Raw genomic sequence first — 121,896 nt, forward strand, 5'->3', positions numbered from 1 at the left:
AGGCCTCGAATGTTCATTTGGTCCAGGATCTCCAGCCGTCACTGTGCTGGGGGCTGGGGCGTACGGCACGTGGCCTCTCCATCTAAAGACCAGGCCCTGCCTGGCTATGCCCCACAGGTAACACGTGAATGGACACTGCCATTTTTAGCCACTCAGCCCTTCTGTAAACTACCTGCCACATAAAAAAATGTTTGGGGGACTGTCCGATCCCCCGGGGGCAGGGCGGGGGATGGGGGGCTACTGCTCTTTCTCCTCCCCCATCCCCGGTGACACACTCAGCCTCCACATGTAGTTCTTAGGTTCTGCCACTAGAGGGATCCCATGAGCCAGCCTGCCTACTCCCCTCCTGGGGACCCAATTCCCAATTAAACTAGGAGCCTTTGCTCCAGGAGCAGCTATGGGGTAATGCAAGCCCTCAAAGCCGAGCCCCCTGCAGGGTGTCTGGTCCAAACCGGATGCCGGTGCTCTGGCCTCAGCCCAGATGCCCTCTCTGCCCAAGACACAAGGACCACACCTCTCTCCCTTTGGTCCCCTTCACTGCGGTGGTTCTCAACCCCAGCTGCACACTGGAAACCCCTGGGGAGTTCTCACACTGCTCATTCCTGGGCCCCACCCCCAGCAATTCGGGTTCAATAAGTCTGGGTACGGCCTGGGCATCAGGGTGTTCCAAAGCTGCCCAGGGCATCCTCATTTGCAGCTGGGTTAGGAACACCTGCTCTACAGGGTCCAGTACAACTGCCCATTAATCCAGGATTTCCAGTCCCATCACCATGCGGGTGCCGCGGGGGCAGGAGGGAGCAGAGGAGTGCCGTCTTTGCTTCCAGGGTCTCCAGTGTGGTGGGGGAGACAAGTACCGTGCACTGGCTCAAAGAGCCGGGAAGCAAGTACACGTGCTTCAGGAACCGGCCAGGGCCCAAAGCCGGCTCTCATCAAAACACCTGGGAAAATGCAGAGGCCAGGGCCTGCCCCAGCCCCTTTCGGAATCCATATCTGCTTTTTTTTTTAAAGCTCCCAGAAACCCGTCACACACGGCTGGGCGGGGAACCAGTAGGCCTCCATGTAACACCTCTCATGTCCCATCTTGGACACAGGCTTTCTCCCCCTCAGCCCCCAGTGCAAATGGGGAGCACATGTGCCCAGGAGGCACGGAGGGACCCCATTCATGTCCATCCTGCTCCAGCACAAAGCCCCACCTAGTGGCACTGACATAGGCCAGAAGAGCGAGTGATAGGGACCGCTGGGGATCCCTAGCGGGGGAGGCCCCTCTCTGATGACACCAGTCCTCCGAGCAGGCCCAGGAAGCAGTGTACCGCCTGTTAAGCACCTCTAAGCAGACAGATGACCCCAAACTAAACGGAGTGGAGCAAGGATCTGGAAAGCAACAATATGGTTCCCAAAGCATCACCACAGACAGGCCTCCTAAGGGCGGCCAAATCCCCCACCTGCTAGACATCCCCCAGCTTTAGCTCAGGAGTCCACATGTGGTACAGAGTGTGGCCTCAAATCCAACCGCAGGTCAGAATCGCCTGGAATATTAGTCAGCCATAAAAAGGAAGGAAGTCCTGACATACGCTACGACATGGATGGACCTCGAGAATGTTATGCTCAGTGAAAGAAGCCAGACACAAAAGGCTACATAGTACATGATTCCATTTACAATGAAATATCCAGAACAGGCACATCCATAGAGACAGAAAATAGATTAGTGGTGGCCAAGGGCTGGGGGAGGGGGAATGGGGAGTGACTGTTAATGGGATGCGGGTTCTTTTCGGAGTGATGAAAAAGTTCTGGAACTAGACAGTGGTAATTGTCACACAACACTGTGAATGCACTAAATGCCACTGAACTGTACAATTAAAATGGTTATTTTGGCACATTTTTGTTATGTGTGTTTTACCACTAATTAAAGACAACACAATTACCCTGCTCTAGGGCCCCACGTCTATCTGAGGCAATCAGAACCTCCAGGAAGGTCTCAGCCTCGGCACTGTTGACATGTGGGCCGATCGCTCTGTCGTGAGGGGCCATCCTGCACAGCACCCCTGGCCTCCACCCACCAGATGCCAATAACACCCCTACCCTCAGTTGTGACAGAAATGTCTCCTGACGTTACCAGGCGTCCCCTGGGGCGGAATCAGCCCCAGGTAAGAATCACTGCTCAAGAAGCATCCAGACTTGTCTGGGCATCAAGACTGTATAACAGGTCCCCAGGGGATTCTCAGCAAGGTAGAGGGAGGGAAAGAGGGGCCAGGAGTGACTTCTCAGGGTGACCCTATAAAACGGGTATCACTATCCCATCTGATGAACGGGGAAACGGAGGCTACAAGGAGATACAGAGGCTTGCCCAGGCTCATGCCAAGCAGGTCTCCCTAGTTCCAAAATCCAAGCTCCTTATGTGAAGGAGCTGCTGGACAGAGCTGAGAAGGCCAGGCTCTGATTCTAGGTCTGCCACTAAGACCTCAGCCACGAGACCACAGGCCAGGCACACTACACCTGGAGCAGAGTGAAGATGGGAGCTTGGACACCTGTCCCTGCACGTGGTCCCTGGGGGTGCTAGACACCTGTCCCTGCACGTGGACCCTGGGGGTGCTAGACACTTGTCCCTCCGCCTGGACCCTGTGGGTGCTGGAAAACTGTCCCTCCCCCTGGAGCCTGGGGGTACTGGACACCTGTCCCTCCGCCTAGAGCCTGGGGGTGCTGGACACCTGTCCCTCCACCTGGAGCCTTGGGGTGCTGGACACCTGTCCCTCCGCCTGGAGCCTGGGGGTGCTGGACACCTGTCCCTCCGCCTGGAGCCTGGGGGTGCTGGACACCTGTCCCTCCGCCTGGAGCCTGGGGGTGCTGGACACCTGTCCCTCCGCCTGGAGCCTGGGGGTGCTGGACACCTGTCCCTCCGCCTGGAGCCTGGGGGTGCTGGACACCTGTCCCTCTGCCTCGACCCTGGGGGTACTGGACACCTGTCCCTCTGCCTCAACCCTGGGGTTGCTGGACACCCACAGGTAGCACTGCACTGGCAGTGTGGCACCACCAGGGAGAGCTCTGACTAAGACCAGCCTGCCAGACCCTGGCGAGGGCTTGAGTTTCATTCCCAGCCTGGTTCCCTGGTTGGAAACATTGGACAGCTCAGCGAACCTCACCGGGTACCCGGAGTCCTGGGCTACAGCTGACTGCCCCCTTCATAAGTGCTTTCCAACACCTGAGACAAATGCTACCAGTTCACCCTTGGGCTTTAACAGACCACATCTTGCTGAGGGGATAAAATCAGAAAGGAATCCACCTCAAATTCCTTCCTTTGCTCCCTTGCTTACATCGGTTCTGTGTGACCTTACATGCTCCAGGTCTGTAAGCGTTCACATCCAGCTCCACTAGTGTACTGGCTATTTGACCACCAGCAAGTTACCTAACCTCTCTGAGCCTCACTTTCCCCTTTGATACACAGGGGAAATATTAGGACCTACCTCACAGAGCCTGGGGTGGTTGTAAACATAAAAATAAGTAATCCACGGCACACGTGCCCAGCGCCCAGGCCGATCCACAGCCAGCACATACCCAGCTCACACCAAGAGCACAATAATTATGGCTGCCTGACTGACTGAGGTCAGTACTTGCTATCAGCATGGCCATTGTTTGCCTAGAAATCTAATGAGAGCGAGGACGACAGCCAGAGGACAGGAAGGGCTGCAGGAGTCAGAGGTGCCTCCTGCGCTGGCCCTGGCTGCTCCAGGTTAGCACAAGCCCGTGGTTCATGAGCCTTGTGCACGCCCACCTCTGTGAGGCCCTGAGGACCCCTGATGGCGCTGCGTGGTGGCCGCCACAACGCCGAGACTACCCTCCCCCATCGGGCCCACTGCAGGGCAAGGGTCTAACCCCTGCCCCACGCCACCCCTGCTCATGTGACCTGGGCCAGCAAGCCCGCTGACACGTCCAGGCATCTAGTTCCCCTGGGCTCTCAGCCTGTAGAGTAAATGCCACCAAATATGCCCCTGGGGACCGTGTTCCAGCCGCCTACAGCTCTCAAGGGGAGGAGTCAAAAGGCTAATGTTCCCCCGGGTCCAGCAGGCTGGGCCACGTGCCTGGCTTGGCTGCAGGCAGTACATGGAGCCTGGCTGGGGACCAGGCCAACCCCTTATGCCACCACACAGGCCTCTCTGAGTTTGCCTGGGGGCTGTGGGATGACTGACCATCTCCTGCCCCTCCAGTGGTGAGAACAGGAGACACCAGGACTCCTGGGGGCCTGGCCCTGTGGGGTTTGGTCTGGGTTATGGGGCGGTTCAGACCTGGCAGGGACTGTTTAGTCCCAGGTGAGGCCCCTGAGGGGAAGGGAAGGGGAGAGAAGAGGGTGGAACCCCCCCCCCGCCCCCGCCGCCCTGCATCCTTGACAATCTCCTCGGCCAGGAGTAGTGATGGGACAGGTGCCGAGGCCGGCAGAGAGCCGGGCACCTGAAGGCCCAGGCCATCTTCAGTGCTCAGGGAGCAGAGCTGGTGACATAGGCAACTGCTCCCCAACATGCCGGGTCAGGCCCTGGGGGCCGCCCCAGGGAGTGCAGGATGGGAATCAGGAACTCACCCGCTCTCGCTCTCCAGGAACACGGAGCCGCTGCTCTCCGCAAGGGCAGCGCTGATGGGCGAGAGGCAGAAGGGGGAAGAGAAGGCATCAGAATCCGAGTCGAAGGAGCTGTCCCTGCTCACGCCGTCAGCCGACAACTCCAAGGAGCCCTCCTCCTCCCCGGCCTCGGGCCGCAGCTCCCGCCCCTCCTCAGTCCCATCCTGCAAACTGACTGCAGACAAGATCCCAGAGTCGCTGTGGGCCGGCTGCGAGGCTGCGAGGGGGCCATCCATTCCCAGGCCCTGGGCCAGCTTCTCCCCATCATCTGGGGAAGGGCTGATGTGCGTAGTGTCCCGGATGCTCTGGGCCACCACCAGGATGTCCTCATCTCTTGGGATCAGGGTGGGCCTTGGCTCCGGGGTGGAGGGCTGGTGAGGGGCCCCTGAGCTCTGGGCACGCCGACCCCGTGGGCGGGGTGCCTTGCGCACGGGGGAGCTCTCGGGGGTGATGTAACGCAGCGCCTCCTCGTCCTGCCTCTGGATCCGAGAGTTGGGGACCCACGCAAGGATGAGAGTGGCCCCCAGCAGCTCATCCTTCTCCATGTACAAGCACAGGTAGCCTGTGAGGAGCCAGAGGACAGGTGGTTAGGGAGGGAAGTGCACGCGGTTTGTCGTCGAGGCCACACCTGTTTGTAAAAACGTGGTGCCGTGCAGATGAGTCGGGCTTCAGACACAGCCTGGCCCAAAACACACCCGAGGGACACAGCCGAGCTGGGGATGGATGACAGCTCTGGGGATTTTCCAGCACACACTCTTAGCAGACCCAGGGGGCACCAGGCCCTGTGAGTTCAGAGCCCCACCCCGCCCACTGTCTGGTGGCCCCAGAGCCTTCCTGCCTGCGGTCAGCCTCCACGCCTGGGCATTTCCTACCGCAGCACCTGCCATTTCGGGATGTCCTGATTCCTGGGCCTCTTGTACCAGGCCCCCAGGCCTCCTAGTCTCTGTCTGAAAAGCTCCCCCAGGGCAAGAGCTGGGCCCCCTTGACCACATCCCTCAGAGCTCTGGCCCCACCCAGAATCTCCTTAGCACCGCTCCGGTTTCCAGAAGACATGGGGAAACTCAGGGGCTATCGGCCAGCTGTGCATAAGGCCCCCGTGCCACTGGGCCAAGTGTGTCCACAGCCTCAGATCACTTGCTTGGGGATCCAGAAGAGAGCCCGAGGCCTCTGCCCCTCTCTCCCTCACCTTCCATCACAAAAGGACTACACCACGAAGTTCTCCCACCGCTGCTGCTCTTCTTTTCGTGTCATACCCAGAACACGCAACAGCCTCAGACCCGGGCCTAGAACCTCTGCCCCCTGCTCCCCACATCCACGCAGTCGGTCCCACGGTCAGGCAGCCACAGAGTCAAGGTGATGTGCCATCCAGAGCCTGCACACCCCTCTAGAGCACACTCCGGGGACCCAGGACCCTGGATTTCCGTGCCCAAACAGTCCGGAGTCTGCTCCCAGGGTCTGCTCCAGAGCTGTTTGTGGGGGCGGTGGACGAGCTGGGGTGTCCACAGAGAACCACCAAGGCCCCTTACAGTGCAGGAAAGAGCTGGGGCTGGAAGCCAGCGCTCTTGCTGGAAGCTAGTGGGGCTGATGATTCTAAATCTGCACCTGACGTCCAGGTGACTGTGGAGATATACTTAGCAAGGCAGGATGATAGAACACTTTTTAAAATAGTTCATTAGGATAATTTAAATTTTTTGTCTTTTTAATAACTTACTTATGCAGTACTTTGTTGACACATAATTTGCATACAGTAAAGTGTCCAGATCTGATTGCAATTTATAACTTTTAAGTGTTCCAACATCTGGTGTGGGGCCTCTGTCTGCACTGGGGTGGGCAAATCTCTGTGGGCCACAGCCAGGCCACAGGTGCACTGGGGACCCTGAAGCATCCTTTGGCAGCCTAGGGAGGCCGCAGGAAGAAATGCAGAGAGCCACAGCCTGCGCGCCTGCATTCGCTCCACCTCCACCCTGGGCTGGCGCTGGGGAAACGTCGAGCGACTCTCCTCTCTGAGCACCAGCGCTCTCGTCCAAAACAGAGGCCTGCCAGGTCTCCGGTCACTCTGGTGAGGTTGTTGTGCAAAATAAATAAAATAGCACATTTATGTGTTGCAAGCCATCTGCACGAATGACAAAGGACCACACAAGCCTCGGGTATCACTAACCCATCTTTTCATTCCTTCCTTGGGGGGAAACGGGGCTGAGGGACTCACTGGCCTGCCCAGGAGTGGGTGCTGGGCTGCTATGACCAGATCTAACACCCCAGGCACCCCGCCCAGAAGAAGCCACAGTCAGTGGCTTCCCATCCTGGAACAAGACCCACGTGCACGTGGCTTCATCGGTGCTGTGGCCTCAGCCCTCCAATGCACAGGGCAGCCTGCCACTGCATGGCTCAGAACACAACCTGAGCCCTGAAAAAAATGCACAGTTTCTTTCACTGTGACTTGGCAAAAGATAGCCAAGTCCCAGTCACCACAGGAAAAAAGTTTCCCACTCTAGGAACTAACATGTCTCACGGGCTGGAGTGTGCTGAGAATGGCCTCCGGTAACATGGGGTTCAGTATGGAGGGTCTGAGAAAGGATCCGCGTCCATCTCCATCCCTACAGAGGGTAGCCGAGAGTTTCTTCCCTGATTTCCAAATGGTGAGACTGAAGGACAGAGGGTACATGGGATCAATGACTATACCAGGAACTGCCACCCATTCCTCCAGATTCCCAAGCCTGGGACCCCAGCCCTCCCTTCCCAGGCCTGGGACCCCAGCCCTCCTCTCCCAGGCCTGGGACCCCAACCCTTCCCCTCCCCTCCCAGACCTGAGACCCCAGACCTGTGACCCCAGCCCTCCTCTCCCAGGCCTGTGACCCCAGCCCTCCCCTCCCAGGCCCGTGACCTCAGACACTCCCACCCAGACCTGGGACCCTAGCCCTCCCCTCCCAGACCTGTGACCCCAGCCCTCCTCTTGCCTGGGCTCACCTGGGTGGTGCTCCCCCAGCCCCTGCAGCCCCTCGGGCGGATGCACGCAGACATTGTTCTTGGAGTAGATGATCTCCCCATCCAGGACAGAGAGGGGCCCGCTGCCAGCCGGGGTGAGGGTCAGGAGGTCCGAGGCTTTGGAGGAGGCCCGGCGAAGGAGGCGGCCCAGAGACATTGCTGGAGGAGTGTTTCCATCCTCTGCACACTCGGGCCCAGGTGGGGCTGGTCCACACCTGCCTGGGGGAGGAAGAGAGAGAGGAGATGCAGCGGGCGCAAGGTCATGGACTTGGGCTGGGTGTCTCTGGGGCTGCGTCCTGCCTCACACCAGCAGGCGTCAAACGGACACTGGTTACTACCAGAACCGGCCCTGCTAGCACAAAGCCATATGCAGGGCAGGCTGGGTCCTCGGCTGTGGCACTGTGGAGATTTGGGGCCTGGTTGTCTTAATGGTGGGGGCTGCCCTGTGCACTGTAAGATGTCCATCAGCATCCCTGGCCTCTACCCACTAGAGGCCACTTGCACCCCCCTTCCCACTGTGACAACCAAAAATGTCTCCAGGCATTGCAAATGTCCCCCAGGGTCACAAAATCGCCCCCGCTGAGAACCACTTGTTGAGAGGAACCCTGTTCCCCCCACAGCAATCTCATCAAACCTCCAGAGTTTCTCTTTGCTCGGTTTTCACTCCTATGTCTGTGGGTGTCCCCTGTGTCCCCTGCATCCCTGAACTTCTCACCCCTCTGCTGTGCTTCACAGGAGATTCTGTGGTTCTCCTTCCTCCTTCCCGTCTTCTCCACCTCCCGCCTGTCCTGTGTGTCCCCCTCATCCCAATGCCCAGCCTGATGTCCCAACACATGATGGACCGTCTCAGCTGGCAAGGGTGTCACAAGTAACATTTGAAGAACTCGAGTTTACATACAACTCATTCTTGAAAAAAAATAAACTAAAAACAAAGGGATCAGATCCAAAATATACACAGAACTCCTAAGGATTCACCGCAAAAAGGAGCAACATCCTAACAGAAAAGATGGGCGATTCACGGAAGAGGAAAACCGAAGGACTGATAAACAGGAAGGGTTTCTTGGTCTCAGAGGAAAACCCAAAACCCAATAGACTGGAAAAAACAAACCACCAAAGGCCTAGGCAGCCACTACGTGAACAAACTAGATGTCTCCTGTGGAGGGAGCTCACGCACACGGCCCACCAAACCGAGCCGTGGAATGACCATGGGCATGATGTCGCTCGCCTGTGTGAATGAAGAGATGCGTATAGAGCCGTGCTGTTTCCTGGTCAGAGATTACAGATGTCCAAGACTCAGACCTCACTGGGCAGGGTGCAGGCCAGCTTCATGGGGTGGGACGCTGGGATGGGAACATCCCCAGAGGGACTTTAACTCAATCTCTTTGAAAGAAAAAAAAGACTTGAAGCCAATATGATAAAATCATCCATTGGGAATGGATAAACACAATGTGGTTATCCATGCAACAGAACATTATTCCGCCTTAAAAAGGAATTGAGGGGCCGGCCCGGTGGCGCAAGCGGTTAAGTGCGCGCGCTCCGCTGTGGCGGCCCGGGGTTCGCTGGTTCGGATCCCGGGCGCGCACCGACGCACTGCTTGGCAAGCCATGCTGTGGCGGCGTCCCATATAAAGTGGAGGAAGACGGGCACAGATGTTAGCCCAGGGCCGTCTTCCTCAGCAAAAAAAGAGGAGGATTGGCAGATGTTAGCACAGGGCTGATCTCCTCACACAAAAAAAAAAAAAAAAAAAAAAAAAGGAATTGAATTCTAACACACACTACAGCATGGAGGAAACTTGAAGACATTATGCTCAGTGAAATCAGCCAGTCACAAAAGGACAAATACCATGTGATTCCACTTACACGAAGCACCTAGAGTAGGCAAATTCATAGAGACAGAAAGTGGGATGGGGGTTGCCAGGGGCTGGGGGAGGGGGAGGGGGAGTTAGTGTTTAATGGGGACAGAGTGTCAGTTTGGGAAAATGAAAGAGTTCTGGAGATGGATAGGGGTGATGGTTGCATAACAATGTGAATGTGCTAATGCCACTGAACTGTACACTGAACCTAAAAATGGTTAAAATAGTAAATTTTATGTCATGTATATTTTACCACAATAAAAAGATAAATTAAAAAATTATCAACTGGTGGAGGGTCTCAGGGTATATTATTATATTGTTCTCTGAATTTCCTGCATTTTGTATTCTTCTCCCAAATCCGAGCTGATTTAGGATGTTCCCTAGATTGAGTTCTCTCTGCCCAGTGCTTGAACAGGCTCTCAGGGCAGAAAGGTGGGGGGTTCCAGCTGGCTCAGCAGACTCATCCCCATCCTGGCAGGAGAGGGGTGGTCTCAGAGGCATCCTTCACCATCCCAGGACCACGTGGCTCAACACTGGATCCTCAGCCCCATCTGGCTCTGTGGGTGCCCCTCCTGTGCCCCTCAACTCTGTTCTCCATTCTCTCCAGCTCCATTTGTGTATCTCTAGTTGCCTCCACGGCTACCAACTCTCCCAAGCACAATGTTCTGCTAACAGCTTCCCACCAACCCAAGAGCTGCCTGTCCCATCCTGCATCTTGACACAGAAAGATCCCTCACTCCCTCCTCCCCCATCTCCGTGGTCCCTAACATCAGCATCACTTTGAAAATCACCAGTCCTCGGGGACCTGGGGCCCAGCTCAGGTCCTCACCTCCCAGCACTGAGCCATGGACATCCCTCCATTCTCAGCCACGTCCAGGGCCCCGAATCCACCCCCTCCCCTTCTCAGGCTTCCCCCACCCCAACTCTTTCAATGTAGGCTACAGAATCAAGCTGGCCCCTTGGTCCAGGGTCGGCAGGCTGGTTCTGAGGGCCAGACAGTAAGCGTTTTTGGCCCTGTGGCCAGAAGGTCACTGCCGTGGCTACTCAACTCCGTCCCTGTAGCGTGAAAGCAGACAGTGATGGGCGTGGCTGCATCCAGGCAGACTTTATAGACACTCATCCCTGAATTTCATGTCATTTTCACATGTCACAAAAAATCCTCCTTTTGATTTTTATCAACCATTTAAAAATGTAATAACCATCCTTAGCTCGCACACTGTACAGAACAGAGGAAGTCTTGTTTGGTCCAAAGGCTGTGGATGGCTGACCCCTGGCTTCGACCACTTTTAGGACTCTCTCGCCAGGTCACAGATGCTCTGGGCAAGGCTGCCCCTCTCTACCCAAATCGCCTCCTGGCCAACCTCTCCAGGAAGCCCTTCTGGCCACTCCAGGTCACGGGGGTGTCTCTCTGTCTTAACCCCTGTAGTTCTACTAGCTGAACACTGCGCAGCCCACGACAACATATGGCAACCAAGTCAGGAGACTTAAAAAATCATACTGGAACTTACACATCAAAAAATGTGTTGTCTTTCCAATTAATCGTCTAGAAAGGCTATATCCTTATCCCAATGATGATTCTGTTGTCTGGAATATTTTTGGAGTTCAAGAATTCTTCAAGAATTACAAAGTCAGTTAATGAGCCATACAAGAACACAAATCCTCTTTTTCTAGACCAGCACTGCCCAGTAGAAATATAATTTGAGCCATGCACGCAACTTCAAATATCCTAACAGCCATGTTTTTAAAAAGTAAAAAGAAATGAGTGAAATTAATTTTAATAATATATTTTTATTTAACCCATTATATCCCAAATAACATAATTTCCACATGTAAACAATATGAAAAAAAATTATTGATGAGCTATTTTACATTCTTTAAGTCTCTAAACTCTGATGTGTATTTTGCACTAAAGCACGTCTCAGTTCCGACCAGCCACACGCCAGGTGCTCAGTGGCCTCCTGTGGCCGTGGCCTCGGGTGGGCGACGCTGGGGCAGGGCTGCAGCCCCATCTCCTCTGGAGCCTCAAATGACATGACTGAATCATCCTCACAACCAGGCCGGGCTGAAAGCAACTCTCAGCTGATTCTAAAAACCAAACTGTCTTTAAGTGAAGATGTTTGCCACCACTGAGCATAATCAAAAGAATGTGCTGGAAGATTTGAAGGGGATTCCAAAATACAAGCGTTCACAGCATAGCATTTTCCCACCCATGAGACGTGAAACCTCACCGTGGCTCCGTGAGATACAGCCTAGAAGTGCAGACTGGCAAATGAGCAAACAGGTTCAACACACCTCAGAGAGCGGAGGTGTTCACTCAAGAGAGCGGAAAAACCCAGAACACGAGACCTTTGTCCTCTGTGTGCGGAGTTCCAGCTCCCACCCACCCCAGCCAACTGGGTGAGCGGGGATGATCCCACCCAGCTCCACCCCCAGACTGTCCTGGGGAAGACAATGTGCCTTCGGGTAGATCAGGGCCTGTCTGTTAAAAATTAGCCACAATTCACATTTATTTTTTAAACCTATTTGTTCCTTTGTAAGCCTATTTTATCTAAATTAAACCTGGCTCCCAACCTCTGGTCTCTATCAAACTAGAAGTGGAGAATTCTTGACCTACTTTTTTAAAAAAATTATGAAACATTCTCAGAGCAGTATAAAGAATGCATGTCCCTTAAATCACACAATCCAAAAATGTTTGTGTATTTTCTACTATCTTCCAAGCCTATCTTAAAAAAAAAAACACCCACTGGAATTATGCCATATATGGCTTTTAGTTATATCATAAATATATTTTTCCCTGAGTTATGGGTTGAAGAGCGTCCTCCCAAAGTTCACGTTGATGTTCTAACCCCCAGCACCTCAAAACGTGACCTTATTTGGAGATGGTCTTTTTTTTTTTTTTTGGTGAGGAAGACCGGCTCTGAGCTAACATCTATTGCCAATCCTCCTCCCTTTTTTTCCCCAAAGCCCCAGTAAATAGTTGTATGTCATAGTTGCACATCCTTCTAGTTGCTGTATGTGGGACGCGGCCTCAGCGTGGCCGGAGAAGTGGTGCGTCGGTGCGCGCCCAGGACCCGAACCCGGGCCGCCAGCAGCAGAGCACGCGCACTTAACCGCTAAGCCACGGGGCCAGCCCCTAGAGATGGTCTTTACAGAGGTAATCAAGGTAGAATTAGGTCATCAGGGTGGGCCCTAATCCAATGTGACTGGTGTCCTTTAAAAAGAGGAAATTTAGCGGCTGGCCCCATGGCTGAGTGGTTAAAGTTCCGTGCACTCCGCTTCGGCGGCCCAGGTTCTCACTTCAGATCCCAGGCACGGACCGACACCACTCATCAGCCATGCTATGGTGGCGACCCACATACAACATAGAGGAAGACTGGCACAGATGTTAGCTCAGGGCTAATCTTCCTTGGCAAAAAAAAAAAAAAAAAAGGAAATTTGGAGATAGACACACACACAAAGAGAACACCATGTGAATATGAAGACTGCCATCTGCAAGACAAGGACAGAGGCCTCAGAAGGAACAACCCTGCCTATACTTCAATCTCAAACCTCTGGCCTCCAGAACTGCAAGAAAATAAATTTCTCTTCTTCAAGCCACCCAGTTTGTGGTACTTTGTTACAGCAGCCACAGGAAACTAATATACTATGTATGTTATTAACAATTTTAAAAATTCAAAATGTGAACCCTCCATCTTAATAGCTATATGTATACTACATGGATGCACCATTCCTGAACCAGCCACCATCACTAGACATTTGGTCTCCAAATAGTGGCTATTTAAATAATAAACCCTACATCTTTATACATAAATCTTCATCTGTAACCTCTCCATCTCCTAAGTCAGTCTGAATTCCTAACTATTTCCTTAGGAGAACAAACTGGACTCCTGACACATAGCACCCACCCAACGGATTTCCAAAAAAGGTAGGGCATTTTTAGGGGTTTGAATCTTTGCCAATTTGGTAATGGGAAAATGGCTTTCTGATGATCAGTTCACTCGAGCAGGTTGTCCTATGATTACTAGACATTTGTGCTCATCCTGTGAATTGTCTGTTGGCATGCTTTGTCAATTTTTCTGCTGGGGTGTTGGTATTCTTATTGATACATAAGAAGTCTTCATATAGCAAAGATCTTAATCCTTTGCTATAGTTGCTGCATGTGTTTTTCCTAATTTATTGTTTGCCTTTTAATTGTATTATCTATTTTGAAGTACAGAATTCTTAAACTTCTATGCAGTCAAATAGATGGTAACTTTTCTCTAGTGATTTCTTTTTATTAGTTTTATACTTTATATCATCCTCCCCAAGCCAAAGATTCATTCGTTGTTGGCTTATATTTTCTTCTAATTTTCTTATGATTTCAATTTTCAATGAACTGCTTTTGATATTTCAAAAAGCCTAATTCAAAGTGCACATTCTCTTGAAAAAGCCATACATGTCATTGACCAGACCATTGAGTGGGTAGTTGTGTTGTTTTTATTGCTATTTCCTGTTTTTATTGTGTACTGAGTTATTTGTCTGATAAAAATAGGGACACCAATTATAGCGTAATAAAGCTGGGATGTTTGTCATATAAAAGAGGGGAAATTTAAAAAGAGGGGGCCCTTTGTTGTGACACAGAGACCTGTATGGCCCGTGCCCTGGTCTGCAACCTCTCAGCTTCTCCCACATTGCACGTGACAGACACACGTGTGTTAAACCCGTGGTTCTCACACTCAACACGTTCCGAGGAGAACTCTCTACAGGCACGCTTCATCCAGAAGTAAGGAGGCAGGGTGGTTTTAACCTCCTCCTCAGGCAACCACCCCCACCACGCTGAAAGCACCATTGATAAAGTAAGTTTTCAGACATTCACAGGCCTGCCTTCCCATCGCCGATGACAGCAACCCTTCTCCCCCTGTGGGGCAGGCAGCCCTCCAGGGTGACTGTAAACCGAGCTCTGCTCACTGGCGGCTGAAATGGTGACTGTGCCCAGCCAGCCATTGTCCTCCTCAGGACCCGGCACTTCCACAGCCTCCTCTCTAGGGCCAAAGGACTGGGCCCAGAGCAGCTCTCAAATACACCCTTCCCTGCCTCGCTCTTAACCCCTGCAGTAACCTCCCCCTCAAATCCCCCTCGCTGCCTATTTCGCTTCTGTTTAACGAGATGGCTCTTTGCCATATAGAAAACAAGGCCCACTGGTCTGGGATACCTCACACTCAGTGGGTCCTGCCAGGGGCTCCTCACCTCCGTCCAGGCCAAGAGGGACAACTGCCTCTTGTCCACTTTACCACGTGGGGCCGCAGCCACAGAGCTCCCGGCACAGGGTGTGGGCTCCTCGTGGGCCCTGCTCCCCTGGGTGGCCCACCCTCCCTCCACTGCGAGCGCCTCTCCCACCACCCCCAGCCCCACAATCACAGCTTCGTGTCCTGCGGCCGACTGCCACGGTGGGAAAGGCTGGGGCGACCCTCACGTCCGTGGAGCACTGGGTTCCTTGCTCGGTGTGAATTTCCATTCAGCTTCCCCAGTGCGAGCTGGCAGCGTCCTCACTTTGCAGTGCTATCTGAGTCCTCCAGCTGGTGAACACAAATTTGAGTTCACCCCTCAGCCAGTCAGAAGAGAGGCAAGGAAAAGAGTCCCAGAACGCACAGCGGCTGCCAGGCCACCTCCCGGAGGAGAACGGAGGCCCTCACCCCCAAAGCTCAGGACAATGCCCCCAGGGAGCCTGGGTCCCCCAAATCAGAGCCCCTAAGAGAGAGGCAAGGCAGAGGCATGGCTCCCACGACAAGAACAGCATGGGAAGGTGGCCTGACGCACCACTCCACCAAACCAGGGGGCTTCAGGAAACTCGAGGAAAAATCCCGACTTCTGACTCAGGAGGTCCGGGGGAGGGGCCGCCCAGGTGACTCCTGAGATAGGGACCCATCCACCCACTGCTCCCCCAGCACCCCCAGAAGAGAGCAGAGCAGGGGCTCTGACAGGAGGCAGACCACCCCCTCTGCCTCAGGCCCTGCTGTTATCAGCGCAAATGAATGACACGCCAGCAGCTGCCCGGCGCACCCCCCACTCCCTCCCGTTTACCAGCACAGCAGTTGGATGTTAAACAGGATTAAGGGACGGGCACTGGGTGGATACAAGACTGCAGAAGGCCTATCCCCGGACAGCAGTGAGCGCTCATCTGTCACTGGGTTAATAAGCTTGGGCCACGTGTCACCAGGAGCAGCAGGAAGCGTGCAGCCTGCGTGTCCCAGGATGTGGAGTTCAAGGCACAGGCCTGGAAAGCACCTCCTGCAGAGAAACCCCAGGAGGACACCCCTAGTGCCTGGTTCCTGGGCTTCAGCACCCATCTGGTCTGACCACGAGGCTTGTCTCATTGCGAGCTGGCTCTGGGCAGCCCTCTGTGTCCCCTCCTGTTCTCAGGGTGTCCCTATGAACCAAGGACCGTGGGAAGGTTATCTGTCAGAGGCATGTGGTACCTTCTCACAGATTAGGAAATGGACCTGCAGAGCACAGCATCCGCCTCACCATAAGGTCCCTAGATCCACACGACCAGAACCCCCTCTTGGGACGCAATGGCCCCCCTTCTAGATTTGTAAGGTCCTGGCCATCCTGGCCCCTCACTACCCGCTTCCAGAATCATTCCCTGTGTGCTGACTGCTGCCCTGCTGAAGGGGAAGCTGTGGCCGGAGCAGAGCGCAGTCCTGGGCTTCCGATGGCAGCAACTTTGGGCAGAGAGGAAGGACCGGAGGCTGGGGGGTTCAGGGAGGGGAGTCAGTGGACCTGGGCAGGGGACCAGGAGGGCCTGCTCCCGGCACCCGCACACCCGCACTTCTCTGATCATCTGCCCACAGCTGCACAGCAGCCCGGCCTCTCCCAGCCCCTCCGCTGGCACAGGCTTCAACAGTTTGCCTTAGAGGAGAAGGGTCCCGGCCTTGAGACCCCAGGCCCCTCCTCCGCCCAACCCCGCCATCCCTGCCCCAGCCTGCAGGCTTCCATGGGCACCGTCTGTACACACGCCCTCTTCTCCTGACTCCGAAGTGGAAAACGCACACAGACGTCTAAGTCCTACCTGGGAACCTCCATCACGTTCTCCAGACTCTCGGCAGGGCAGGGGGCCGAGGGCAAGCAGAAACAGACCCAGGGAGAGTCCTCGGGGCAGTGGGCACTTCCTCACCTTCAGTACACTCACGGGGTCCATACAGGACACTGGACTCCACCACACCGTGGGTCCGCACCACAGAAGGGAGAGCTGGAAGGTTCCTGGGGAGCGCCGCATACAAGGGCAGGGCTCTGATCCTTAAAGCATGTTGGGGATGGGGCTCAGGCCAAGGAAGAGGGTAACATCATGACACAGAGCGGTGCTGAGGCACCAAGGGCACATAAAACAGAGGGGAGCCTGGTAGGGAGGGAGGCAGAACCAATCAAGGGCCTGGCGGCGGCACTGCAGGCTCTGGCTGACAGCAGCTGCGTGGAAGGAGCCACGGCAAGGAGCAGGTGCAGGGGGAACAGCAGGCACAGACAAAGGGGAGGAAACGTTCTGGGATGGACGGGTGATGGCGGCACAACGATGTGGATGCATTTAATGCCACGGACCTGTGTGCTTCCAAATGGTCACATGGTGACTGTGCTGTGTGTACCCTACCACACATAAAAATAACAGTGGAACCTGGAGGGGGGTGTATGGACACTGTACTTTCTGCTCATTTTTGGTAAACCTAAAACTGCTGTAAAAAAAATCTATTAGTTAAAAAAAAGAGGGTCGAGACCAGAAACCTTGGACCCAAAGAGGCCAGGCCGTGAGTGGCATCATGTGGATGGATGCAGGAAACAGGCAGGGAGCTCAGGGCAGGGAGAGCGGGAGCAGGCGACAGAGAGAGCTCGGGCTCCCAGACCCAGGGCAGGCTGCCAGCGGCAACACAGGGCCTGGCAGAGACAGCACAACCTGACTGGGGATCTTCCTAATGTCCTTGATCCACAAGACGCATGACCTTGACTGGTTCTCACTCATGACCACAGGGACCTGGTGTCCTACGGGGCGGAGGAGGACAGAGATGACCACCCTCCCGGTGGACCAAGTGCAGGACTCTGAGCAGGTAGAACACCCAGGTGCTCTTCCTCAGGGCTGGGGTCTTTCCACGGCCAGATGCCTTCTTCTCCTTATAACACAGATGGAGTTGGGGGCAGGAGCACTTCTAGCACAATCTTTAAATGCCGTCAGCAGAGATCCTAAGACACAAAATCAGCTAACACTCGAAAGGGAGCTGAGAGAGGCCTTAGCCAGGAACAGCTATCTGACTTTCCCCATCTCTAGGACAGAGATAGAGTTCACTGAAATCAAAATAGCAGCCTGAGATGCTCCAAGCACTTTGTATCAATATTACAAATCCTCTCCCCAAATCCTGAGAGATGAAGGTGGATAGAGAAACAGCTCAAGGTAGATCCTTGACAACGATAAAAACCTCATCTTCTCGAATGCATTCACTTAATATTTTTACTTTAATATGGCTATGTCCGTGCCAGGACTGTTGGTTTTAGACTAGAAGCTCCTGAGTCCACGATGTCTCTGAGAAGTCCCTTTCATGCTGGGCTGACCACAATGCCATCTTCCCTAAAGTTCCAAATGCCATGTTTTGTTGATGGAAAGGACAACAATGCCAACGTGGCAGTTGGCACCAGGAATACAGAGATGGAGTAAGGCCAAGATCTAGAATGTGCATCGGCTGGAGTGTACAAAAAAAAAAAGTAATGATTTTAAAAAATATAAAGTAAAAATGCCAATGCTGGTTTTAAACCATCAAACCTGACTGAGGCACGATTACAAGTTGAATTTTGTGCTCTCTGAGCCGTTAGTGACCACTAGGTAGGGCTAGATTTTTGCAAAATAGCCTATTGTGCAATTTGAAAGGGAGGAACAACTTGGCCTCCCCTCAAAACACACAGACGCTCATGAAACAAGAATCTCTCTGCAGAAACTCCCCCACTAGGAAGTCATCCCTCCCCTTTAACCTGCCACTCTGTAGGAATGAGAACACCTTTGAGAACCACGGATTCTCGGCCATCTGCAGCTTGCAGTTAGTTAAACTGGGGATAAAAGTGGCCCAGGTCTGTCCAGAAGGAGAGGGGTTCTCAGGTGGTTGGAGTATGGGGAGCCACCTGGAGAGGAAAATATCAGAAACTGCAGAAGCCCCAAGAGACGGCAGGGTGCGGGGCTGGGAAGGGGGAGAAGATTTCCTATTTTGCAACCCTGTTCAGAACTGGCCCTGCTGCTGAGTTGGAGACAGGGGCCAGAGGCAGGCCTGTTGTTGACCTCATATGTTCCTTCCATCCTCAAGGAGCCACTTGGCCCAGAGGCAGCTGCAGCTTTTGTAACTCAGCGTGGCAGCGGTGGCGTGGGGCTCTCCTCTAGCTGAAACTTACGGAGGTGAAGACATATATTACCCAAAATTTGTTCCCCAAGATTTGGTGATTTATACTGGAGGAAAGAGAGTCCTCCTAGATAGAGAGAGGCATAGTCACTGAAGAGCCAGAAATGAGCAAACGGATTAAGAAATGACACCCGTTAGGAAAGACACAAGTCTCCCCTCTCACTTCCCTCAGAAAGCACTTCCGTTCCATGTGTGTTGGTTTCCTGTGGCTGCTGTAACAAATCACTACAAATTTAGCAGCTTAAAACGATACAGATGGATTATCTCACAGTTCTGGAGGTCAGAAGTCGGACCTGGGTCTCACTGGGCTAAAATCAAGGTGTCGGCCGGGCTAGTTCCTTCTGGAGGCTCTGGGGAGAATCTGTTTTCCTGCCTTTCCAGCTGCTACAGGCCGCCGCATTCCTTGGCTCATGGCCCCTTCAGCATTCAAAGCCAGCAATGGCACGCTGGGTCTTTCTCACATCACATCATATCACTCTGACAGTGACCCTCTGCCTCCTTCCACTTTTAAGGACCCTGTGATGACACTGGGCCCCCAGGAGAATCCAGGACAGTCTCCCCATCTCTAGGTCAGCTGATTAGCAAACTTAATTCCATCTGCAACTTTAATCCCCTTTACCATGTGACCTAACACATTCACAGGCTCCCAGGATTAGGGGACTTGGACATGGACATCTTTGGGCACCATTCTTCTGCTGACCACACCACACCAAGGACACCATGAAGAGCTGACTTCTAACTCTCAGGGAGGCTTCCCATCCACTCACCACCAACCATCCAACTCCCACCAGAGCGACTACCCTTTAAGCAATACGATGCGGACCCAGGCCTAGAACCAGGAGAGGAGAGAACCTGGGCCTCGTGTCCCCGTGGCAGCAGCACGTCGGGACGAGGAAGGCTGCACGCTCACAGACCAGCGCCTGCCCTTCAGCGGCTTCCTCGGCCCAAAGCCGTGGTTTGCTGTCCCAGTATAAAGGGCTCCATCAATTCCCAAACAGGAAAACAAACAGGAGCAAATGTGCAAACTTCTCTCCCAGAATCTTCCCAGGAAGTCAAAAGAAATGGGGCAGCCTGGAGCCGCCAGGAGAGAGGCTCTGCCCGACTTCTCTGTTCAGTTCTCTGTGCTGCCTGCCTCGGGGCCACCCTGGCTCCGGTGCGGGGAGGCAGCAGTGCCCACACACCTGAGGGACGCAGCCTACGCCCATCGCGAGAGCTGTTCACGGCAGCGGCGGGGGAGGGGTGTGGGGGGCCACTGGACACTCGGGGGGACGTGTCATGGCATGAAGGCCACAGGTGATCATTCCTCTAGCCTTGTCACTGTCAGACTGCTCAGGAGCAAAATGCCCTGAGCTGCGGTCACCTGCCACGTGGCCGGCAGAAGCCGGTTCATCTGCCTTGCCCTCGAAGCCCAGTCAACAAAGAGCAGCAATAAGGCGATGCCATATTAAACACGAGCCAGACACAGGCAAACAAGCATTGTTTTCCTCCCACAAAACATCTGCTGCTAACACACCTCAGATGAGGCCCCAGCTCCCTCTACCTTCCCAGAACCAGGCACATGCATCACAGCCTTTTTGGGAACCCCTGGCTTCGAGGTTCAAAAGGTGAGGTAAAGGCTGCAGGCAGCCCAGATCAGGACCCTGTTCCTTGCGGAGCACGGGGTGAGGAAGTTGGGTCTCCTTCAGTCTTACCGTCTGGACAAGACACCTGTGGGCTGATATGACCCTTCTCTCAGTTACATTTAATTTCAAGTTATGGGATTATGGCAGAAGAGAAATGGGTTTCCTGCACATACCTTACATTTGGGATCACTCGGAAAAGACTGTGGCCCAAGAAAGGGCTGCAGTGGGCAGGGCCTCTGCAGAGAAGGGAGGACAAGACGACCAATGTGAATTTAAAACAAAGGAACCAAGCTTAGGGCACAAACCCAAGTGCTGGAGCCTTGGACAGACTGCCGTGGGGGAAAAGGCCTTCGAGAGGCTGTAACAGGACAAGACAGTTCAACGAGGCTGCGAGGAGATCTGGGGGCCTGCCTAGCCATGACTTTCCTCTTTCAACTGTCCATTGTCACTTCGATGACCATCTACTCCCCAGAAAACCCCAGAGCCTCTGCCTCTCAAGGGAGAGACCCTCTGCTGTTTGGGCCTCTGGACGGCAAATGCCAAAATACTATTTTCCCCCCTAAAGAGCGGAGAAAGTAGGGCCTGGGAGACGAAACTAGACTTAAAGTTGAGCCAGGATTGGGGACGGGGGAAGGACTGAACCCAAAGGCGAGGAAACCTGCAAATCCAGCCAGGAAACCAACCACCGACCCCAAAGTGGCTGAGGTACATCTGACTTCTACAGTACCTGTGACTGTAACATATAGAGCTTCTCATTGTCTCTGGTAAAGGAGTAGCTAACGCACCACAAAACAAAAATCAAACCAGGGGAAAAAATGTATTGACAACACCTCTCAAAAGCAACACAACTGATCTTGCTTAGGGAAAGCATTTTACTTACAGAAATTGAAAAGCGAAAGTGTCAGATGACATCTGTCAAGCATGCCCTTTGGCCTGATTCCAGAATGCCAGAGAGTGTAACGACCAGTTTGTCAGATTACTGAATTCAGGGTCACTCAGTGTGGAAAACCAGCACATAAACCAAAGTGTGCAAGCTAGCGCGGGCACGGCTCGGGGTACAGCCATATTTTGGTGGTTTCTACAGTGGCCAATCCAGAAAGAGCATGGAAAAGACACTGCCACGTCTCTGTATCTGCAGTCAGGCAGGCCCATCCAGATCGCTCATTGCGTACATCAAATTTAAACACCTGGACAGACTCACCACCCCAGGCTCAGCCAGAGAAGGGCATGCCATCCCAACTGGACAATGGATTTGGGTTCTTCCTGCTCCTTTCCTTGTGCTGCCCACACAACTGAAGTGACTGCAGGCAGACATCAAACTTAGCCTTCCATTTCTCTCCTCCTTTGAGGATGGCAATTTAAGTTCAGAAGAAAGACTAAAGGACTTGCTTCAGATCAGATATCATCAGACAGCTCATTAAACCAGATTTATTAGAGAGGCAAAACCAGGTGCTCGAGGGATGCACAGGTGGTCAATAGCAGAAAAAAACGTCACCACTGAAATGAACAGGAAAAGATTTCCCACACCATTTCCCGAAATTTTGGAGGGGGGGACAAAGTGTAGACTTGTGCCTTCTTTTCTGTGCCTTGGCCTCATCAATGTTTGTTCCTCAATATAACACAAATACAACAGAACAATGTACAATACAATGCACACCAATAAAATCTACCTCTGCTGCTGCAACTGCTTCCCATCCAAGCAGCCATCCTCCCCGCACTGTAACACTATATGAAACTAAGTAGCTCATCTTACAAGAGAGGACTCAGGCCTGTGAGAAAATCAGGGTCCTTCAGCCAGGTGGGGGAGACAAGCTAAAATCTCTACTTGAAATTTGTGTTACCAGGCAACCTGGTTGCCCTGGTCCCTGGAATAGCCCAAGGGGACCAGGTCCCCTGCAAAGTTACAAAGATAAGAGTGTACATACACCTACAGGGAGAATTCCACTTCTGCTTATGATCAACTTTCCACCCGATGGACCACACATACAAGGAATCAAAAAACAAAAACAAAATGTTTTTAGCAGTCTAGTTAAATGTGAAAAATCCAAATGATGGTCATCAATTATAATGTTTTTACCAAACAATAATGTTTTACCCATTTACCAAAATGTTTTTACCAATCTAGTTAAATGTGAAAAATCCAAATGATGGTCATTAATAATAATAATAATAATAATAATAATAAATAGTAACAAGCACTTAGCGTGTGCCAGGTACTAGGGGCTTTAGATAATCGTTACAACAGGACTTTGAGGTAGGTAGTGTTATCTCCATTTTACAGATGGAGAAACTAAGGCACAGAGGAATTAAGTCAGTACTATGGACCAGGGTTGGTATTTGAACTCAGCAGTCTACTTTGGAGGCCATGTTTTTAACCACTGCACTGAACTACCCAAAACCCAGGGCTGAGACCAGCTGCAGGTAGGTTCTGCAAACCAGTGAGTGTCTTCTCAAATGCCTTTCTACTGAGGCCCGGGAGGCTCCTGACAGACTGACATGAACTGATATTAGCAGCCAGTGGTGACATGGGCTTCGTCCCCAGTCTCTTGCACTCTTATGACTCACTTGGCAGAGTGAATCACGTTGTCTTGTCTGCAAAAAGGGGGGCAGGGAAAGTGTGTGCGCATGAATGATAGAGGCCAGTTACAAGAAAGGAGGCAGTGAATCAGTGGTTTTGTGGAGCTGGAGAGTCCTGGGCAGAGGCCACTAGTTCTGTCACTGCTAGCTGCATGAACTTGGGGAATTTACTTCTCTAAGCCTCAGTATGCCCATCTGTAAAATGGGGATAACCTCAGTCTTGACTCTATGGATTTGTGTTGTGGGATAAATGAATTCATGCATGATAATCAGAAGCTATTTACACAACCACCATCATTGCCAGAGGATTTAAAAATTCCACCGATAGGAATCTTCTCTAGCCATATTCTTAGATTCTGCTCACCATAAACACTCCACAAGCCAACATGTGCTGCAGAAAATATAGTAACTGCCCTCAGCCTACATGCCTTCCAACACAGATGCCGGTAATGAACTTCATAGTTACTACTAAAAGGCATTCCTCACTTTAATAATCCTGTCTTTGCAAAAGCTTTCATGGTTCATCAAAGTAGTTAATATTCACTAATCAATTAAACATTAATGTTTCTAATGAGTTTCTAAAACTAACACAGATTTTTCAAAGTACTTTAATCAACTGGTGACAGATTTGGAATGGAATTCTCGAATCTGGACCTTTGCAACTGCCCTTTGATAATATGCTGTATCACCTGGCCGTTTTTGAGAACCATGTCCCCCTTCTTTGCACATAAAAGAACTGGTGTCTTCAGGTAAAGAAAGATCCCCAGGACCAGTCACAGGGACTGGCCAAGCAGCCAGCCTCTCATATGAACTGGACGAGGCAGTAAAGCAAACTTCGCCGTGCGGAAAGAGAAGGCATTGTGTCCGTTTTCTATTTCTGAACAGAATCTGAACTAGGTTGTGGCCGACATACGACACCAACTTCCGAGTGTGGGAATAACAGGATTTCGAGACTCACCGGCTTCTGGCAGGGTTCCTTAGCTTATATTTAGCAATCTTAAATTGCCTGGTTTTTTCTTTCTCCTTTTTCCTGTGCTTGCTTTCTTTCCTTTTTTTTAAGTAAAGGACAAGGGGGAAGAGCCGGGGCCTAAACGGAGTGAGTTTCCTGACAGGCGGTTCTTAAACAGCCAGACCCCCCGACCCCAAGGCCCGGGAACGCTAAGAGCGCGCGCTGTCTGGGTGGAAAACACACTGTGGGGGGCAGTGTCGGCGAACGGCGGCCCCCGACAAGTTCTCCTTCGCGTGCTCTGACGCTCCAGCCAGACAAAGACCGCAAGTTCTCCGGTCCGCGGCTCCCGACGGGCGGGGACCGAGTCTCCCCGAATTAGGCCCACTTCCGGCCCGGGGCGGGGGTCCCCAGGATGCTCCCGGTGTCATCCGGGGTGCTCCCGCGCCGCCCGCTCCCGCCTGGGCCGTGCACCTCTTGGGGCTGCGACCGGACCTCGGCCCCTCCCGGGCCCCGCGGCTGCAGGCCCACGCGCCCCGCGCCCCCGCCCCGTCCCTGCCGAGGGGCGCCGCCAGGTGCCCCGCCGACCCCTCAGGCCCCGCCCCCACGGCCCCCGGCGGGGCCCTGATACCCACCCGAGTCCCGCAGCCGGGGCCGGAGTCGCCCCGGCTCCCGGAGCCACCGCCGCCGCCGCCGCCGCTGCCGCAGCCAGTGAGGCGCGGCGGGGCGGGGACGCGCGGCGAGGCCCGGCCCCCGGCCCGCCCCCCGGCCCGGCTCCCGGCCCAACCCGGCGCAACGCGGCCCGGGCACTGACCCTCCCCTGGCCCAACCCAGCCCGCGGCCCGCCCCCGACCCAACCCGGCCCGGGCATGGCCCATCCGGCCCGTTCCCCGGCCCTGGCACTGACCCCCACCCCCGACTCAACCTGGCCCAGGCTCCCTGTCCAAGCCGGCCCCCGGCCCTGCCCGAGTCGCCTTCCACCCTCCGGCCACAGGACCCCAGCCCCTGGCCGCCCCAATTCCAGGCCTCGTTGCCCGCCCGGGTCCCGAGCCCTGGGGCCCTGCCCCGGACGCTCCACGTGCGCGCTCGCCCTCTCTGTCCCACCCTCTGCGTTTATATTTTTTGGATTAGGGATAGGAAGAGAACGACGCCCACCAGAAGGCTACTAGGCATCCCTCCTCCGCCAAGGATTCTTCGCAGGACACCTGCTGAGGGGGTGCCGAGCACCCCAGGTCTCGGGACGGATGGGCGGGCACCAGGCGAGAATCCCGGTCCCCCGAAGGCGCAGCCGGCTCTGGAGCCCCTCGCGCCCCCACCTCCGCCTGCCACCCTGGGGCACTTGGCCGTCCTGGCTTCCCAGGTGCCCGGCGCGGTCCCCTGGGGCATCGGAGTTGCCCGGCGGGATGCACTTTGACATGGTTGTCGCTTTACAGAAACTGAGCCAGGCAGGGTAGAGCTAGGACTTAGAGATAGAGATGGAGAAAACACATATTTATGCTTTAGTATATTTACGTATTTAGGTGTTCTCTGTTGCTCGCGCACATAAGCCGCACAAAAGCTGCGCCGCCCAGGCCGCCCCGCCCGCCCAGCGCGTGGTCCCCGCCCGCCGGATGTTGACGGCGTCGCCTAGCAACGGGAGATGGCGGAGCCGGGCAGCCCGGCGGGCGGGTAAGTGGGGTCGAGGGACCGCGGGTCTCGGAGCGGCCCGCACGCCTCACTCTTTCCATAGCCACCTCGGCACCCCTTCCCCTCCACGCCCCTTTCCTCCTGCCTCTGCCCCTTCCATCCCACTCTCTAAGCCTTTCCCGCCCTCCCCGGCCACACCGCCCACTGCGCGCCCCCTCTCCCTTCTCACCTCCCGTCCCTTTGTCGTCTCCTGTACCCTCCCTCTTTCCCCTAGCTCCGGGCGCTCCCCTCTCTGAAACCCGGGACTCGCTGGCCCCGCAGTAACCATGGCAACCACTATGTTTGGCATTCCCTGCTACGGAGCCCAGAGCAGGGGTCTCTGCAGGGCTGGGGTCCGCGGGATGCGGCCCGGCTGTTGCGCTGTGAGCGAGAGACCGGCCCAGCCCCCGCCTCCCTCCTGGAAGGGCAGATCCCTCCCCCTTACCAGGCCTGGGGGTGGCAGGCGGTGGGCCAGGGTCCCTGTGTCAGGCAGCCCCACGGTGAATGTCCTGAGTACACAGATAGATGGTAGTCAGTTAAGATCCTAACACCAGGCCTCTGCTCTCTTATGCGTGGTTTAAAAGGATAGAAAGTATTTTAAAGAATTTGATCTTTTACCTTAGACACTTCAGTATTGTTTCATTTTTTCTAAAAAGTAGGTCTATATGTGCTGACATGGAAAGAAGTCCAGGTTACATTAAATGAAAAGACTAAATGCAAAGCAGTATGTAAAGTGTCATTTCTAATTTGCGGGGGGGGGGGGGGTGATGTTTAAATGCATAGAAAGATATTTGAAAGAATATACCCTTAAATCTCTTACTGTTACCACTGGTTATCTTGAGAAGTAGAGGAAAAGTCACAGGGGATTTTTGTTGTCTATATCACACATTTCTGTATTAGTTTGACTTAAAATAATGAGCTTGTATTTTAAAAAATAATTTTAAGAATGTAAATCATGCCATTCTTGTACTATCTAAATCATGGAGAAACTAACCAAGAGTTTCTAGAGTATTTGTCCTTTTTGTGCAATTTTCTCTTACTTTGTATTTCTTTTCCCCAGTTTTGTCACAGACACAAGTGTATTTATGGTGACTTTTCTGGTGTAGTCTACTTGTGCTGTTCCTTTAATACTTGGATAATTGTATTTTTCATTCATTCATTCATGGAGCAACTCTTTTGTGGCACTCTTGTGACAGGCATGATTGAGCACTGGGGTTAGTGACAAACGTGACAAAGTCATGGCCGGCAGCCAGAGGGGAGGCAGATAGTTAACAAGTAAATAGACACAGAATCCAGGAGGTGGTCAATGCCAGGACAAAGAAGGCTGTTATTTGAAACTGTTAAATTGTTTCTCTGCAACCAGGTCTCACCTGGAAGGAGACGCGACTTCTGCAGGAGAGGAGGACCAGAATAATGAAGGAGACAGGGTAAAGTTCCCTATGGGATGAATTATTCTGGGCTTGTATTTACTAGGAATTAAAGAGAGTTAGGACTTGCTCAAGAAAATTATACGATGATCTGGTTACCTTGCACTAGAACAGACTCAATTCAGTTGCAGAGAAACTCGATTTCCTTCCACCCCTTTCTAGAGTGTTGACAGCTAGTCAGGAATGCCACAGATATCCTACTCTTAGATTGTCCTGAGCTTCTCAGAACTCATTTCCTGGAATGAAGGATGCAAAATAATCACAAAAAACAGAGAGAGAGTAGATAAATTAAAGCGTGAAACATAATCTCTTAGTGACGCACAGAAATGCGTAGATGCAGTGGGAAACATCGGTATGATTACACTGTGAAGAATAAAACCTCACAAGAGCCTCTATACTTTGTTTCCTGATTTTTTTCCTGCCACATGGCTACAGGTATCACCGACAGAGAAGAGCAGTGACCAGAAAAATGAGGAAGCTGTTGGCGCTACAGAGCATTCTGAGGGGGAAATCACAAATGATGGGGAAATCACAAATGATGGAGAAATGGAAATCGAAGGGGAAGTCAAAACCGATGGGGAAGTCGAAATTGAAGAGGAAGTGAAAATGGAAGAGGAACTTAAATTTGAAGGGGAATTCGAGTCTGATATGGAAGCCACATCCTCTGAAGGCAAAGTCAACTCTACAGATCTGACTTATTCAGGGCTCAGTGCTGTGGGTGTGCCTGGAGGGGAAGCTGGCCCCACACACCCATATGAAGGAGCAAGGAGGGAAGCTGGTCTGGAAGACAGAGAGGCCCCCCGGCCATCAGAACCCACAGAAGTGGGGGTCATCTCCACAGAGCCATCCCAGCAAGTAGTAGGCTTATCTGAGCAAATGGGCCAGGATGCTTCTCGACGGAGGGTTAGCAAATCGGTGAGTGGCCCTGTGGTCTGTTCTACACAAGTGTTTTATTGCCGTGGGGTTTGTCAGCCTATGTGAGGAACTTAGGGTCCACTCTAAACACAAATTGCAATCCCTACTAGAAATTTCTTAGCAAACTTAGGTCTCAGGATCCACTATCAAATGTCAGGAGTTTCTGGACCCTCCAGAGGATGGGAACGTTCCTTGTAAGGACATCCAGGTTTCCAGTCTCTGGAGCAGCGCCATCCAGTAAAACTTCCCATGATGGTGGAAATGCTCTTCGTCTGCACTGTCCAATATGGTAGCCGTAGTCACGTGTGGCGGCAGAGCACCTAAAATGTGGCCAGGGAGATGAAGGAACTGGATTTTTAATTTTTTAAGATTCTAATTATTTAAATTTATATAACCACCTGTGGCTAGTGGATACCATACTGGACAGGGCAATTCTAGATAATAATGACAATGGTTACTTACATTCTTATAACTTTCCTTGTTTACTTTTAAGCAAGCACAGACTTATAGAAAAAGGGAAGTATGATAAGAGAACTTTTTATTTTTTTAAGCATTCAAGAGAGAGTTGCCCATCTGATGCTCCACGGCCTTCCAACGCTTCCATGTTCCCTCAAACGACCACAGTGAAACTAACAAAATCAGGAAATTGCGTTCTATTACCAGATAATCCTCAGGCCTCGTTCACCAAATGTGCCAATAATGTCTTCTAGCAGAGGTCCAGTTCAGAGTTGCCTGTTGCCTTCAGCTGTCACATCTCTTTAGTCTTAATCTTTCCTTGGCTTTGATGACCTTGACGCTTTCAAAGGTCACAGGCCAGCTATTTTGTAGAATGTCCCTCAGTTTGGCTTTGCCAGGTGTTTCCTCACGGTGCAGTTTGGGTTGCGATCCCTTGGCAGGAATGTCCCAGGAGGACGCTGTGCTCTCCTTGAGTCCTTTCGGGTGGTCCCCATTTCAGATTGTCCCATTACTGGTGATGTGGGCGTGGGTCACCTGATGAGAAAGTGCCAGCCTTGTGCATGTGAGGTTACCCTTCACCCCTTTGCATTTAAGAAGAATTGTGTGGGAAGGAGCTTTTTTTGTTTAAGATAGGAAAGTGAATATTTTCGAATGAGAAAAAAAATCACAACAGATTACCATCATTTTTTTAGGACTTCTTATTTCTCTCAGCAATGTGTACAGGTATAGCACAATTTTTGTAAGATTTATCCCTAACTATTTTGCATTTTCGATGCCATTGTAAACAGTTTCCAATTGTTTGTTGCTAGTATATAGAAATACAATTGATTTTTGTATATTGATCTTATATCCTGCAGCATTGTTAATGCCCTCGTTAGGTTTCACAGCTTTTTTTTATAGAATCCATAGAATTTTTCACAAGATGATCATGTTGTCTGCAAATAAAGGCAGTTTAACTTCTCCATTTCCAATCTGGATGCCTTTTCTTTCTTTTCTTTGTCTGACTTCACTGGCTAGAACCTCCAGCACAGTGTTGAATAGAAGCGGTGAGAGTGGACATCCTTGTCTTGTTCCTGGTCTCAGGGGGAAAGCTCTCAGTCTCTCACACTGAGTATGGTGTGAGCTGGGGGGTTTTATAGACGCCCTTTGTCAGGTTGAAGGAGTTCCCTTCTATTCCTTGTTTGTTGAGTACATTTTTATCATAAAAGGATGTTAGATTTTGTCAACAGCTTTTTCTGTGTCTATTAAGATGATTGCATGTTTTTTCTTTTTTAGTTTATTAATTTGGTGGTTACATTAATTGATTTTCAAATGTTAAGACAACTGCATTCTGAGATAAACGTGGGAAGATCCTTTGAAACTATGTAAATGTCCCAGTCCTCATAGAACTTTCAATTTATTCATTTACCTATTTATATCTGCATGGACTCATGGTTTCCCATTTCATCTGCTGGGTTATAATCCGTTGCTATCAATATTTATATTGATGCTCAAATTGTCCCCAATTTGGCCGGTGAGAGCCCATTTAAATTGCCCTTTGTGTCCTCTGACACACCCACATTCTTCTTCTTCTTCTTTTTTTTTAACTGCCATCCTTCTTTGAGCACTTTCTTGTTCTCTGGCACAGATTGCCCCAGCCCTAGAATCAGACATTTCTCTAGAAGCCTCGTTTCTTTTCATGGAAATAGAATTTAGAGGTCAAGATTTGGGTGTTTAGGTATTCTCATTGCCACTGGGATGTCACTGTCCCCAGGCCTTCTCAGTATTATACATACACGCTTGCACACACACACAACCCAGACATATACACATGCCACATACACACCACATGCCACACACACTACACACATGCACACATACACATCCCAAACACATACACATACCACACACACACAGCATACCACACACACACTATACACATGCACACCACATGCACACACGTACATCCCAGACACATACACATACCACACACACTACACACATGCACACCACACACACACATACATCCCAGACACATACACATACCACACACACACTACACACATGCACGTGCACACACACACACACTCACACCAACATTTCTCTAATTCAAATCCACCACTAAAGGGGTTCCTCCTAGTTTCCTCCCCTTCCATATTTGCAACTCCTTTTTCCAACAGTGAGAAGCCTAGTCCCATTATCCTTAGTGTATTTATTAATTTGATCAACCCCCCGATGTAACCTTCACCACACTTCCCAACCCCTGAGAGGACTATCCTCACCCTACTTGGGCTTGGACACCCTCACACTGGGCCACCCTGACTGTGGACACCCTTGTCACCCCGTTGGGCCAACCCCACCCAGGCCAACTCCCAGACATTTGGGCTCTGACTTTCCGTGCCGGGCTGTCCCCTGCAGGGACCTCTCCTCACCAAGCCTGACCCTGACACCTGTGCTCCACTCACCCCCCATGGGGACAGCCCCTGGAACCTGCCCCCCTCACCCTGTTCAGGCTCATCACCCCACATAGGGCCAGCCCCACCTGTTGGCTGCAGGTTTGAACTGTTTTGGAAGGGAAGCAAGAGGCAGGGCAGGGCTGAAAGAGGGCACAGTGCATTTCGCGATCATCGACTCTGGGCTGGACACTTCTGTGCCTGTGAGGTGTCTCAGCGAATCCTGACAACAACCCTGTGAAGCAGGAACTGTTGTTATCCCCACTGACAGATGAGGAAACTGAGGGGTGAAGGGACTTCCTTGCACAGAGTCGTGCAGCTGTGGTGGCAGGTCCCTCTTGCTCTGAAGCTGCCGTTCTGAACCATGAGGCAATGATTCCCTCCCCGCTCCATGAAACTAAAAGCATTGATAACTGGAGAGTAACAGATTCGATGTTTGATGAGCCGTAATCAAGCTTTATGATTACAAATGACAAACACATGATCAAAACCACTTTTAAGAATTGAACAACAACCACAACAAAATGATCAGTTTCTTCACCTTCTAAGATAACCAGGAGGTTTGAAGTGTTGGTCACTTGTTGAGCTGTAAACCCAATTTCCATCCTTGGGTCTAGTTTCTAGAAAATTCACTGGGAAACAGTTTCTAAATGTGATCAGCCAGAAGGGCAAAGACAAACCCTAAGAGAGAGCCCTATTTCCTTTCCTCCTGGCTGGTGCTCAGTCTTTAGGAGAAATAGGGATTGTATAGTGAGAGCTGCTGTGTTCAGCAGCTTGTAGGCACACCTCATCGCCTTCTCAGTAGGAGAAGCCCTTTCTGGACACCCCGCAGGTGGACTTTTGGCTCTGCCCCTATTAATGTCATTATGGTTCTGGATGCCTCAGAAGTCATTTCTAGAGTGAGCATCATCTGAGGAAGTACAGTTAGAAAGAGCATGAGCTGGGAGTTGAAACAGCCCGACATGAACCTGCCCTCGGCTGGCTGTGCAAACTTTAGGCAAGGTCTTTACTTCTGTGAGGCTGCTTCCCCTACAGATAACAGAAATGACTGGTGTTTCCCTCACAGGGTTGTTGTGCAGGGTCATTGTCTGTTACTAACATTCACCAGTTCATCATCAGCAATAATCACTGTCAACAATAATAGTTGCAAGAGTCTCTCTCTCTCTTTTTTTTTTTGTGAGGAAGATTAGCCCTGAGCTAACATTTGTCACCAATCCTCCCCCTTTTTGCTGAGGAAGATCAGCCCTGAGCTAACATCCATGCCAATCCTCCTCTTTTTGCTGAGGAAGACTGGCCCTGGGCTAACATCTGTGCCGATTTTCCTCTACTTTATATGGGACGCTGCCAGAGCATGGCTTGACAAGCAGTGCATGGGTGTGCGCCAGGGATCTGAACCCCAGGCCGCCCCAGCAGAGCGAACGCACTTAACCATTATGCCACGGGGCCGGCCCCACAAGAGTCTCTCTTAAAGCTAAAATGGAGCCAAGCGTTTTTATCAAGGGAAAATATTTTCTTATCGAAATGTTCCTAAACTGGAATGTTTAAAAGAAGAGAGGAAGAAACGGCCCTCTTGGGAGACCCTCACCCAGGGCTGAGGCATTCTGGCATCCTTTTATAAGGAGGATGCTCAGAGATGTTGCTTACCATCCTCAGGGAGATCAGCATTTGGGAGTAAAGAAACACACGTCCAACACAGGCCCACACCTCAGCATTTACAATTCACTACAGACCTGGACAGGCAGAGACCACTCCTGGATTCCTTGTGGGGGTGGGGGTAGATGTTTTCTATTTTGACCATTTGCAAAAGCCAAATATCTTTACATCCAAACGATTTTCTATTGCTTTAACAATTACGTTGAATTTTGAACACTATAATGAATCAAAATTGAGTAACTTCTCAGCTCTGATTAACCCTCATTGATTCAGGTTTGGTTGTTCTTGCTCTAGAAAAAATCCCATGAAGAGCCCCAGCAGAAGGTCTTTCCTCTGGCGGCACGACAGCACCTCAGACTGAGCCAGGGGAGCAGCATCACATCCTCGGACTTTGATGAGCTGCTCCTGTGCAGGGAGGAGCCCTCTGCAGAGGAGCCAGGTACCACAGCACTCACAGAGGCTGGCCTATCCATGGGATGAGCCACTTCACATCCCCTTCTGTGCGAGGATGCCAGTCATTCGCTGCCAGTTACCTTGTTTCCTATTTGGCTGTGAGCCTAAAGATAAAATAAGATTAATAGATATGGATAACATTTATGGAGCACTTACTCTGTTTTATCTTATTTAATCCTTACACTAACTCGATGGGTAGGAACCATTCTCCATTTTACATAGACCCTAGGAGTTGTTAAGTAACCTATCCAAGTAAGTGGCAGAACCAGGCCTTGAGACCTGATGATGCCCCAACCCACAGACCCTGACCGCCACTTCTCACTGCCTCCTGGTCTCAGAGAGGAGCTCAGCAACACCACCCCCAACATGCATCTGTTTGCTGAGTTTCAAAGGCTTTCCCAGCACAGCCCTGTCTTCACTTGGCTTCAGCATCCCAGTGTTGTGTACATGGAAAAGCAGATAGGGACGTTTCTTATTCCATATGATACAAGTGCATTGGTGGTGCAACTAACAAAGCCTTGTCACTCACAGGCAACATGAAGCCAGCACAGGTCTACCTGAGTTCAAAACAGAACAGGATCTCTCCAGCTCAGGGGACAGAAAAGCTGAAACTAGAGCCTCACCAATATTTCATTTCTTTCAATCTTGTCAGCTGTTTCCCATTAAAAAAAAAACAGTCTAGTCTATCCGTAAGAAGCCACCTTTCTATTCACTATCTATGTATAAAAAAGGACCTACAAGGGGCCGGCCCGGTGGCGCAAGCGGTTGGGTGCGCGCGCTCCGCTGCGGCGGCCCGGGGTTCGCTGGTTCGGATCCCGGGCGCGCACCGAAGTACTGCTTGGTAAGCCATGCTGTGGCGGCGTCCCATATAAAGTGGAGGAAGATGGGCACCGATGTTAGCCCAGGGCCGTCTTCCTCAGCAAAAAAAGAGGAGGATTGGCGGATGTTAGCTCAGGGCTGATCTCCTCACAAAAAAAAAAAAAAAAAAGGACCTACAAAACGTATTTCCCTCTTGTCTTTAAAATGTGATCATGAAAAGAAGACTGCTGAACGCTAACCACTGCATGCTTTTTCTTCTTCTTTTCCATCATGTTGCGTGAGGTTGGAAACCAGCCTTGCCTGACGACTCCCCCCAGGGGCATTGTTAACCACACTATTAACTCCTCAATGATGTTTGCTGCCCCCCAGTCATCTCCCCAGAGGAGTCTGAGGCCCACCCCACCGAAGGAGCCCCACCCGCGTTCCTGGACAGGATCCAGCAGTTAAGCATGGCCGAGGAAGGGGCTGTGGAGAGAATGGAGTCCGAGGGGAGTGATGAGGCTGAAGATGACGCATCCCAACTGGTGGTTTTGGACCCAGACCACGTAAGAAAATATCCCTAGGTTTTGCTTCTGTCCTACACGTGTTAAGAATGACTTAGAGATACTCCTTAAGCTGCACGGAGGCCCTCCTCTGCCCTGCGCCTCCATGGCCCCCTCCCCACCCCTCAAACGCCATGCCCCCATCTCACCTGTTCACTGAACAGTTTATCTGCATGGTTTTGGCCTGCTGCTTTGTAAAGTGTGCTCTTCTTTTAGATGCATACGCCCAAAGTCAGGGTTTCTCAACCTCAGCACTGCTGACATTCTCTGTGGTGGGGGCTGTCATGGGCACTGGGGGATGTTGAGCAGCATCCCTGGCCTCCACCCACTAAATGCCAGTAGCACCCCCCCTTAGTTGTGACAGCCAGAAACATCACCAGACATTCCTGGATGTTGGGTACTGGCAAAATCAGTCCCACTAAGAGCCTCTGCCTTGAGTGTACCAACCAGGTTATGAGTTCCTTGGTCTCACCCCTCTGGCAAGCACGGAAGCAAATCTTGATTGGATGGACCCATTTGGAAAGCCGAGGTGCTCCCGGTACTGCGGGAAGGGAAGGGTCAGGGGGTGCACTGGGCAAAAGGGCTGGGCGCTCATTTGCTGCTGGCATCCCAGGTGCTACTCATCACCACCACTCCCCCCACCCCCCCACCCCCCGCCCGCCCCGGAGGTTAAACTACGTCCACTGCCCCAGCTAACCCTGTCATTGTGCCAGAATGTGCACTCGGGTCTCCAGTGCCTTTAATTTGTGGCGTCTAGAGTAAGAGTCCGGGCAAAAGTGGGGAGCATCCCGCACGGGAGTCATTTCTGGCCCACGAGAGAGAGCTGAGGTGACTTAGGCTAGGCCCTGGATGGGACAGGAGAGTGACTGGGGGTGCTTTTTCATTGTTTTAGCCCCTGATGATAAGATTCCAGGCTGCCCTGAAGAACTATCTTAACCGACAGATAGAAAAACTGAAACTGGAACTTCAAGAGCTGGTGAGTTACCGGTCCAGCCTTCCGCGAGGTGCGTGCCTACACCTCGTGACCCAGTTTCTCTCTCTGGTGCAGGGCGCGGCCACCAAGCAAAGCCGAGTCCAGCGGCAGGAGCTGGGGGTGGAGCTCTACGGGGTCCAGCAGCACCTGGCCCGCCTGCAGATGCACCTCGAGAAGAGCCACGACCGCCACTCGCTCGCCGCGTGTGCGAGGCGGCAGAAGGAGGAGGAGCTGCGGAGCGTGCGGTCGCTCTACGCCAAGACCTGCGCGGCTGCCAACGAGGAGCGCAAAAAGCGTAAGGCGGCCACGCGCCCCGCGAGCCATCGCGACGCGGTGGGTTGTCCCCGCGTGCCATCGCAGGGCACTGAGAAAAGCAAGATGTGTTCGTGTCCTGGGGGTTTCCCAGCCTTCCTAGGGAGAGAAAGCATAAAAATGTCTTAAAAGACACCTAATTAGGCAAGGCAGCAAACGCTGAAACTGAGGGTACACAGAGTCAGGGTACACAGGGTCAACAGCAGAAGAGGCCAGTGGGCTGCGGGGGGTCTCGAGGCTGGCAGGTCCAGAAGGCGAGGGAAGGGCAGAGCGGGCAGGGTTTACATAAGTGGGACGGATAGGTGAGACCTGTCTGAAGGGCAAGGACTGGAGCGAGCTGGGGGCCCGTGGCCCGGGAGCCGGGCAGCCTGGGGCTGTGTGCAGGTTAGGGGCACCCAGGTGGCTTTGGGCCAGATGAGACAGTGGAGCTATGACGCATCACATGCACCCTTACTACTGAAGCAACACCCCCACGCACAGGGCAGAGGTCGTAGGTCACAGTGAACAGTGGCTTCCCATGTGCTGCGGATTATTTTAGTCTTTATAGTTTTTACATTTCCAACTTTCTTTGTCAACTCTCTTACTGTTATAACGGGGGAACTCACCTAAAGGAATTGGGAAGAAAACAGAATCACACATGTATCTGGACTGTGGCTGGAAAGAAACATTTTGGACCTTGAGATATGCAGGAGAGGTTTCCAGATTGACAGAGTCCAGGTAGGTGCTCACTTATCAAGCACCCCTCCCCCATTACCACCAAATTAACAGAAAATACCCAAAAGAGAAGGACACAACATTCACAACAAAACAATAAAGAGCCCATCCTCCAGATGTAACAGAATGTAGACCAACTTGAAAGAGGACACAGGCCGCGCGCGCGCGCGCACACACACACACACACACACACACACACACAAAAGCAGTGAGTGCCCACTAGCGCCCCTCAGCAGAGGCTCAAAGTATGATGGGCTTCTGGAAAGATCTGAACATATTCGTGGACTTTGTGTCCTTTCTGGAGGTCACCAGGGAGCAGGAGCAGAAGCTGTCCAGCCAAGCAAGGATTCCATCTAATGGCACCTTCTCAGCACAAACGGATGCGGGAGATGGTCCCAGCCCTGCCATGGTGCTGCCACTGCACTGCCCCTTAGGAGAAACGTGGGGATTTGCCGCTGGAGAATGTCCACAGTTGCCCGGCTCACCTGGGAGGGAGGTGAAGCCCACCTGTCACTAAACCTTCACATCGAAATGTGAGTCATCAGTGGCCATCTCCAGACTCGAGAGGAGACGGCCTGGACGGACAGAGCAGACACCTCCAGACGCAGGCCTGATTGCAAAAAGAGAGGAGTGCACGAGCATGCACCAGTTGATGTTCTGCAGGAGATTCCAAAGGACATCACGTCAGTCAAGTGAGAGCACAGGGTTAGGGAAAAGGGTACTTGGAATTCAAAAAAATAATCATCCTCCCAAAAAAAAGGCACTAAATAGACAAATCAATACTGCTGAAAATTGAACTTGTGAACTGAGAGGCCAATTTGAGGAATTTTCCCCAGAATTCAGAGCAAAAACCCAAAGCGATGGACATTTTCAGAAGGAGATAAAAGACCTGGACGATAAATCTGGGAAAGTCAATATCTATAAAATAAAAATTCCAGGAGATTAGGGGCATTAACCAATGACATCAGAGGAAAACATTTGCTTGAGTTCAAGAGAGATGAATCTTCAGACATAAAGACTCACAGAAGGCCAGACAGCGGAGGAAAAAATAAACATGCCTAGACACAGCTGGTGAAATTTTTAAATTCCAAAGGTACAGGAAAAAATGATACAGGCTTATAGGCAGGACAAAACCAGATTCCAGCAGGAGGGGAGCGGCCGACTAGCAAGGGTAGCCCTTTAGTCGTGGTCTCAACCCGCTGCCCCTTGCAGGGACCCAGGGAGAGCCCAAAGCCCCTGGGACCCCACCCAGCCCAGATTCCCGACTCATTTGTTGTGGGAAGGGCCAGGCATCATTTGTTTTCTTTCTCTCTTTCTCTCTCTCTCTCTCTCTCTGCCCCCCTCCCTCTGCCTCTCCCCCTCTCTCCCTCTCCCCCTCTCTCCCTCTCCCCCTCTCTCCCCCTCTCCCTCTCTCCCTCTCCCTCTCCCTTCCTTCCTTCCTTCCTTTTTTTGTTTTTAGCATTCCAGGTGATTCTAATGTGCAGCCAGGGCTGAGAGTCACAGATCTTAAATATAAATGACAGTGTAGCAATGCTTACAGAGTCTAAGGGAAAAGGATAAAGAGTCAGGTCTGCCTGAGATTACAAACGATTTCAGAATTAATGACAGAGTCCACATATGAAAACTTCAGGGAGCAAAAGTACTCAGATAAAACCCAGGACCTTGCATAGTTTCATTTACATTTTCATTAACAAGACTGTAAATAAGACATTCTAGTCAAGAAGCTAAAAAAAGGTAAATAAACCAAAAGAAGTAGGAAGAGGAAATTAGTAAAGTTAAAAAGCAGAAACTGGTAAAATAAAAAATGGAAAATGAGTTGACCTGATAGATAAAAATACTTATTTTTTGAAATGGCCAATAAACTTCTGGCATGTCTGACAAAGAACAAAAAGGATATAACATAAGTAACAACATTGGGAATGAGGACAATTCAGAGGAATTATTACTTTTTATTTTAAGAAAGCTATGCACTGTACTGATTTCATCATTGAAGAAATTGAAAATGTTGTCAAAAGTGGATTTTCCCTAAAAGTACCGGTCTTTGAAGGTGTTATGGAAGAGTCCTGCTAACCCTGAAAGGAACCGACACCCCCTGTGTTATTAGCACTCCAGGGGTGGACTCTTGGGGAAACTCGTCCCGGCCTGTTTTACGGTCTTAGTATAACCCTTACTGCAAAGGCTGACAATGCACGAACACCGAAAACTGTGCAGCAGTCCCACCCACCAGGGGTGAAAATCCTAAATATTAGCAAATTGAGTTCAGCAATATATTAAAAGAAAAATACCCTGTAGTCAAAAAGGGTTTACTTCTGGAATTCAGGAATAATTTGAAATCAGGAAATCTACTAATGTAATGCATTATATTCATCAGTTAAAAGAGAGAGAAAAAAGATTTTCTGGGTGGGCTGAATGAGTGTTTGATAAAACTCATCGTCCATCCTAAACTATGATAGAAGGAAAGTTCTTTGTAAGTATTGATCAGAAACTAACAAGAGAATTTTACTCCATGGAAAGCACTGGAGAAATTACAGTTAAAATCGAGAGAGCTGAGGATGCTTGCTAGCGCCACTGTCAGCATTGATTTGGAGGTTCCAGCAATGCAAGAAAACAGGAAAAATAAATGAGGTATAGATTTTGGATATGAAATGATGAAATTCTCATTCTCTACCAATGATATGATTGTTTACCTGCAAGATTCAAGATTACTGATGAAGAAAGCTAATAGAAACAGTAAGAAATCAGCAAAGTAGCTGAATACCATATCTACAGTTTTCTTCTATACCAGTAATATCCAGTTAGGAATTACAATTTTTAAAAAATCTCGTCCATAATGGCTGTAGCAACCATAAAATACTTAGGAATAAATCTAACAAGAAGTGAGTGAGCTTTTCTGAAGAAAAACAATAAAATTTTGCTAAAACACATAAAGCAGGTTTAAATAAATGGAGCTCCCGTGTTACTGAACTGAAAGACACAACATAAAAGCATCATTTCTTTCCAAATTAATAACTAGTTCAGTGCAATTCCAGTTAAAATCCACAATGGAATGTTTTGGGTGAACTTAAATTTATTAAACATAGTTATTTATTTTCTCATTTTCAAAAAGTAATCATTTAAAATCCGAGAACTCAGGAATGTAAAGTCCCCTGCCTCCCCCCTTCCCCCAGCCCCCTCCACAGAGGCACCCAGTATCATTGGTTCTTGTGTATTCTTTCAATGATATTTTTGCATATAAAAGCAAAATTACGAAGGGGTGTGTATATATGTATTTCCTCTATTTTTTACGCAAGCAGCTGCATGGTACACCGATTGCTCTGTTCCTTGCTTTCTTCCACTTGTCAATGTGTGCTGGAGATTATTCCATAGCAATACCTGAAAAGCTCTCCATTCTCAACGAAATGATTTTAAAGTTCACTTGGAAGACTAAATGCACGAGAATATCCAAGAAAATTTGAAAAGGAAGGATAATGAAGGAAAATTGTCCTATCAGGTATCAAAACACCATATCACTCTATAGCGGTTAAGACAGAATGGTGCTGGAAGGAACCCAGACAAGCAGAGCAATGGAGCAGAGCAGAGTTCCAGGAAAGTCACTTGGTCATTCAGCTGTTTGCTGCAAATTACAGAAAGGGGCAGGTCGAATTTTTAAATCACTGAATATTTTTTGGTCATTTGGCCATCTGGAAATAAATGCCTAGATCCCTATTTCGCACTATACAAAAAACAAGTTCCAGGTACAGGAAAGATTTAAGAAAATCACAGAAGCATTAATAAGAATAGATAAGATCATTTCTTTTATAATCTTGGGATGAGGAAGGTCTTTGTAAGTGTGGCATGAAGTACGGAGGCCAGAGAGGAGGAGTCAGACAGGTCTGATCATATAAAAACATAAAACTTATCTGTCAAGAAGTGTGATAAAGTTAAAAGACAAACACAAATGGGAAAAAAAAAACATTGAAACATCTGTGACAACATCCATATCTTCTGTTTTAGTGTTCCATTGCTGGGTAACAAATTACCACAAATGTAGGGACTTTAGCCGCATTTATCTATTTGCTCACAGTTCTCTAGGTCAGAAGTCCAGCGTGGCTGACTGGGGCTCCACTTGGGGCAGCACAAAGCTGAACTCAGGTGGTGGTTGACAGTTCTCTCGGGAAGATCTGGAGAAAATCCACTTCCGCATTCATTTGGTTGGCGAAATTCATCTCCTTGGGGTTGTAGGACTGAGGTCTTGCTTTCTCACTGTCAGCTGGGGTCCCTCTCAGCTCCCGGAGGCCACCCACATTCGTTGCCATATGGCGCCTCTATCTTCAAGCCAGCAATGGAGAATTTGCCCTTGGTCAAATCCCTTTCACCCTGTGAATCTCTCCAACTTCCTTTTTTGCCACCAGCCAGAGAAAAACTCTGCTCTTAAAGGGCTCACCTGCTTAGGTCAGGCCCACTTGGTAACTTCCCTTTTGCCATGTAATGTAACATAATCACAGGAGTAACACTGGGGGCAAAGGTCATGGGAGCCATTTTTAAATTCTGCCCACCCTGTCTTTATTCCATAAAGAGCTCTTAGAAGCCAATCAGTGAAAGACGACTCTCCCGGGAGAAGTATGGCCCATGAAATGAGCAGGCGATTTGGAGAAGGAAAAAGACAACTGGTCATTAAAACTATGAAAGTAGATTTAACTTCACTAATATTAAAAGACTGCAAATTAAAGAGAATATGTGAAAATTTGACTTTTAGTTACTCAACCAGCAAAGAAGAAAAGAGGGCTTGAGCTTAGGGCCCTTAGGGAAGCATGGCCGTGCACTCTCGCACATTTAGGTGGGAGGCTGCATAGCCAGCTCAGGCTGCCATGTGAAGTGCCACGGACTGGGCAGCTCCCACGAGAGGTGTTTTGTTTTCTCGCAGTCTGGAGTCTGGAGGTCCGAGATCAAGGTGTCGGCGGGATGGGTTCCTCCTGAGGCCTCTCGCCTTGGTTTGTAGACAGCCGCCTTCTCCCTGTGTCCTCACACCATCTTCCTTCTGTGCGTGTCTGCGTGCTGATCTCCTCTTCCCATGAGGACACCAGTCCTAGTGGATCAGGGCCCACCCTACTGACCCCGTTTTACCTTATTCACCTCTTTAAAGGCCCACTCTCCAAATACAATCCCCACCCCCGGCCACCCGAGACCACTCTTTCTACAAGACCTCCTGCCTCATTTCTCCCCTTCCCCTCCTTTCTCCTCCCCTATAATTCTTACCCACCCAGGAGCCAGAGAATTCTCTAGTGTTCGAATTTTTGCAATCATCTTGGATGTAAAACATTTTTTTTTCGAGTTTAGAGTATATCCCTCAAGAACACCCGCCTCCAACCCGACGTCCCCCGGCAGCCTTTTGGTCTATAAATCGATTTTCTGTTCGGATCTATCCACTGAGAAAGGACCACTCTATGCAAATGAGCAGTGACTGACTGAGGCCTAGCCCGTAAATAAACTTCTAGCTTTATGAATCAGTCCCATGTGAGTTTTGTTAAAAGGAGTCAGTTCCTCAGGGAGTGGTCTCCTCTGAGCGCACGGACAAAAATCCATTCTCTGACACCTTGTTGGGAGTGAAAAGTGCTGCCCCTGCTGGCCGGGCCATGGGCCAGCCTTCGTCCTTCCGGCTTGTGCCCCACGTGGCCATTTCAGTGCCAGGGGCTTCCATGGAGCTTCAGGCTCTGGTTTCCTCCTAGGGGTTTAGGACTCTACCCAAGACTGCTAACCCCTAACTGGTAGGAAATCTGCAAGATTAACAGGCAGCTGTGTAACCTGACACTATTTCATTGTGTCCACAGACAGAGGGAGGATCTCAACTATGGTGGGAAATGGAGCAGCTTGTCACAATTTGTGGGCATAGATTACATATATTTTGGTTTCTCCAATTAGATTGTAAGGTCTTTGATGGCAAAGTCTGGGTCTTTGTAGTTTAAAAGCAGTTTCCCAGTCTCACCCTACGATGGCAGGAAGGGTGCTGTTTCCCATCTCTTCTGGGGTGTCAGGCCAAATGAAGACGTGTGTAGGATGATGGCACAGCCTTCCCCTCTTTCTCCCCCAGTGGCAGCTCTGCAAGCCGAGATGGAGAACCTGGCCCTGCATCTCTTCTACGTGCAGAACATCAACCAGGACGTGCGCGATGACATCCTCGTGATGAAGCAAGTTGTGAAGAAGTCCACAGTGGAGCAGATGAGAGCCGAGACGGAGAAGAAGAAGCAGGTATTCTGCACATCTGGCCCACATTTAACTATCGCTAAACTTTTGATTGTCCAGAAGGCACCTAGTTTTGCCTCTTGTGTGAATACTGCAGTCCGGAGAGGCCGTGGCCAGTCCTGGGGTCACTGACTTGGGTCAGCGGTTGGTGGAGAATTGTCCTTGAGGTGCCGACGTGTCATTTTGTTTTCCAGGATCTGAACGTGGACCAGCTCACCACCCGAGCCAACCAGCTGGAAGAACAAATCGCCCTGTTTGAGGCTCAGTACTGTGCCCAGGCCGAGGACACCCGGATTCTCAGGAAAGCAGTGAGCGAGGTAAGAGGGACACCAGCAGGGCTCATATAGAAACACAGAAACACCCATTTAGCACCCACCACATGGCGCCCAGACAGTGCCCACGTGCTTCTTGAGTGAATAGCTAAGCCCCCAATTAGCCGGCAAGCTGGCTGCACAGCTGTGCCTCTCCATTAGCATCTCAGAGCATCTGGCTGACCCATGGTGGGCACGCAGAAGATACCGACTAAGTGATGGCCAGTATTTTTATTCCTACTGTAGCCAATGATAGGCCGAAAGGCCTCCCAGGAGTTCCGACGTTCTGTTCTGCTTGCTGGCAGATCCTCAGCAAGCTCTTTAGTGACAGTGGGCCTCTTCCAGGGGGGCCAACGTCTCTCTAACGATTCTCAGCCCGTGAGCAGCCAGCACCCCTGGGCAGTGCCCACATCCCCACTCCATGTGGAGTAAGGGAGGAGATGAGCGCAATGCAGCACAAAATCAGTGGCAGACACTAGAAATCAAAGTTGCTGTGACGTTTTAAAAAATCTGTGAATCACCATCTGCGTTCATGTAGGCAGGAGGAGATGAGGAAAACAATGCACTGTTACTGAAGGAACGGAAAAAGGGCTTGGATGAATGGACAAACACATCTGGGTCCATATGGGAAAGCTGCCAAGGCCCTCCAACCTGTGAAATTGTTATAATCTAGAATGTGTTCTAATCAGAATCTCAAAAAAACAAAAAACAGTTTTTTTAGTTAGCAAAGCAATTCTTAAGTTTATCTGAAAATAAATTCAGAAGACTAGCCAAGACTTGTTTTGGAAGGGAAGGTTCACGAAGGGTGATCCGCTGTCCCAGTTTGCTTGGAACCGAGGGCTTTCCTGAGGCGTGGGACTTTCCCTGCTGAAACCGGGAGAGGCCTGGGCAAACCAGGGTGGTGGGTCACCCCAGCACGCCCTCCCAAATGTGAAAATATACTGGAAGGCCCTAGAGGCTAAAAGTATGTGTTACTGGAATCCGGGTAGGCCAGGGGAGCCTGTGACAGAGCCAGAAACAAGCAGACGTTTATATAAAAATATAGCAGATTATAAATTAGTGGAGAACAAGTGAATTATGTGTCCAATGATGTTGGGACATTTGGTTAATCATTTGGGGAAAAAAATTAAATATTTTTCTCATACCACACACTAAAATAAATTCCATATGGGATCAAGTATTTAAATGGGGCAAATGTACCGAAGAAAATAAAAGAAAAATATTTCTAAAATCCTGGGTTGGAGAGGCCTTTCTAAGCATAACACCTGAGGCAGACACTTTAAAGGAAAAGATGAGAAGGTGGACCACTCCAACCAGAGCTTCTGCAGGTTAAGGACGCCATCAACAAGATGAAAAGACAGGAGACACACCAGGAAAGAGAGGCTTTCAACTATGAGGGAGTTTGGTGGTGTGAAGAGGTGTTGAAAATCAATGAGAAAGATCCATACACGTTTCGACTGTACGCTGATCGTGTACACGATGCTGTCAAGTTTTCTTCTGTTACGTCCTCTTGTGCCTTCCACCTCTCCCTCGGTGTGTCTCCACCGGGGCGGGGGTGGGGGGGGCGGCTCGCCCCATGGTTGTTCATTTTGCATTCCCACGCTCAGAACTGCATGTGGCCCATGGCAGTGCACCCTAGACGTTCTAGAATGAACAAATGAGGAACCGATGATAGAGAAGTGCACGACTGGGAGTTCTCCCACCGCGTTGGCAAAGATGAAAAAAGGCAGAGGGAATGGGCCTCCCATGCTGGTAGTGAAAATGCAGATTGGTCTTGATCAATTCTTTATCCAAAGACAATATTGTAATTCGTATGGGGGAGGAAACTCCCCTACCCTCTCCCAAAATATCACTGCTTGGACTTCATTCCAAGGAAACTACTAAAGATGCATGCAAGTAAAATTTTGTACGTTGAAAACTGCACAAACAAAATGGATAGAGAGTCACTGGGAACACAGTGTTGTGTGTAATAGTAAAGAAGAGTCCCAGGCAGAGGGCATTGGGTAAAGACCTTAGGCTACATCCGTGTGGTGGAAGACTATCCCGCGACAAAGTAGATGCTTGCTGATGTGGAAACCCATTCATGATATGCTAATTTTTAACTCTAGGTTACAAAACAACATTTAGAGTATGATTCCGTACACATTCACACACACGCAGAGGAAGATAATACCGGGCTGTTAGAAATGGTTAACTCTAAGTTAAGGGATTATTGTTAATTTATTTTCTTTTTGCTTATTTGCATATTCTGATTTGCATAGAATGATCACTTATTTTTTGTTAATGAGGAGGGTGTTTAAAACATATAAAGACTGAATTCTGCCCTGATCTTTGATCTCAGCCTGCACTTTGGTCAGCAAGCCCTTTTCTGGCAGCCTCGGGGAGCACCATGGGGAGGTGCCCGCCTCTGGCTGGCACGGCCCCACACAGCCCAGCCTGGGGAGGGGACCAGTGGGTTTTGGTGCCTGCTGCCTTGGCCAGGAACTTTTGGGCAGTGCTCAGCCTGCTCCACGGCACACAGCAGCCTCTTCAGTTAACAACTTACTCAAATATGGAAATGTCTCACTAATTGTAGTACAATTAATTCATGCATTTTATGCTCTATAGTAGTGATGAATAGATGATATAACCCTCACAGTTGAGAGTGGTGTCCCCAGGGGGGACGCTTCCTTCACGCCCAGTGCTACCCTCTTATCATCCCTGTGGGTGTTCGAGTCCTCTCTGACGCCCTCCAGCATCTACCAAGCGTGTCTGGAGCGTCACCGTGAGCAGGCATTTCTGGGACTCCGCATCGACATGAAGGTGCTCGTGACATAATGCCGGTCTCAGCCGAGCCCCCTCTTGGTGCCCCTCCTGTAATTCAGCTCTCTGCCGGCTCGCTAACAGTGCAGTGATTCCATTGGGAATGATCCGTCAGGACTTTCTGAGTGCCACTCAAAACAGCAAGTGTGACGGAGCTAAGAACGCGCTAGGCATACAGGCGTCACTTCATTTGATCCCACAGCCCCAGGATGTGGTACTGTTACTCTTATCCATGTCACAGCCAAGGACACTGGGGACAGGGAGGCGAGGTGGCCTGCCTAATGCTGAGCTCTCAGCCCGGGTAGCCAGTCCTTACCCTGCACCCCAAACATAAATAAACCCTCCTTGCCTTTGGAGTAAATTCCTGATCCTTCCACCTAATTTCAAGCCCCTCTCCACATGGGCCCATGCCCTTATCCTAGTTGGTCCCCACCGCCGCCACTGCGTTCTGGGACATCCAGCCTCAGCTCATCCTGTCCCCACCTCTGAAACATGTTGTCCACCCCACCCTCCTGCCCGTCCAGCTCTGCCTCCTCATCCCCAGTCTAGGTAGGCCCTGCTTCTCTCAAGCGGATGCTCACATCCAGCCACGTCAGTCTCCAGACAAATGTCCTCCGTCCAGCATAGGCTCCTTAAAGGAAGGGGTGCCGGGCACCAAGGCTGCACCCATACTGTGTGACCTGAAACTGCCATCTGTGGATGGGAGTCATCCTGAGAATCGACGACCTCGGCTCACCCCTGCGTTTGGGGTCTGGCGGGGGGCATCAGCCAGCCGCCTTCTCCTCGCTCCCTGGGCACCAAGCACCATGGGACCCTGAGCAAAGGCACAGACGGGTGTGCCAGGAGTCTTTAGAGCTGTGTTTGGTTTCATGGTTATCCTTTAGCTGGTGCACGATAAAGAAGAGCAAGGGTCCCGTAGGGAAGGAGCTGATTTGGGAAAGTCGGGGCTCTCCCACGTTCTTTTGGGGCTTTGAGCAAAATAAAACAAGACCAACGTGCACGTAACCCCGACTCTCCACTGCAGGCCTGCACGGAAATAGACGCCATCAACATGGAGAAAAAGTGCATCCTGCAGCAGTGGGCCACCAGCCTGGTGGGTATGAAGCATCGTGACGAGGCTCACAGGACCATCCAGGAGGCGTTCAGGTGTGGGCATCCAGGACGGGCCTCTCCCACCCTTCTGGTGTGCCGCAGTGGTGGGGGCTGGGTGGCTCAGGGGACAGGCAGGACCTGGGTGAGCGAGGCCAGAGCTTGTGAGACGTGTGGGAGTGCAGAGGTGGGCGGGGGCGTGGACCACGTACTCCCCCCTCGTCCCAGGTGAGCGCGGAGCACAAAGGGTGCACCTGCAGCCCTGCAGCCTGCAGCCGCTTCCGTCCTGAAAGCTCCCGCATTGTTCGCCAAGATCTCAGCGTTTCTTAAGTGCTTTCACACTTTCCATGACACCGGGAGCAGCAAAGCTTTCACACTCAGATTTCCTGGGAGGATTAAGGAGAAACAAGGAGAGAGAGAGAGAGAGAGAGAGAGCGCGGTATTTATCTTTGGGAGATAAAGGTGTCCCTTTGATGCTCAGTTTCACCACCTGTGTGCAGAAACTCCATCCCTTCGCGATTGTTCTGCCGAGGGCTGAGTTCCAACCAAAATCCTGTGTTAATCTACCCTCGAAGGGGAAGGAAGGGGCCCCTTCCTCCTGTCCCCCTCCGTCACTTCTAGAGGTGGACGTGTGGCTTGAGCCAGAGGTTGGGGGGTGGGCTTCCAGGCACAGTGCCACCTTAATTCCCCAAGCTGCCAGGGTGATCGGGACCCAGATGTGATGCCCGGGTTCTGGAGGGGCCTTCAGCTCGGCCTCCACTTCTGGCGCCCGGCACACGGCCTGGCAGAGAGCAGGTGCAGCCTTGCTGAATGCGGGAATGAGTAAATGAATGAATCGCTTTGTCAGTCCCATAGCATGGTTTCTGGTAGTCGTACAACTAGGAGATACTTTTCCTTCTTGGTCCTGTGATTAAAAAACATACAAACAGGGGCCGGCCTGGTGGCGCAAGCGGTTGGGTGCGCGCGCTCCGCTGCGGCGGCCCGGGGTTCGCTGGTTCGGATTCCGGGCGCGCACCGAAGTACTGCTTGGTAAGCCATGCTGTGGCGGCGTCCCATATAAAGTGGAGGAAGATGGGCACCGATGTTAGCCCAGGGCCGTCTTCCTCAGCAAAAAAAGAGGAGGATTGGCGGATGTTAGCTCAGGGCTGATCTCCTCACAAAAAAAAAAAAAAAAAAAACATACAAACAAAAAAACCGAGGCACATATGATTGTTTTTAAAACAAGACGTATTTACATGAATAATGCTGGATGAAAAGTACTCATTTCCTGGGGCCGGCCCAGTGGTGGGGTGGTTGAGTTCACATGCTCTGCTTCAGAGGCCCAGGGTTCGCAGGATCGGATCCCGGGCAGGGACCTACACACGGCTCATCAAGCCATGCTGTGGCGGCGTCCCAAATACAAAAAAGAGGAAGACGGGCACAGAGCTTAGCTCAGGGCCAAGCTTCCTCACCCACACACAAAAAAAGTACTCGTTTCCTTCACCTCCCTGAGTCGACAATATAAAGCCAAAGGGGGAATTGTGGAATTGTCCAGGTAAATTCTGGCTGAAGATCTGCTTTCCCTTTAAATACGCAAGTAGAGGAGCCAGGGTCGGCTGCGGGGCAGCTAGGAGGGGGACACTTAGGCTTCTCCCTGCACTGCCCTGCCCTCGCTGTGCTCCAGAGTGTGTGGTGCGGGAGAGACCTTGGCCGGCTGCAGGGGCGGCTGGGAGGGGGACACTTAGGCTTCTCCCTGCGCTGCCCTGCCCTCGCTGTGCTCCAGAGTGTGTGGTGCAGGAGAGACCTTGGCCGGCTGCGGGGGGGCTGGGAGGGGGACACTTGGGCTTCTCCCTGCACTGCCCTGCCCTCCCTGTGCTCCAGAGTGTGTGGTGCGGGAGAGACCTTGGCCAGCTCGGCAGCTTCTCCTTCTGCCCGACGTGGACAGTGTGTCAGGTCAGGGCTGAGGTTCTCGTGGCCTGTGTTCCCCCGCAGGGACCCTGGGGGACAGGCACCACCTCCAGGACCCTCCTGCTCCTGTGTCTCCAGGACTAACCCAGAGTGTCCCCGCCAACTCCTCCTAGCCTAGTCCCCAGGCTATTTCTGCGTGTCTCCGGAGACGTGGCTTGGCCACCCTCCTTTTTCTTTTTTCTTAAATTTCATCTTTTGGATAGATAATATGGCCACTTGGTCTTTGTAGGTCTCCCTCCCTCCCCCATCCTGCATCGCCCAGTGTCCCTTCCCACAAACAATGCTCCTGGTTTCCTGGGTTTCCTTCTCTAGACATTCTGTGCAGTCATAAGAAAACACAGGTATCCATGCTCTTCGTTTTCTCTGTTGCATTGAGGTAGCATGCTGTATACACTGTTCTGTGTCTTGCTTTTTTCATTCAACAACATGTCCTGAAGATCTTTCCAAATCAAAAGACAAAGACCATTCACGTCTTCTTTTTCCACTGCATAATGTGCCGTTGGGCCGATTCTGGAGGGCAGGTTCCCACAGGGGCGTTCAGGTCATTCACACTCCTTCTCTATTGCACTGTTGCCATACATACCATGTCCAGGGTTATTATGTTTTATATTATGTATATAATTATATTATATTCCCTATCAAGCCAGGAAGCTCTGGGTCCAGGGTGTGCACGTGCGCTGGTCTGGCATTTATTTCCCAATAAGGCTGTGACAGTCACACCAGCGGTGTTCCAAAGTCCCGTGACAACTCAGCATGTTACCACACTTTTGGATCGTGCCAACCTGACTGATGAGAAAAATGATATCATGTTTTTAAAATATGCATGCATGGAATGTTCAGTGAATATTTTAGCAAAATACACACACACACACACACACACACACACACACACACACACACATGTCCCCCTAACAACAGGTGATAGAGCTCTGGTTGTGGCTCAGCTGTGCTTCCCGCAACTCCACACGTCAGCCGCAGAGGAGTGAGGCCCGCTTTACAGCATGGTGACTGCACAGGAGACTGGGAGATGTGCATTATAATTGTAGGGATGTGCTGTCTTCACCCAGAGAGGTTTGAAGAAGGAAGTCTGAGCCTGTTTAACAGAAGGTCAGGGCATTGCAAAAATAAAAGGTTGCATTGCTGATGACTTCCAGGCCAGTTCAGCGCCTGAACTAAACACCCAATACCAATTCATTGATGTTCAAGTGTGTAGACTACTTTAAAAAATGGGCGAAAATGGTGATGTTCTTGGTTGATGCTTAGGAAGTTGGACATGAGGCCAGTGCCTGGCAGCTCTCTGGGCAGTGTGGGGTCCCCGTGGACCAGGCCCCGCAGGCTCTGAAGCCGGGTTTTGCCATCATGTCGAGCATGCGTCTGGTAAATACTCGCCAGAGGCTGACATACAAACGAGAATGCCAGTTGACTCATGTCCACCATGAAATGTAAGCGCCAAAGGACCCGGTTCGCGATCCTCAGACTAGCAGATGCTTGTCTGTGGGAATGACACAGGACCACTGCTCAGGGAACGGCTGAGCGGCAGAAACGATGAGGCACCAGGCCGCCTGCCTCCTGCCCGTTGCCCCGGCTGCCAGGTGGCCACGCAGGGGCAGGTGCCCCGCAGCCCTCCCAGGGCGCTTGCCTTGTGCCACTTGGGCATCCTCCGTCACCGTGTGGCCTTTTCCGTCACCTACCCTTGATGCTCATGTGATTTTTCCAGATAACTCCATGTCCTCAATTAGGTTCCAGCCAAATCTTGTACTTTCTCTTTTTCATTCTCTTTATGTTTCTTCATCTAATGTCAGTTCCACAATTTAACTCTGAGAAGACAATCTGACCTCCCCATTCTTTGGGTGGAGGGGAGCACGATAATATTGCCCCCACGTGTCTCATACATAAGCTGCAAGTTTAGCTGAAAGCCTGTGCGTTTCTTGTCAGCTTTTTCTTCTGTCTTCTCTGTTTCGCAGGGGCATTGCACACTGACATAAAAATACAGGGGAAACTTGACACATGCAGTTCCGCTTCGGTTAAATTGGTCCAGAGTGCCGACACAAGAAAGCTGAAGGGTTGGCCTCCCATCTTTTGGCTTCCTTCTCCCTGAATCCTAACAGTGGCAGAGACGGCTCTTGTGGGCAGTTCCCTTCAGCATGGAGTGTGAGGACGGTCCGCCAGCCAGAGCAAGGGAGAGCAGGGTGAGGGTTGACAGTCACCGTGGGAGAGCCTCGGTCCTTTCTTCTGCTCGGCCTTGAACAGGGTCAGACGTGGAATCCAGAGCAAGGCAGTGGTAGCCCCTGATCCAATTGCATTTTTCCATTGTGACAGGCCATGCTCAGCTTGGTGTGGCCTGGCCCCGCAGACCCTCGGAGGGCAGCTCTGTCGTTGCCCGCGTTTGCAGAAGAAGAGGGAGGAGTGGAAGGCAGTGTGGGCTGAGCTGGATGTGGACACTGCCACGGCAACCACAGTGGGCCTCCCTCGGGCTTGGGGTCTGGTGGGCAGCGCCCCATCACTGCCAACATCGCCTACACCCATGGACACCTGCAACCCTGGAGACCAGGGCCACAGTGTGACCACAAAGAGCACCTGGTTAAAAATGTGTCCCCGGACACAGGGCATGGGCCTTGGGGATTGCTCTAACGACTCGTCATGTCCTGTCCCTCCCTCCCACTCAGGGAGGCAGAATGGCTGTCCCTCCACCGAGCTCCCCGAGGCTGGAGGGCACATCCCATTGATTGGACCCGGCAGCCCTGGGTGAAGCCAGCCAGGCTGGTCCCCACCACACTGGCGCTTTAAAGATAGCAGCTACCTGTCGAATCTTTGCAATATTAGTGACAAAGTCACACAAAAGTGGGTCCCAACCACAGGTGAATATTCGTCATTGAGACTGCAGCAAACACTGAAAGTCATGCATTCAAAGGAAACGGGTCATTTTCTTGTGAAACTTCTCCAGACAAGCCAGAAAACACAAAGACTGCACTGGGCTTAACTGGGGGGGGGGGGGGTACCCGAACTAGAACTTACACTCCGTTAGGGATAAGGCCACGAACAGGCCCTCTTGCACCCTGTTATCTGCCTTTGTCTTTTTGTTGTTGTTGTTGTTGTTTTGTTTTGTTTTTTTGTGAGGAAGATCAGCCCTGAGCTAACATCCGTGCTAATCCTCCTCTTTTTTTTGCTGAGGAAGACCGGCTCTGAGCTAACATCTATTGCCAATCTTCCTCCTTTTTCTCCCCCAAAGCCCCAGTAGATAGTTGCATGTCATAGCTGCACATCCTTCTAGTTGCTGTATGTGGGACACGGCCCCAGCATGGCCAGAGAGGCGGTGCGTCGGTGCACGCCCGGGATCCGAACCCGGGCCGCCAGTAGCGGAGCGCGTGCACTTAACCACTAAGCCACGGGGTCGGCTCTATCTGCCTTGGTCTTATCTGCCGACAGGAAACCCATGGGGCAGACGGGCCACTCTGCGGGTTGTTGACCTATCGCTGTGTGTCCTGGAGATCCCGTAACAGGCTCCCTCTCAGTCCTCAAATTGATCAGGCCCAGCGCCTGGGCCAGATTCTCAGTTCTACCAATTGTCTGTTTCCTTTATTCTCTATGGGTATCTATTATTCAAGGAAGTTTTTTTTTTTTTTTTTTTTTTTTTTTTTTTTTTTTGTGAGGAGATCAGCCCTGAGCTAACATCCGCCAATCCTCCTCTTTTTTTGCTGAGGAAGACGGCCCTGGGCTAACATCGGTGCCTATCTTCCTCCACTTTATATGGGACGCCGCCACAGCATGGCTTACCAAGCAGTACTTCGGTGCGCGCCCGGGATCCGAACCAGCGAACCCCGGGCCGCCGCAGCGGAGCGCGCGCACTTAACCGCTTGCGCCACCGGGCCGGCCCCTTCAAGGAAGTTTTTAAAGTGTGTTTTTTTAAAAATAATTTTTAGCAAGGGTAAATAATCACATTACAAGAAATTTGAAAAACAGAGAAAATGGTTTAAGAATACCACTGTCTTTCTCCTTTTGTGACAATGACAATTTATTAGCATTTTGGGCACTTGCAGGTGTCTCTTTCCCCCGTGTATATGTTTTGCCGAGTGTTCACACTTCTGTCTTACAGTTTGTAACTCTGTCTTTTTAAATTGGGCGTCTTATTTTCATTGTCAAATTTGAGACGTTTATGAGGCTGCTACTTCCTAAAAAAGAAAATGAGTAACTTTTTAAAGTCGGGTTTATTGAGGATAATTTATGTACAAAAGTTATCCTTTTTGAGTGCACAGTACAGTGAGTTCTGGCAAATGGACAGAAGACTGACCACGTACATCAAGATGTCAGGCATTCCTTCATCCCGGGGTCAGCAGCTCTCCCAGCTCCAGCCCCCAGCAAACACTGGTCTGCTTTCTGTCCCTAGAGTTTTGTCATTTCCAGAACGTCACATAAGTGGAATCATGCAGTGTGTAGCTCTTCTCATCTGGCTGCTCTCACTGAGCATAGTGCTCTGAGAGTCCTCCTGATGCTGCAAGATCGGCACTTGGTTCCTTCTTGTTGCTGAATAGTATTCCGTCACATGGATACATCAGACCATATTTATCTGCCCCAGTTGATGGACTTGTGGTTGTTTCCGGTTTGGGGATATCATGCATAAAGCTGCTGTGACATTCTGGACAGGTCTTAGTGTGGACATTTGTTTCCATTTCTCCTGGGTAAACACCTAGGCATGGAGATTGCTGGTCAGTGTATATTTTACTTTTTAACAAACTGCCAAAGTGTTCTCCAAGGCGAGTTGTTCCATTTTCCATTCCCACCAGCAGTGTCCGAGATTCCCAGTGACTCCCATCCTCCCCAACACTTAATAGTGTCGTGATTTTAATTTTAGCCATTAAACTCAGCCATTAGTAGATATGTCATGGTGTCACATTGAGGTTTTAATTTGCATTTCCCTAATGACTAATGATGGTGAGCATCTTTTCATGTGCTTGTTTATCATCCATGTATCTTCTCTGCTAAAGAGTCTTCTGATCATTTTTAAATTGAGTGGTTTGGCCCCGTGGCTTAGCGGTTAAGTGCGCGCACTCCGCTACTGGTGGCCTGGGTTCGGATCCCAGCACGCACCGACGCACCACTTCTCCGGCCATGCTGAGGCCGCGTCCCACATAACAGCAACTAGAAGGATGTGCAGCTATGACGTACAACTATCTACTGGAGCTTTGGGGGAAAAATAAATAAATAAAATTATTTAAAAATAAAATAAAATAAATAAATAAATTGAGTGGTTTATCTTATTACTGAGTTATAACAGTTCTCGTATATTCTGGATACAAATCCTTTACCAGATGTGTATTTTGAAAATATTTTTCTCCATGTCTGGCTTGTCTTTTCATTCTCTCAGCAGTGTCTTTTGAAGAGCAGAAGTTTTAAATTTTGATGAAGTCCAATTTATTCATTTTTTTTTCTTCCATAGTTCATGCTTTTTATGGCCTCTCAAGAAATCTTTGCCTGACCCTAACCTGGTCACAAAGATTTTCTCCTGTTTTCTGCTAAAGTTTTATCATTTTAGCACTTCCATTTAGGTATATGACCCATTTCAAGTTATTTTTTGTTATGGTGTGAGGTCCAGGTTCAGTCTTTTTTGCACATCTCTCTCCAGTTGCCTGGCACCACTGTTGAAAAGATCATCCTTTCTCCATGGAATACTGTGGCACCTTTGTCAGGAAGGAATCAGCCGTACGTGCATGTGTTGGTGTGTGGCTGTTTGTGGACTCTGTTCTATTCCGCTGATCTGTTTGTCTTTTCTTTCACCAATGCCACATTGTCTTGATAACTACAGCTTTATAGAAGGTCTTAAAATCAGATAGTGGGAGTCTTTGTTCTTCTTTTACAAAATTATTTTGGCAATTCTAGGTCCTTTAAATTTCCATTTAAATTTTAGAATTAACTTGTCAATTTCTGGGGGGGAAAAATGCCTACTGGGATCGTGGTTGGAAACGCATTGAGTTTACTGGTCTGTTTGGGAAGAATTGACACCTTAGCAATAGTGCATCTGCTGCCGAATGGATATGGCATATCTCTCCAGTATCTTTTTTTTTATGTGTACAGATGTTTATTGCTACACTGGTGAAATTAGAAAAACACCAGAAAACTGGAAAAAGCCTAAATGTGTATCAATGAGGATGATTAAATTATGGCACGTTCATCATTTAGAATACTGTCTGGTCATTGAAAAGAATTAAGGAGATTTCTGTGTCCACTGATATTGAACATCACTCAGATATAGCACAAGAAAAAGTAAGGTGCAGAATAGTACTACCACTTGTAATTTTTTAAGTGGAGAGAAGTACATATACACACACAAGCATAATGCTTACATACGTGTGAAATATATCTGGAAAGACATTTAAGAGATAGTAACAAGTTGCTGGGAAAAGATAATTGAAGGCTTGAGAATAGATGTGAGAAAAATATGGAAGGTATTATTCTAGTTCAAGAAGAAAGCACTTTTTGAATTTTTGAATAACAACTTATTCAAGGGATAAGGTACTATAAGGCATGTTTGAGTTACAGCAGGACAGCTCAGAATGAAGGGAAAAGATGTCTCACACACACACAAAAATTCAAATTCCATTATCCAGTATCTGGTTTTTGTTTTTGTTTCTGTTTTTTTTTTTGGTGAAGAAGATTGGCTCTGAGTTAACATCTGTTGCCAGTCCTCCTCTTTTTGCTGAGGAAGATTAGCTCTGAGCTAACTTCTGTGCCCATCTTCCTCTATTTTATATGTGGGACGCCACCTCACATGGCTTGACGAGCAGTGCGTATGTCCGCGCCCAGGATTCAAACCTGCGAACCCCGAGCCACCAAAGCAGAGGGCACGAACTTAACCACTATTCCCCTGGGCCGGCCCCCAGTATCTGTATTTTTAACTCGACATTAATTATAGGTATTTCCATGGCCAGGACGCTGAAGGAAAATAATAGAATTTGAAGTGACACCCACCAAGGGTTTCTCGCAGCCACACCATTACTGTGGCCGTGAGCAAGCTTCTCAAGTGCTCTGAGCGTCAGCATTCACATTGATAAAACTGGAATAACAACATTTCCTTTCCGGGATTATTGTTGTGACTACAGAGGATGGGCAGGTGACAACCCCCCAGCACAGCACCCAAGTCCAGGCATTAGCTTCCTTCCCCTTCCTTCTCCCATAATCATAATATTAAAAGAGTTTTAGCTTAGGCTTGAAATAGGTAATAGTTCTATTAATATATTAGAAAATAGCAGTCAAGATTTGGCTACTATTATAAGTCGGTTTCCTAATTTATTTCTCTCCGCTCAGTGAGCTTCCTGAGTGAGGTACCACCTCGTGCACTGATGTCTTTTACTCTCTCAATTTCGGCAGCGAATACCAGCATCAAGTCAAGTCCATCGACAGCGAGATTGAAGCCTATAAGAAATCCATCGTGAAGGAGGAAGAAAAGAACGAGAAGCTGGCGATCATCCTGAACCGAGCGGAGTCGGACGCCAGCCTGATGCAGAAACTGACCACGCAGTGCCTGACCAAGCAGGAGGCGCTGCAGAGCGAGTTCCACACCTACAGGCTCACGCTGCAGGACACAGAGGACGAGCTGGGCAAGGCCCACGTGGTACGGCTGCAGCCCTCACCCAGCAGGGCATGCCTCCCGGGCCTCCTTAACGATGTCCACCCTCCCACTCTTCCTTTCCAGGAATGCGCGGCGGCCATGAGTGAGTTGCAGACCCTCCACCAGACCACCCAGCAGGAGCTGGAGCTGAGGAGGCAGATGGACACCTCCATTGTGGAGAAGCTGCAGGAGCACACAACCTCCAACAAGATGACCAAGTACTTCCACCAGCTCATCCTGAAGGTCCAGAAGGAGAAGACCAACCTGGTATGCCACCACCTCGCACTGCAGCCGCGAGGGACAGCGGGCGCGGGGAGGCGGCACTCGGAGGGAACAGACCACACACAGCGGAATCAGTGTGAGCGAGGGGGCCTCAGCGTGTCTAGTTGCTTTTCATTGTTTTTGTTTGTTTGTTTGTTTTGTGAGGAGATCAGCCCTGTGCTAACATCTGCCAATCCTCCTCTTTTTTTGCTAAGGAAGACTGGCCCTGGGCTAACACCGTGCCCATCTTCCTCCACTTTATATGAGACACCGGCACAGCATGGCTTGACAAGCAGTGCCTCGGTGCGCACCCGGGATCCGAACCGGCGAACCCCGGGCCGCTGCAGCGGAGCGCGCGCACTTAACCGCTTGCGCCACCGGGCCGGCCCGCTTTTCATTTTTTCTAGTAAAAGCAATGCATTTTCATGTAGAAAACCTGAAATACAGAAAGGAAATAAAGAAGAAAATAAGGCAGCTATAATCCCACTATCCAGAGATAATCTCTTCTAAAATTTTGGTACATTTCCTTCTGGAGATTTTTCTAAATGCACATGCTCATACTCACACATGCCAACAAACACATGCACACACACAAACACACTTGTATATCCACGTCCCCGTGCACACACCTTAGCAAACACACTCATGTGCACACGCACTCACACATACAAACACACTAATGTGCACGCACTCATGCAGACACACACGTGCACGCACACCTTAAACAACATAGGACTCGTTATATATCAGTTTTTAAGTTCATTCTAATCCATTTTTCATTAATTTTACTGAAATATGACACAGAGAGAAAAGTGTACAAATGATGTGTGGGAGTTGAAGAATTTTTCACTATGTATATAGTGTTTTATTTTGCTTTATTGGCCATATTGAACATAACACTTTCCATTAAATAGTCTTCAAAAACCTACATTTTTGTTTCTACATAACATTGCATCATATGAATGTATGTATGTTGTTTAACGATTCTCTCGTTAGACCCTTCAGGTGGTTCTAGGTTTTAAATATTGTAAATAACTCAGCACTGACCATGCTTGCTCGTACATCTTTGTCCACATGTATGAGGATAAATTGCTGCAGCAGAAGCCCTGGGTCGAAGGGTAGAAGTGTTTTCAATGGATTATGGAGCCTCTGCTCGCCAAGGTTTGGCCTTGGGGTCCTTGAGTGTGATTTGAGCTTCCTGGCCTGGGGACCCCCACAGTGAGCTCTCTCTTGCTCTCCCAAGGGTCTTGCTTTACTCTGTGCTGTGGTGGGGGTCCCTGTGTCCTCAGAAAGCAATTCCTTACTTGAATTGTTTCTTCTTTGCCTCTTCCCATGGTGTGACCCCCGTTGGAGTCCTCTGCCTCAGCAGGCCCCTTTGGAGGACCCCACGGAGGCCACCACAGCCTGCACCAGGCTGAGGGCACATCCTGGCAGAGGGCTTGCCCCTGGCTCCCCACCTAAGACTCAGGAGGAGAGGCGGGTCCCGTCCAACCTTCCGAATTCATGTAGCAGCAATCACCTGAACACATTTCCTTGGTTTTCAGCCCCGCCAGAAGGTTCCACCTGTGTGACTCCAACCCAGGCCCTTCTGAGGGGTGGGAGATGAGGGGGAGCCAGGGCCCCTCCTGGCCTTAGGTGAAGAGCATGAGTCCTGTTCCCGTGTGATCTAGGCCTCTGCCTTCACTTTCTTCCCTGGTACGAGACACCTCACAGGTGTTGGAGGATTAAATCTAACTGTTTATTAAAATCCAAGCAATTTTTATTAAAATTCAAGCCAAAATTCATGCCTGGGGAGGGCCAGAGGCAGTGCTCCCTAAATGTCAGCCATCGCCATTGTTGTCCTGGTGGATAGTGGTCAGGAGGAGGCCCAGCTGAGCCAAAAGTGCCCCGCCGCCCACTGACGGGGCTCACTTGTCCTCGTGGGAGGGCCAGGCCGCTGTCCACCTGGCTGGCAGCCTGAGGCGCCTCACCCCTTCCGGATACCCAGGAGGAGGGCAGCTCGCTCCTGGCCTGGTTGTGCCAAGGAAGTTGGGAGACAGGGCTGGAACCAAGACTGCACATGGCTGGGTATCCTTGGGACGTCCTGGCTGACGCTGGCAGAGTCCCACCGGTCCTTTCTCTAGAAAGTGAGGGCAAGACCACCTGCTGGGAGCAAAAGTAGGGGCACTGTGGTGCACTAGAGAAGGTGAGGATCATGGTGGGTGTGGAGTAACCTACCCACTGAGGTGGGTCCCCAGACCCCCAGTGGTGGCACATGTACTACCACTGATGTCCAGCAGAGGGCAGTAAAGAGTCTTGGGCCAACATTCATCTATTACAGTTGCCCCTGACATGCAGGTGGAGCTCCTGAAAGGGGCACTTTTTCCAAACTGCTCAAAAACCCCATGGGCTGGTGGCAGGCGGGGTGGGGCATCTCTGGGACAAGGAGCAGAGATTGTGGATTGACAGAATCATCCAGAGCTGGGGTCCAGAGGGAGGGTGGCCATGGTCAATGGTGGGGTCTAGACAGTTGATTCAGGAGCGGTACTGACGTCCCGGGAGGGGGCCAGGGTGGTCTCAACAAGAACAGCCCAGAGGCAGAGCTGGGGAAGGACCGGTGTTCTGGCTGGTCTGGCTGGTGGCTGAAAGGGGACTTAGGACCTGAAGCCCCCGCAGGGCAGTGAGTGCTGGGTAGAGAGGAAGGTGGGGGCCCCTGTGAAGACCTTGGCAATCTCAGTCTTGGCAAAGAAAGGGGTGCGTGGCATAGGCTGAGCTCAGAGGGGCCAGAGGGCCCCAGAGCATTACTTTAGGGAGCTGAGTGACTTAAGATGTTAGAAGCTTCTGCTCCAAGTGGGCAGGGTCTGGCTTTAAAACCTAGGAGTGTTGGATGTCCTGGAAAGTCACTCACAGTGGCTGGTCAGAGAGTGCATGTGAGACAGAGCCAGCCGGGGTCATGGGGAGAGGAGGCGAGGAGACCCTGGCAGCCATGGGCCATGAGAGAGCTGAGGCTTTGTGTGGGCAGAAAAGGGCGAGGGGCTGGCTGGTAGGGTCAGAGCAGAGCCACAGAAACCAGGGAAAAGGACCCGGTTCCCAAAGTGAGCCTGAGTGGCTGTGACCGCCGCTGCCCCCCTTCCTGATTCGCACAATATCCTTATGATAAACGCTCTGTCGCAGGAAGGGATCCGAGCGAATCTGTCTTCTGAGAGCCGGCAGAGGAGGTTGGGGTGGGCTGCTCAGACCTTCGGGACAGCGGGCAGGCCCTGAGGAGCCCTCGGCTGCTCTACCACCAGCTGAGGCTCTCGCTTCCAGAACCCAAGGTTGGCAAGACCCAGAGGTCAGAGCCCACAGTGGGATCTTTTCTTTCCAGGACTGTGTCCAGCTTTTCAGTAAAATGTAAGGACATTTGCCCCACAAATGCAAATTAGAAATCGTTGTTAAGTGTGGGCCACAGCATTATTTAGACTAGGAACACTGGTAACAGATTGCAAGCTCAAAGAGGGCAGGAATCTTGGTTTTCTCCACTGAAGCATACCAACTGCCTGCAGCAGCCGCCAGGCATTCAGTTAGCAGTTGTCGAATGGATGAGGGAACGCCTAACGACAACCGTGACTTGCTTCCTTGTTTCAGATATGATAGAGTATTGCACAACCATCAAAAAGGATATGACATAAGAATGTAAGACAAGATTTGTCAAATTAAAAAGCAGCTTACAAACCTACATGTAAAGTGTGATCCTGCTTTTGTGTTTTTGGGGGAGGAAGGGGGTTTCTATATAAAGAGTGGAAGGAAAGATAGGTTCCAGATAGCGTGGTAGCTAACCGTGTGGCAGAATTGTGGGTGAGTAAAATGTTCCCTTCTTTCCTCACCTGTATCTTCACATTTCCCCACAACGTCTGTTACTGTTTGTTTCATAAGAAGAAACAATAATGTTATCCTTCTTCTTGGTGAGAGATCACCATTAGAGTTCCAACAGGCAGGTCCTTTGACAGATCCTTGAGAGGGAGAGAAAACTGACAGCCCCTCTCCTGATTACGGTGTGGAATTTCTCCAGATGTTCAAGGACACAATAGGCCGGCCGGCTCATATGGAGCCTCCCAGAAAAAAACGTTCAGACACGTTTCCTCTTGTTAATTCAGGTGACACATCTTTCCAAAATTGATGGTGATGTCGCTCAGACCACCCTGGACATCACGAACGCCAGCTGCAGGCTGGACATGCATCAGAAGACGCTGGCTGAGCTGGACCAGGAAGTGAAAAAAGTCAACGACCTCATCTCCAACAGCGAGAACGAAATCTCCAGACGCACGATCCTGATCGAGAGAAAGCAAGGCCTCGTCAACTTCTTCAACAAGCAGCTGGAGCGGATGGTTTCTGAGCAGGGGGTAGGACCCGGGCCGGGAGGCGCCTCTGGTCGATGTTTGCGCCTGGCCATTTCAGGAACTGCTCACATTTAGACATGAGCTCCCATGGAACACAGTCATTCCTTCTCCCCTTTTACAAGTGAAATGGCGCGTGTGTGGGATGCTCTGAGTCAGGGGTCGGCAAACCTTCGTCTGTCAAGGGCCTGTTAGTAACTATTATAGGCGTTGCGGGCCAGACGGTCTCTGTTGTAACCATTCACCCTGCCGTGGTGGTGAGAAGGGAGCCAGAGGTGATACGTGAACAGATGGGCGTGGCCGTGTCTAGTAAAACCTTATTTATGGCACTGAAATTTGAATTCCATATAACTTGCGCCTGGCACGAGATATTCTTCTTTTGAGTTTTTGTACAGCCCACAGGCCATAAAAAGACAGGCAGTGGGCAGTCTGATGAGTTCGAGGCGTGAAGTCCTATAGGTTATCCAGTCACCCGTAACCTAAGGACCCCCATGGGCTTCAAGTCCCAGAGTGGGATGGGCAGCTGGGGGCACACTCTTAGGTAGACCCCAAACACCAGAGAGCCCTCTCAAAGCCCTACCCCAAATGGATGCTAAGGGAGTAAAGACCCTGACCCCTGACAGTGTGCTGTTAAAAGCCAACTTTCAAGCCCCTTTGGGTAATGGAGGCCCCGACGACCCTGCCCCTGTCCCCACAAGGCTGTGGCATGGTGGGGACACGCCAGTAGGGGGGAGGGGAGGGGGCTTCAGAGCCCCCAGTGACCTGTAATTCCCACAGCAGGTCCAGGGCATACAGCCTGGGCCCTCGGGGGAGAGAACTCAATGACGGGACCCTGCTCCTCTGAGTAAATCCCCCCACCGTTGAGCAGATGCATGAGCTCAGGGGTCCCAACCCTCTGCAGCCCGCCAAGAAAGCAGACCTTTGAAACAAGGAGGCTCATTTTGCTTTTTGGCGAACATCCCTTTCAGGGGGAAGAGGTGGGGCCCCTGGAGCTGGAAATCAAAAGGCTGAGCAAGCTGATCGAGGAGCACAACAGCAGCGTGAGGCAGGCGCAGGGCACCTGGCTGCGCCTGCAGCAGGAGATGGTGATGGCCACGCGGGAGCGCGAGGAGCAGCTGGGCTCCCTGGCCGCCTTCAAGAAGGAGGTCCGCATCCTGGAGCAGAAGAAGCTGCGAATAGAGAGTAAGTGCCGCCCTGCGCTCCGTTTGTCTGCAGCGACCCCGCAGCTCGGGGGCGGTCACACCTCCCAGGGCGGGGGTCCCTCGGTGGAACGCCCTGCCTTGTTTTCAGGAAGGCTTAACAGCAAACCACAACAAGGCTCACACCACATTGTGTAAATATGAGCCGTTGCTCTGACCAGCCGCCCGGTTTGCAGTCACAGTAGAAGCGTTGAGAAGATTTACTGAATTTGTTAAGTTCGTGGACTTTGGGGTACTCCCAGAGAGAGGAGAGTTAGAAACCTATCCCCAGGGGATCCCCCAGCCCCTGGCTTGCTCCGGGCTGTGTCTAGGTCCTAGGGGCCTCCATGGGCCAGGGTTTCCAGAGGGGAGGCAGACACCCTTCCCGGGCCACATCAGCCCCACGGCCACGTGCTGAGGCATCCCACTCCCACTTGGTCCCGCCTGCTCTCTGACGGGGGATCCAGCAGGTCAGCCCGGCCACGCAGCCCCACGGGAAATGCTGCCCGGTGGTCCGGGGCCCACTCCTCCTGGGCACATCACGCGCCATTTCTTCCCATCAGTCCTGCCACCTTCTTGCTGTGCTCGAGGGGCGGCCAAACCCACCTGTTGGAGATTAGGGCCCCTGAGCTCGGCCAGGGCAGGGCAGGGGGGCAGGGCCCACCTTTCCTGGAGACTGAGTGTCTGAGCGAGGACCACATCCCCGAAGCACAAGGAACTCGCATGTGCTCCGGGGAGGGGAGCTTGCCATCCGTCGTCACTGCCCCCAACCTGCTGTCGTCCACGCCAGGGTGCTTTCATTCCTTTCAATTCAGGGTCAGGCTTTGGAAACGAAGGGGCCAGGAAGAGGTCCCTTCCCTCTCCTCTGGCCCGGCAGGGATGCAGTTCTGGTGGGGGCCCCCAGGAGGACAGCGGGCAGGAGGGGTGCTGTGGGGAGAGACCCTGCTCAGTACTCTGGGCACGTGGCTGCCCCGCTGGCCAGGACCTGACCCTCCGGGGCTGCTCCCCCTGCGTCCCCGCTCTCTGCTGCAGACAAGATCGATCAGGAGAAGGAGGAGCAGAAGGAGATCCAGCGCCACATGAAGGACCTGGACAACGACCTGAAGAAGCTCAGCGTGCTGATGAGCAAGAGCCGCAGCAGCTCCGAGGGGCTGCAGCAGGACAACCTGGTGACCGAGAACGAGTTCCTGCGCTCGCTGAAGGTCGGGTCCCCTGAGGCCTGAGTCGGGCATGCTGGCTCCAGCCCTGAGGGCACGGGCTGACGGAGGGAGGGCACGCGCGTGGGCACACGTGTCCTCCAGCGTCCAGCCCACGGCTGCCCACGCCTCTCCCGATGCAGGCCTCTGAGAGGGAGACCATCGAGATGCAGGAGAAGCTGAACCAGCTCAGCGAGGAGAAGGCAGCCGCCCTCAACAGCCTGGTGGAGACAGAGTGAGTGCCGCGTCAGGCGCGCTGATTCTAAATGCTGCCACCCCGCGGAGCCCGTGGGCCTGCACCGCCCATTTAACACTGCCTGGGGAGCGGTTCTGGAGCCCACGCTGGGGTCCCGGGGAACAGCTGGACACCACTGCAGGTTCTGGTCTCTCGCCCTGGGACGGCCCTCTCACCAAACCAGTTATCACAGGAAATCCAGAGGCTTTCTTTGGGATAAACTTTTTAAAATTATATTATTTTTCTGGTACCTGGTTGTAAGAGTAATCCATCCCGAACTGTAGGCATTTTAAACGGTAACAACGTGTGTGAAATAGAAAGGGAAAGTCACATACGATTCCAACTCTCTTCCCTTACCAGAAGAGGACTGCATACGTATATTTCTTTTTCTTCTTCTTCTTTTAACAAAAACGGGGCTGTTCGATATGCTCCCCTCTGAAGCAGTTTTATGTGTCTGTGGCTGTCTTGCCCCGTCCGTGTGTGGGGTCTGCCGTCCCAGTGGCGTCAGTTGAACAGGCACCGAGGTGCATCAGGAATGCCATCACGTGCTCGGGAGGGGCCGAGGAACAACAGGCTCGTCCACTCCTGAAGTTTGGTAGAAGCTACACATGAAACCACCGGGGACTGCTGCTTTGGAGGGTGTCGTAGCCCGTCCGGGCTGCTATAACAGAACACCACAGTCTGGCCGCTTATACACAGCAGACATTTATTGCTCACAGTTCTGGAGGCTGGGAGTGCAAGGTCGGGGCCAGCGTGGTCGGGCGAGGGCCCTCGTCTGGGTTGCACACGTCTCGTTGTGTCCTCACATGGTGGAAGGGGCGAGGGGGCTCTGTGAGGTCCCCGTCTGTGAGGGCACTAATCTCGTCGTGGGGCTCCACCTACATGACCTAATCACCTCCCAAAGGCCCCACCTCCGAATACCACCACATTGGGCACAAGGATTCCAACGCATCAAACACTCAGACCACAGCAGGGGCAGATGTCTTTGCTGGCATTTCAATAGCTTTTAGGCTGTTGGCCTCTTCAGGCTTTTTACTTCTTCTCCGTCAGCTTTTGTCACTTACATTTACTTTTCTCAGCTCCTCCTAAAGTTATATATTTTGCTTTCTCTCTCTCTCCACCCCCCCCCACCTTCTCTGTCTGTCTCTTTCTCTCTTTGTGCCAGAGGTTTGTCTACTTCAAGGGTTGGCACACCTTTTCTGTAAAGAGCCAGATAGTAAATATTTTTGGCTTTCTGAGCCTTACGGTTCCTGTCGAAGCCTCTCAACCCTGCTGTCATAGCTCAGAAGCAGCTGTGGACCATACATAAACAAATGGGTATGGCTGTGTTCCAACTTTATTGGTGGACGCTGGAATTTGAATTTACATTCTTTTTGTCTGTACCCCGGTCTGTGAAATCTGCTGTGTATTTTACACGTACGGCACACCTCAATTTGGACTCACCAGCGTTCAAGTGCTCCGTAGCCACATGTGGCTGGGGGCACCATGTTCAGGCAGGAGAGGCCAATGCTGGCAGCTGGTCTGGGCTGTGACTGTGTCTGTGGGTCCAGATCCCTCCTGCCACCCTCAGCCCCCTCAGTCCCCAGCAAACCAGACGCCCACCCCTGCCCAGGATGCCAGTAGGTGCCTTCCCATGCAGTGGTGGGTGCCTATAGGGCCAGCCTGTGAGCCCCACCTGCCCCTCAACCCCACATCCCTGAGCACTGTATTTGGGGAGCATAGCTTCTGGGGTGTGGAGAGGAGAGGGAGGATGGAGGGAGGTAATGGCAGGACCACACATTTACCCTCTACCCTCCACCCCCGGCTGCGCCGTCCCCACAGAAACCTCCTGAGGCTCTGGGCCCACTCTGGTCTCCAGGGTGGGACAGCTCCCTTTGCCCTGGGTTGGGTGGGCTGGCGGGACTTGAGAGAGGATGTCAGGCCCAGGGGTTTGGTTGACCTCCTGGTCCCAGAATGGGGGACATTTGTTCGTATTTAACAATCAAGCCCTTTGCTCCATGCCTGAGCATTTAAATACACCACCTGCCGCACGAGGGCTATCCTTCATGGACAGGAAGGCAGAGGGTCTCCCGTGGCCGATCACACCTGATCACAGACACTGACCCTCCTCCTCTGAGCCCACCCCGAGTACAGAACACTGAGCTCAGTTTCTGCTCAGACCTGACTGTTAACCACCCACTGTGGGCTCTCAACTTGGAGTGAGTCCTTAGAGCGTGAGCTCACTGAAGCATCAGAGAGAAATCTCCGTAATTTCTCCAGCTCTTTACACTGTCTCTCCTTCCTTTAAAGACACCAGATCATGCTTTGGGAGAAAAAAATCCAACTGGCAAAGGAGATGCGCGCCTCAGTGGATTCCGAGACCGGCCAGACAGAGATCCGGGCCATGAAGGCCGAGATCCACAGGATGAAGGTGGGTGGGAGGGGGCGGCATGGGGGCGCCTGGGGGACTGAGGGCCTGGGGAGGGACCCGCTTCAGCACAGCAACCTGCACTCCAAGTACAAGCGAAACGCGCTGTTCCCCTTGCGCCTTCTTACGTCAGGGTCTGTCCAGCTTTTGTCCTCACTGCACCAAAATAATTACAGGACACACACAGCCCTGTGCACGGTATTTCACAAACCACTGTTTTATCCTAACTCTGTGCAATCAAGGCACTCCAATATTTTTAAATGCTGGTTGTGACCCCTGAATTTCACCACCCATTTATGAGATGTATCCCACTGTTGGACCAAAAAGAGTCTCACTGAATAAATGGGTTCAAAGAACACACCCATCTTTTCCCCTGGAGCCATGTATTTCTCTCCACTGTCATCTTGAGCTGGATTTCATTACCTTAAAAAAGGCTGGTAATTAAATCACAGGCTATCATTGAGCCAAAGGTTCAGGGCCTTAAGGGTACAAATCAGAGCAGTTAATAAAAATAAATGTGACATCACTTTGACAATGCCGTTTGTAATCATAACCCCTCTGGCTGTTGAGTTCAGAGGAATTCTGATCAACTGCATATGCTACTGATAAGTTTTAAAAACACTCCACTTAACTGACTTTTCAAACCACAGAAGCCACGTATGTTGCTGGCAGGTCAGAGCCTCCACTCAGAGCTTCCACACACGGGGACCAGCTGCCTTCTCCCACCCCTGTAGTTGGTGGTGGTTTTTTCCTTAACAAAAATAGATCTTTGCATATAACTCAGCAACTTATTTTTTAAAAAATAATATGGATATTAACCCATTCTTTAACAGTTACAGAGTGTACCATGGACACATCATAACGTATGGAAACATTCCCAGGTTGATGACGTTCAGACTGTTTCCAGTTGTTTTGTCTCTATAAACAATGTTACAATAATATCCTTACTTGCTAGTTTTTGTTTGTTTGTTTTCTATATGCTAGATTCCCAAAAGTAGGATTACTAGGTCGAAGAGTTTGTACCTTCTTCACTGTGCTAGAGTCGGACAGATTCCTCTTCCAAAAAGTACTTGAGTATGGCTCCGTCCCGACAGCCTCAGCAGTTCTGGGTGTTATTGGTCTGCCAGCCTTTTTTTAAAGTGGACGTATTTAACTGAGGAAAAGCTCACCCTTTGTGGCATACAGTCCTGTGAGTTTTGACAAAGACATACAATCATGATATAAAATATTTCCATCATCCTCAAATTCCCTCGTGCCCCTCTGTAGTCAGCCCTCCCCACACCCCAGGTCCCTGACAATACCAATCCGTTTCTGTTCCCAAAGTTCTGGCTTTTCCAAAATGGATGTCACATAAATGGATCATACAGCATGAAGCACTGAGTCCGGCTTTTCTCACTTACACTGTGCGGTTGAGATTCATCGTATTGGGGAAGTCCAATTACCCAATCTGTTCTTTAACGGATCGTTGTGGTAGTCCATCTAAGAAATCTTTGCCTATCCCAAGGTCACAAAGATTTTCTCTTATGTTTTCTTCTAGAAGCTTTGTACTTTTAGATTTTCCCATTAAGGTCCATGATGTATTTTGGGTTAATTTTTGTATATGTTGCAAGTTGTGGATCAAGGTTAATTTTCTCACAGTTTGGATGTCCCATTGTTTCAGTCCCCTTTGTTGAAAGACTGTCCTTTCTCCACTGACTTGCCTTCGCTCCCTTGTTGAAGTCAGTAGACACATTGCGTGGATCTGCTTCTGGGCTGTCTGCTGTGTTCCACTCTGTGCCCGTCTTTTCCCCAGTTCCACGCTGTCTTGATTTCTGTAGCTCTATACTTATGTGGTTCCTCCAACATTGTTCTTTTTCACAATTGTTTTGTCTATTCTATATCTTTTGCCTTTCCATAAAAATTTGAGAATCAGCTGGTTGATTCTACAAAAATTCCTGCTGGGATCATGACTGGGATTGCACTGAATCTATAGATCAGTTTAGAGAGAATTGACATTTTAACCTTGTTGAGTTTCCCAATCCATGAGCACCATATATCTCTCCATGTATCAGCTCGTTTGATTTCCCTCGTCAGTGTTTTTAGTCTTCAGCATCCATGTCTTGCACATGTTTTGTTAAATTTATACCTAAGTATTTCATGTTTTCTGGTGCTGTTGTAAATGGTACTTTTTAATTTTTCAATTTCCAATTGCTCGTGGTTAGTATACAGAAATATGACTTTTGTATATTGGCTTTGTTTCTGTGATTTTGCTAAACTCATTTGTTTATCAGACTTTATCATATCTGACAATCCACGTGTGAAAAGAGGTTTCTCAATGTTGTGTGGGTTTGTGTTGCTGGCTAACCAGCGTGATGCCGCCAGAGGAAAAGGAACCTGGGGGCATCGTCAGCTGGTCAGGATGATCTTCAAGTCCATCTAAAAAATGCACAGCCACACAGGCAAACACAGAAACCGTGAGAGACCAGGGGAGGACTATGCGCAGCCCGGGATCGGATCCTGGGCCAGAAACAGGACGTGAGCCAAAGACACGGGGAACGCCGGTTAGAGTCTGTAGTTTGGTTAACTGTATTGTACCAAGGTTAATTTCTTAGTTGGGACAAATGTGCTGTGGTTTTGTGAGGTGGTGACGAGAAGGGTCTGTGGGACCTGAGGCTGGGGACTGGGTTCTAGCGGGAGATGCACTTGTGGGAGATTGAGCACAAGCATGTGCCCGTGTGTGCATGCGTGTGTGTGTGTGTTTGTGTGTGTGTCTGTGTGTGTGCGCTGGAGTTTGCAATTCCTCACCCAGAGGATGCCTGTTCATGTCTTTGGCTGATCTTCCTATTAGGCTATTTTCTTATTTCTTAACAATTTTTAGGAGCTCTTTGTGTATTGGGGTTACTAACCCCTGTCTTTAATACCGATTTCAAACATTCTCTCTAGTCTACTGTTTGCCTTTCCGCTTTGTTCAGGGTGTTTTTTTTACCAGTCAGAATGTTTTTATGTTTAGTTGTGTAATAGATCAGTCTTTTTCTTTACAGCTTCTGGGTTTCCTGTATTGCTCAAGAAGGTCCCCCTAGCTTGAAGTTACACAAATATATTCCTGAGTTCTTTTCCAATGTTTGCACATATTTAGATCTTGAATCCACCTGGAATTTATTTTGGGTTATGGTATGAAATAGGGGTCCATCTCTGTTTTCTCTCAGCTGGGGAGTGAGTGATGCCGACAGCAGGTATCAAATAATCTGTGCTTTCTCACTGAACCGAACACCACATTGATGACAGCAGCTCCCCACATCCCCTGCCGTCCACGTCTCCTGCCATCCCCGTCCCCTGCCACCCTCATCCCACACTCATCCTGCTCTCCCTGCTCTGCTGCAACGGTCACTCTGTCAAGGCTTGCGCCGGTGCAGAGCGTTTGGTTACTGTCACTCTATGGTCCACTTTAAACCTGGGTGGGTAGGTCTCCCACCACCATTCTTCATGTAACTTGGGGATTCTGGCCTGTTTATCCTTTTTTTATTTTAAATCGACTTTATTGTAGCATAACTTACACACAATACATGTACTTATTTTAAATGTCCAGTTTGATGACTTTTGACACAAGTACACACGTATGCCACCACCACGATCAAGGCCTAGAACCCTCTACCACTCCAGAAAGCTCCCTCGTGCCCCTTACAAGTGCATCTCCCACTACAACCCAGTCCCCAGCCTCAGGTCCCACAGACCCTTCTCATCACCACCTCACAAAACCACAGCACATTTGTCCCAACTAAGAAATTAACCTTGGTACAATACAGTTAACCAAACTACAGACTCTAACCGGCGTTCCCCGTGTCTTTGGCTAACGTCCTGTTTCTGGCCCAGGATCCGATCCCGGGCTGCGTATAGTCCTCCCCTGGTCTCTCACGGTTTCTGTGTTTGCCTGTGTGGCTGTGCATTTTTTAGATGGACTTGAAGATCACCCTGACCAGCTGACGATGCCCCCAGGTTCCTTCTCTTCCGGCGGCATCACGGTTCAGTGGGTGTAGTGGGAGGCGGCACTGGCCACTCTCCTGCGCAGCTGTGTCGTGGCCTCCCACCCCGGCCCCTCTGCCTGTGTCCCCAGGTCAAGCATGGGCAGCTGCTGAAGCAGCAGGAGAAGATGATCCGCGACATGGAGCTGGCTGTCGCCCGGAGAGAGACCATTGCGAGCCGGGCCGAGGGGCAGTGCAAGATGGACAGGAAGTTGCTCACCCGGACAGACTTCCACCACAAGCAGATGGAGCTGCGACGAAAGATCAGGGACATTCACAAGGTAGGGGAGCCATGTGACAAGGGAGGGAACATGCCATGGACCGCCTGGCCACAGGCTGGCGTCCACCTCTGTCCCTCTTGCACGTGGTCAGCGTGTCACCAGCCCCACTGGCAGGTGTCCCAGGCATCGCTGGCCAGGGCTGTCCTGCTGGTGTACCAGCCTCCCCCTGGGCTGTGACTTCACTCTGTCCTTCCAGCCGGCTTCTCAGCGGTCCCTCCCCACCCCATTCGCATCACCGCCTCTTCTTCTGCCCCTCATTCTCAGAGCTGCAGTCAGAGCTGCTGTGTGGATCTGTTTTACGAGACAGAGAAGTGACAGTGTCGGGGGCCAGGGGGATGGAATAAGCCTGGCTTTGGAACCAGACAAGCCAGATTTCTCTTGCGCTGGAGACAGAAGCCACTGCATCCTCTGGGCCTGAGCCCCACAGCCCGTGTGCTGGTTCTGGGTACAGACGCAGTGGCTGCCAGAGGTGCTTGCCGAGTACCCCTGACATGCTGCCATAACAGGGCCCTTCACGGGACTATCTTCTTCTACAGAAGATCCACACAGGGAGGGTGCAGCTTAGGGCCGGAGGCAGCCGTATTTCAGCTCCTCTCTGCTTAAAAGAAATGTCAGGGAAGCATGGAGTGTTGGTGAAGGACGTGAGCCCTGGCGTCACTGACCCTGAGGGGCTGCTGGGGACGGGCTGATGGGAGCTCGGAGGGCACCCACTCGAGCCCACATCCCTGTCCACCAGGCCACACTGACCAAGCATGTGGTGTGTGCCATGCCCTGGGAGGGGACAAGCTGGTCCTGATCCAGTGCCCACTCCCTTAGTGATCACCAGGCCTGGTTCTGGGCTCAGACTCCCCTCAGCCCCCGCTGACCAGCGGTGTGGCCTTGGGCACGTGTGGAAGCTTTCTAAGCCGGCCTTTCCTGGTCTGCCGAGTAGAAATGTGAGCAGTAACCCCCTCCCAAATAGGCGAAGGGTTATATTAGACAGAACCCAGCCTCAGAGTGCTCTGTGCCTTGGCTTACTGACCTGTGAAATGGGTCCTCACTGTGCAGAGTCATCCAGAGGATTAAATGGAGAGTGTTGGAATAGCCCCTTCAGTCTGTGAGCCTGTGTGAGGAAAGATTAGCCCAAAATGGCGGATTCGACCCCGCTGTTCCTTTGGAAGTTCCTGGAGGTGGCAGAGTGGCCTTCTCTCAGTCCTTGTCTGCCAGTCTTCTCTGCCACATTGGCCGCTCTTGACGTCCATTCTTCTCCACTCCTCCTGGCTCCCCGGGGCCTCCTCTGCCCCTCCTCCACTGAGGGCCCCGCCTCCCCCACCCGACACCCCTGACCCCACATCCTGCTCCCAGCAACAGGACAGTTGCACCCAAGTCCTCCTGCCACACACACCCCCATGCCCCATGCCCAACATGACCTCCACCGTTTGTGCACAAACTGGCCCTTTTTCCCATCCCTGCCAGCCCCATCACAAATTCTCCAGCTCGACCCCAAGAGTCACTTTTGTCTCTTCTACTTCAGCCATCCACCGGACCCCACCAGCTGCCAAATGCTACCAGATTTCTCTTTCTCCTAGTTGTGCTGCTCCCCTGAGAACCACCCCGCCACCCACCCGCTCCCCGCCAGTCATGGAGCCCAGCCTCCTCTGTCCCACCCTGCTGCAGATGCTTCCTGAAGCACTGGGTCTGTGACTCTGCAGAGGGGCCCCCACCCCACTGCCGGCCACCTCCACTCCCACCATCCTCTTTCTCATGCTCTCCAGCCCACGTCTCCGCCTCACACGGCCTCAGCCTCTGCCTCAGGTGTCTTCCCCTACCCTTGGCACACAGCTGCCCAGCTGCCCTTGGTCCTCATGCCCTTGCAGACAGACCCACTATATGAGGAGGACCCCCCCCAGGACTCTCAGGCCCCCCAGGTCTTTGTCCAAGCCACGCCTACCCTCGGGTAGCAGTCTGCAGTGTGGCCCTGGCATCCCACTGGGACTCCCCACCCCTCCAGGTCACAGTTCCCAAAGGCAGGGACTATCTTCGTCCTCTCTGGGAATCCTCTCAGACTGCGTGCATAGAAGGTTCTTGCCAGGTCCTTCCAGCCTGACTTGTCTCTGTCCGCTAAATAACCAGTAGGCAGCCTCCCAGGATGATCCTGTCTCTTAGGCCACTGAGGAGTGCACCAAAGTTACCTTGGAATTGGAAGAAACTCAAAACTGTGTGAGCAACTCCCTCCTGGAGAAGCAGGAACAGCTATCAGCGATGCAGTCCCGTGTGGATGATATAGAAGCTGACCTGGACCGGCTCGTGGCCCTTAAGCGACAGGTAGGCAAGTCCCCTGGGCCACAAGAACCCAGCAGTGGAGTCTGCCCCGGCAGCAGCAGTTCTGTGCGTTCTCAGGAAAGGCCTCCTCCTGATCCGGTTAAGCCCAGGCTGATCGCAGCACTACCAACTGCTTTGTGATCATTCGTTCATCTAATATTTCTCCCGTGTCCTCTACGGGCTGGGCACTGGTCTGGGTGCTAGGGCTACAGAGAAGAATGGAAAAGACAACATCCCTGCCCTCCCAGAGGTTACATTCTGGGGGCGGGTGGACCGATAATAAGCAAAATACATAAGACAAAAGATACCATGTGTTAGATGGTGATAAATACTCTGGAGAAAAATAGCAGAGAAGGGGCATCAGGGTGGAATGGGGCATGGCACTTTTAAGTCAGGTGGTCCAAGAAGGCTGCACGGAGAAAACGACATTTGAATCAAGGCTTGCAGGAGGTGCCAGATCAAGCCACCCCAGGTAGAGGGAACAGCTGGGTAAAGCAGGAGCTTGAGACTGCCCAAGGGCCAGCCAGAGGCCAGCAGGCTGGACCTCGAGGGCAGAGAGGGCCCTGTCGGGCTGTGCACAGCCTTAGGGGGGCAACGATGATGACTTTAGGCTTTTTTCTCGGGGAGGTAGGAAGATAGTGGAGGGGTTTGGGGCTGAGCAGTGACTTGGGTTCAGCAGGATCACTCTGGCTCTGAGGTTGAGTGTGGAATGGAAGGGTCAAGGGTGGACATGGGAGGCCTATTTGAGGCCATCACAGTACTTAAGGAGGACAGTGATGCATGGACCAGGGCAGTAGCTGTGAGGCTAGTGAGAAGCCATCGGATTCTGCATATAACTTCCAAGTCGCCCCAGTGGGATTTCCGGCTAGACTGGATGTGGTGGGAGCAGAAGAGGAGGGTCAAACAGGATCGGCAGGGCCTGGGCCTTATCAGTGAGATGGGGAGGTAAGGCAGGGGCGCGTCCAGCACTGGGCCTGGCACGTGGCAGGAGTCCAGTGTCTCTCAGACAATGGACGAAGGGAAAGCCTCTGCCCAGTGTGTGTCAGCCTCTCCCCCTGGACGTGGAGACTCAACACCTGCAGCGGTTCCCTTTCCCGTGTAACTCTCCTCCGGCACATCCTTGAGGCCGTTTGTGTGGGGACCAGTGAGTGTCCTCTTTTTAATCTGCACAGCCTGACCCAGGGTCTCTTGTCCCACCCAAGAACCTTTCCCAGCTCGTGGCCCTGCAGACGCGCCTCAAGCACCTCCAGGCTGTGAAGGACGGCAGGTATGTGTTCCTGTTCCGCTCCAAGCAGTCACTGCTGGCAGAGCGCAGGCGCCTGGAGGACCGGCTGGCCATCATCAGCACCATCCTTGACCACGTGAAGGACGAGTACCCCCAGTTCCAGGAGGCCCTGCTCAAGGTCAGCCAGATGGTCGCCAACAAGCTCGAGTCACCGGGCTCCTCCTAGAGAACAGCCTGGACCCCACCTTCCCAGGCCGGCCCCCCAGGAAGAGATTAGAATTTTGTGTATTATCAGGGACTTAGAATCTTTCTGGGTCACTGAAAGCCATGTCTACCCTCAGAGATGACACCATTTAAGAGAAATAGATAGGCCAGCACTGTAGGAAATTTTTTTCAGCCACTTAGTAGTTTAAACCAAGTCAAATCCCAATGTTCGCAGTTGCATTTTGGTGAGTCTTCCGTTTGCAAAGGCAGTGACCGTGAACACAGACCTGTGTTCCCACCTGGGACTCACTTGTCCAAGTCAAGCTGGCGTTTGTGGAGGCTCCCATTTCTGCACATGAGAGTGGTCAGAAGGGAACTGTGTTTCCTCATAAGCGTGTGCTGGTACCAGTTCAGAATCTTGCAGGGTGAGTAAAGGAGAATGGACTCCACAGAAAGCAGGGGTATGATGGCGCCCATCCCTCAGCGCCTCTACTAGGGCGCATCTGAGAACCCGCAACCCATCTTCTCATCCACAGTTTGCCCCCCACACCCCGCCCCCAGGAAACTCAGTTCCCTTCTCCTGCCCCCACTCCCAGATTCACAGCCCGCAGGAGAAAGTCCAAGGGGATTGAAGCCAGGGGCCATGTTTATAGAGGCCTAAGGAGACTGAAATAAGACCTTCATGTGTGTGAATGCCGGCCATGTCCCATGTCTGCCCACTTGTCCAGCCTTCACTGCCCACCTGAGTGCTCCTTCTCCACACCCCTGATCCCTGAGCACCTGTTACCTTGTGGCTTCTCTGCAGTGTGAAGGAAAAACGTTCTACAAAATAATTTCACTTTCAAACTTTTCAGCAGAAAAATAAATTTTTTTTCTGAATATAGGAGAAAGGCATATTTATTCTAAAACATTTCAGAAATACAAAAACCATAAGGAAGCAGAGGAAGCCCTCAGTTCCCCAGCCCAGCGGCGCCTCTGCGTGTGCTTTCAGTCTTTTCTGTGCATGCCTTCCTCTTGACAAGATCACGCTGTGTGCTCAGCCCTTCTATTTCACTTTGAAAGCCTTGCTCATCTTAACATAAGCATTTTCTCCTTGTATGAAAAGTTCCTGGTAATGTCATTTAACATTTTCACAGTAGCCGATTTTATCGGTTATGACAATGTTTCCCTTTATGGCATAAGTTAAAGTTACTTAACTAAAGTTGCTTCCAAATTTTCGCTCTTTTTGCTATCTCGGTGCTGAACACCTGTGCCCACCTTTCAGGCTAGATTTTCCGGGCCTCGGGCGGCCTGGCAAGCTCGTAGGAAGGCCCAGTAGCCGCGGGGACGAGGCGGTGGGGGGGCGCGCCCTTCCCGACCCCGGAAGGCAAGGCGGCACGGGAGGGCACCTGCAGGCCCCCTCTCACCAGAGCACTCTCCTCTGCAAGGTGCGCGCCTCCTCGGGCCCTCCCACTCTCCAGGGCGCAGAGATCCGAGGAAGGTTAGGACCAGGAAGCCCACGTGACAATGCCCCACGCGACCAGCCCAGCCCGCCCCGCCACCAGGTGGCGTACCGCCGGAGAAGTGCACCTTCCCCCAGGGCGCCTGCGCAGGCGGCCTGTCACGTGACCCGCCTCCATCCCCTGATTCGCCTGACTCCGGGTCGCCACTGCGGGCCGGGCGCGCGTGCGCGGAGGTGAGCTGGCTGGGGCCGGGCTCGCGTGCGCGGAGGTGAGCGGGCCGGGCAGTGGGGCCGCTGCTGCGGGTGGTCCCAGCGAGGACCCAGGGCCGGGGTCTTCCGCGGCAGTCTCTCCGACGAGAGTCTTGGCGGATCTAGGCAGTCATGACTCCCGAAAGGGAGGGCTCGATCGATCGATCGATCGATTGGTGGTCAGTGACTAACTTGCAGAAGTGGAGCACATCGTGCCGGGGTTCGCGCGCGGCAGGTGGGCAGCAGTAACGACTGGGACCCCAGTAACGACGGGGACGCCGGAAACTGCACGGTTCTCATTCACTCCCCCGTGCTGGGCGAGGAAGTCGGCGCTGACCCCATGTCACAGGGAGGAAACTGAGGCACCGGATTTAAGAACCCTTGCTTCCCGCGTCAGTAGTGGCGCTGGGCTTGAACCCGGCTTGTTTATTCGACCACCCTGGCTTGGGAGCAGCGGTTCTGAGCCACTTCGCTGAAAGGGGAGGGACAGGCTCTCCTGGTCAGCAGCGCCACTTGACCTCCTGATCCTCAGTTCTTCCCCATTTTCTCTCTCAATTGTCAAGCCCTCCAGGCACGGCTCTTCCCCATTTCTAGGGTCTCTTCCCCATTTCTAGGTTCTCTTCCCCGTCTGTAAAATGGAAGCATGAGGGAGGTGGTGCTAGTCCTGGCTGTGCCCCTGAGCCACCTCTGCAGCCTCTGACTCAGATGGCTGGACCTGCTGTCTGGGAGGGGGAGCGCCCTGAGTGAGGCCCCTGACTACACTCTGAGTTCCCTAGTTTCTGAATCTCATGATCACAAGGTGTCAGATGTATCTGCAAGGGTCAGGTGGAGCTGGGACACTTTGTGCTATAAAAAATAAATATTTAGTCTTTGTCCCCAGTTCCTGGCACACAGCTCCTAAAACCCCTGGAATATTGGGAGTGATAAGAGTCTTTTAGATGCTAATAAGATGACTGGAGGCTGGGGGCGTCTGGATAGCTGCTTCAGGATGGAGGCTGGTCCCCAGAAAGTCCAGGGCAGGATTAGAGGGTTGGAACTTTAACCCCAACCTCTGGGGAGTGGAGGGGGGCTGGTGATTGAACCAATCACCAATGGCCAATGATGTAATCAATCATGCCTACATAATGAAACATCCATCAAAATGGTAAATCACTTGGGGTTTGGAGAGCTTCCAAGCTGGTGAACACATTGTGGCGCTGGGAGGGTGGCTCACCCAGAGAAGGCATGGAAGCTCCTCGCCCTTTCCCCGTACCTTGCCATCTGACTGTTCCTGCGTTGTATCCTTTATGATAAACCGGTAACAGTCAGTCGAGTGCTTTCCCGAGTTCTGTGAGTTGTTATAGCCAATTATGGAACCTGGGGAGGTGGGGCAGCTGGTGTTGTATGAACCTCTGAATTTATAGCCGGTTGGTCAGAAGTGCCGGTGACAACCTGGGACTTGCAGCTGACATCTGAAGTGGGGGCAGTCTTGTGGAACCTCGCCGTTAGCCTGTGGGGTCTGCACTGACTCCGGGAGTTTGTGTTGGAATTGGGTTGAATTGTTGGACACCCAGCTGGTGTCCGGAGAGCAGGAGAATTGATTGGTGTGAAAAAAGAAACAAAAACCCCACACATTTGGTGTCAGAAGTGTTGTGTGAATAAAAACAGTTCCCTCTTGCACCTAATTTACCAGTGGCCTGCGGTGGCCAGAATGTTCCAGGTGACTGGTTTGTGTCATGACAGGCTCAGACTCCCTCTGTGCCCTAGGTGCACTTCTGCCTGATGTGTGCTTTTTTCCCAACACTTCCGTGTTTGTGGCAGCCGGGAGACTGTGTCTCAGGGTCCTCCCGCCACAGGGAGCCTCACTGACCGAGGGCCCAGCTGCTGAAATCCATGGCTGCATGGGCTCCGAGGCCAGGCTGCTTCCAGGCCCCCAACACCAGGGCAGGCCGCTCCTGGGAGCCCCGGGCCCCTCTGATGGCCAACTTTGGCTCCAGGATCCCCCGCAGCCTTGCCAAACCTTCCTTCACCTGCATGGCAGTCTGTGAACAGCCACCCTTCCCCTCCCTCCCAGGGGGCAGGCCTGCGTGGGGTGCGATGGCTCCCCCAGCATCCTCTCCACTTTCTCCCAAACAGATGAGGATTCCCCTGATAGAATCCTTGCACATTTACTCCCATGTTGGTGTCTGCTGCTCCTCGGAGGAGCCAGACCAACAACGTTCCTTATGAAATATTTGGAGCACAGATTAGCAAAACGCAGGTCGTAACAGTCTTCCCACTGGGTGACCTAAGTGAGGCTCTGCATGCAGCTGCTGTGACAGAGACCCAGACCACCGTGTTCCCTCAGCCGTGCGGCTTTCTCCTGCACCTAACCGCAGGGGCCAAGTCCTGGGGACCAGGCCTTTCTCCTGTGACTTTACCATCCCTAGAGTGTTGCCCTCGGCTGCAGTGCCCGGGACTTCTCACCAGGCTGTATCCACGTCCGGGTCAGCAGGAGAGGGACAGAGGAAAGGGGACAGTCCCCATAAGGGCACTTCCACTTCCACCCCATTAGCCAAAACTTAGTAACCTTGGCCACAGTCGTCATACAGAAATGGGGCTTACTCCGTCTACTGCCGTAACCTGCTGTTCCACGTGGTGTTGGTCTGTCATGTGGGTCTTTTTGTGTCACTGAATCACTTTGCAGACGTTCTAAGCATGCTTCATTTGTAACACGTAGAAGACTTCGCAGTGCACGGCATTCTGCAACCCCTATTTGGACTTTTCTCTCCTTTCCCTTTTTCCTCCCTCCTGGACGTCTGTCTAAACAGTGCTAAGAGCTCATCCTGCCTGCCTGCCTGCGTCCTCCGCAGACCTCACCTCCGCCCTGGGCTCTGCCTGGCTGGCCACAAGTTCAGGTCTGGAAGCTGCTTTGAGAGGCCCCTGAGGCCCTGGTCCTCCCTCTTGCCTTCCCTGTTGAGCTGGCTCTTCTCTCAGCAGGCCTCCAGGACCTGTCCCCACTGCCCACAGGCACCGCGACCATGGATGGGAGGTGGCTACCCTGCTCCCGCCCGCTGGGGCTCTGCCTCCTTGTCTCCTTGGCCACTGCTGCCCTTCTGGGGCATGTCCTGCTGCACAATTTCACGATGGTCCCCCGAGAGCTTCGCGGCTTCTCCCAAGTACCCAAGGAGATTTACCGAGCTCGCCAGCAGGGAACCAGCGGCCCAGGGTCCCGGCCCACCCCGGGGCGCCACGGCAGTCCCAGAGCAGCGCCCACACAGTGTGACACGCCCCCCAACAGCCGCTTCGACTGTGCCCCAGACGAGGCCATCACCCAGGAGCAGTGTGAGGCCCGGGGCTGCTGCTATGTGCCTGCAAGGCAGTGGCCTCGGGGCTCCCAGATGGGGCAGCCCTGGTGCTTCTTCCCACCCAGCTACCCGAGTTACAAGCTGGAGAACCTGACCACCACAGAGACGGGCTACACGGCCACCCTAACTCGAGCCACCCCAACCTTCTTCCCCAAGGACATCCTGACCTTACGGCTGGACGTGCTGGTGGAGACAGAGGGCCGACTCCACTTCACGGTGGGCAGGGATGGGGATCAGGCACATGCAGAGACAGGGGTCACGGGCAGGGGCTGGGCAGGGGCAGAGTGGACAAAGACGGACTCTACTGGGTGTTTATTGCACAAATGTGTTTTGTGCCCTCACTGGGAGTCCTGGAGGGAGCAGACACACTGCCTACACTCAGGGAACAGGGGGCCTGAGTGTAACTAGACAGTTACTAGTAACTAGACAGTTACTAGAAGGTTCTAGAATGTGCTCTAGAGGGCAGTGCTCAGGGCGCGGTGGAGGAAGGTTAGGCTTCCCCCGGGAAGTGACGTCTCAACTGGAACCTGAAGAGCTACAGGAGCCAGCAAGCAGAAAGGTAGAGAGGGAGGAAGGGGGAATGTTCGGGGCAGTGGGATCCCCGCCGCTGACCGTCTGTCCCCGAGGGCAGGGCCCCTGGTGTGATTATTCCCTGCAGTTTCACAGCCCCTGGAACAGTGTCTGGCACGTAGCAGGTGCCCAGTAAAAACTTGTCGACTGAATGAATGTGCAGACGCAAAGGTGAGAGAGCCTGAAGCACACAATTCACCACAGCCCACCTATTTTAACAGTAATTTATGACAGCCATCGTTTACTGAGCGACTACCAGGTACTAGACAAGAGCTAGGTGCTCCAATAGTATCTTCTCGTTCACCCTGTGACAGGTATGCTGGCTAGAGTAGCATTGCCAGATTCAGCAAATAAAAATACAAGATGCCTAGTAAGTTTGAATTCCAGATAACCAAGGAATGAGTTTATTTTTTTAGTGTATGTCCCATGCAACATTTGGGCCGTACTTATACTAAAAAAAATATGGTGTTTGTCTGAATTCAGATTTACTGGGCGTTCTGTATTTTACCTGGCTACCCGCAGGGGGCGCTCTTCCCCTGGCTCTGTAGGTGAGGACACGAGGCCCAGGGAGGTTGACCAAACTGCCCACACTCATACGCGATATGTGGCCGTGCAGGGACTTGAACTGAGCCCTCACTCCTTTGGAGGGTGAGGGACAGAGTGGGAAGGTGTATGGGGGCCACCGGCCCACAGAAGGCCTCATGACGCCACTGTCTCTCATCTTCTAGATCAAAGATCCCGCCAACAGGCGCTATGAGGTGCCTTTGGAGACCCCCCGTGTCCGCGGCCAGGCACCATCCACTCTCTACAGCGTGGAGTTCTCGGAGGAGCCCTTCGGGGTGGTCGTGCGTCGGAAGCTGGACGGACGGGTGCTGTGAGTGCCTGGTCCTGTGCCCCCACCCCGGTGGGAGAGTCAGGGAGTTGGATGGCACCGACCTGACCCCATCGTGGTCTGCCCTCCCCCTCGGGGCCTCCTCACTGTGCCTGGCCCCCCAGGCCCTGGAGCTCCTGTTCCTCTGCCCCGAGCTCCCAGAGGCCCCTCCTCAGACCCTCTGACTGTCCAGCCCATGGAGTCCCAGCCGGGGGTGATTTTCCTCCAGGGGACGTTCGGCAGTGGCTAGAGACATTTTGCTTGTCACCACTGGGGGTGGAGGTACAGGGGTGCTACTCCACACCCAACAATGCACAGGACAGTCCCACAAAAAAGAATGGTCTGGCCCAAATGTCAGTAGTGCCTCGGCTGAGGAACCCTGTCCAGTCTGAAACGGTGCCCCCTCCAGGCACATCCCCTTATGGCTTTATCTCTATTGTATTTCTTTTTCACACACTGCATTTCGCCTCTTAGTATCAGGCATGGTAATTATCAACTCATCTAATCCTCATAACGACTCAGAAGTAGGTGCTGTTATAATCCCCACTTTACAGATGGGGTAACTGAGGCACAGAGAGGCAGCGTGACTTACTGGCGGGTGATGGAGCCAGGGCCCCAGCGTCCGTGCTGTTGGCCGCTCTCTGCTTCATGTCTCTCCGGGAGTTGTGTCCCCCACGGAATCTTAGGTTTGGTGGGATCATTGCTGCTGTCCGCCCATGGCGGGAGACTCCTCAACCTCCAGCTCCTGGAGCAGTTCTGACCCACAGCAGGTGCTCAGCGGATATTTGTGGAGAGAATGAGGGCACAGCTTGGTCATGCCCTCGCCTCCCCCGCCCCGCCCCCAGGCATCGGATGCACTGAGCATCCTTTACACTCCAATGCCGTGGCTGTGACTCTGAGTGTCCAACACAGCCCCTCTTCAGGAGGACAGACCCGCGGGCCCAGAAGTGCACCTCACCCAGCCGTCGGGCAGGGGCAGGGCTGGCTGTGGAGCAGGGAGGGCCAGGGAAGACCTCTCTGAGAAGCTGACCTTTGAGCAGAGACCTGGTGGAGAGAAGTTTTTTAAAGCATTTTATCAGATTTTGGTCTTGAAAACAGCACCCCCCCGCCCACAGATAAGTAGAGTCTTGCCTAGGGGCGGGTGGGGTACGGTGGGAGCTCACCCCCGAAATCTGCCGCGCTATGTCTTCCTCACAGACAGGGGCCTCGTCCTTGGTTTCACCTTGCTCTTGACCCTGTGCAACCTCGGGGGACCCCGGCCATCCCAGGCTGGGCAGCTCCCCGGGCTCTGGAGCTGAGCTGGGGCAGGACTTGCCGATGTCTGGGAACAGTTTGGCCCTTGCAGGAGGAGTGGGGCCACAGCTCCAGGGACTGGAAGGGTTCGGACAGCCCTCGCCCAGCACCTGTTTGCCATCAGGTCCCATGGGGCAGTCAGCCTCTGGAGGCCTGCCTGGGATGACGTGGGCACAGCTGGGCATCACCCCTTCTCTGGATGCGCCCTGCATGCTCTCCATGCCCGTGTCAGGGACCCGAGGGTTGTTGGGCCTCGCATGGCTGCTTCTGTCCCGGGGTCAGTGTGTCACAGAGCTGGCCGGGCCACTCCGGCCCTCCTTGGCGAGTCTCTCAGGGAGGGTCCATCTCGGGCTCATCTGGCCGCCCAGGGTGCAAGGCTGCCTGGTCTCTCCACGGCAGGCTGAACACGACGGTGGCACCCCTGTTCTTCGCCGACCAGTTTCTGCAGCTGTCCACCTCCCTGCCGTCCCAGTACATCACCGGCCTCGCCGAGCACCTCGGCCCCCTGATGCTCAGCACCAACTGGACCAAGATCACCCTCTGGAACCGGGACATCGCCCCCATGGTAACGGGGGCAGCCGGGGCAGGGCCTGGGCCCGGAGGAGCCGTGTGGGTGCGGGAGCTAAAGTGCTGTGTCTGCCGTGTCCCAGCCCTCTACGAACCTGTACGGGTCCCACCCTTTCTACCTGGTGCTGGAGGATGGCGGCTTGGCTCACGGGGTCTTCCTGCTGAGCAGCAATGCCATGGGTAAGCGAGTGGGCGGCCACCCCCAGTGGGCACCAGAGTCCCCCAAACCCCAGCCAGGTCTGCCTGTGAGCTTCCATGCCGGCGGCTTCTCTGGGTGCAGCTGCACCTCCTCCTTCACAGAGGGAACGTGAAGCTCTCTGCACCTGCCCCTACAGACTGGGGTAGAGGAGAGGGGCCATTGGCAGGGAGTTGGGCCTTGTTTGCTCTTCTGAGAAACGAGTCCAGTGGGCTTCGACCTCTGCCAGCTCTGCCCTTCAGTGCTCAGAATGACTATCCCCCAGGCCCCCAAGCGGGCCGCTCCCAGGTTCCCTGTGGGAGGAGCCCCTCTCCAACAGTGGTTTGGCCTGCCCTGAAGGTCCCTCAGGGGTGGGGCGGGACAGATATTTGTCCCTGAGCCCCAAGGCTGCTTCCCTAGATGTGGTCCTGCAGCCGAGCCCGGCCCTCAGCTGGAGGTCAACAGGTGGGATCTTGGACATGTACGTCTTCCTGGGCCCGGAGCCCAAGAGCGTGGTGCAGCAGTACCTGGAAGTCGTGGGTAGGCCTGCTCCCCTCCTCCGGCCCCGCTGCCCCTCCTTCCTCCCCTCCCCACTCCCTCCCACTCACTCAGGGTGTTGTGTTGGCTCGCAGGCTACCCGTTCATGCCGCCGTACTGGGGCCTGGGCTTCCACCTCTGCCGCTGGGGCTACTCCTCCACCGCCATCACCCGCCAGGTGGTGGAGAACATGACCAGGGCCCGCTTCCCCCTGGTGAGTGTGGGGCGAGGTGGGGGGGGGGCTGGGCAGGGGAGGCGGCCCCCAGGCCCAGCAGCGGGCTCCTGTGCTGTGGCTGCAGGACGTGCAGTGGAACGACCTGGACTACATGGACGCCAGGAGAGACTTCACTTTCAACAAGGATGGCTTCGGGGACTTCCCAGCCATGGTGCAGGAGCTCCACCAGGGCGGCCGGCGGTACATGATGCTCGTCGTGAGTGCCCCCTCCCTCCCCTCCTGCAACATGGCGGCGTGGACCTGGCTCTTTGGGGAGCGGCCCGGTGCCCAGTGGCTCCTCCTCTGGGTGGCGTCTTCCTCGTGCCTGCTGTGGTCACTGAGGACATTTTCTGAGGGTCTTTGATATCAAGGGCATATCAGATTTACAGGTTTGTCCCTGCTGTCCACTGATGTCCAGTACAAGTGTCCCTGGAAACATCTGCCTGCTGCTCAGGAGCCGTTCAATTGTAGATTACTTGAAGGGCTTAAAGCAAAGGCAGAGGGGCTGTCAGCTGACATCCCCAGTACTGGAAGCCTGGGGTGCAGCTGTGCACAGGGGCAGCGGAGGAGGCGTACTCAGCATGTCTCCAGGCCCTGCCTCCCTGGAAGTCAGCTCTGTCTCCAGGGGAAGGAGGGGGGGACTCTGAGTGGCCCAGCACGAAGACACACCCTCCCTGAGCCAGTGCCCGCAGCCAGAGGAATGCTATTCTGCGTCCGGAGGAGGAGGAGGTGGGGAGGGGAGCTGAGACCAAATGGTCGCACCAAGGATACCCTCTCAGTAGAGGAAATCCGATTGCCGAGAGGTTTGGAATTGCACTGACGTTGGCCATTTCCGTCATCTCGGCCCCTCATAGGGCAGCTATTGTCAGTGGCCATGCAGAGCAGGGAGGGCAGACGCAGACCTTTTCCTTTTTCACTTGAAAGAAGTAAATGCTCGCTGTAGAACACTTGTGAGGCTCTGGGACTCTGAGAGCAAAGAGGACACTTGCATCAGGTGCGCCCGCCGTGGCCGCTGGTGCCCTTCACTGTCTCCCAGGCAGACGTGTGCGTGGACCTGCACGGGCTGCTGTGCGCACCTACGGCTTCATCCTGCCTCTGTCCCTCGTCAGCGTCGTCTCCACAGTGTTTTCCCGTTTACCAGCGGTGGGTGCCATGGCTTTGGGGCATTTCCTTCTCCTCCTGACTGGTTTCTCTCACCCCAGGATCCTGCCATCAGCAGCTCCGGCCCGGCCGGGAGCTACCGACCCTACGATGAGGGTCTGCGGAGGGGGGTTTTCATCACCAACGAGACCGGGCAGCCGCTGATTGGGAAGGTAGAGTGGGGTCTGGTGGGCGAGGAGTGAGAAATCAGGGGTTCTGGCCAGTGGCACAGGAAGCTGTTCAGGCAGAGGGTGTTGTCCAGTGGGACAGAGTGGGGTGGGGGTCACAGCTGGGTGTGACAGTAGCTCTTGACAAGGAACACCACCTTAAATCCTTCCATCAGGGGCCCCTTGGCTTCTCAGGCAGCCAGCCCAGCCCAGGCAGGAGCCTGCAGACCCTCGCAAGGCCTTGGGGCCCTCCTTGTCCTCCCAGCCCCCAGGGGCTTCCTGATGGTTCCCAGGCCTTCCCATGGGGCGCTCGGCAGAGTCCCGACCTCCCTGATCCCTGAACGAAGAGGAAGGGGGTCCCAGCAGGGGAGGCTCTAGGAGTGCAGACATGCGAGACTCTATTCCAGGCCTCAGGGCCTTTTCTGAAAGTGGGGCCTTGGGTATGTTTTACCCCCGGTCCCTCTCACCCATGTTCCACACCTCCTCAGTCTCCCCAAGGAGGTGAGTGAGGCTGCAGCCCTGCCCGCATCCAAGGCATGCAGGGCCTCAGTGCAGGCTCTGGGGGGCCAAGTCTCCCCTCTCTGGCCTCTCGTCCAGGTGTGGCCCGGGTCCACCGCCTTCCCCGACTTCACCAACCCTGAGGCTCTTGACTGGTGGCAGGACATGGTGGCCGAGTTCCACGCCCAGGTGCCCTTTGACGGCATGTGGATTGTAAGTGTGGCCCCCGCCCCTGGGCATCCCTCATCCTCTGGGGACTGGCCCCACCCTCTGCACTGGGCAGGGGCACCCACCACCGGGGCTTCTCTTGAAGGACATGAATGAGCCATCCAACTTTGTAAAGGGCTCAGTGGACGGTTGCCCCAACAGCGACCTGGAGAACCCGCCCTACGTCCCAGGTGAGCTCTCCCACCTGCCTGTCCCCCTGGCACCAGTCGTCTGGGGATTTAATGGCTCAAATCAGGGATTTCTTTCTCTGGTTTGAGAGACTTAAAGCTGTTGTCTCTGAGGAGCCGGTGGGCGCAGCCAGGCTGGGAAAGGGGAGGGGAACCCTAGGAGTAAGGTTCGGGTGGGGTTGACGCCGGCCACATGACGCAGCCCCAGGCACATGCAGCTGAGGCATGACCTTCAGAGGGAGGGCATTTTGGGCTTAGGCAAATGGACAGGGAAAGACTTGAAATGGGTCAAAAGCAGGTGGGTGTGAAGTCTGAGGTCGGCAAAGGCCAGCCTCCAGCATTGCCCTGTTCCTGTTCTTGGGACAGTGGAGACCGCATGGAGATGCACCCTAAATTCCGAGGGTGCACCAGGCAGAGGAGTGTGCCGGGCCTGACCGGGGGAGTGGGGGGCGGCTTCAGGATGTGCCTCTGAGGGCCATGCTGGGAGCCCGAGACCCGTGAAGGGCTCCCAGGATGTGGGGGGCACGAGCCCGCTGGGTAGGAGGCTCCGCAGAAACAGACCCCCTCTCTTCCAGGGGTGGTTGGCGGGACCCTCCGGGCAGCCACCATCTGTGCCTCCAGCCGCCAGTTCCTCTCCACGCACTACAACCTGCACAACCTGTACGGCCTGACCGAAGCCTTTGCCTCCCACAGGTGAGGGGCCCCACGCAAGGGGCTGCACGGGGCAGGGGCTTCTACCAGGCCCGGGGTGCAGGCAGGAAGGGAGGAAGCCCAGGTCACCTTGAGGGGCCTGCTGGTGGCCCAAGTGCTCTTCTCCACTCCATGCCTGGCTGCTCAGAGGAAGGGCCTGTGGTGACTGGACAGGAAGGTCTGGGCTGACCAGGGCCTCTGGCCCCTGTGAGCCTGGAGGGGCGCTCGTCCTCCCTGTGACAGCTCATCTTCTGGGGTGGTCAGGTGGCTTGGGCAGAGCTGACTGCCCAGCAGACCTTGGTGGTGGCCTCACCTCCCTCCTCCCGGCCTTGGCCTAGAGGGCTCCTTGCTCCCAACTCTGCCTCCTGGCTGCACCGCCAGGCACTCTGGTGGGCCGTAACGGGGTTCTGGGGAGCACCTGCTCCACACAGCTCTCTCTGTCCCCCTGCTCCACCCAGGGCCCTGGTGAAGGCTCGGGGGGTGCGCCCCTTCGTGATCTCCCGCTCAACCTTCGCTGGCCATGGCCACTACGCCGGCCACTGGACAGGGGATGTGTGGAGCAGCTGGGAGCAGCTCTCCTACTCTGTGCCAGGTGAGAGCACCTGCCAGGAGGGGCTGCTCAGAGAAGAGTCTGGGTCCCTCTCAGGGGAGGTTTGCCCAGAGCTGGATGCTGGGCTCAGCATGGCTCAGAAGGATGCTGCTGTAATGGCATGGGAGCCCATCCCCAACTCATGTGGGCATGAGGCCCGCCCCAGCCCCTGTGCACCTGTGCAGGTCGGCTCACCTGCGGCACCCCTCCTCCGGGCGTCCCTATCTCCAATTCGTCCTGGTCACTGCCCGCAAAGCCATCAGATCTCTCCTCTCACAATGTTCCTTCTGGTGACACGTCCTGAGCTGCAGTCTGCAGGGCGTCACCCCACACTCTCATCTCAGTGCCCGGCTCCACCTTGCAAAGAGGAATTTGATTTTGTTCCAAGGGCTCTGATGCCGCTGACATGTATTAGCCTGGAGATGGTTCAGGAGCCCTGGGGATGGGTTAGGGGAGGAAGGAGTCCCAGGGTCACCACGTGGGCAGCCGAGAAGAGCCTCCACCAGAACCGCCAGCCTGGAAGTGCTTTGGCAGTCATAGACTTGCTTCTGAGTGGGACGCATCTGCAGACCCCGGCCACGGAGATGTTCTGCCAAGCTGAGCTCTTGGGAGAGAAGTCTGTCCCTCTTTCCAGAAGGGGCCGGCTAGCTCTGCCCGCAGGTGCTGACCGGCTCTGATTTTCACCCCGGGGCAGGCACAGAGGGCCAGGCCCCAGCACCTGCAGGCCAGTCTCTGAAGTCGGCTCGAGAGCCAGGTTCCTGGCCTTGTGCCACCTCTCGAGTTCTTGGGTTTTAGTTCTGGTGTGAGCTGACTGTTACTTAGCAGAGGTCATGCAGCTCCCAGGGTCTCTTGCAATCCAGACATAGTTCCTCACAGCCCCAGGCTGGGCCCAGCTCTGCCTGTTGGCTCCCATGCCAGGGCTCTGACTCCTGAGGAGACCTGAGGAGAGGGGCAAGCCCAGTGCAGCCTCTGACTGAGCAGTGGGGTCGGCGCAGGGCTGAGATGACCTGGAGCCCATCTGACCTTCAGCAGCTCAGCGGACTTACTGAGCTTGTAAGGAAATACCACACACTGGGTAGCTTAAAACAAGAGAAACTACTTCTCCTACAGTCCTGGAACTAGCAGCCTGAATCACGGTGTCAGCAGGGCCGTGCTCTCTCTGAGACTCTGGGGAGAATCCTCTTGCCCTTTCCAGCTCCTGGTGGTTGACGGCCATCCTTGGCGGTCCTTGGATTGTGGCTGCATCCCTCTAATCTGTCTCTGTCATCCCATGGCCTTCTCCCTGTGTGTCCTTGTCTTCACCAGCGTATTCCTCTTATAAGGTCACTAGTCATATTGGGTTAGGGCCCACCCTAATGACCTCATCTTAACTTGATTATATCTGCAAAGACCCCATTACCAAGTAAGGTCACATTCACAGATACCGGGGGTTAGGACTCAAATATATCTTTTTGGGAACACAGTTCAACCCTAACGAGTCCAGTTTGCTCTGCCCACCCCCAGGTGTTAGGCAGCAGTCCACACAGCACATATGGATTGTCCTGCTGACCACAAGTGGGAGACACAAAGGCTAGCACAGTACTGACCGTCGGGTGGGGACGGGTGGGAGGGACATTAGGAGGGATCCTCACCTCTGGCCAGCTCAGCAGACTTGTCTGTCAGGCTCCTTGGCTCTGAACTGGGCCTGCTCTGGCCGCCTGAAGCCCAGTCTGACTCTGCCCTCTAGAAATCTTGCTCTTCAACCTGCTGGGGGTGCCCCTGGTCGGGGCCGACATCTGTGGCTTCCTGGGCAACACCTCGGAGGAGCTGTGCGTGCGCTGGACCCAACTGGGGGCCTTCTACCCCTTCATGCGGAACCACAACGACCTGAACAGCCTGGTAGGGCTGGGGGCAGGGGGAGAGTGGGGGCCAGGCTCCGCCCAGGGAAGTCCCCTTCCTGACAGAGCAGCGTGGCCCGGTTTCCATGCCAACAAGCCAGGTGCTGGGTGGCCGAGAGGGGCCAGGTCTCCCAGGGCAGGGACCACAGGGCTGCGGCCCCAGAGCCCAGCTGCTCCCTCCGCCCCCTCTGCCTCCCGCTGCAGCCTCAGGAGCCGTACAGCTTCAGCGAGACAGCACAGCAAGCCATGAGGAAGGCCTTCGCCCTGCGCTACGTGCTGCTGCCCTACCTCTACACACTGTTCCACGGGGCCCACACCCGGGGCGAGACTGTGGCCCGGCCCCTCTTCCTGGAGTGAGTGCCCTGGGCCGGGGAGCCATGGCCCACGGGCGCCCTGGGAGGGGGCTGACCACGGGCCCGCTGACTCCAGGCCAGCCCCGTCCTGCTGCAGAGGGTGTTCCCAGGCACCGAGCAAGGGAGCAGGTTGCAGCTGAGTGAGACAAGGTGAAAACCTGGGCCCTCGGTACTGGGGAGCCCCCAGTTCCCACCCCTTAGATTCCAGCTCGGGGGGGGCATTCAAAGTACAGAAAAGCGTGGGATGAAGAGCACTGAGCACAGACCAGGCCCACCAGATGGTAAAGCGAGTTATTAAGACCATCACGATTGACTCCACTGGGGCTGGCCTCGGAACAGGGCGGCAAAGAAACCCAGTAGCTAAGTCCCCAAATAGGACTTAGTCTGCATAAGAAGTGACCATGCGATAAAATGGCATCTCCAGTCAGTGGATTAAAGGATTCTCAAGTAGTAAGGGAATTAGTTAGCTGTTTGCAAAAATCTGTTTATTTCCCCCTCACACCGTACAGACAGAAAGTTCCAGATGGGTAAAACAGTTAAATGCAAACATGAAGCTGCAGAAAGTGCCCCAGGAAAACAGAAGTGATGTTCCTCAGTGCTCTGGCAGGAGAGGGCTTTCTCAGCAACTAAAGCGAAAAGCAAAGGGAAGGAGGTTTAATTGAGAAAAAAAAGTAACACTTCTCTGAACATAAACAGAAAAAAGTAAAACTGCAAATAGAGAAGACGCTGTCAACAGACAGTCCCTCTCCCTGATGTGTAAAAAGTTCAGACTGGTTGGTGAAGCCTCTGTTGAGAACTGAAGAGATAAACAGGCAAGAACACAGCTTGCGACCCAGAGAATGTGAAGGGCCTCGTGCCCGAGTGTCGGGCCGGGAGAGGGTTCTGTGCGGCTCCTGTGTGGCTTCAGGCAGCTGGAGCCGGCCCTGCCACGTCCAAGCTAAGTCCTCCAGCTCCTTTCTGAGCCTCCGTGTGGGCCGCTTGAGCACACTGCCCTCAGAGGTCACCAGGCCCACACGCCCGTCCCTCCTCTTTGAAGGTTCCCCGAGGACCCCCGCACCTGGACCGTGGACCGCCAGCTCCTGTGGGGGGAGGCCCTGCTCATCACCCCGGTGCTCGAGGCCGGGAAGGTTGAAGTGACTGGCTACTTCCCTCCCGGCACATGGTACAACCTGCAGACGGTGAGTCCTGGACCCCAAAATCCAGGAGGACTAGGGAGACCAGTGGAGTCCCGCCTTCCTGCCCTGTCGGTGTGGACCAGATGATGAAAAAGAAGCATCTGTGTCAAGTCCGGGCTACATGTGGCCCTCACCTGCTCCATGTGGATCACCGCATCAAGTCCTTGCAGTAACCCATTTTCCAGATGAGGAAACAGAGGCCTGAGTGGGTAGCTTGCCTGTGTCCTGCAGGCCTCGGTGCTACAGAGCTGAGCTGGGACTCCCGTTCTCCCACCACCCAAGTCCTGCCCCTGCCAGCAGGACCTGGGGCCAGGGCCTCCCACACTCTGTCCTCACTGAGTGGCCGGGTCTCTGCAATGAGCCCTGGGCCTGCAATGTCTCCACTGGGCCTCCTTGTCAAGCCCCCAGCCCCGGGTCACAGCACAGGGGCTTTGGCACTGCCCAGGACTCTTCATGATGTGACTTCTCTCTCCAGGTACCAGTAGAGGCCCTTGGCGGCCTCCCGCCTCCAGCTCCTGGACCCCACACACCTGCCATCCACAGCAGGGGGCAGTGGGTGACACTGCCAGCCCCACTGGACACCATCAACCTCCACCTCCGGGCTGGGCACATCATCCCCCTGCAGGTACCTGGGCCAGGCACCTGAGCCCATTTGTCCAGCTCTGGGGCTGCCAGGACCCCACATTGCCTCTGTTTAATGCGATCCACCCCCAGGACCCCCAGGCAGGGATGATAATGTCTGAGGGTTGAGGAGGAACCCGTCCAGGGCGGGATGCTCAGGATACGTCCCGGCACCGACTTGTGGCCTGAGCGGGGCCTGCTTCGTTGGCCCTTTTCAGGAAACAGTCAGTCAGTCAGTCAGTCTGCAAACATCTGTTGGCCTCTTACGTCCTCCAGGATGTCCCCCCACTGCTGTAATGGAGGTGTGGACACCACACTGTGGCCCGGGGGAGGCGCCAGGAACTGAGAAGGGGGAGGGACTCAGGAGAAGCTTCCTGAGGTGGAAGGACACCAAGGGGCTCACCAAGCCGTGAAGGGGAGGGTCGGGCCTTCGAGGATGGAAACAGCACATGCAAAGGCACAGAGCACAGCCTGGCAGGACACGTTGGAGGCTCAACCAGATGGACACCACACATGTCCAGGCCACTCGGCCATAGGCTGTCCTGCAGATCCTGGTTTCTTGCAGCACAGGGCTGTCCCAGCCCAGCATTCCCCAGGCCTGCGACAGTGATGTGTGCCACCCCCTTTGCAGGGCCCCGGCCTCACAACCACAGAGTCCCGAAAGCAGCCCATGGGCCTGGTCGTGGCCCTGACCTCGAGTGGGGAGGCCCAGGGGGAGCTGTTCTGGGACGACGGAGAGAGCCTGGGAGTGCTGGAGCGTGGGGCCTACACACACATCATCTTCCTGGCCAGGAACGTGAGTCTTGGGACCTGCCCAGGCTGGTGGGAGACCGTGGGGGCCATCTTGGGGGTGACTGCCCTGATCTGGTGTCCCTGGGTCAACCCGAGTGGAGGCCATCTCTGCCCTACAGGAGAGAAGGGCCTGTTGGCCAAGTGCCCTGGCTGGAATCCCTGTGCACTCTGCCAGCGTCCTGGAGTTTGCAGAGGGGCGTGGTGCCGACCTGCCCTGTCCTGTGTGCTGCCCAGACCTTCCCCGGGTGGGGCTTCCTGCCCCGGCTGTCTGCTCACACCTCTGGTTGTCTCTCTCTGCTCGGGCCAGAACACCATCGTGAACGAGCTGCTGCATGTGACCAGTGAGGGGGCCAGCCTGCAGCTAAAGAGGGTGATTGTCCTAGGGGTGGCTGCGGCCCCCCAGCAGGTCCTCTCCAATGGTGTTCCTGTCTCCAGCTTCACCTACAACCCCGACACCAAGGTAAGAGAGCCCACAGATGGGGCCAGAGGGCTTGTCCCCCAGGATGGGCGAGGAGGCAGGAGGTGCCGAGGATCCTGGTGACTCAGTGCCCGCCGAGCTGGTATCATGGGACTTGCTGTCTGGCAACCAGAGGAAGCTGGGGGCTTAGAAGGGGCGGAGAGGAACTTGATCCTTGATCCTTGGGGGAAGGAGTGGGAAGATTCGGCCCCCATGTGCCCCATCTCTTTCCTCTGCCCGTAACTACATTGAGGGCGACTCACAGGCCATGTTTAAACAGCATCTTGTTTTCAAAGCTAATTAAGGCAGCCAATGCTGAGAGCACTTGTCCTCCCAAATCAGCGGGGGAGGGATCAGAGCAAGAAGCCTCCCAGGGCCAGACAGGCCCCGTGTCCACCATCCGTTCATGTCCAGACTTCTGTCTGCCGAGCACTTGGGGTCTCACCTCTGTTGGCGATTGTTTGGTGGCCAATTTTTCTTTCTTTTTTTCCCCAGATCCTAGATATCCCTGTCTCACTAACAATGGGAGAGCAGTTTCTCATCAGTTGGTCGTAACCAGGGGCTGGTGGTGTGTTGACCCTTTACAGAATGATTTCCCAGAAGCCCCAGCACCTGTGTACTCTTAGTCAAGGCAGGTGGGCCTTGGGGTCAGAAGCGCTTACCCCATGTTGCATGGCCACAACTTCCCTAACACCCAGATTTGCTTATGTGTCTACCTCCTGGGCTCTGGGGCTCTGGGCCAGCGGCCAGCCTTTGACAGTTTTTCTCCCCAGAGCCCACAGTCGGGCCAGTGCCCTGAGGGTTGCCCTGTTAGGAACATGATACTGATGGTTTGCCTCTCCGTCGTCCGTCACTACCTGTGAAGGCAGAGAAGGGGGTGCTTGGGATGGGGATGATGTGCCTGCACCCCGAGGTCACACCACGGGAGGCTCTGCTGCTGCTCTAACTGGATGAAAGGACGGAGTGGGGTGGCCATCACAGACTGCTTTCTGGGCAGCTGCCCACCGACTACAGGTCGGGGCTGTCTGCCAGTCTGACAAGAGTGGGCCCCGGGGAATTCGGAATTCACAGGGCTTGGGGAAACTCTTAATCTTAAGTGCAATTAGTTTTAATAAAAGGGGTATTTGCAATCAAGCTTCTGCTGGTCCTTCTAGGATTCAGGGTAGGGAGGAGGTGTCCAAGGGCCATGACATGGGGCAGCCACTCCACCCTTGATGGGCCCCTGGATGTTCCCAGGGCGGGTGAGTGCCACACTGTGCACTCTCAAAGCAGCAGCCTCACATCTCATCACGTCACGTCCCAGCATCACCTCACATCCCAGCATTACCCATCCCTGAGGAGACAAGAGAACGTCCAGCTAGGCCTGGTGACAGAGAGGCATATGGTAGGAGATATGCCCCCCTCCCCTCTGGGGCTGTGTGGACAGAGCTGCCTCCCTGCCACACCTCTGTCCCCCAGGGAACCACCAATTGGCAAACACTGGTCTGCTTTTGGTCAGTATAGTTTACATTTTCTAGAATTGTATATAAATGGAATCATACAGCATGTCTTCTTTTTTTGTCTAATATTACCCGACATAATTATTTTGAGATTCATCCATGCTGGGTGTATAGCAACACCTTGTTCTTTTTCATTGCTAGTTTTCCATTGTATGGATATTCCACAATTTGTTTATCTACTTGTAATGGACATTAGGATTGTTTTCAATTTTGGCTCTTATGAATAAAGCTGCAATCAGCAATCATGGACAAGTCTTTGAATGGACATGTTTTCATTTCTCTCGAGCAAATACCAAGGGTGATATGGTCAGGTCATATCAGGGTGTGTGAATAACATTTTAAGAAACTGCCAAACTGTTTTCCAAAGTGGTTGTACCATTTTGCATTCCTACCAGCATTGTGAGAATTGCAATTACTCCACATCCTCACCATCACTTGGCGTGATCTGTCTTTTCAATGTCAGCCATTCTAGTGAGTGTGGATCTCACTGTGGTTCTGATTTTCATGTCTCTAATGACTAATGATGTTGAGCATCTTTTCCTGGACTTATGTCACCCAAAAATCTTCTTTCGTGAAGTGTCTGTTCAAATCTTTTGCCCATTTTTCACTTGGATTGTTTATCTTATTATTGAGTTATAAAATACATTGGTTTTCTATTGCTATTGTAACAAATTACCAAACTCAGTGGCTTAAAGTAACACAAAGTTATTTGATCACAGTTCTGTACGTCAGAAGTTTGACATGGGCGTCACTGGGCTAAAGTCAAGTGTCAGCATAGCTGCTTCCTTTCTGGAAGCTCTGGGGAAGACTGTTTCCTTGCTCATGCAGGTTGTTGGCAGAATTCAGTTTCATGGGTGTATGGGTGTGAGGTCCACACTTCCCTGCTGGCTGTCAGCCAGACATCCTCAGCTTCTGGAAGCTGCTCCGTATCCTGGCTCATGGCCTCATCTTCAAATCCAGCAATGGTGGGTTTAGTCCTTCTCACGGCTGAGAATCTCTCCTGCCTCCTGCTCCCTCATGTCACTCTGACCCACTGTAGCCAAGAACATTCTTGACTTTTAAGGGCTCATGTGATTAGTCCAGGTCCACCTGGATAATCCAGGATCATCTCATCTCAAAATCTTTAACTTAATTACATCTGCAAAGTGCCTCTTGTAATTTAATGTGACAGAGTCACAGGTTCCAGGGATTAGGATGTGGGTATCTTGGAGAACCACTGTTTTTCCTACCACACAAAAGATCTTTATATGTTCTAGTTGTTAAGTCCATGTCAGGTATGTGCTTCGCAAATGTTTTCTCCCAGTCTGTGGTTTGCCTTTTTACTTTCAGAACAATGTCTTTCGAAGAGTAAAAGTTTTTAATTTTGATGAGGCCAATTTATAATTATGTCCTTTTCAATAACTCTTTGCCAAATCCAAAGTCACTAAGACTTCTCTTGTTTTCTTCTAGAAGTTCTATAATTTTAGGTCTTATATTTCAATGGCCAATCCTCTTTTTCTTTTTTGCATAGGGCTATCCAATTGTCCTGGCACCATTTGTTAAAAATATTCTTCTTTCCCCAATGAATTGCCTCTGTACCTTTGCTGAAAATCCTTTCACCATAAATCTGTGGTCTATTTCTGGACTTTCTGTTGTGTTCCAGGGATTTGTAAATGTCTATTTTTATGCCAATACCACACTGTCCTTATTACTGTAGCTTTGTAGTATTTCTTGATATCAGGGAGTAAAAGTCCTCCAACTTCGTTCACTTTTTCAAAGTTGTCTTGGCTATGCTAGGTCCTTGTATTTCCATATAAATTTTAGAATCAGCTTGTCAATTTTTATAGAAAAAAAAGTATCAGTATTTTGATTTGGATTGTGTTGAATCTATAGATCAACTTGGGGAGAAATGACATCTCAACAATATTGACTCTTCTAGGCCATTAAGATAGCATCTCTCTCATTTACTAACGTCTTTAATTTCTCACAGCAGTTTTGTGATTTTCTTTTTTTTTTTTTAAAGATTTTTCTTTTATTTTTTTTTTTATTTTTTTAGTTTTTATTTTTTTAAAGATTTTATTTACTTATTTTTCCCCCCAAAGCCCCAGTAGATAGTTGCGTGTCATAGCTGCACATCCCTCCAGTTGCTGTATGTGGGACGCGGCCTCAGCATGGCCGGAGAAGCAGCGCGTCGGTGCGAGCCCGGGATCCGAACCCGGGTCGCCAGCAGCGGAGCGCGCTCACTTAACCACCAAGCCACGGGGCCGGCCCAGTTTTGTGATTTTCAATGCACAGAGCTTGCACATCTTTTGTCAGTTGTAGCCCCAAGTATTTCACCTATTCAATGATATTGTAAAGTGTTTTAAAATCTCCCTTTCTGAATGGTCACTGCCAGATATGGGACTGCAGGTGCTCTCAATACTGACCTTGGATACTGCTACCTCTCCTACCCTCCCTTAGTTCTAGTAGCTCTGTGGTCGATTCCTTAGGATCTTATCTGTATCATCTGTGAGTAAAGATGTCTTCCCTTCCAAACTGGATGCCTTCTAGTCCCTGTTCTTGCCTTATTTCCCTGGCCAAATGCACAGAATAATGTTGATGGAAGTGATGAGGACAGGGTGCCTTGATCCTGAGGGTTACTGAAAGCTCCAATTCCAATTGTGGATTTGTCTACTTCTCCCTGCAGTTTTATCAATTGTTGCTTCCTGTTATGTCCTGAATTCTGAAGCTCTGTTATTAGATGCGTAGACATTTAGGACTGTTACATCGTTTTGATGAATTACCCTTCATTGCTATGAAATGATGCTCTTTGCCCCTGGTAACATTCTTTGCTGTGAAATCTATCTTGTCCAAAGTTGACACAGCGGTTCCAGGTTCGTTTTGGTCAGTGTGTTACCATGGTATATTTTTCTCCATCTTTTCACTTTTCACTTATTTGTGCCTTTGTATTTCTTGTAAGCAGTGCATAGCTGTGTCTTGTTTTATAATCCAATCTAACAATTGGTTTTTTAATTTTGGTTTTTAGACAATTTACTTTTTCCCCCTTGTTCACACATTTTGTTTTTGTTTTTTTTTTCTTCCTTTTTTTTTTATTGATGTTTTAATGGTTTTTAACATTGTGAAATTTTGGGTTGTGCATTTTTGTTTGTCCATCACCATATATATAACTCCCTTAACCCCTTGTGCCCACCCCCCACCCCCACTGCCCCTGGTAACCACAGTAGTTTTCTCTGTCCATGTGTTGGTTTATATTCCACATATGAGTGACATCATACAGTGTTTGTCTTTCTCTTTCTGGCTTATTTCACTTAACATAATACGCTCCAGGCAGGCCCATCCATGTTGTTGCAAATGGGACGATTTTGTCTTTTTTATGGCTGAGTAGTATTCCATTGTATATATATACCACATTTTCTTAATCCAATCGTCAGTTGAGGGACACTTAAGTTGCTTCCACTTCTTGGCTATGGTGAATAATGCTGCAATGAACATAGGGGTGCATAAGCCTCTTTGGATTGTTGATTTCAGGTTCGTTGGATAGATTCCCAGTAATGGGATGGCTGGGTCATAGGGCATCTCTACTTTTAAGTCTTTGAGGAATCTCCATACCATTTTCCATAGAGGCTGCACCAGTTTGCATTCCCACCAGCTGTGTATGAGGGTTCCCGTTTCTCCACATCCTCTCCAACACTTGTTGTTTTTTGTCTTGGTGATTATAGCCATTCTAATGGGCGTGAGGTGGTATCTTAGTGTTGTTTTGATTTGCATTTCCCTGATGATTAGTGATGTTGAACATCTTTTCATGTGCCTATTGGCCATCTGTATATCTTCTTTGGAGACGTGTCTGTTCATTTCCTCTGTTCATTTTTGATTGGGTTTTTTTTTGTTGTTCGGTTGTGTGAGTTCTTTATATATTATGGAGATCAACCCCTTGTCAGATGTATGTTTTGCAAATATTCTCTCCCAGCTAGTGGGTTGTCTGTTCATCTTGATTCTGGTTTCGTTTGTCTTATCGAAGCTCTTTAATCTGATAAAGTCCCACTTGTTTATTTTTTCTTTAGTTTCCCTAGTCTGGGTAAGCACGTCATCCGAAAAGATTCCTTTATCACCAATGTCAAATAGTGTGTTGCCTATATATTCTTCTATGAGTTTTATAGTTTCAGGTCTCACCTTCAGGTCTTTGATCCATTTTGAGTTAATTTTTGTGAATGGCGATAGCACATGGTCCACTTTCATTCTTTTGCATGTGGCTGTCCAGTTTTCCCAACACCATTTATTGAAGAGACTTGCCTTTCTCCATTGTATGTTCTTAGCACCTTTGTCGAAAATTAGCTGTCCGTATACGTGTGGTTTTATTTCTGGGGTTTCAATTCTGTTCCGTTGATCTGTGTGTGTGTTTTTGTACCAGTACCATGCTGTTTTGATTACTATTGCTTTGAGGTATGTTTTGAAGTCAGGGATTGTGATGCCTCCTGCTTTTTTTTTTTTCTTAGGATTTCTTTAGCTATTCGGGGTCTTTTGTTGCCCCATATAAATTTTAGTATTCTTTTTTCTATTTCTGTGAAGAATGTCATTGGGATTCTGATTGGGATTGCATTGAATCTGTAGATTGCTTTAGGTAATACAGACATTTTAACTATGTTTATTCTTCCAATCCACGTGCATGGGATATCTTTCCATTTCTTTATGTCATCATGGATTTCTTTCAATAATGTCTTGTAGTTCTCATTGTATAGGTCCTTCACCTCCTTGGTAAGATTTATTCCTAGGTAATTTATTCTTTTTGATGCCACACATTTTGTTTTTAAGCATAATTTTAGAGGATGTTAGATTCCCCACCTGATTTTTAATTGAGATGTAGTTTTTAATCACCCCAAAGAAACCCCGTGCCCATTAGTAGTCACTCCCCATTCCCCCCGACCTCAGCCCCTGGTAACCACTCATCTGCTACTGTCTCTATGGACTCACCCATTTGGGACATTCCATATAAATGGAATCAGACAATATGTGGCCTTTGGTGACTGCCTTCTTTCACTTAGCTTATTTTCAAGGCTCATCCATGTTGTAGCATGTCATCACTTCATTCCTTTTTATTTCTGAATAATATCCATCACGTGGACTTATTACCAGTTTTCAGTTGGTGGACGTCTGGGTTATGTCTACTTCTTGGCTACTATGAATAATGCTGTGAACATTTCTGTCCAACAAGACACCAGCCCCCTCGCTTCGCTCAACGCTTGGCCGCTATGGGGTACAGCTGAACCCATTTGGCCTGTGATAGACTAGTGGCCCCAGCTGCCCTCCCAAGAACCTCCACCCACTTGCGTCAATGCAAATGTTCCATCATTTCCCTCACCGAGCCCCCAGTGATGAGCACTTGCTTCCTTTCCTGGTGCTGTAGTCCATGTTCCAGACTACTGCCTGAGGCAGAATTACTCCCTCAAAAGGAAATAACATTCTGATTGCTCCTACTGCCCAAGAGCCAGGCTGCTTTCCAGAAAGTCTGTGCCTACTGACACCACCAGCACGTTTTCCACACCCCTGCCAACATTTAGGCTTAATGGTTATTAAACCTTTGATAATCACGTTCCACTTCTGAATTGCCAGCAGAGCTGGACACTTCCATGACTCTTTGCATTTTTCTAATTGTTATCTTTCCTAGATAGCATTTGAGTTAGGCTAAGCTTCTCAGGTATCTTACCTTCTCCCTCCTGTTTCCTGCCATCTCCTCCCTGAGTCACCAATGATGCCCCACGTGCAACCCTTCCTCCTCCACCGTGACACACTGAGCTCATTAACCCTGAGTAAGTCTTGCTGGTGATGAATCCTTCCTTCTAGTTACTTGCCTAGGGTTCCTTACCTTGCCCCTCTGCACATGGAAGCAGAGACCCAAGGCCAACCCAGAGAAAAGTGTATATGGTCTCAGTTCCTCCACCTCCTAATTCCCTCCTCCTCTCCCTAAGAAATGGGATCAGGTACCAGGTATGGCTGTTCCCTCTTGCTGCCTTCTTGGGTGGAGATGGAGCTTGATGGCACAGGGCCAGGGCTGTGGTGTCACTCCCTTTGCTGTTGCTAAGTGCCCCAAACACACTGTATCTGAGGCCTCGTATAATCACTCTTTGTTGGGAATTCACAGAGGAAATTCCTTTCATAAACTATGCAATTTCAGATGCCTTGAGTTGGAATCACCTGATGAACTTTATCATCCCAACCAATGTGGGCAAGGGAGAGGCTAGGCAGTTTTACCACTTCCATTTCAAAGATCAGATAACAGAGCAAAATGACCTGCCCAAGATTATAGAGCAGGTTACTAGAAAAGCTGGTGGCACCTTCAGAAATATAAATTAGAGTTTATGGGAAAAGTTCTAAATGTTTAATGAAAAAGATTCAGAGCAATGCATTATTTACATGTGAGTAAGAAAAGGTGGCAGAAGCCCCAGAGCATGTCCGGGGGGGGGGGGGGAGCTGTGAGAAGAGTTCACATACACTCCATTAAATAGTAACTGCTCCTGAACAGTTCCAAGTGGGAGTACAAAACAGGTGGGCAGTCCCCAACTCATCCTCAGCAGAGCAGACTCTTCAGATCAGATCAGCAACTGAAAGTGAAAACAGATAGACACTAAGGAATAACACAAACAAAATGACAACTTGTAAATTCAACTAAAGGTTCACAACAGACTTCTCAAAAACAAAAAAGGAAAAAAACTTCAAGTGCCCCCAACAAGGACTGAGGAAGTCCCCTGTGGCGACGCTGGTGGCAGCCCTGCTTACCGTTCATGGGCATCTCGTCGATCTGGGTGGAGTAGTACTGCTCAATGTCCCGGAGGATGCGGATGTCATCGTTCTTCACAAAATTAATGGCCACACCCTTTCGGCCATATCGACCTGACCGCCCAATTCTTCATGAGGAAAGCAAAATTTTTTTTTTTTTTGTGAGGAAGATCAGCCCTGAGCTAACATCTGCCAATACTCCTCTTTTTGCTGAGGAAGACCGGCCCTGGGCTAACATCCATGCCCATCTTCCTCCACTTTATATGGGACGCTGCCACAGCATGGCTTGACAGGCAGTGCATCGGTGCACGCCCGGGATCCGAACCAGCAAACCCCGGGCCGCCGCAGCGGAGCATGCACACTTAACCGCTTGCGCCACCAGGCCGGTCCCGAAAGCAAAATTACTTTAGTAAATAGAGCAAAGAAGATTTCAGTAACTCTATCAACGAGAGTGAACCCATGAAAAGCTCGCCCCCATACCTGTGTATATACAACTCTCTGTTATTGGGCAGGTCATAGTTGATGATGAGGGACACCTGAGGGACATCCAGCCCCCTGGCCCAGACGTCTGTAGAAATGAGCACTCGGCTGCAAAAAGAAAAGGCTTCTGAGGCAATCACCTTTGTCATAAGAGTGTAAGACTCGCTACAAGTCCAAAACACACCAGGTCACCCCTCACACTGTCCCCTGCAGGCATGAAGTGTGTAGGACAGCACCAGAAAGACCTGTTCAGAAGGGGCATCTGATACGTTGAGTTACAAAGGTCATGTGATGAAAATTCCTGATTATCTTTTACTACACTATGTTTAATTGTTTAAAGCCAGTCCCACACCAATCATTGGGAAAGACACTTTACTTTTGCCTAGCAAAAACTCAAGAACGGCAGCCTCACTGACTTTGGTGCCGTGTTTACAGTATCCTCACATTTGAAATGCAAATCACGCCACTCTGTCCTTCATATGGGACAGAATCTGCCACACCACAGACCCACGCTGTCCAATACTGAGGCCACCAGCCTACCTGCCCACCAAGCACCTGCAATGTGGCTGGTCTGAAATGAGATGCTCTTTAAGTGTAAAAAGCACACTGGATTTTGAATACTTAGTATAAAAAAATATATATTTTCAATGCTGATTACACAAAATGATACGCTATATTGGGTTAAATAAAATACATTATTAAAAATCAATTTCACCTGTTTCTTTTTATCTGTTTTAAAGTGGCTACCAGAAAATTTTAATTACGTATGTGGCTTGAATTGTATTTCTATTGGACATCGCTGGTCTAGAAGCAAAGTATTAAGGGACAGCAGGAGAAAGTTCAAAAACACAGAAGAGGTGTCACTGCCATATAATCACATATAATGGATGGGAGCCGGAGAGGGAGAATGGGGCCAAAGCAAAACCTGAGGGAAAAAAGTCACACAGCAGCCAAAGAGGAGAAGGAGGCCAAACACACACCCAGACCCATCAGTCAAAACTGCTGAAACAAAACACAAAGACAAACCTCGAGAGCAGCCTGCCAAAAAAGACACTGTTGGTAAAGGAGGAGCGACAGGACCAGCAGGGGACCTCCCAACAGAAGCAACGAAGCCAAACAACAATGAATTATGTCATTCAAGTGTAGAAAAGGAATCATGTCAACCTAGAATTCTAGCTCAGCAAGTACCTCCTTTAAGACATTGGAAGGAGATGTTTCAAGGTGAAATAGACATTTTCAGACAAACTAAAACAGACATTTTGTCACCAACAGACCCAAACTAAGTAAATACAAAAAGACATTCTTTAGACAGAAGGAAATTCTTCCCAGATAAAAATGCAGAGATAAAGGAAAAAGGAGTAACAAATATGGTAAATATGTGTCTAAATGTAAATAAATTTTTTTATATAAAGCAAGGCTGAGGTTGGGGGGAGTGTTTGCCAAAGGAAGTGTCAGGGATGATTCCCAGGTTTCTGACGTGAGTAGAAGAGGGTGTTCTTTAATGGAATGAGGACGACTAGAGATGAAGTAGATTTGGGAGGAAAGACCAAGAGTTCAGATTTGGATTTGTCTAGTTTTGAGATGCCTATGAGGCATCGAAGCAGAGATATTGGGTAGACAGTTAAATATATGGGTCTAGAGGGTCGGAGATAGAAATCTAAAAGTCACTGGGAGCCACAGGACTCTTATTTAGAGCAAGTGGGTACAGAGAGAGAAGAGAAGGGACTCCAGGACAGAACCACAGGGAATGCCAAAGAAAGAGCTGAACAGAGGAGGAGCTGGCAAAGAAGCATGAGGTGAAAAATAAAGAGAAGTGTGGTAAAAAAAAAAAAAAAAAATTTAACCATTGTAAAAAGAGGATTTCTGGGAAGAGTAGTCAGTGGGTCAAATGCAAGTATCTTGTGGGGTTTGAAACACATATACATTAAAACACACGACAACAACCACAGAAGTCTGGGCGTCACTGAAGTCAGGGTTTCAAGCTCTCTGCACTGCGGGAGGACGGTAAGAGGGTCAACGAGAGAGGCTGATGACACACAGACACGTGCTGCACTCCCTAGAGCAACTACTACATGACATAAAGAAATGGATGTTTTCCAAAATAAGAAGTGGGGAAAAGAAACAATTAAAAAAACCCAAAATAAAGAAAGAAAAAGGAATCACAGAAAAGATATAACAAGTAAAATGCACTTGTAACGATGGTCAAATATATCAGTACTTACATTAAACAGAAGTTGACTAAATGCTCCAATTAGAAGACAGTGTTTATCATTGGACTAAAAGAAAAACAAAAACAAAACCCAACTACATGCTGCTTGCACGAAATCCACACAAAGCTTAAGGTTACAAACAGGATGGAGAGGATGAGGATGTACCAAGCAGACACTAACCAGACAAAGCAGGCCCTGAGACAAAAGGCATCACTACAGATAAAGCAGACACTCCCATGATCGAAGGTAAAGCCTGCAGAAATGTAATAATTCTAAATTTCTATGTACACAGCCCTAGGATACGTAAAGGAAGAACTGAAGAAACATCAGAGGAATAACCTCATCCACAGCACTCTCAATACTGATGAAACAGTTAAAAAGAAAAAAAAGGTGAGGATGCAGATGGTTTGAAAAACAGAATTGGCAACTGAAATCTACCAGGCATACCTAGGACACTGTGTGCCAACAGCCACACAGGACCTGTCCTGTTCAAGCACACAGAACATCTGTAAAATGACCGTGTGCTGGGCCACAAAGCAAGTCTGAATACATGTCAGAAGAATGAAATCACAAAAATCATGTTCTCTTACCCAGTGGAAGTGAGCTAAAAACAAATTACAGAAAGATAAATAGAAAATCCCCATTTGGAAATGAAGAAATACACTTCTAAATGAGGCAACCAACCTACCTAGTTAGGGCTACTTATCACTTCTACCTAACCCAGCCCACCAGCATTGGCTGCCCCACTTACCAGAAGGTTATCTGACCTCCCTGAGCTCAGCTGTGAGGGGAAGGCTAGGGGGCACGGAGCTAACTCAGGTAATGAATAGGAAGAGGCCAGAACTCTGACCAGCAGGACCAGCCTCAGGTGCAGAAAGAGCAGCCAACCCACCTGGCGCCGGACCGGAACTCCTTCATGATGGACTCACGCTCCTTCTGAGGCATGTCTCCATGCATGGATGACACAGTGAAGTTGGCTTCCCTCATTTTCTCTGTCAGCCAGTCAACCTACAAATCAAATCAGCAGATGCTACTGTAAGCTCATAAACCAAATCAGACATTGTATTCAGGATTTTATTTCAATTATTTGCAGAACCAATGTGAATACTCATAAAGCAAGCGCTCTTAAAACTCAGACTAATCTTAACTGGATGTGTAAAAAACTTAATTTTGCCCAGCAAGTACTGGGGCAAAAATTCTCTCAATTTGTTCCATGTAAATTTCTTTAGGAAAAAAGGAGACCACATCTCACTATTCTTACTTGAAATTTAAATTCAAATCTTTTTTTGGAACGTTGGAGGGTCGGAGATAGAAATCTAAAAGTCACTGGGAGCCACAGGACTCTTATTTAGAGCAAGTGGGTACAGAGAGAGAAGAGAAGGGAGTGCAGGACAGAACCACAGGGAATGCCAAAGAAAGAGCTGAACAGAGGAGCTGGCAAAGAAGCATGAGGCGAAAAATAAAGAGAAGTGTGGTCAAGAAGTTGGCCACAAGAAGTGGCCCAACTTCCTGACCTTTTCAAGAAAAGCCGCCAGTGGTCCTCAGCAATGCCTGCACGTGAGTATCACCTGGGAAGTTTACAAAACCCCAGGCCCGGGTCCCACCTAAAACCAACGACTCCTGAACCTTCAGTCGTAGGACCAGCATCAACACTCCTGAACACCAGACACGTGTGTTCACATATCGTCCTCCATGGCTTTTGTGTTAAAGGGCAGAGTTGAGCAGTTCCCACAAAGCCTAAAGCACATACTTCTGGCCCCTACAGAAAAAGTTTGACCTAAGTTCTTAAGAGAACCCATCTTCAGTTTTCAACACAAGGCTAGTAAAGAGCTAAGCTCTAAGAGAGCCAAGTACCTTCCTTTTGGTATTACAGAAAATGACTGCCTGAGTAATGGTCAGCGTGTCGTAGAGATCACACAGAGTGTCAAATTTCCACTCTTCTCTTTCCACCGCGACAAAAAACTGCTTGATGCCTTCTAGAGTCAATTCATCACTGGAGAACAAAGACAAATCCTGTTAACTCATTCTTCAAACCAAAATGTGGCATGTACGCATGCTAGGCACTCTTACATGTACTGGTCCAACCCTCAGCAGCTCCACAAGGTTGGTCATTAAGCCCCACATCTCCTGCTCAGCCACATCCTCCTACAAGCCACCACTTCCACCACTCAGGCCCAAGCTCTGGATCAGTCTGAACTTCTAACAGTTGCTACCACCCTGGATATGGTTCTAAACAAATCATCTGACTTGTTCAATAGTATATACATTTTACTCCCAAAACACTGATAAATAAACACTATCAGCTAATTTTTAAATTTGGAATTATTGGGTCAAAGGGGAATGTACATATAAAAGCTGGCTTTTCAAAAAAGAAAATTAAAACAAATTTTCCCATGTTGAAACCCAAATTCAACCCACATTGTGTGTTTTAGTACCACTTGAGAAGCAGGGTGCTCTTACCGTTTCACCAGGATACGGATGGGGTCTGTCATGAACTTATTGGTCATCTCCAGAATCTCGTGAGGCAGCGTGGCGCTGATGAGCACCACCTGCGTGGCTGGGGGCAGGTACCTGTACACGTCGTAAATCTGCTCTTTGAAACCTGGCATGAGGAATAAGACACTGAGAATTTTTTAAGCTGCACACTTTGAAAAAGACGTTACATGTCAAATGCTCACATTTAATTAGATGCAGAGTTGTGACTGTAAGGTATAAGATTTCACAAAGAAACTTTTGTACAGAGCTGGCCCAAATCCTTGCTTTCCTTCTCTTCTCCCACTCCCCACCTGCTCCCGGGTATGCTCTGGGGAGCAAAACCTCACCCCAAGAGTCTTGGAGGCCGACAGTTAAAAGTAACAGAAACCCTAGCCCTGAGTCACCCACAACCTCGGATGCCTGCAGGCAGTTATGACTCAGTTACAGCTGCACTGCCCTATGAGGATTTGTGTCCACTGTGACCAGATCTGCCACATTTCTAGAAAATACAGAGGTCTGGATTTTTAAAAAAAATATCTCCCACGAGTGACATCAGCATCATGGCGGAGTGAGCTTCCCTCATTGAACGCTCCCCCTCTAAGACACAACAAAAAGGACATTCATATTTCAACAGAAGCTATTCACACAACATAGGGGACGTCTGAGACACCCAGGCAGCCGTATACCCGAGGGCTGAGGTGCCCCAGAGTAAGTGGAAGGAGGTAAGAGGAACTCTCTTCACTCCTCTTATCATAAGAAAGCTCAACGAAATACAAGCAAACACAGATAGACAATTCAATGAAATCAGGAATTTCTTCACAAAAGAGATTGAAACTATAAAGAAAAACCAATCAGAAATCTTAGAAATGAAAAACAAAATAGAGGAGATAAAGACAAATCTGCAAGCCTTAAGCATCAGAGCTGACAATATGGAGGAAAGAATTAGCAATATTGAAGACAGCAGTGCAGAAATGCTCCAGATGGAGGAGGAAAGAGAACTAAGACTAAAAAGAAATGAAGCAACCCTCTGAGAAATATTGGACTCAATTAGGAAATCCAACATAAGGTTTATAGGTGTTTCAGAGGGAAAAGACAGGGAAAAAGGAGCAGAACTTGTTCAAAGAAATAATAGCTGAGAACTTCCCAAACCTAGGGAAGGAGCTGGAAAAATGAAATCAATAGATCTCCTAAATATATCAACATGAAAAAACCCTCTCCAAGGCATATAGCAGTAAAGCTGGCAAGAGCCAACAACAAAGAAAAAATATTAAGGGCAGCGAGACAAAAAAAAAATAACGTACAAAGGAATTCCTATCAGGCTCTCAGCCGATTTCGTGACAGAAACTTCACAGGCTAGGAGAGAGTGGAACAATGTATTAAAAATTCTGAAAGACAAACACTTTCAGCCAAGAATACTCTATCTATGGGCCGGCCCCGTGGCTTGGCGGTTAAGTGCGCATGCTCTGCTGCTGGCGGCCCGGGTTCGGATCCCGGGCGCGCGCTGATGCACCGATTGTTCGGCGATGCTGAGGCCACGTCCCACATACAGCAACTGGAAGGATGTGCAACTGTGATATACAACTATCTGCTGGGGCTTTGGGGGAAAAATAAATAAATAAAATTATAAAAAAAAAGAATACTCTATCTAGCGAAAATATCCTTCAGATATGATGGAGAAATAATAACTATCCCTGATAAACCAAAGCTAAGGGAGTTCATTGCCACAAGACCCCCGCTACAAGAAGTGCTCAAGAAGGCCCTCATGTCTGAGAAAAAAAAGAGAAAGGGGATACAAAGTTTTGAACAAGGAGGAAAACAGGTCAACAAAATCATAAAAATTGCAGCTATCAGAATAGATTAGCAAACACTTAATCATAAAACCAAAGATCAAGGGAAGGAAAAACACCAAAAATAAATATAACCTCATCACTTTAAACACAAACTCACAACACAAGATGGAATAAATTGTGACAACAATAACTTAGAAGGAGAAGAGGAAAGGGATCGAATCGACTTACTCTAAGGCAATAAGAGGCCATCAAAAAATGGACTATCACATCCACGAGATTTTTTTCATACAAACCTCATGGTAACCACTAACCAAATAATCAGAACAAAGTCACACACAATAAACAAAGAGAAAACTAAGAGAACCTCCATACAGAACTACCAAAATGAATCAGTAGTCCGAAACACATGGGACGAGAAACAAAAGCAATGTAAAAGAATCAGAAAATGAACGACAAAATAGCAACATTAAGCCCTCATATATCAATAATTACCCTAAATGTAAATGGACTGAGCTCTCCAATCAAAAGACACAGAGTGGTGGGATAGATTAAAAAACAAGACCCAACAATATGCTGCCTCCAGGAAACACATCTCAATTCTAAAGACAAACACAGGCTCAGAGTGAAAGGATGGAAGACAATACTCCAAGCTTATGGCAAACAAAAGAAAGCAGATGTCGCCATACTTATATCAAAGTTGACTTGAAGATAAAACAGGTAATGAGAGACAAAGAGGGGCAATATATAATGATAAAAGGGATGCTCCACCCATATCACTTATAAATATATATGCACCCAACAAAGGGGCACCAAAGTACATAAAGCAACTATTAACAAACCTAAAAGGAGATATTAACAACAACACAATAATAGTAGGGGATCTTAACACCCCACTTACACCAATGGATAGATCACCCAGACAGAAAGTCAATAATGAAATAATGAACTTAAATGAAAAATTTGACAAGATGGACTTAATAGACATAGAGAGAGCACTCCATCCTAACAGCAGATTACGAGCACTCCATCCTAACAGCAGATTACACATTCTTCTCAAGCACGCATGGAATACTCTCAAGAATAGACCATATGTTGGGAAACAAGGTGTGCCTCTATAAATTCAAGAAGACTGAAATCATAACAAGCATCTTTTCCAACCATAACGCCATGAAGCTAGAAATCAACTACAAGAAAAAACCGGGAAAGTGACAAAGATGTGGAGACTAAATAACATGCTATTTTTTTTTAATTTATTTATTTATTTTCCCCCAAAGCTCCCATAGATAAGTTGTCTGTCATAGCTGCACATCCTTCTAGTTGCTGTATGTGGGACGCGGCCTCAGCATGGCCGGAGAAGTGGTGCCTCGGTGCGCACCTGGGATCCAAACCCTGGCCGCCAGTAAATAACATGCTATTGAACAAGCAATGGATCACTGATGAAGTTAAAGGAGAAATCAAGTCATATTTGGAGACAAATGAAAATGAAAATACACCATACCAACTCATATGGGATGCAGCAAAAGCAGTCCTGAGAGGGAAACTCATAGCAATATAGGCCCACCTTAACAAACAAGAAAAAGCCCAAATAAGCAACCTCAAACTACACCTAACAGAATTAGAAAAAGAAGAACAAACAAGACCCAAAGTCAGCAGAAGGAGGGAAATACTAAAAATCAGAGCAGAAATAAATGAAATCAAAACCAAAAAAACAGTAGAAAGGATCAATGAAACAAAGAGCTGGTTCTCTGAGAAGATAAACAAAATTGATAAACTTAGCCAGACTCACCAAGAAAAAAAGAGAGAAGGCTCAAATAAATAAAATTAGAAATGAAAACTGGGAAATTACAACAGATACCACAGAAATAGAAAAAATTATAAGAGAATACTATGAAAAACTATATGCCAACAAATTAGACAATCTAAAAGAAATGGATAAATTCTTAGACTCATACTACCTCCCAAAACTGAATCAAGAAGAAACAGAGAACCTGAATAGACCAATCACAAGCAAAGAGATTGAAACAGTAATGAAAAATCTCCCCAAAAATAAAAGTCAAGGACCAGATGGCTTCTCTGGAGAATTTTACCAAACATTCAAAGATTTAATACCTATCCTTCTCAAACTATTCCAAAAAATAGAGGAAGATGGAACACTTTCCAACACATTCTACGAGGCCAACATCACCTGATACCAAAGCCAAAGACAATACTAAAACGAAAAACTACAGACCAATATCCCTGATGAACACAGATGCAAAAATTCTCAACAAAATACCTGCAAACCAAATACAGCAATACGTTAAAAAGATCATACACCAGAGGCCGACCCAGTGGCGTAGAGGTTAAGTTTGCACACTCCACTTCCATGGCCTGGGGTTCACAGGTTCGGATCCCAGGCACAGACCTACACACCACTCATCAAGCCATGTTGTGGTGGCGTCCCACATACAAAATAAAGGAAGACTGGCACAGATGTTAGCTCAGGGACAGTCCTCCTCAAGCAAAAAAAGAGGAAGATTGGCAACAGATGTTAGCTGAGGACCAATCTTCCTCACTAAAAAGATCATACACCATGATCAAGTGGGATTTATATCAGGGACACAGGGACGGTTCAACATCCGCAAATCAATCGATATGATACACCACATTAACAAAACAAAGAATAAAACCCATATGATCATCTCAGTAGATGCAGAGAAGGCATCTCACAAGATCCAACATCCGTTTATGATAAAAACTCTCAAAAAAATGGGTATAGAAGGAAAGTACCTTAACATAATAAAGGCCATATATGACAAAACCACAGCCAGCATCATACTCAGCAGGGAAAAACTGAAAGCCATCCCTCTGAAAACAGGAACAAAACAAGGGTGCCCACACTCACCACTCTTATTCAACATAATACTGGAGGTTCTGGCCAGAGCAATTAGGCAAGAAAAAAGAATAAAAGGAATACAAATAGGCAACAAAGGAGTGAAACTCCTGCTGTTTGCAGATGACATGATCTTATATATAGAAAACCCTAAAGAATCCATTGGAAAACTATTAGAAATAATCAACAATTACAGCAAAGTTGCAGGATATAAAATCAATTTACAGAAATCAGTTGCATTTCTATATGCCAACAATGAACTAACAGAGAACTCAAGAAGACAATCCCATTTACAATTGCCACAAAAAGAATAAAATATCTAGAAACAAATTTAACCAAGGAAGTGAAAGATCTATACAATGAAAACTATAAGACATTACTGACTGAAATCAGTGATGACATAAAGAAATGGAAAAATATTCCATGCACATGGATTGGAAGAATAAACATAGTTAAAACATCCATACTACCTAAAGCAATCTACAGATTCAATGCAATCCCAATCAGAATCCCAAGGACATTCTTCACGGAAATAGAACAAAGAATACTAAAATTCATATGGGGCAACAAAGGACCCCGAACAGCTAAAGAAATCCTGAGAGAAAAGAACAAAGCTGGAGGCATCACAATCCATGACTTCAAAACATACCACAAAGCGATAGTAATCAAAACAGCATATTACTAGTACAAAAATAGACACACAGATCAATGGAACAGAATTGAAAGCCCAGAAATTAAACCTCACATCTATGGGCAGCTAATCTTTGACAAAGGAGCTAAGAACATACAATGGAGAAAGGAAAGTCTCTTCAATAAATGGTGCTGGGAAAACTGGACAGCCACTTGCAAAAGAATGAAAGTAGACCATCTTCTTTTGCCATACACAAAAATTAACTCAAAATGGATCAAAGACTGGAAGGTGAGACCTGAAACTATAAAACTCCTGGAAGAAAATATAGGCAGTACACAATTCGTCATCAGTCATAAAGGGATCTTTTCGAATTCCATGTCTACTCGGACAATGAAAACAAAAAATAAACAAGTGAGACTTCATCCGATTAAAGAGCTTCTACAAGGCAAATGAAACCAGGATCAAAATGAATAGGGAACCCACCAGCTGGGAAAAAATATTTGCAAACCACATGTCCAAACAAGAAATTAATCTCCATAATATATAAAGAACTCACATGACTGAACAACAAAAACACAAACAACCTGATCAAAAAATGGGCAGAGGAAATGAACAGACACTTCTCCAAAGAAGATATACAGATGGCCAACAGGCAAATGAAAAGATGCTCAACCTCACTAATCATCAGGGAAATGCAAATCAAAACCACACTAACATATCATCTTACACCTGTTAGAATGGCTATAATCACCAAGACAAAAAGCAACAAATGCTGGAGAGGCTGTGCAGAAATGGGAACCCTAATTCACTGCTGGTGGGAATGCAAACTGGTGCAGCCTCTATGGAAATCAGTATGCAGATTCCTCAAACAATTAAAAAAAGAAATACCTTATAATCCAGCTCTCCCACTACTGGGAATCTACCCAACGAACCTGAAATCAACAATCCAAAGAGGCTTATACACCCCTATGTTCATTGCAGCATTATTCACTATAGCCAAGAAGTGGAAGCAACCCAAGTGTCCCTTGACTGATGAGTGGATAAAGAAGATGTGGTGTGTATGTATGTATATATATATATATATATATATATACATACACACACACACATACACACACAATGGAATACTACTCAGCCGTAAAAAAAAAAAGACAAAATCGTCCCATTTGCAATAACATGGATGGACTTGAAGGGTATTATGTTAAGCAAAATCAGCCAGAAAGAGAAAGACCACATGATTTCACTCATAAGTGGAAGATGAACTAACACACATACAGAGAGAACTGTTTGGTGGTTACCAGGGGCGAGGGGGGTGGGGGATGGGCACAAGGGGTGAAGGGGTGCATTTATATGGTGACTGACAAACAATAATGTACAACAAAATTTCACAATAAAGGAAAAAAAAAAGAATGTGGGTTCTGGAGCCAGACTGTATGTATTTGAGCCCCTTGCTCTGCTGCTTATCGGCCCTGTGACCTTGAGCAAGTAGCTTAGAATCTCTGTGCCTCGGTTTTATAATCTGTAAAATGGGAATAAAGGAATGTATCTCATGAGAAAAAAAAATCGCCCACAAATATCAAATTATGCTGTACACCTGAAACTAATATGTTACATGTCAATTATACCTCTATTAAAAAAAACTCCCAAGCAATAATGCAACTAATTTACACTATTAAACATGGCATAGGCTGAATAAAATACATCACCAAGTGGGACCTGGCCCACAGGTTACTATACCACAATCTCTGCCAGGCCTGGGCAGGACGGGGTTAGGAGATGAGTGTGTGAGAATGCCCACAGGCAGGGGGTCCCAAAGAGCTTGTTAACAAACTGCAGGGTTCTGAGTGCACAGATCACGAAGCCCAAGAATCTGCATCTCTAACAAGTTCCCAAGTGACACGGATGCTGCTGGTCTGGAGACCTCACTTTGAGAACTGCTGCCCTAAGGGATAAGACCACAAGGAGCCACCTACAACCAACAGCTTCCTCAGACACAGAGGAAACTGACTGCTTTGTGGTAACCGTACTTCTAACTTAACTGAAGAGCAGGGCCTTCTGATAAGAGGCCCAAGCAGAGGGAGGGGTGGAAGGCAGCGCCTCAGCACAGCATTAGCCTCTAGTACCTGAAAGAACTACTCAGTACTAGACACCCAAGAAAACGATGGAGAAAACCCCCACGTATGTTACTGGTTAATGTTAGAAGCAAAATCCTTCCTTCATGCCAGGTGACCCCAAAGTCTATGGAGACCCCTGCCCAATCCTTCATGCCAGGTGACCTCAAGGTCTATGGGAACACCCACCCAGTACTTCATGGCAGGTGACCCCAAGGTCTATGGAGACACCCGCCCAGTCCCCTGGGATGGAGGCAGAGGCTGAGGGGGAGGGTCTATACACACAGTGGAAGGTGAAGGCACTGCAAAGCACTGCCCCCAGCTGTTTCACATGGGGAACAAGGCTACTGAACTCAAGGTGACACCTGTCATTATGCATTTCCCAACCACTGCAACAAGACATCTGCTATCACTTAGGGGTCCTCACATATTTGTTCTCATACATTTTGGCAGAAACACATGAAAAGCCTAAAAAGTATATATTCCAATTCTAGAAATTTATCTTAAAAAAATGGTAAAAGAGTTAAAAACAGCCTAGACAACCAATAAAGCTGGTTAAATAAATTATGGAACATCTATACCACAGAATACCCTACTGCCATAAAACGTGATTCACTGACACACCCATTTTTACCCCCTCCTTCAATCAACACCAGGCACTTCTATGCGCCACATCTCAACTCCACACTTTGGTCCCCTGTGCTAACCCCCCAGACACACAATTAGCAACGCCATATCAGTCTGGGTTGAAATGCTGTTGTTCTGGTTGTGATCAGTCTTATAAACTCCTACCATAAAAAAGATCAAAATACAAGTTTTATGTTGGTAATCGTCCCCGAGGTACAACTGTCTTCCACAAAGAAAACACTAGTTATATTTAGAACACTTCCATTAGCTCCATATTTCAATTTTACATTGTGAAAATTTAAGAATTATATGTCAGTAGAAAATTCACTACTCATACCTTTATTCAACATTTCATCAGCCTCGTCCAAAACCAACATCTTGATAGCCCGAGTCCTCAAACTTCTGCGTCGAATCATATCTATAAAATTAGATTTTGAAATAATTAGACCTCAGGCTATGAGGAAATAGCTAACTATTTCAACCAGTTTGCACAGCATTTCAGAGACATTCCCTCCACTTTCCACAAGTTACCCAAATGCAAAAATCCATCACGCAGCATGTCAAATTGACAACAGTCTTGTATCGTTTACCTACGTCTTATGAATACTATTAGCAGCACAATTTTTATAGACAAAAGCGCTTACCAAAGACACGCCCAGGTGTGCCAGCGACAACGTGCTGTCCGTAGTCCAGTTTCCTGATGTCCTCCCCCACGTTGGTGCCTCCGATGCAGGCGTGGCACTGGACGTTCATGTAGTCACCCAGAGCGAGCAGGCCCTGAATGAAAACACAGGTTCACGTCCAGGGCCTGCCTCAAGACCACTATGAAGTCGGAAACATCTGAGTTTCCCAAAATGAAGATCACTTCTATTCCAATTTAAGATGACCACCAAATATTACTGATGCCATAATTATACCATAAAACCACAGAGAGCCCAACTCTCCTACTTCTACTCTTTTCTGCACCAAAATAAAGTTAGTTTTGCTAGTTTCTTATTACAAAAGCAATACACATTAATTATAGAAAAACCTATAATATTATATATATAATTACATATATAATATTCATAATTCTATCCACCCAGAGACAATATTAACATTTTAATATACACTCTTTCAAAGTGTTTATAATACGTAAATATAAAATAGTAACAATTTTTACCAAAATGGATTTTTTGTTGAAAAATTTACAATTCTAAGACTGTAAAAAAACTACTGGAATCACACAAGCTACACTAAAAATGACCTAATACAAACCAGCAATTCATATAATATATAATGATTTATGGCAAAATGTTAGGGATGAGGAAAAAAAATTTGAGGGAACAGAAAAACAGGATTAGATTAAGTCAACTGGTCAGCCTTTCACAAGTGAATTATAAAGCAGTACTTGCAAATATGACACTGCCATCTTTAACTGTCTCACCTTCTGGATCTGTACAGCTAACTCTCTTGTTGGAGCCAAGATCAAAGCTTGGGTTTCACGAACCTGTTAAAATAATTTGTCAGCAAAGAGAGAATTTTCAGTATTTTCAAGGTAGACTGCATTAATTTACACTCAGATCTATTTCGAATATTATCTCACATTCACCACACATCTGATTTCTAACAGAGGTAAGCAAACCTGAATGTTACTCAAACCACAAACCCAGTAATAATGGGGTATACTGGTCAGGATTCTTGTTTGCACACAAGAATTTCCACTAGTTTAAAAAATCTCCCGCTTTAAATAAAAAGAAATTTATGACAGGGCATTAGCTCAGACATTAGTGTGCAATTAAGATTTTCTTAAAAAATTTGAGTCAGTACAATTAGAGAAATTTAAAAACTGCACTTTTTTTTTTTTTTGAGGAACATTGGCCCTACACTAACGTCTGTTGTCAATCTTCTTCTTTCTTCTTTTTTCTCCCCAAAACATAGTTGTGCATCATAGTTGTAGAGTTGTAGCTCTTCTATATGGGACGCCGCCTCAGCATGGCTTGATGAGCGGTGAGTAGGTCCGAGCCCAGGATCCAAACTGGTGAACCCCAGGGCGCCAAAGTGGAACACATGAGCTTAACTGCTACGCCACCAGGCCGGCCTCCTAAAAACTGCACTTTTTGAACACTGCAGTTACCATAGAAAAATGAAGTATTTCCTAAGATTAAAGAGAGGTTTGTTTTAAGAGTGGCAAATTACCTGAATATCCAAACACTGGAGGACGGAAATACTGAAGGTGGCTGTTTTGCCTGTACCAGACTGAGATCTAGTAAAGAAAACACAAATGGGATTTAGAATGCTGGGCCACCTGCCACTGTGCCCATTCATATAAGCCCCCCCACAGCAGTGCTCCAGGGGCAGGGGCAGAAGCACTTGGCAGCTTCTTCCAAGCAGACGCCTCCCGACCCCCCACAAAAGACCATCAATATCTTAACTGCAAGGGCGGGACTCAGGCACCGTGTCACAACTTTTAAATCACTGGTGATGAGCACAGCAGATGTGGCTTTTGCATCAGGGGGTGATGGAGCTACAGAAGCTGTAACTCCAACAAGTGTTAGAGGTGGCAGAAAAGAGAGATTCCCCTTTATGTAACTATAATTCTTTTCTTTGAGTTTGGAATGAAACTATCCTCCAAAAATATATTTTTTTTTTTTGTAAATGAGTCTTTAAAAATTAGGCACCAGGAATAAAGCTATTAAAAGAGCATTATATACAATTTCACATGCTGACTGACATGTAAGTAAAGCTAGCTAAAAAAATGAAGGCTTTCCAAAGTAGAAGACACAAACATAAACACAAACAAAACACCCTGTGGCTAAAGTCAAGGAAAGAGTTGGTAAGGAGTGTATGAAAACTGACAAAAATGGTCATCCCAAAGCATGAACCACCCTTTGCTTTCCTAGCATCTCATTCCCACTCTGTGTGAGCAGACTTACTGTGCGATGACATCTCTCCCTTTAATTATCTGCTTGATAGCTCGCTGCTGGATTGCTGAGGGTTTTTCAAAACCTGTAAATAAAAACAAAAAATTAGCCCTAACCACCAGGACAGCATGTTTACAACCATACAGTGTAGGCTCCTCGGGGCAGAAATGGTATCTTTTTTTAACTCCCCACTCCCACCCTCGCCTAACCCAATGTCTAACACACTGAGCTCTCAAGAAACAGCTGCTGAATGAATTGGGCTGAAGTAGATTTTTATTATACTGACTAACGGGGGATCTTATTTATACAGACAAAATCTCTGTAAAAGGAACATGACTGCAGAATATAGAGACCTCAGTCAGTTAAAAAGAAAATGTTGGGACTGGCCCAGCGGCGCAAGCGGTTAAGTGCGTGCGCCGCCGCTGCGGCGGCCCGGGGTTCGCCGGTTCGGATCCCTGGCGCACATGGAGGCACCGCTTGGCAAGCTATGCTGTGGCGGCGTCCCATATAAAGTGGAGGAATATGGGCACGGATGTTAGCCCAGAGCCAGTCTTCCTCAGCAAAAAACGAGGAGGATTGTCAGATGTTAGCACAGGGCTGATCCTCCTCACACACACCAAAAAAAAACCCAAAATGTTAGCGGTGGTACCTCTGGAGAATGGGTTGGGGAGGCTCACTTTTTACTCCAATTACTTCTGTATTGTTTGACTACATTACAATAACCTGCAATGCTTTTTTTTTGTATTACTTTTTAAATTATACAAAGGAAAATAAACCCATCAGCGCTGTAGTCAGCCCTCCTTCCCATGTGGGTTGTTCACATTGTCTACAACTACATTTAATCTACCGTGCGGGTCGTACTGCAGGGTGTCCAGCACTGTACTCCTCCCTGACTTGATGTAGCTACATGAACTACAACACCACCCCTCTTGCATAGCAATTACCAAGGCATGAGGCCACTCTGAAGGAGTAAAAGTATTTTCCAAATAAACAAAACTTATGTACAAAAACTGTATTTTAATTATTTTTTGGTAGTATAATTTCCCATCTAGCACAAAAGCAAACACCACAGATGATTTAAACTCCTCATGATGACCAATGGGAAACTAAAAACCGTGTTTTAGGGCAGGGATGCCCTGGGTGCCTAGAGGCACGTAGGGCTGTCAGCCTCACTCAGGCCAGGCTGCAATGGTTCTTTCACCTCCCGTTCCCTCAGCACCTTCTCTTTGCTCTATCCAAACTGCCATGACATCAGGACTGCTGGATAAAAGACATCCCAGGCGTTAAGCAGACGCTGATCACTCCCACCTGCACCTCCAACACCACCGATCTTCCTCAGCTCCCAACTTAGACAACTGCCTTCCCGACATCTCCAAATGGATGGCTCACAGGCCCCTCAAGGTCACCACATCCAAGACAGAGCTTCCCACTTTGCCTCCCTCGAGCGCTCCCCACCTAAGCAAGCATGCTGCCCGTTACTCACAACACCCAGGAATCACGTGAGTCCTCCTTCCTCTGCCGCTCCCATTCAACCCATCAGGGAACCCTGTTAGTACTCCACCTCGGCCACAATGCCATCATCTCTCCCCTGGACTGGAACAAAAGCCTCTAACTCATCGCCCTGCTTCCTCTCCTGCCTCAACTCCCCTCAAATCCTCCCCTCAAATCCACAGACACCCAGGATAACCTCTGTAACTGTAATCGTCTCACTTTCCTGATTAAAATCCTCCACTGGCTTCCCACCACACTTAGAAATAAAATTCAGGGGCCGGCCCGGTGACGCAAGCGGTTAAGTGCACGCGTTCTGCTGGGGCGGCCCCGAGGTTCGCTGGTTCGGATCCCGGGCGTGCACCGACGCACTGCCTGGCAAGCCATGCTGTGCCGCATCCCATATGAAGTGGAGGAAGATGGGCACGGATGTTAGCACAGGGCCAGTCTTCCTCAGCAAAAAAAAGAGGAGGATTGGCAGATGTTAGCACAGGGCTGATCTCCTCACAAAAAAAAAAAAAGAAATAAAATTCAAGTTCTTGATCATCTCATATGATCCTCTGCAAGATCTGGCCCCTGCCTCTCTCTCCAAACTCGCCCCTGGGCTCTCACGACAGGAAGCTTCTTTCTGCTCCTAGAATCACTCAGCTCAGGGCTACAGGGCCCTGGCACCAGCTGCTCCCTCTGTCCAGTACTACCATAGTCTTCTCATAAGGGCTCCTTAATCCAGATGTCAGCTCAAATGTCAGCCCCTTCTGGGAGACCTCTCATCTATTTTCTCTATGTATTGTAACTCTCTTTTCCCTCCAATCACACTTCATTCAATTATCCCGCTTTATTTTCTCTAGAGCCATTACCACTACCTGAAGCAGCCTAGGCTCTATGCCGTCTGTCTCCCAAACATAACTTAAGCTACCTAAGGGCACGAGCCTGTCTGGTCCACTGCTAAACCCTCAGTGCCTAGAGCCGCGCACGTCCGGAGCACCTGGCAGGTACAGGACAGTTATCCGCGGAACGAATGACTCCGAAGGGCCCGGAAGGCTTTGCAGCCCTCGCTGGACCAGCACGGTGCTCTGCATCGAGGACAAAACCGAACCCACCGACGCAAACGCGGTAGTGGATGGCGTGCTGCGGGCGGGGGTCGCCCGTCAGCGGCTCGGCCTCGGCTCCAACCCCCGGCCTCCGGGGCCTGCCCGGGACTCGCAGTCTCAGCCTCACTCCCGCCCGCATCCCCGGCTAACGGCCCGCGGCCCGCGCCCACCGACCATAGGCGTAGATGCCGCGCAGTAGGTCCTCCCGCAGGCCCATGGTGTCGAACGTGGGGGTCACGTCCACCTCCTCGCTGGTCTCGAATTCCACTTTGGTCATGTCTTCCTCTTTGAGCAACCGCTTCCGCGCCGAGCCCGAAGTCGCCATCGTGGCCGTGGCCGCCATGATCCCGACTCGGCTAACAGCAGAGCGCGCGCCGCAGCGGAAAGCGGAAGCAAAGCCCTGCGCCTGCGCCACCGCCGCCGCCGCCAGGAACTGACGCGTGCTTGCATGCGTGCGTGCGTAAGAGCGTGCGTACGAGCGTGCGTCGGGGCCGCATCTCGCGAGGAGCGGGGCCTCCTCTTCATTGAAAGGGGAAAGGGAGCTTGAGGCAGGGAAAGGGGCGGTGCTGCTGCTCCTGCTCTCGCGATGTGAGATCCTGCGATATCTCGCAAGGGGCGGGACTCCGCCCACCCCGTATAAAAAGTGCCGAGGGGCGGGCTGACCCGGGATGTGTGAAATGGACGTTTGGAAGGTTTGAGGTGGTGGTGGCGGGTTCTGACATGTTTCCGAACGGGACGGTAGACTCGGAGCCCCGGAAGACCGGCTGCGGGCCAAGCCAGGGCGCCTCTGCTCCGGGCCGGGTCTCCAGGCGGCCATGCCTCGAATGGGAACCTGGCGCGGGTCCCCAGATGCGCACACTCCCGCGTTTATACGCTTCTTCCGACCTTATCGCCGACCTGGGTCGGAGGCGCGCGGCTCGTGGTGGGGAAAGCATTATTCTCATTATTACCGACGCCAGAGGTAAATCCTCACTGCTAGTAGTTGGAAATAGTCTACTGTCGGAAAATCTGGCGGTTTTTGACTGCCTTTTTGTCAGCTCTGGTTGAGTGGCCCCTAATGGAAAAGCCGCTACCCGGGGTCGAGCGTGTCGAGAGAAAGTGCCCACGCTTGGGGATGCGGACAGTGGAGTCTCGACGTCCCCGGACCCCCGGGACGGGCTGCGTGACCTGGGGACGCGCCTCTGTTTGACTGCAGCTCGCGGGTCATTCTGCGTCTGGTGGAGGCGCTAATCGACCCTGCCCTGCAGGAGGAATCGCCCCGGAGGCGATGGCTCTTTGTTGCCTGTAGAGCGTTAACCTGTTATACCCTCTTACCCTGAACTTAAGTGTCTGAATACCGACTCCTCAAAACGCTTCTGAAGCAGCTTCGCCCCCTGACTGTGTTCATCCTGTGTTGTGTGAAAATGATGTTTTTAATTTCGGGAAGGTTACACTCTCGCAAGTGTCAGCTCTGTCCTTTCTCGTTGTTTGCTTGGCTCGCATCACTGGGCATGGCTTTAATCCACCGCCTCCTTCCAGGAGAGCTTGAACCCTCTCCTGTTGGGAAGGTTAGTTTAGTTAAAACTGGCTCGTCGTTTCATCTTCTAAACCAGGCACATGGAGAGTGCAGTGGGTTGCAATAGATTGACAGCAAACAAGTAAGTGACGGTTTAGTTCTCGAAAAGCTCTCGTTCTGACCTCAGAATATGTCCAAACCTTATAAGGTAATTGATGTGATGAACATGCCTATGAAGGATGCCAGTATTAATCAAATATTTATGAAGCTGGACTTCTTTCTTAGACTTTAAAATAAATAAAATACAAATATAAATTCTTACGTCATCTTCTCCATAAAGGATTATTTGGTACCCTCTCTGAGGTGTACACACTCTGTTTTGCAAACTGTGCTCTAGGGCTCTGTTACAAGTACAGGTTTCAAAGACTTAGAAGAACACAAAATATCTCAATAATTTTTATATTGATTATATGTTGAAATTATAATATTTTAGATATACTGGGCTAAATAAAATGTTATTTAAATTAATTTCACCTGTTTCGTTTTATTTTTTTCAATATGGCTGCTAGAAACATTTTAATTATATATTATGTTCCTATTGGAGAGTGCTGTTCTGGGTACTTAATAGCGTGTAAAATAACCTTACCAGGAGTGTGGGGAAAGTAAACTGAAGATTACTGACTTTATCAATTCTGGTATCAACGAGGAGGGAAAGAAATTATCACATTCTTCTAAGTGTGAAGAGGATAATTTACTTCTGCCCTTATTCAGAGATTTTTAATCTCCTTCATGATCCGCCTAGACTTGTCTTTTACTTTCATAGTTTTGTAACATTTTATGCCATTTTCCTGGCAATGTCCTTCTCGCTGTGTCTGAATACACATCTTAAAGGCATCTTCCTTTTGTTTGGGGCCACTGACTGTTTACCATTTTAGCCAGAGTCCGTGAAAAGGACAAGAGCTGTGGAGTGGGAGCGGGTACATCCTCTCGGTGAACAATGCTCTCTGGGGAAACAATGGGGAGCGGAGCAGACCTGGTCTTCGTCCTCCTTGAGGACCCCTCCCCGAATACAGATGGTGTGGGAAGTGAGGCGCAAGAGAGAGGGTGCTGCGCCCGGAACATGACGGGGGGGGGGGGGGGGCGTCCACCTTGGTGACTGGGAGGCCTGTTTGGGATGATAGGAGTGTAAATCCACTGTTTAGGGAACTCGGAGCTGGAAGTAGGTGCGCTAGATCATAGGAGAGCCGTGTTTTCATCATGCAGGAGTGAGGGCTCTGGGTAATTGCAAAGAGGATGACAGGTGCTCTGAGAGAGGATTTTCCTGTTCAAATGCAGGGCTGGTCTTACACGGCCTCTACAAGGCTCCCCACAGTTCTTACCGTGTCAAAAAGATCTGAAACGCATTTTGCTTTATCACCAGGAGGCAAGTATAATCTAGTCTTGTATTGAGAACATGCCTTAGTTAGTTGCCCTGTTTGTTAAAATATTTGTTCTGCGTAGCTGTGTTGTGCTGCTCAT

The 121,896-nt window shown here is 50.5% G+C and overlaps 4 protein-coding genes across 7 annotated transcripts; 2 read left to right on the forward strand and 2 right to left on the reverse strand.

Annotated features, from left to right (window-relative positions):
- Positions 1 to 4,372: 4,372 nt before the first annotated feature.
- Positions 4,373 to 25,403, reverse strand: LOC131417972 (TBC1 domain family member 16-like). The gene is made up of 4 exons (XM_058562067.1): positions 25,192 to 25,403; positions 24,622 to 24,806; positions 7,568 to 7,804; positions 4,373 to 5,165 (listed from the first exon to the last, which is right to left on the reverse strand). The coding sequence occupies exons 1-4, from the start codon at positions 25,401 to 25,403 to the stop codon at positions 4,564 to 4,566; spliced, it is 1,236 nt and encodes a 411-aa protein (XP_058418050.1). The 3' UTR covers positions 4,373 to 4,563.
- A 222-nt stretch (positions 25,404 to 25,625) lies between these two features.
- Positions 25,626 to 74,808, forward strand: CCDC40 (coiled-coil domain containing 40). Its single transcript, XM_058562068.1, has 21 exons — positions 25,626 to 25,654; positions 25,934 to 26,117; positions 26,965 to 27,078; positions 27,514 to 27,993; positions 32,829 to 32,973; positions 34,176 to 34,351; positions 35,241 to 35,324; positions 35,397 to 35,616; positions 42,415 to 42,572; positions 42,761 to 42,883; positions 46,704 to 46,825; positions 56,078 to 56,321; positions 56,403 to 56,585; positions 60,695 to 60,940; positions 61,903 to 62,116; positions 63,145 to 63,314; positions 63,452 to 63,543; positions 65,833 to 65,953; positions 70,041 to 70,229; positions 72,375 to 72,533; positions 73,733 to 74,808. The coding sequence occupies exons 1-21, from the start codon at positions 25,626 to 25,628 to the stop codon at positions 73,979 to 73,981; spliced, it is 3,702 nt and encodes a 1,233-aa protein (XP_058418051.1). The 3' UTR covers positions 73,982 to 74,808.
- Positions 74,809 to 75,617: 809 nt separating this feature from the next.
- Positions 75,618 to 93,697, forward strand: GAA (alpha glucosidase). Of its 4 annotated transcripts, none has more exons than XM_058561804.1 (20): positions 75,618 to 75,669; positions 78,608 to 79,191; positions 80,274 to 80,419; positions 82,109 to 82,274; positions 82,360 to 82,456; positions 82,872 to 82,991; positions 83,084 to 83,202; positions 83,288 to 83,419; positions 84,405 to 84,515; positions 85,107 to 85,220; positions 85,321 to 85,405; positions 85,978 to 86,095; positions 86,551 to 86,684; positions 88,408 to 88,559; positions 88,763 to 88,911; positions 89,948 to 90,089; positions 90,562 to 90,711; positions 91,339 to 91,503; positions 91,807 to 91,959; positions 92,452 to 93,697. In XM_058561804.1, the coding sequence occupies exons 2-20, from the start codon at positions 78,649 to 78,651 to the stop codon at positions 92,509 to 92,511; spliced, it is 2,856 nt and encodes a 951-aa protein (XP_058417787.1). In that variant the 5' UTR covers positions 75,618 to 75,669; positions 78,608 to 78,648; the 3' UTR covers positions 92,512 to 93,697. The 4 variants fall into 4 exon arrangements, with proteins under 4 accessions (XP_058417787.1, XP_058417788.1, XP_058417785.1 ...); XM_058561805.1 differs by having other exon boundaries at positions 75,650 to 75,669; positions 78,605 to 79,191; XM_058561802.1 differs by lacking the exon at positions 75,618 to 75,669 and adding an exon at positions 75,702 to 75,884.
- Positions 93,698 to 99,792: 6,095 nt separating this feature from the next.
- EIF4A3 (eukaryotic translation initiation factor 4A3) lies at positions 99,793 to 119,246 on the reverse strand. The gene is made up of 12 exons (XM_058561806.1): positions 119,058 to 119,246; positions 116,317 to 116,389; positions 115,580 to 115,646; positions 114,828 to 114,890; positions 114,046 to 114,178; positions 113,739 to 113,819; positions 105,356 to 105,497; positions 104,750 to 104,888; positions 103,788 to 103,903; positions 100,686 to 100,793; positions 100,206 to 100,333; positions 99,793 to 100,030 (listed from the first exon to the last, which is right to left on the reverse strand). Exons 1-12 carry the CDS (start codon positions 119,224 to 119,226, stop codon positions 100,014 to 100,016), a joined length of 1,236 nt encoding a protein of 411 aa, XP_058417789.1. The 5' UTR covers positions 119,227 to 119,246; the 3' UTR covers positions 99,793 to 100,013.
- Positions 119,247 to 121,896: the final 2,650 nt, after the last annotated feature.

The sequence above is a fragment of the Diceros bicornis genome, chromosome 18 (genome assembly GCF_020826845.1).
Source record: "Diceros bicornis minor isolate mBicDic1 chromosome 18, mDicBic1.mat.cur, whole genome shotgun sequence".
NCBI classification, from domain to species: Eukaryota; Metazoa; Chordata; class Mammalia; order Perissodactyla; family Rhinocerotidae; genus Diceros; species Diceros bicornis.

Coding starts and splice junctions, on each gene's coding strand:
- EIF4A3 (XM_058561806.1), bottom strand. CDS start 119,226: ATGGCGGCCACGGCCACGATGGCGACTTCGGGCTCGGCGCGGAAGCGG. Junction 116,390..119,057: donor GCGCGGCATCTACGCCTATG/GTCGGTGGGCGC, acceptor TTTTATTTACAG/GTTTTGAAAAACCCTCAGCA. Junction 114,891..115,579: donor TCCAGTGTTTGGATATTCAG/GTAATTTGCCAC, acceptor TTATTTTAACAG/GTTCGTGAAACCCAAGCTTT.
- GAA (XM_058561802.1), top strand. CDS start 75,782: ATGACTCCCGAAAGGGAGGGCTCGATCGATCGATCGATCGATTGGTGG. Junction 82,275..82,359: donor ACCGGGACATCGCCCCCATG/GTAACGGGGGCA, acceptor GCCGTGTCCCAG/CCCTCTACGAACCTGTACGG. Junction 85,221..85,320: donor CCTTTGACGGCATGTGGATT/GTAAGTGTGGCC, acceptor CTTCTCTTGAAG/GACATGAATGAGCCATCCAA.
- LOC131417972 (XM_058562067.1), bottom strand. CDS start 25,403: ATGTCAAAGTGCATCCCGCCGGGCAACTCCGATGCCCCAGGGGACCGC. Junction 24,807..25,191: donor GCTCGGCACCCCCTCAGCAG/GTGTCCTGCGAA, acceptor GGGTTGGGCCAG/GGGAGGGTCAGTGCCCGGGC. Junction 7,805..24,621: donor GCCCCGGCTGCGGGACTCGG/GTGGGTATCAGG, acceptor TTCCTCCCCCAG/GCAGGTGTGGACCAGCCCCA.
- CCDC40 (XM_058562068.1), top strand. CDS start 25,626: ATGGCGGAGCCGGGCAGCCCGGCGGGCGG. Junction 27,079..27,513: donor AGAATAATGAAGGAGACAGG/GTAAAGTTCCCT, acceptor ACATGGCTACAG/GTATCACCGACAGAGAAGAG. Junction 70,230..72,374: donor AGATCAGGGACATTCACAAG/GTAGGGGAGCCA, acceptor CCTGTCTCTTAG/GCCACTGAGGAGTGCACCAA.